The 144179-nt window shown below is 37.3% G+C and overlaps 5 protein-coding genes, 1 non-coding gene and 2 pseudogenes across 16 annotated transcripts; 4 read left to right on the top strand and 4 right to left on the bottom strand.

Annotated features, from left to right (window-relative positions):
* Positions 1–28661: 28661 nt before the first annotated feature.
* Morn2 (MORN repeat containing 2) lies at positions 28662–37171 on the bottom strand. Of its 3 annotated transcripts, XM_071601229.1 has the most exons (5): positions 37066–37171; positions 33181–33234; positions 32659–32783; positions 30564–30700; positions 28662–28884 (listed from the first exon to the last, which is right to left on the bottom strand). In XM_071601229.1, exons 4-5 carry the CDS (start codon positions 30698–30700, stop codon positions 28782–28784), a joined length of 240 nt encoding a protein of 79 aa, XP_071457330.1. In that variant the 5' UTR covers positions 32659–32783; positions 33181–33234; positions 37066–37171; the 3' UTR covers positions 28662–28781. The 3 variants fall into 3 exon arrangements, with proteins under 3 accessions (XP_071457330.1, XP_071457327.1, XP_071457329.1); XM_071601226.1 differs by lacking the exon at positions 33181–33234 and having other exon boundaries at positions 32659–32765; positions 37066–37150; XM_071601228.1 differs by lacking the exons at positions 32659–32783; positions 33181–33234 and having other exon boundaries at positions 37066–37124.
* A 72-nt stretch (positions 37172–37243) lies between these two features.
* Positions 37244–84762, top strand: Dhx57 (DExH-box helicase 57). 4 transcript variants are annotated; one of them, XM_071601512.1, is made up of 25 exons: positions 37244–37288; positions 40649–40761; positions 44406–44635; positions 45187–45345; positions 46843–47031; positions 47298–48133; positions 49583–49761; positions 51618–51739; positions 53254–53449; positions 53969–54093; positions 56756–56889; positions 57988–58042; positions 63306–63511; positions 65984–66100; positions 68854–68950; positions 69749–69922; positions 70340–70540; positions 71919–72195; positions 73513–73608; positions 73694–73777; positions 76230–76364; positions 77181–77255; positions 81402–81536; positions 82674–82874; positions 84080–84762. In XM_071601512.1, exons 3-25 carry the CDS (start codon positions 44412–44414, stop codon positions 84221–84223), a joined length of 4161 nt encoding a protein of 1386 aa, XP_071457613.1. In that variant the 5' UTR covers positions 37244–37288; positions 40649–40761; positions 44406–44411; the 3' UTR covers positions 84224–84762. The 4 variants fall into 4 exon arrangements, with proteins under 4 accessions (XP_071457613.1, XP_027790367.1, XP_071457612.1 ...); XM_071601511.1 differs by having other exon boundaries at positions 37250–37288; positions 40649–40717; XM_027934566.2 differs by lacking the exon at positions 40649–40761 and having other exon boundaries at positions 37247–37288.
* Positions 84763–92956: 8194 nt separating this feature from the next.
* On the bottom strand, positions 92957–98609 carry Gemin6 (gem nuclear organelle associated protein 6). Of its 3 annotated transcripts, XM_027934431.2 has the most exons (4): positions 98497–98609; positions 97976–98003; positions 97277–97422; positions 92957–96052 (listed from the first exon to the last, which is right to left on the bottom strand). In XM_027934431.2, the coding sequence occupies exons 3-4, from the start codon at positions 97402–97404 to the stop codon at positions 95677–95679; spliced, it is 504 nt and encodes a 167-aa protein (XP_027790232.1). In that variant the 5' UTR covers positions 97405–97422; positions 97976–98003; positions 98497–98609; the 3' UTR covers positions 92957–95676. The 3 variants fall into 3 exon arrangements, with proteins under 3 accessions (XP_027790232.1, XP_071457611.1, XP_027790233.1); XM_071601510.1 differs by having other exon boundaries at positions 97976–98609; XM_027934432.2 differs by lacking the exon at positions 97976–98003.
* Positions 98610–102185: 3576 nt separating this feature from the next.
* On the top strand, positions 102186–102707 carry LOC114091914 (lysozyme C-like; annotated as a pseudogene).
* A 7710-nt stretch (positions 102708–110417) lies between these two features.
* Positions 110418–128135, bottom strand: LOC114092013 (tetratricopeptide repeat protein 39B-like). The gene is made up of 3 exons (XM_027934560.2): positions 128025–128135; positions 126936–126999; positions 110418–112762 (listed from the first exon to the last, which is right to left on the bottom strand). Exon 3 carries the CDS (start codon positions 112584–112586, stop codon positions 110766–110768), a length of 1821 nt encoding a protein of 606 aa, XP_027790361.2. The 5' UTR covers positions 112587–112762; positions 126936–126999; positions 128025–128135; the 3' UTR covers positions 110418–110765.
* A 65-nt stretch (positions 128136–128200) lies between these two features.
* Srsf7 (serine and arginine rich splicing factor 7) lies at positions 128201–133815 on the top strand. 4 transcript variants are annotated; one of them, XM_027934339.2, is made up of 8 exons: positions 128203–128354; positions 129482–129662; positions 130248–130424; positions 131313–131387; positions 131474–131575; positions 132362–132415; positions 132877–132912; positions 133517–133815. In XM_027934339.2, exons 1-8 carry the CDS (start codon positions 128327–128329, stop codon positions 133569–133571), a joined length of 708 nt encoding a protein of 235 aa, XP_027790140.1. In that variant the 5' UTR covers positions 128203–128326; the 3' UTR covers positions 133572–133815. The 4 variants fall into 4 exon arrangements, with proteins under 4 accessions (XP_027790142.1, XP_027790141.1, XP_027790140.1 ...); XM_027934338.2 differs by having other exon boundaries at positions 128204–128354; positions 131474–131584; XM_027934341.2 differs by lacking the exon at positions 132877–132912 and having other exon boundaries at positions 128201–128354.
* A 6761-nt stretch (positions 133816–140576) lies between these two features.
* Positions 140577–140648, top strand: Trnai-aau (transfer RNA isoleucine (anticodon AAU)). Its single transcript has one exon. It is a non-coding gene; the product is annotated as a tRNA-Ile (tRNA).
* A 2390-nt stretch (positions 140649–143038) lies between these two features.
* LOC139701704 (small nuclear ribonucleoprotein G pseudogene) lies at positions 143039–143269 on the bottom strand (annotated as a pseudogene).
* Positions 143270–144179: the final 910 nt, after the last annotated feature.

Below are 144179 nucleotides of genomic sequence, written 5' to 3'. Positions count from 1 at the left end.
TTGTTTCTTTTTTCTTTTCTTCTCTGGATGTGTGTGCTGCTGGGAATTAAACCCACTCCCTTGTTCATGCTAGGCAGTAGGCAAGCACTCCACCACGGAGCTACATCCCCAGCCCTAATTTAGGTCTTTTAATCAGATTTTCAGGGGGTATGGAGATCCTGCACTTTTAAATGAAACATATTAAGTATTTTTTTTTTTTTTTAGCTTTTATTGCTATTGTGAATAGCACTTTTCCCATTTCCTTTTGTAGCTGTTTTTTGGATTCCCCATTTTGTATTCACCGCCATACTAAATTACTGTATTATGGAAATTTTAAAATGAATATTTTTGTATTTCCTAGGTGATTTTATCTTTATTTTATGTGTGTGTATGTGTGTCGCTGGGGATCAAACCCAGTGTCTCACACATGCTAGGCAAGTGCTCTACCACTGAGCCACACTCTTGCCCCATCCTTATTTTCACACCTTTATATGAGTTTCAGAGTAATTTTTACTTACAATGGCAACAATAGACAACATTATCCATTTTATTTCTTTTTTTTTTTTTTGTGGTTCTGGGGATTGAACCCAGGGCCTTGTGCATGCGAGACAAGCACTCTACCAACGGAGCTATTTCCCCAGCCCCATTTTCTGATTTTAATGTAAATGGCTTTAGTGTCATTTATACTATTTGCTATTCTTGATTAATAATCTATATCACACTTCAGTAGTTTCCTTCTAATTCTATTTTACTAAAACTTGTTAGAAATGGATATTGGATTTTATCAGAGCTTTCAGTAGCTATGGATAGAACTGTTTTTCTCTCACTGGGCACAGTGGTACACTCAGGAGGCTGAGGCAGGAGAATCACAAGTTGGAGGCCAGCCTGGACAACTTAGTGAGACCCTGACTCAAAATAAAATTTTTAAAAAGGCTGGGGTGTAGCTCAGTGGTAGAACACCTCGGGGTTCAATCCCCAATGCTGGGGAAAAAAAATGCTTTTCTGTCCTTTACTGTTGTAATGAGTTATGCTGATCCTGTGGTGCTGAATCACTCGTCCAGGCCTGGAATGGGCGCTTGTTCATGGATTATAGTTCATTTAATATACTACTGGATTCTATTTTTTAATATTTAGATATTTTTGCTTCTATATTCATAAGTGATTTTTGATCTGTAATTTTTGGGTTTTATTCTATTTTATTTTGTCATTAAAGGTATGCTAGCTTCAATAAATTAGAGTGTTCCATACTTTTCTATAATCTAGAAAAATTTCAATTACATGGGAATTATTTGTTATTTAAATGATAATATCACATAGCTTTGAAACCATTGGTCCAGATTCCTTTTTTAAAAAGAAGATAGATCTTTAAAGCCATTTCAATTTCTTCAAAAGCAATTGGTCTACTTGATTTTTTCAGTTAATTTTGTCATTTATATTTTCCTGGGAAACTATGTATTTCCTTAAGTTTGTCAAATCTGTTGACAAGGCATAAGCATTTTTCCATGTGCTATAAAACAAATGGTGGAGAGACAATTCAACACTCATTGAACTTCTGCTATGTGCCAAATGCTGTGCTTCATGTTTTATTTTATTGTCACATTTAACTGAATCACGTTGAGCCTATTTAGCATGTGTCGTTCCCATTTTATAGATTAGAATATCGAGACTTGGGAAAACCAAGTAATAATATGCCCAGGATCACGGACTAAGAAATGGCAGAGGGATCCAGAATTGTTAACTCAAGTCAGTGTAATTTCAGAACAGGTACTTTTATTACTCTTGGGTTTTTCCAGATAGTTTCACAATGATTATATTTAATTACTGAAAAATAGTTGCTTGAGGAAGTGTGTCATTGTTTTCTTTTCCTCCCCAGTTAGTCTTAGGATAGTTTCTGGTTTTCATTGTAACAAATGAATATTAAGAGAAATATAGCCCTCTTTTTTTCATATTTAGGACGTTTTTCCTTAGGCTTGGTTTCTAGAGGAAATTTCTAGGACTGAAGAGTATGACCATCTTAATGAGTGACATATATCTAAAAGTACATTTTTAAAGGGGAGAATAACAACAAGGTGATGTAGAAAGTAATATGACTTTTTCTAGAAAAGCCTTGCTACAATTGTGAAACTTCCTTCAACATCTTATTTATAGTCTGCTTTTCATTCTGGACTGGGAATCTCTCATTCTGAGCCCAGGAATTTTTTACTCTGCCCTTGATAGCCCTCAAATCACTGCCTACCTTTGAAACAATACCATTAAATGCTGCCAGATGCCTCTCCTCAAGTCAGTATGGCTCCAGCTCCTCCCTAAGCTTCCTGCTTTCTTTCCATCTCTGTAACTACAAGTGCTGGCCTCTAAGAACATCCACCTGGACCATGGCAGATGCTGGGGAAAATGGTTTTTAGAAAGAGCCAGTTGGTCTCTAAAATAAGCCTGATCATTATAGAGAGCAATGATTTTCAATTTGTACTCTTTGAAGCCTCCAGGCTTTCTTGAATCTGCCTTGGGGTTATTGGGCCCCCTACTCATCCTGTTCAATCAGAATCTCTCTGTGCTTATCTGATTCAGATACTGTAGTATTGGAGAAGAATTTTGCTTTGAAACCCATTTCTGCTGTTTAAAAACAATGGCTCTAAATATATATACATATAAACACATAGAGTTCACACACATATATACAATGGGGATTGAACTCAGAGGTGCTTTACCACCAAACTATAACCACAGCCCTTTAAAAAGTTATTGTTGTTGTTGTTATTATTTTAATTTTAAGACAGGGTGTCTAGCTAAGTTGTTGAATCTGGCCTCAAACTTGTGATCCTCCTGCCTCAGGCTCCCAAGTTTCTAAAAATAATAATATAGATAAATAGAAATATTGAGACACTTACCTAAAATGTTAGATTTTTATGAAACTACATTAAACACTTGAAATAATACAGTTAATAGAAACCTAAAAAACACTGAAAAAAATCTTCTGGCCTCCCCCAGAATGACCTAGAATGTGTACCCTCCTCCCCGCATACACACGTAAGATCACAAAACTTAGAGTTGTCTATTACTTTCCAATTACTGCTATGTTAAAAAAGGAAAGTTTGGCACTTCAGGGAATTGAAATTAATTGAAAGCAGACTTGAGTTAATTTCCATTCCAGTGGCCTTTATTGAATGGGTCTTTAGTGCCTATTTCTAATTTAACAGAATGAGAATTTTTTATGTTGGGGGAAGGTTGATGAGGAAATATTTTCCCCTGAAACTGAAGTAATTCAGCAAGACAAATTTTGCAAACATTTTCAGAGAGGAGAATATATAATATTTGTAGAAAAAAATGTTTTAAACAACCACAAAAGGAGCTATATGCTTGTTTTCTTTTTCCTATATAGTCTAAAAGGAACATTATTTTGTGACAGTAATACCTACTTTATACATTCTTCATAGTTTCTAAAGCACTCTTGTAGACATTCTCTTACTTAATAATTGCAGCCATGCTGGGCAGTGGGCAGATTATATGTTCCATTTATTTTACTCAGAAGGAAACCATAGCTCAGAACAATTAAGTATTTGCCTAAAGTTGCACAGGAAGTAGTTCCAAGCAAAACCATTGGTCTTTCTATTAGTCTGCATCTTTAAATAAACAGCCTCATGCCACAATATTTCAAAACAGTGTAATATAAACTGATATAGAAAAATACATCAGTTCCTGATAACTATCTGAATAAATACTGTATAAACCAATAAAATGTAAAAAGTTCTGGCAAGTGTGATGAGAGAGATTGAGAGAAAGAGAAAGAATGTAGAATACGATCAAAAAGAGAAACATAACCACCAATTCAGAAGGTATAAAATATTATTCGTAAAATTCTATGTGTAACTTAATGCAGTAATTTTAAAAGTTAGATGAGATGAGCAATTATATAGGAAAATAGATTGCTGAAATTTATTTTAAAAACTGTAGAAAAGTCAACTTGAACAGCTAACTATAGAAGATATTGAAAGGAAGCTTCAAATAGCTACCCTCCCCCAATAAGTTATGACTCAGGATAATATCCCAGGAAGGTTTTACAAATAACAATGACTCCTTTGTTGCAAGAAAATATGTTTCTATGCAAGAAAATAGGATATATGTAAATCACAAAGTTCATTTTATGAGGTTCTGATACAAAATCTACTTCAAGATGGATAAATAAATATACACAAATTCTAAAAAAAAAAAAAAAATCAGAAAGTAAATCTACAACACTATGTCCAGTAGAGTTTGTTCTAGAATATTAAAATGGTTTCATACCCGGGCATGCTGGTGTACGCCTGTAATCCAGCAGTTTGGGAGGCTGAGATAGGAGGATCACGAGTTCAAAGCCAGCCTCAGCAACAGCAAGGCACTAAGCAACTCAGAGACCCTGTCTCTAAATAAAATACAAAGAACAGGGCTGGGGATGTGGCTCAGTGGTTAAGTGCTCCTGAGTTCAATTCCTGGTACCAGAAAAACAATAAAAAGAATGGCTTCATGCTTATAAATCTATTAACATAACTCATTGATCAACAATGAGTACAAAAAGACAGAATATCATGTGACTCAGAGAAGCCAAATGATCCGGAGACGAGACAAATTTCACCATACATAGGTGCACAAGTGTTATCTTTAAAAAAAAAAAAAAGATGTAACTTTTTATGCCCATTTCCAAAAAATTATCCTTGAATACTTTGCAATTTAAAGTGGCAGACAAAAAATGGAAGAATTAAAATAGGACTCTGCCATCAGGCTATGATAAATAGCCTCATTTTTAAAATAGACTTTGGTCTCCAAGTCAGCTTCTTACTTGACCTTTTCTCAAATATGGGAGTTGCTAGAAACAGGGTGGCTCCTGCCACTGAGCCAGGTCATAAGTCCATCAGTACACTCTTAGTTAATTACCTGGTTGTTAGTTCCCTCACAGTCTGTAAGCAAACCAGGAACAGAGAGGATGTCATTCATCTATCCCAGATTCTGTTTTCAACAAATGCTCTCAACAAATGTTTGTAGAAGTGACCTGAATTCTCCTCCAATACACTACTATAGAAATATGCTACTTTGACTAGCTTTAAATTAACAACAAAGAATTAGTAGGTAAATATAGAAAAAGTTTGACCTTGAGATGATACTTTGTTAGAGGAAAAAAGAACCCTTACTTTATTCTATCAGGCAAAGTTCTTTTGGCAGAAATCTATCCGCTATGCCCACCACTGGACTTGAAGAATTTCTCAATAACTGCTCTCACTCCAAAACTAATCTAATGATGCTCCACACAGCCAGCAACCAATGGACTCATAGTCAGTGAGAACAGGGGCAAAACACATAGAACATGCAGTTCAGAAGAACACAGAAGGTTCTTTACAACAGCAGATGAAAAAACACTGAATCTCTTACCCTCACTCCACTGGCATGTTAATTTTTGTTGTTCCAGTTAATATCAGTCAAGATAATTTGGCTGAGTTAATATGTGACAACATCAATCAGAAAAAAAATGTCAGTATACTATCACACACAAGAGACAACTGGCTTGAAATAATTATTTTGAGTGTAAGAATGCCTTATTTTACATATCAAAACTTATCAAAAGCTGTATGCAATGTCCCACGCCACTAGTCATCCCAGCAAGTTCAAGGGCAGCCTCAGCAACTTAGTGTGACCTTCAAGAGCATTAGCAAGACCCTGTCTCAAAAAAATTTTAAAAATTAAAGAAATGACTTGGGATGTAGCTCAGTAAATGCCCCTGGGTTCAATCTCTTGTACCCTCCACAACAAAAACAGTGTATCATAAATTTCAGACTACATTTCTTCCAGGGGCTCCTCTGCCTCATTTTATTGGTTGGCAGGGATAAATGTATCAGAACCAGATTTTGTGAGCCTGAGTGTTTTATGGACTATGGGTCTGGACAGGAAAAAATGTGTTCATCTTTTTTCCTATCTTGGTTTGACTTTTCTCTAATCTTTATCTTTTAAGCATGTTATCTTCCTAAAGTCACCTGAGATGAGAGACATTCTGTAAGAGGCAGAGCACCCCAGTACAAGGTTAAGTACCCACTTACAAAGAAAATAAAGTAGTTTTCACTGTGCTATCACTAGGTTAGTCCCAATTAGAAAAGAGGGACAGTGAAGGACAAGACAGAACCTAGGAGATTTTGTTGGGGGAAGAGGCCTGGGCTCCACAGAAAGTACTCTGTAGCCTGAGGGATGGCCCTAACTTACAGAGGCGGGTTTCAGTGTGGAAACACCTAACCAGTCCTGGGGAAATATTCCTTCTCTAAAGCAGAGGCAGTTGCAAGACTCACACGATGAACCAGGCAGCTGAGTTAGTAGTACTTTGTGAAATAGCTCATCAGTTACTAAAGCCTATTTTAGGTGAGAGGGAAAATCAGGTTACTGATGTCTCTCCTGGGAGAATTTTTTTCACAGTTCAGATAAAATGACATCCAATTTGGATCTGCCTTTGGCACTTTTAGAACTGCTAGGAAGGAAAATAGAGTAAAATCCAATTTTCAGAATGTCTACAATTTTCCACTACTTCTCAGTGAACAAAGACTCCAGAAGTTAGAAATTACAAACTTTGAGAATCTATGATCTCAGTTGGAAAAGTAGCCCTCAGCCTGTGCACCCTTACAGTGGTCAGTGATTTCTCTTGACGCTAGCACTACAGCATTCTCCCTTTGAACCAATAGACCCATGAATCCTGGGCATCCCTACTGGAGGAGCTCAGTTCTTATAGGTCTCAGGCCTTCTGCTCTCTGGCAGGCCAAGTCCTGCTTAACCTTCAAAGTGCAGTTCATGCCTCCTATCCTTCAGGAAGCCCATCTTGCTGTTCTCTTCAACTGTCATCTATCCTCACTAGGGCAATCATCATGTTCCAACCCATTATTATTATTTTAAAATTTTTTAATATTTATTTTTTAGTTTTAGGTGGACACAATATCTTTAATTTTTATTTTATGTAGTGCTGAGAATCGAACCCAGTGCTTCACGTATACTAGGTGAGCACGCTACCACTTGAGCCACATCCCCAGCCGGGCAACCCACTATTACTATAGAGTCCAGCAGCATAAACCTAAATATAGGAGATACTCAATGTTTTTATTGATCAATTAAAAGTATAAATTCATCATTAGTTGGTGTCTTTTATAATTTCAGCTAATTTCACGCATGCCCTCCTTAGAGGTAAGGCATACTGAATTCAACCAATCAGTAAAATTTAACCACATCTGATGAATTTTAACAAGGAGAAAGGGAAGAGACACTCCATTAAGAATCTAGAACATACTGGGACTAGATTTTATTTTATGCAGACAGGAATAAGTTAATTTAAACATAGAATAGCTAGGCATGGTGCCATATATCTGTAGCCCCAGTTACTTGGGAGACTGAGGCAGGGGAATCACTTGGGCCCAGGAGTTTGAGGCCAGTCTGGGCAACACAGCAAGACACCCTTCTCAAAAACAACAACAAACAAAATAAAACATCAACAACAACAATAACAAAACCCTCCATCCTTCTATCTCCAAACTGAATTACACACTTCTCCCATCCCAGATAGTTGGATAAAAATTCTTTTCTTTAGAACTCTTAAAGGTACATATGGAAAGATACTCAACAACTTCACTTGAAATCTATTGTAGGGCTTTTAAAGCATGCTGTAAGAAAATTATTCCCTGTGTAGACTGTGCTCATTTTATCTTGTTCTGATGTCTTGGAAAATGGCTTCTCTATCTGAAGGCAAGTCAATCTAACAGGGCACACAAAGGCTACACTTTCCATTTTGCTTTTTTTTTTTTTTCCTGGTACTGGGGACTAAGCCCAGGAGCACTCTACCATTGTGCTATATATACTCAGCCCCTTTTATTTTATTTTTGATACAGGATTCCATCAAATTGCCAAGGTTGGCCTCTAACTTGGGATCCTCCTGCTTCAGCCTACGGAGTCACCGGGATTGCAGATATTCCAGTCCATTTTGCTTTTTGATAATGCGATCTATTCACATTTTCATGAGAATTCTAAAACTAAATAAAAATGTTCCCTAAAGAGTCAAGAAGGTAGCATACCTGCTGATCCTGGTGTTAAGGAAAGGGAAGTACACTAGACTGAGGTCTGACCTGTACTTTGCGTTCACTGTGGGGCCATGGCAAAGCCAAGCACTCTGTCTGGCCTTTTATTTCCTCATCTACAGTATGAGACTCTCAAAGTCCTTGCAGCTCTAAAAATTTGAGGCTAACATTTAACAAGTATCTTCAAATATTACTCAGCAACATGGTAACAGGTAACATAATAACTGCCTCCCTTCCCAGCCCTCCAGTCCCCAGAACCTTCATCAACTGTTCTTTTAATCTTATAAAAAACAATCCAACACTGTGCCCCAAACTGAAATTAGGCTAAATAGTTCACAATTTCCTTAGTACTTTCCCTATGCACTTTAGCTGTTTCTTAGTATATAAGGCTTTAAGAGTAAGAAACGGAACTGGTTTCTCTTATGACCCTTTTTTCCCCTGCTAACTGAACGTCCCTGGTTGCACTTATGTTTCTTTCCAATGAATATTTTCACTTGACTATCCCATGGTCACCTCAAACTCAACCTATTTAAATTACATTGATCATCTTTAGCCTATTTGGTCTTCCCTAGCTCTGTCACAAACGCCACCATTGACCAGGTTCAGAATGATCTTCCATTCACCCCACAATCCATCCGTCATGAAATATCTGTGAACCTTCCTTTATAAGGTTTCTGTAGTTTTTTTTCCTTCCCTTTTTATTGTTACCTCTTTGGTTCAACCCTGCTGCCCTGTGCCTAAGTGTAGGTTGGAGCATCCTAATTTGTTTATCAATACTCCTTGAAGCTACTAGATGAGTTTTATTTAAATATCACTTTGATAATCTCTTGTCCTGCTCAAAAACTTCAATAGGTCTTTTCTTCCTTAAAAACTAAGGTAAAACTTCAAGGTCCTCCACAATACCCCTGACCTTCCTTCCCCACCTTATTTCCAGCACGTACTAGATCTTCTGGCCTCCCCATTCACCATGTGCCCTCCTGCTTTGTCTTGCCATTTGCCTGCTGCGGGATCTGCCCGCCTCACTCTTCTTCAATTTTCAAATCCTTACTCATTCCCCAAAGTCTATTCCCTCTCTACAATTTTCTGCCTTCAATTCAATAGAAAATCTTTTCTTTCCTGGAATAGCTATAAAACTCAATTGTGGGCTAGGTTTGTGACTCAGTGGTAGAGCACTTGCCTAGCACATATGAGGCCCTGAGTTTGATCCTTAGCACCATAAATAAATAAATAATAAAAGTATTGTGTAAATAAATAAATAGGGCTGGGGATGTGGCTCAAGCGGTAGCGCGCTCGCCTGGCACGCGTGCAGCCCGGGTTCGATCCTCAGCACCACATACAAAGAAAGATGTTGTGTCCACTGAAAACTAAAAAATAAACATTAAAAAATTCTCTCTCTCAAAATAAATAAATAAATAAGAAAGATATTGTGTTAATCTACAACTAAAAATTTATTTTAAAAACTCAATTTCAACCAAAACTACAACTTTTCTACCATTACTTATCTGATGTGCATAATCTCATTTTTTAAATTGATCATGAATTTTTTGAGGGGAAAAAAAAGCAATTTTTCCCACCATCTAGTATCTCTGGTTCCCATTCTATGTTCTTACATAGAATAGAAGCTCCATGAAAGTTTATTGACAAAGACAATAAACCTGCCCAAACATATAATCCTTCCATTTTAATAAGTTATTAGTAATTAATTGATTAGGTATTCTCTCATCATGGACAAGAGACTAAGGGAGGAAGAACTGGCCAAAGGAAATCCAGACTGGGAAAGTAGAACAAAAGGGTTTAATATTCTATCAAAGTTTTTGAGGTCATTTTTAGTTACAAAATCATAAAATAGGATGATGTGCAATAGCTTAGCCCTTGCAAATACTAAAATTTTGTACTCAGAGGAAAAGTCAATGTTCTTCTTCCTTCACCCATGTGGAATGCACCCTAGAAACCTCACTACCTGACACTTGCTCATTTATTTCCTTTTAACACCTAGATGACTTGCCTTAGGACCCCCAGTTTTGGCCATTCATCTGTGTGGGGGTCCATGCTCCTGGCTTGCTCCTGGTCTTCAAAACAAATTATGTAACAAGCAGTGAAGAAGCCAGTAGATGCAGAATGGATCTAAGAAAATAAAAAATACAAAATTCCCATCCTTTTGAAAGCAGTATTTCCACCCTAGTCCTTGAATTTTTTTTAACTACTTTCTATACATGGTATAGATATGTCTTTCCTCTTGCCTGTGGTGTAGAGAGAGAATTACTATAAATGTGGATGTGATGTTCATATAAAAAAAACAGATACCTCTGTTTAGAGAATTTTAAAATCCTCTAAATTAAGTTATCATGGCTTTTGAATTTACTATTAATAGCCATAATTCCAACTAGTGAAAATTAAATAAATACATAGATGCAATACATTTGGAAAGTCACTAAAATGTTAAAATAGAATGTTTAGAATCATAGAAGAAAAGAGAATCTCATTTATGAGAATCCTGTGACATAAAGCATGTGGGGAGGAAGAGTCAGGTTGAAGTTCAAGCTGTTATTCATCTCCACCAGGGCCCATTTCTTTCCTGTCTCAGCAACTTCAGAATATTCTCAAATTTATGGTATCCTACTACCACACATTAAGGGTAAAAAAATTAAGGGCTCTGCTTAAATATCACTTCATTAGGAAAGTTTTCCCTGACCCCCACATATAAAATAGGGGTTCCAGCCTTTACTCCATGTCTCTCTTTCATTGTTTTGTTTTTCTCTATAGCATTTACAATCAAATGATAATGCTATCGTCAACAGCTTTGTAATATTTTGAACAACTAATAATAATAATAAAAAATGATAATGCTATCTATTTATTTGCTCATTGGCCATCTTTGCCCACCAGCTTTATCTCTTGATGCCTTGGACATTTTTGTTTATTATGCATCCTGCAAAGTCTAAACCAGAGTCTAGCACATATTCTGAATAATAGGTGTGGAACAAATGAAGGAACCAATCTCACAGTTTGGAAAGACCAAAGGAAACAAAACGGCACCTACTAGAACTATTTGAAATATAAACTAAGGACTCAGCATAGATGGTAAAGAATGTCAAACTGAAAGAGTACACAGAGATCAGGCAGCCAAACCCCGTCATTTTATAAATAAAGACAATGAGAGGTTAAGTGACTTGACTAAATCATAAGCTCTTGTTTTGACAGAAAAAAAAAACACAATGGTTACCAGAGTGCCAAATTCTCCTATAAAATATGGTCATTAGGGAACCTGCAAACCCAGTGAGGTGGGCCTCATAAATAAGCAAAATAAAAGGGCTGTGACGTCAGGCCACTTGCCCAGATACATCAACCTCACTGCTTGTCATTAACACTGAAACTTTATTCCTTTGGATCTTGAAGGTTTTGTTTGTTTTGTGGTGCTGAACCCAGGGCCTTGTATGGGCTAGGCAAGTGCTCTGCAAACTGAGCTACATCTCCAGCCCCTTGACTGTGTGTGTGTGTGTGTGTGTGTGTGTGTCTTACACATTACTCTGTTCTCAGCTAACACATAGCCAGTTATAAGGAACACAGAGGGTCACAGGAGGTGTTAATAGGGGATGCTGTTGGAGAGTCTGAGGGGTTTTGTTTTGTTTTGTTTTTCGTACTTGGAATTGAACCCAGGGGTGCTTTACAACCAAGCTACATCCTCAGTCCTTTTTATTTTTTTATTTTGAGACAGGGTCTCTCTAAGTTGCTGAAATTCCACTAAATTGCTGAGGCTGGCCTCAAACTTGTAATCCTCCTGTCTCAGCATCCCTAATTGTTGGGATTATAGATGTACACTATAATACCCAGTGAGAATCTAAGTTGTGAAGTATGGAGGATCTGTATTCAAATCCCAGGTCCATGATTTAAATAACTGTTTAAGGAATGGGAATGTAGCTCAATGGTAGAACGCTTGCCTGGTACATATGAGGCCCTGTGTTCCACCCCCAGCACCACAAAAATAAATAAACAAACAAATAAATAATTGGGAAAATTACTTAACCTAAAAATCTTATTAGCTAGGTTTTTACTATGATTATAAGATTCTAATAATGATTATCATTTCTGTTTGCAGTTTTTTCTAGAACAAAGCTGGAAATTCAACCCTAGCCTGAGATCAATAGTGATAAAAGAAAAAGCAAACATTGGATTCCCCTGAGGTTCTAGCAGTAAATATCTTCAAGGGTAGGAACTACATGGTGAACTTCTTCTGTTGTTCAAAGCATCTAGCTTAGAAGTGATCCCTGCTCAGGAGACAGCCACCATTGCAGGAGGAAGATTAGGGAGGCTTGGCCTCATCATCCCAGCTGAGATAGGAAAGGAATCTACCAGTAACTGGACACTTGGCAATGGTGGACCTAAACATGAGGTTAGAGCTAGATTAAAGAGCTGCCTGGCACCAATCTATCAGAGGTATTAAAACATCCCTGAAGATGGGATAAGGAAGAAACTGTATTATCAGGATTTCTCTCAAGGAACAATGTGGCATGAGATTAAAAAGGATGTTTCAATAAGCTTCTGAGGGTGTGTGTGTGTTTGGGGTAGGTTTGGGGTCTCCTAGATACAGGTTTGAGCAGCAACATATAGTCACTGAAAAATCTTCTAAGAGGACTGAGTCTGATTTTATTGTAGGATTCTTGTGTTGCTGAGTGATGGAGCCTGTACAAGGCCAGAACTGAACTGCTATTGATTCTGGACAGGAAACAGTACTGCCCTTGACAAGGTGGTTCTTTCCATCCTTCTTCCATGGAAGGATCAGTCCCTCTTCATTCAAATGTTGAATATTGAAAGAAATTCTGTTTGAATAGGTGTCAGGGGTTTAGCCTTTGTTGGTTATTTTGATCCCGTTCTGTCTGTGGGACTTTAATTTTAAATCTCAGGAGCTCCATTTCACTAACCCCAGCTCAACAGCTCTTCAAATTGCTCTCTCACCATGCCATCTGGGGCTGCTCTTCTAGTCAGAACCTTGGAGAGGCTACCTGGATGGGGCTCCCCAAGTGTCCCTGTAGCCAAGTAGACCTTAGTTGATTTGTGATTTGCTGCCTGTAACAGCTAGTAAAAGGACTACCTGAACTTAATTGATTTCATTGTTTTATAGCATTTCAAATAAAATTTTATAGTAGTTCACATGTGTGATGCTAACACTGTAGTTAGGCTGTGTGGATGATCACAGTGCCTTTCACCAAACATGTGCATGCCTATGTATCTTTGTTCCTCCATCCTCTATCCCTCAAACATTTTTCCTTACAGAATAAAATGTTTCTCATCCTTCAAGACTCAATTTGAACACCCCCTTGTTTATGAAAACTGCCCTGATCCTCCAAGTCAAAATTAATCAATCTCTCCTGCATTCTCAGACCATATTATTAGTATCTCTTCCTGCTGGGAATTATAGACAATGGTCTCTATGTCTGTTTCTCACACAACAGTATAAGGTCTACTGGTGGGGACCATTTCTTATTCATGTCTGTTGTAATTGGCAGGCAACTTGTTCCTTTTTTTAAAATCTTTTTTATTTTTGACAAATTATAATTCATTATGATGTATGTATAACAATTTGGAAAGGTTAAATCAAGTTAAATAATATATCCTTCATTCATATACTTGTCACTTTTGTGGTGAAAACATTTGAAGTATATTCACTTAACAATTAAGGAATATATAATAGATTATTAACTACAGTCATCTGCTATGCAACAGATCTCAAAAAACCTACTCCTTCTATTGGAAGCTTATACCTTCTAACCAAGACTCCACTCCACCCAACCTTGGGTAACCAGCACTCTACTCTCTATGTCTATGAGTCTGACTTTTTTAGATTCATACAAGAGAGAGATCTTACAGTATTGTCCTTCTTTCTGGCTTATTTCACTTAGCAGAATGTCTTGTTATTCCAGACTGCTAAGCTTGAAGCCACAGGACAAACATAGCACATCTCCTTATAGTAGCAATTTCATTCAATTTTTTAAAAGTCATTTATCTCAATTGCTCTGATACTTTTTAGAGATAAGTTCAGAATTAGCTTAAATTTTAAACATAATGACATATCATTTGTTCTCTCTGATGTGAATAGTTTAAGAGGTTTTTATATTGGCCCTCAACATATATTTTCATTTAGTTCTAGGGATTGTTTGTGGCTAATGATTTCTTTCCCTAAAGAAAACAACAAAGAACTTTATTTGTTCATATTGATAGCAAAGAAATCCATTCTACTATTTAATGAGTTAGAAAAGAGCAAACTGAAAAAATCAATGATATTTCACTTAAATTGTAAATTTTGCATTAACAAAAGTTTACTATCCAAACATGAAGATTGAAAAATCTTTTAGAGCATTACCTTTTGACAAAACAGCAAATGCTTCTTTGTATTAAAAAAAAAAAATGTGTGTGTGTGGAGAGTAGGGTGGGTATGTGTGTCTGGAGATTTAACTCAGGAGTGCTCTACCACTGAGCTACACTCCTAGCCATTTTTTATTTTTATTTTTTTGAGACAGGGTTTCACTAAGTTGCCCAGACTGACTTCAAACTTAGGCTCTTCCTGCCTCAGTCTCCCAAGTCGCTGGGATTATAGGCATGTACCACTATACCTAGCTCTTTAAAAAAAATGTTTATTAAGATGCCTCATAACATAATGCAACATAGGCAACATATGCATAATTTACTCTTTACAGCCTTTATAACATCTAAGTAAAAATATAAATGAGTAATGATTAATGAATACTTACCAAGTGAAATATCCCTGAGACTTCATGAAGCCTCTGTCAAGAACTAAGAAGTGAGACTAATATTGCAGTCTTGGCTAAGTATATGAGGCTAAGTAAAGCCGAACACATATGAAATAGTGAGGCTATTATTTGTAAGCCTTGCTTTAAATCCTTAATTACAAAAATAATTATAAAAATAGAACATGCTCAGTATAGAAATGTTGAGAACATGACCCATTGTACTCTTCCTTCTTGCTCATTATAGGTAGAAGTATCAATGAAAAACCAAATGACCCATTTGGAGCTGCTGAAAGAGGAGTGGGGCAGGGGACAGGATCAGGGGTGAGTGATTCACCCTGAGGCACTGACACTAACTGGAATTGGCACAGGTCTCACCACAGCAAAGGGGCTAATGTGCCACCTGAATTTTGAGTTTTACCTATAGCTCTTTTAACTTGTAAATACTTTCAGAAATTTATTATCCAAAAGACTATTATGGACACTCAGGGTATCCATAAATGCTTTGATTTATAGGTAAAAATTTATGTATGTTCATTGTTATCTGACAAAAGGGCTCAGAGATCACATCAGTCTCTCAAAAATAAAGACTCACTGCATTTCTTTGAGACTCTACAATAAGATGCCAATGTTCCCTGAGTGAGCATTTCAGTTATTGGGGAGTGTTTTTGTTTTTGTTTTGAGACAAAATCAAACCTTGTTGCCTAGGTCAGGAATTCCTGAGTTCACCCAATCCTCCTACCTCAGCCTCCAGAGTAACTGGAACTACAGATACATACCACCATGCCCAGCTTCAGTTGTTATTTAAAGGTAGATAATTATTCTAGTAAAGACATACAATAAATTCAACCTCCTCTATTTATTGGTTTTTTTTTTAAGTAGACAGGAAATGTTACAGTGACAAACACACTGGACAACAGAAAAGATATGGAAGGATTGATACCAAAATACTAATGGCAATTATTTAGAAAGAGAGATGGAATTAAGGGTAGGATGGGCTTTCAAACTTTACTACACTCTTCTACCTTAATCAAGTTTGTCTATTTTACAGTGAGCACTTTTTAGTTTTGAAATGTGAAAATGATGTTTCAAACTATGGGATGTTTTTTCTTAAGTATGTCAAACATCTAACTTCTAATCCCAACTCAGGAACCTGGTTAGTTGTGAGGTCCTGGGAAAGCGCAACTTTGTCATCTTTACAGTTTCCTCAACTGTAAAAATGGGCATGAGTTACCTACTCCATAAAGTTATGTGATAAAGCCTGTCTTAAAATAGGGCCTCAGGACCTGTTAATTCAATACAAAGTAAATGTCGTCTTTCCTAAGACTTTTTTGCCATCCCCAAAGACAGCCAAAATAGAAATCAACTAAAACATAGTTCATTCATGTCCAACGTTGTAAGCACTCATACATGCAGTAAAAGTCTGACGTAATATGGCTGGTTTGTAAGATGGCTATCAGCCCTTGCTGTTAACTAAGGAAATTCCTAATTAGTTTATTTGATGGTTTTTAAACAAAGAAGTTTGCAAAATTCTTCAAAGCAATTCAATAGTTCTGCTTCAAGAAAGATCACTGGTGGAAACTAAGATCTCAGTTCTTCTGCGTTCCTACTAGAAACAAGTTCTCTGAGATTTCCACTCACCTCATGCCCTGCCTCCAGCAGGACATATCACATCATGTTTTTTGACGTCTTCTTCCAGATTTCTCTAGAGGTTCTGTAAAAAACAAAATGTCATTGGCGTGACAACTACCTTACGTTTTATACCATGCTTTTGCCAAACAAATTTGTAATTAAAAGTTGTTACTACATATGCAATTCATTGTTGAAAATTTCTGATTGTTCAAAACTATATAAAGTAAAAAAGTAAAAGTCCTTGTTTCTCTTAGCCTTTTAATTTTTAAGTTATTCAATATTGAGTAGGCACAACTACCTCAATCTTTGGAGTGACTAGTGAAAATAAATTTATATGCATTTAAAATCAGAATTCATCAACGTGGCTTATGGTGCTTTGCTCAATCAGAAGAGTTCAAAGCAGTTGACCTGACCCTATGATGCTGAAAACCCCAAATCTAGAGGTTTTTTTTTTTTCTCTTAAGTAGCCCACACTAAATTCAACACCTACTTCAAGTATCAAGTGAAATATGTTTATAATAGGTTTTTCTGATGGGGCTAATTGAGGTGATCTACAATCAAAATTCCCTACAAATCTATTTGGAAAACATTCTGTAGTGTGTGTGTGTGTGTGTGTGTGTGTGTGTGTGTGTGAGCATTATAGCAGATCCCAAACCAGCTGTAATTTTATTTTTTTGCATTCTTGGAAGCATGTAGGGGCAGTCTTGCCAACTCCCTGAATCTTTCTGGACTTTGCTTTTATAGGCAGTCTGATTGGCATAGTAATAATATACTCACCTCAATGCAGATGTGAGGGTTAAGGGAGAAGAGGGTTGGGAGGATAGGGATAGGAAGAGTAAAGGCTGATTTAGTCACCTTTGTCATTTTGTCAAGGGCCCCGTTCTTGTCTAAGTGAATCTATGCTTATTTCCAGCTTGGCTTGTTCTTTTTTGTTTGTTTGTTTTGTTTTCTTTAACTACTGAAATTTTTTTCTTAAAAGATTGCTTTTGTACATAATGCTATGCTTTGTCCTAAAGGAATATAAGAAGCAACGGAAAGCATGATATTTGGGTCTGTCTGAACACTGCTAGCTGACACCCAGTATTGAGTCTCCTTTTTTCTTTAGAACCCCTATTAAAGAAGTATATTTCCTCTTTGTTCCTCATAGTTAGGTGTAACCACGAGACTAGATTTCTACCCATGTGATGTTAAGAAGAAATAGTGTGGGTGGCCTCTGAGAAATTTCCTTAAAAGTGAGAACACATCTTTACTTCCCATTCCATCTTCCTGATGGCTGAACACCAGGGAGGCAGGTGGAGCCCTAGAAATGCTCTTTGGCTAGAAGTGATGGCCGAAGAGCCAGACACAAGGAACCTGAGCCCCACACACCAAGGAACTGCAGACCTGGACTGCTTGCCTCTAAACTTTGATTTTTGTTTTGTTTTTCTTTTTAATGTAAGGGGGGGAAAAGTAAACTTCTAGCTTGTTTAATATTATTTTGTGGGTTTTTTCCCCACCATACAGATGAACTCAGTTCTTACTGATACACTGATCCTTTAAGAAGTGACCCAGAAACAAGAACCATTCTATATTCTGAAAAGTTTTCTTACATTTCCTTTCAGCCCACGTGTGCTCTCTACTTACTAACAAGTGCCCTACTCTTCAAAAGCCTACAATGAGTCACGTCAGCCCTTTTTTCCTCCCTTTCCTCCTTTCATTGCCCATATTTTATTATTCACTCATGTGAGTTCTTTATCTGGGAACTTGGAAAATGGGGCCACTTTACTGGGGGGGGGGAATAAAAGGAAAGTTTAGCTGAAATTAAGTTTTTAGTTTTTTTGTGGGTTATAGGAAAAATAGTTCACTTGAATTCAATGAGTATTCAACGAGTATTATGTGCTAGGTGCTAAGAGAAATATAAAGATGACATTGTTCCTGCTACAAGAAGCTTCCAGTCTAGCAGGAAAGAGGAGTCACCACAAATAATTATAATACACAATTGGTTGTGAGAAATGAAATAAGAAAAGTATAAAGTGCATAAAACTTTCAGAGGAGAAAGATGAGTTCCAGCTGTGGAGAGTCGAGAAAGGATTGAAGCTGGGCTTCACAGGAAATGGTAAAAACAGAATCAGCAACCGAACATAATACACCGCATAGTGGATTTAGGGACCCTAGGGAGCCTGGAGGGTGGGGGAGAAGGTAAGTAGAGACAAGCAGATTGGGGACAGATGGAGAGCCATAAATATCTTCTTTGGAACTTGCTCTGTAAGTGGAAAGAATAAAGAGTCACTGAAAGTTTCTAAGCAGTGGAGTAATAAGATAACTCTTGTGGCGCTGTGGAGAAAAGACAAGCAGCAGAGGCCAGCAAGTAGGCCCCATAATAAACCAAGTACAAGGTAATTATGGCCTGAATTAGAAAACTACTCATTAGAAAGGAAAGGAGGACACAAGCAAAAGCAGCATTTCAAAGGTTATTGCGTGAGCTAAACGGATGCTCTGCCTAAGAAAAAGATTTGGATTGTAATTCTCAGATTCAGAAGTGAAAAATATGTCCATAAAAGAATTTTCAGTTGGGTGCTGTAGTGCACACCTCTAATCCCAGAGATGTGAGAGGTTGAATCAGGGGGATTGTGAGTTTCAGGTCAGCTTTGGCAACTTAGTGAGACCCAGCCTCAATTTTTTAAAAATTTAAAAAGGGACTGGGGAGGTAATTTCATGGTAGAATGTCCTTGAGTTTAATCCACAGTACCACCAAAAAAAAAAAAAATCAAAATTCCTCTAAACTTAGGCTGAATATACCCTCGTAATAAACTTGTTGGTCTATAATAGTAACAGGATCTTAACTTTATTTCCCCCAGATGTCAACTGGAGATGCACTAAGCCCCCTAGGAGATAGGGAAAGAGTATTGAAATGAATTTCAGTAAAGCTGGGCCATGGTGGCACACACCTGTAATCCCAATGTCTTGGGAGGCTGAGACAGGAGGATCCTGTGTTCAAAGCCAGCCTCAGCAAATTAGTGAGGCTCTAAGCAACTCAGTGAGATGCCGTCTCTAAATAAAATACAAAAAAAAAGGGGGGGGGGCTGGGATGTAGCTCAGTGGTTGAGTACCCCAGGGTTTCATACTGGGTACCAAAAAAAGAATTTCAGTAAAGAAATATATCCAGGGTTGGAGATGTAGGTCGGTGGTAGAGCACTTGCCAGGAATGTTCAATTCTGGGTTATACAAAAAAGAAACATAAAAAGGGAATCCAAATAAATACAACCTTCCCTTCTTTCTCATCGTTCATCCTTTGCCCAGGTGTGGGCACCTCACATAGTAAGGTTCCTTACGCTTTTTACAAATCATTTCTTTAACCCATTTCTATATACTATCTCTAACCACCCCACCCACCCACATATTTTATAAGAAATCCAATGAAAATGTAAGAAGAAGAGACTTTTTAGAGAATGTAAGATTTTCTAATATTTGCCTCTTCGTTACTTACTAAACCCAGGCCAGCATAGCCTGAAGAAAATGGAAAGGTCTGGTGTAGACCCACATAAAGGCACTGTATCCTCAAATAGCTCTGAGATAAGTAGGTCCCAAAGATGGATCCCAGTCAGCTACTCCCTCGTAGCTGTCTGAGAATGAATTCTGGAGATTTCCTCAAATGGATAAATTTGACCATCTGACTAGCTGCTGCTTTCTTTATTTTTCTGATTATTTTAAAAATATATAAAGATATAAACAGGTGTTGATACCTATTAAGCTCTTTTTATCAATAAGGCAGGAACAAACAAAATCTAAATCATATACCTACTGATCAGAAGAGCATCCTGTGTAATATTTAGCAATTTATGATTTGTTTATTTCATCTTATCTGGGGCACTGAAAGTGCCTTACAAATAATTAGCAAGGAATTTTTTTTTTCCCTTTGGTGACATCCAAGGTGATTCCTGGCACTGTCTTCAGAGGCACAAGTGATTAATCAAGTCCTTGGAGACTAACAGCAGTAATGTGAAGAATGCTGGTTAAACTGTGTTTCTCTCTTATGCAGATTAAAGGGGATCAGCATTTCAACTCTGTTTCTGAGAGATTATTAACTTAAAGATTCTTTCATTTTATAAAAATTCAGAAACTAAGAAAAATTTTGAAGAACTCATACTGCAGTCCTAAAGTCAAAATCAAAATAAAATGTTCTTTACCTGGAGAGAAGGGGGGGTTTCATAAATTGAGTTTCAGGTCACCTGTAAATCTCCTGAAAATATATGGAAATCTTTGTAAGATTTTACTTTATTTTTTTTTTACCCGAAGGGTTGACTGATTTCTGAAGATTCTCAAAACAAACCTTGACACCCCCAAATGAACTACTGTCATTAAAAGGAAAGAAGTGAAGGAGAAGGAGGGAAGTCTCTAACTATGCTTAAAGTTTACTAGTGGCTTTCTTTGGTGAAGTACACTCTTATATATGGAGAGGAGGAAAGGACAGAGAGGAAACAAAGAGAATCCAGGAGTCTCATCAATTCTGGCCCAAATTGAATTGATCTATGCATGGCAGTTCACTTCTCCATTAACTTTAGCTTCAAAACATATCATTTATATTTGTATTAAAAGTTCACAATAGTGTGATCTTCCTTTCAAAAGCCTCTGTGTTTTCAAACAGGTTTAGATTATGTATTCAGAGTCCATAGTATTAATAAAAATGTAGATTTTGATTAAATTTGTGGAAACTGCATAGAATAAATAAACATGTGGCAGAACATTTTCTCTCTCGCATAAATTTCTGATCATTTATGTTGAATCCTTCAGAAATAGCATTTAACGAAATAGGTATAGTTTTATGACTATTTGATTTTGTATTGAAAAAAGCTAATAAAAAGATAAAAGGGTGGTACAAAGACATTTCTATTCATTCAGAACACTGCTATTTCAGCATCCAAAAACTCATATTAATTTTAACAGAACCCTCTTCTCACTTAAGAATAGAAAGCCCTTAAGTGAAACCCAATTCTTCTCATCATGTCCCCAAAACCCAATGAAGTGTTTCACAAATAAATGCCCCTGTGTAATTAATCTGCACACATTTTCAATCAGCATACTTTTTTTTTCTGAACATAGAGGAATGAATTCTAACAGAATCCAGTATCCTATTTCTTTGTTACAAAAGTATAAACCAATCTCCCACCATCCTTAATCTTTTTCACTCTTTAATTGTTTTTATTCCCAAAGAGGCATGCACATGTTGGAATTATGCTGCCTTGTAAGTCAAGAATCCTGTCATTCTTTCTTTAAGATTGCTCTGAAATTTTAACTCAACTTTTACTAAATTTGTAAATATGCAGAACAACTTCAATCCCCAAAATATATTATTAGTTGATAACATGCAAAGGTAGATTAAGACATAATATAAAAATTAGGCGAGGGAATGAATGAATGTTTTACAAATAATTATAACTGTTGAATAAAAAGTTATTTAGTTATTCATTTGCCAAAGTGCCTTAAATAAATGTTAGTCTATTTTGAAATTAAATTACAACACCATATGGTAGGAATGGATGGGTTTTCTTATAAAAAATATTTTCCCTTCCAATGCCTCTTAAAGTACCTAAAAGCATACACTTACCCCATGTTGCTTGCTGTGGTTATAGCATCCTCAGATCAAGGCTGATCTGAATTCTGAATTAACTTAAAGGTTATAAAAAGAAGCAGTAGAGATTTGACTTCCCCTGAAACGAGACTGTCATAAGCTAACAGGCTTTTAAATGAGGAAAACTAGTGTCTCTTCTAATTATATAAGCTCCAGGTCAAGTTCTAGCATCAACTAATCAAATAACTGAACTACCTTTAGTTTCAAGGAGTAAAAGGAAAAAAACCATTTAACAGGAATGACTTTGGTATCTTATAAAACAGAAAACTTGTACACTGAAAACTTGTACAATACAAATTAAAGATATTAACAGTAAAAATATATCTTGCTCCCTCAAATAATTTGAAGAAAAATATAAGGGAAAATTTAATTTGTATCAAACATCAGATGCTTTTCTGAAAAATATTTTCCAGAAGTTTTGAATTTGTATTATATGTCCTGGATCTGGAAAACATCTTCTCACGTTATTTTAACTTGTCTAGTATTTATCCTCTTATAAATTCTTGTACAATAATAATAATATTTCATCTAAAACCATATTGACTAATGATAAACAATACATCCAAAAATGTCCAATTTTTAAAAATGTATCTTCGAACACTTATAGTCTTTTGAAATTAAAAACAAAGCTTTTATGAGAAACCAATAAAATGTGATTTTTATTCTAACATTTTAAAAGACATTTAACCCAAATTTATACTAGTACAGTAAAAAATAAAAATATCATTTTTGTCAATGATATATTAAGAAATGTAAATATTTACAAGATTTTGAATTAAAAAAATATGACACAGAAGCTATCTATTGCATGCAAACACTATTTTTTTAAGTTTGGAATAAAGTTTAAATACAAACAGCTCTTCAGTATAATTTTTTAAATTATAATTTTTTCATTCAAAATTATTTTTAAAAATTGTACATATTTATGGAGCACAGTATAACTGTGATACTTTTAAAATTATTTTTAAGTGTTTATTCTTTAGTTGTAGGTGGACACAATACCTTTATTTTTATTATTATGTGGTGCTGAGGATCCAACCCAGTGCCTCACACATGCTTGGTGAGTGATCTATCTCTGAGCCACAACCCCAGGCCTAAAATTATTTTTATCTAAATAAAGAAGTTTTCTGGTCATAGAATATGTGATGACACACAGTCCTACTTTTTTAAGAAATATAGTTCACATACCACACATAAAATTCACCCCTTGAAGTAAACAATTCAGCAGTTTTTAGTATATTTACAAGATTTTCACCACTAATTCTAGAACATTTCCATCATCCCACAAAGGAACCCCATGACTCTCTATGCCTCCCTCCAGTTTTGAGCTATTATGAATGTCTTAGTTTGTTCAGCAGCTACAACAAAATGCCTTACAATAATTTATAAACAACAGAAATTTATTGCTCACAGTTCTGGAAGCTGAGAAGTCCCATATTACATGAGGGACTGCTCTCTTCTTCAAAGATGGCACCTTCTTGCTACATCTTCACACGGCAGAAGGAGCAAGCAAGTTCCCTTACACCTTGTATGTAAGGTCATTAGTCTGCCCTCATGACCTGATCACCACTTAAAGGCCTCAACTCTTAATACCCTGGGATTTAGGCTATTAGGTTTCAATGTGAATTTTGAAGGAACAAAAACATTCAGACCTCAGCAATGAGTAATGTCTATCAACATTCACATAAAAACCAATTCTCTTAGGTATATACCTAGGAATTGCTGAGTCATACAATAAATTTTTGAGGAAGTAAAAAAGACCTGTCCACAGGTAGCTACTCTATTTTACATTCCTGCAGATATACTTGAGGATTCCAATTGTTATTGTCAGTTTTGATTTGCTTTTTAAATGTAACCATCTGATTTGATTTGAATTTCTCTAAAGAGTAATGAGCATTGTTTTGTTTACTTATTGGTCATTTATATATCTTTGAAGAAATGTATATTCAAATCCTTTGCCCATTTTTTAACTGGGTTGACTTGTATATGTGTGTGTAGTGAAGGTGGGGATGATGATGGGTGTGAGGATGGCCTTAGGCCTGAGCCTAAGCAATTCCATTTTAAAAACTCCAGTTTGAAACCTGCAGTCTCACCAGGCACACCCACAGAGCCCTCCAGTATGGCCACAAACAAGTTACTGCCCTCACCCTGATAAACAGAGAGAAGCCCCTGGCAAGCTGTCCTCACCTGGTAAGAGGGAAAGACGAGAAGATCAGGGTGGAGACCACCAGACCAGCTGTTTCTGACCCTAGGGTAAATGATGTCACTGAGAAATTCAGTGGTAGCTGATAAGGATTGAAAGGGGGGTCAAAAAGCCCCCAAATTTAGTATAAATAATAGAGCAAATGAACAAGGATTCAGCCAGCCGAAACAAGGATGTACTCGAGCAGGAGAGCCTGATGAGGACCTGACATCCCATCACTTGTCTTTGTTTCCTGAGCCTCTGTGTGATCCTCACCACTCTCAAACTCTACTGCCTCATCTGGACCTTGGTGAGAGCCACAACTCCTCCCTACCACCCTCTCCTCAACCATTTATCCACTCCACGCCAGGAAAAGCCTGCCTTGGTTCCGGACCTGGTCACCACGGTCTGAATGAGTGTGCATCTGCTGGACATAAAGCCTAAGGCTTAAGACTTTTGAACTTAGCATACAGAGGGAAGGTCTGTCATTAGCCTGGCATGATTAAGTGTGTTTTGCAGTGCTTAGAATTAATTTGGAATTGTTTGCTATGAATTAATTAATCTAGAATTGTTTGCTGTGAATTGATTATGTCTATTGCAGTGCCTAGCATTAAGGATTGTCGTTTTCTTGATTAAGAACCTATAGAGTGAAATTGTATTGAGTAATTTGAGTGAATAAAGTATTGAAAGGGGCAGAGGCACGGGACATTCTTTATTTCTCCCCTTGACCGAATACGTTGCAATTTTGCCCCCTTGTGACAATGGGGAATCAAACTCAAGACTTTAAGCACTCTTCCACTGAGTGACATCCCCAACTCTGGGTTGTCTTTTTATTATGGAGTTTTAAGAGTTCTTATTATATTCTGGAGACTAGAATATTATCAGTGTTATGATTTTATTGTTATGATTTTTTTCTAATTTGGTTTTGACATCCATAAGCCAAAATGGACAATGTCAAGGAGAAAACTGAAAGGGTGAAATTCAGATTTATGTGTGTCAGTCAGGTGAAACACAATGAGGAGGCAAAATCAAAATAAGAAACTTATCTAACAGGTCCCAGAGAGTTTAGGGAAACCCAGGGGTTACAGGGAACCTGGCTAGCAGGTGGGGAGTGGGAGGAGAAAGGACCTGTGGGGCTATGCCTTTGTTAAGGTGCATGGGTATTACCACTTAGGCTTTACCTTGGTGATTGTTGACTGGCTCATTTAAAGAGAATGTGGGAAGTAGGAAAACTTAAGTGACTCTTGTTGATGATCAGATTTTATTGGGTTCACCAGCTATGGGATGTGTTGGGTTTTGGGTCAGTAGGATGAGGAGCAAGTATGCTACATCATAACAAATCACAAAGAGAGAGAAAAGGATGGGATATGGCTGTGTTTCAACCAACCCATGTCAGGACTAAAACTGGATGCTGAGGCAGAAACTTATTTTTTTTTTGTATCAGACATTGAACCCAGTGGTGTTTAGCCACTGAGCCACATCCTCAGCCTTTTTTATTTTTTATTTTGAGACAGGATCTTACTAGGTTGCTTAGTGTTTCATTAAATTACTGAGTCTGGCTTTGAAGTTGTGATCCTCCTGCCTCAGCCTCCTGAGCCACTGGGATTATGGGTATATGCCACAGCGCCTAGACTATGTCAAATTTATGACAATCATATATATGATTTACAAACATGTTCTACCATTCTGTGGTATTTTCACTTTATTGATAGTGTCCTTTAACAAATATATACATTTTTTAAAGATAGAAGTGGCAAGATCTTAGAGTAGATGTTTCCAGTTTTTAGTTGTTGAATATCATGTTAGCTGTGGGTTTTTTATATAAAACCTATATTATTTTGAAATAGCTTCCCAGTTTGTTGAGAATTTATATCATGAAAGGGTACAGAACTCCATAAAATGCTTTTTCTGCATTTATTGAGATAATCGTGATTTTTTTATCCAATGTACTATAATATGGTTTATCACATTGATTGATTTTCATATGTTGAACCATCCTTGGTTACCAGAGAATTGCATTAGCGTTCTTGTCTCTTGTGTTCTTGAAAGAGATGGTTTCAAGCAAGACACAAAACATAATGAAAGTATAGCAACGTTTATTAAGATAAAAGCCATCCCCAAGGAAGACAGTGGGTTGTCTCAAAGAGACCTATAATTCACTTCTTTGTGAACTTAGTTTTATTGGAGTAGAGGAGAAGTTGTTAGAAGATTCTGCTTAAGTATCACCTCTTTGCTCTGGATTGACAGATTATATTCCTAAACCTCTACTGCACATGTTTTTATCTGTAGGTATCTAAGTGAAACCCAGGGAAGAAAAATTACAGTTACAATGATATCATAAAGCTATGTTAACAATCTAAGGGCAACTCTCAGTCATCCTGGCCCTGCTGGCAAGTGCTAATTGGAACTTTTCTTTTACAGAATTTATGGTCCATTGGCTCCGGTCTTAATCATCCTGCTTTCCTAGATCTGGGTATCTCTGTGTTGTTTGTGCAGAGTCTTAAGATGATTTTAGCAGTTAGGCCCTTCTGAGAAAACATATCCTCGTTATCCTCTGGTTCTTAACCCCTGAGTCCATCTATCTTCCTCCTGTTGTAAAATGGGTAATTTACAGAGTGAGATCAGGCAAGGGTCCTGAAGTAGCTATCTTGTCAGAACTTGTGGTGCCACTCAGAGATATAGATTAACTGATTTACCCTGTACTAAGTATTTTCTTAAACCCCTGACCCACTGCTCATGTGTAACTGCTACTTAACATTTGCCTCCCAGTGATAAATCCCACTTGATCATGGTATATGACCCTTTTAATGTGATGCTCAAACACAATGGAAAATCTTCATGACATTGATCTTAGCAATGATTTCATGCATATAACACCAAAATCACAGGCAACAAAATCAAAAAATGAACAAGTGGTACTATATCAAACAAAAATCTTCTGTATAGCAAAGCAAACAATCAACAGATTGAAAAGGCAACCTATGGAATTAAGAAAATATTCACAAACCCAATATCTGATAAGGAGTTAATCTGCAAAATATATAAGGAACTCTGAACAACTCAAGTAAAAAAATTAACAACCCAATTTTTTTTTTTTAAAGAGAGAGTGAGAGACAGTGAGAGAGAGGGAGAGAGAGAGAGAGAATTTTTTTTTTTTTAAGAATTTTTTTTTAAATATTTATTTTTTAGTTTTCGGCGGACACAACATCTTTGTTTGTATGTGGTGCTGAGGATCGAACCTGGGCCGCACGCATGCCAGGCGAGCGCGCTACCGCTTGAGCCACATCCCCAGCCCCGAGAGAATTTTTAATATTTATTTTTTTTAGTATTTGGCGGACACAACATCTTTGTTTGTATGTGGTGCTGAGGATCGAACCCGGGCCGCACGCATGCCAGACGAGCGCGCTTCCGCTTGAGCCACATCCCCAGCCCTAACAACCCAATTTTAAAATGGTCTAAGAAATTTTTTTTGATACTAGTATTGAACCCAGGATGCTTAACAACTGAGCCACATCACCAGCTCTTTTTTATGTTTTATTTAGAGACAGGGTCTCACTAAGTTGCTGAGGCTGGTTTTGACTTGTGATCCTCCTGCCTCAGAGCCTGTCAGGATGGCTATTCTCAAAGACAAAAGACAACAAACCAGGAACAGTGAACTATGCCTGTAATCACAGTTACCTAGGAGACTGAGGCAGGAGAATTGCTTGTTCAAGGCCACTTTGGGCAACTTAGTGAGACCCTGCATCAAAATTTAGACTAGGGAAATAGCTCAGTGGTAGAGTGCCCCTGGGCTCAGTCCCAGTATGTTAAAAAAAAAAAAAACCAGACAACAAATGTCAGTGAGGATGTGGAAAAATTGGAAACTCTGCACATTGTGGGTAGGAATATAAAAAGTTGCAGCCACTATGGGAATTCTTCAAAATTAAAATTAGGGCTGGGGTTGTGGCTCAGCAGTAGAGCACTTGCCTAGCATGTGTGAGGCCCTGGGTTTGATTCTCAGCACCGTACATAAATAAATAAAGTCCGTTGACAACTAAAAAAATAGTTTAAAAAATTATTTCATGTGTATTTTTAAAAAGGTGAATAAGCTATAGAGATTTGTTCCACATTATACCTGTAGTCAGTAATAATGTATTGTACACAACATGTTTGTTAAGAGGGTAGACTTCATGTAAGCATTATCACAACAATAAAAAATTTCAGTAGGGACCAAATATCTGCATACTTACAAAGGATAATGCAGGGAAATTTTTTTTTCTCCAAAAATAAACATGAAAGCACAAACAAGGGGAAAAAAAAGATGACAAAAATCCAGGATTGGAAAATTAACTTTGCCAAGATCTGGATATTTCTGCTATATGTATTAAAATAAGCAAACTCTGAATTGAATCACATAATATATTCAAAACTATATGATAATGAAAATAAAATTCAAAAAGGCATAAGTGAGTGATAGTTTTATTGGAAATTTTGTGAAGGTTATGTATGAAGTCATTTCAGATAACAAATTTAGCTGCCCTGCTTACAACTAAAGGCTTCAATTGCCACATTTAAACTTCAGTGCAAAACATCTACATTTGGAACTTTAGTCTCAGGCCTGGAGCAGCTGTGAAATGGAAGTTACCACTCCATTCTAGTCCATAGATATCGGTATATTCCCCTTCACCTTCCACCCTGCAATAGTGAAAAAGAAGTTTGTGCGTTAATCAAGATGAAGAATCTACAGACTGTCTAGCACATTACCCCTATGTGTGAAGCATATTTTTCCATTTTCAAATTTGGATTTAAAATGCAGAATTCTCCTTTCATATTGTATTTTTTAAAAAAAAACACTGTCCCAAACAAACACAGTCATTATAAAAATTTTGATGTCCAAAATTTTAGGATCACATAAGCTCACTTCATATAAAACCAAAACAATCAAAACATGAAAAATTTATATTGGTTATCTGGCTTAATTAGTTCACTTATTTATTTAACAAATATTTCTTGATCATCAACTAGGTTTGAGGTGATATACTCTGTGCTGTTTTGTTTTGTTTGTTTGTTTTTGGAGTGGGGGGTACTGGAGATTGAATTTAGGGGAACTCAACCACTGAGCCACATCCTCAGCCCTATTTTGTATTTTATTTAGAGACAGGTCTTACTGCCTTGCTTTTGGTGAGGCTAGCTTTGAACCCCCATCCTCTTGCCTTAGCCTCCTGAGTTTCTGGGATTACAGATGTGTGCCATCACACCCTGCTGTACTGGTATTTTCTAGGGCACTTTGGAGTAGTAAAAATGCACTCACACAAACAAACAGGCTTTATCCTATAGGTTAGATATTTTGTCTCCTTTTATCAGTTAGAAAAGGTAATCTGTTATTGTCACAAAATTAGAGTCAAAATAGGTGAACACTTGCCAACCCACCTCAAAATGTATTCATATCAACCACCTCAATTCTAGAAATAAGATAGTAGTATTTATAAATGAACTTGAACTTGAACCTCCAGCTAGCATGGCATGGTATTCTGTGTGTGATCAAGCTTGCAAAGCTTCATTCATGTTTTATTTCACTTTTATGTTCCTATAAGCATATGCTCAGAAAGGGCAATAATGGGTATGCTTCTACAAATTGAAAATTAACTAATTTTGCTCAGATTTTTAAAATTAGCCTAATAAGATTAGGGATTTAGCACAGTGGTAGAACACTTGCCTAGCGTACACGAGGCCCTGGGTTCAATAACCAGGATTGCAGGGGAAAACAAAATTAGCCTACTGAAAAGGTATGCACATGTCAGGTCAAAATGAAATAAATAATTATGAAATTACTCCCAAGGCTACTTTAAAAATGCATCAAAATATTTCTTTTTTTTTTTTTTAAAGAGAGAGGGGGAGAGAGAGAGAGAGAGAGAGAATTTTAATATTTATTTTTTAGTTCTCGGCGAACACAACATCTTTGTTTGTATGTGGTGCTGAGGATTGAACCCGGGCCGCACGCATGCCAGGCGAGCGCGCTACTGCTTGAGCCACATCCCCAGCCCCGCATCAAAATATTTCAAGTGAAAATTATTATTGGCCTAAATTTTCTTAATAATTGCAATAAGTTTTCTATCTGCAAACTGACTACAAAAAATTCTATACTAATAGAGAAGTAAAGGGGATAAACAAATAGTCTAATGAATTATCATTAAAAATGATATTCTCTTTTTGAAGCTTATGATAGTCCTAGCCTCTCTTAAAATACTCCCAATCCCCTAAAATAACAATTCTTAAAACTGAATACATTATCAAAGAATATTTAGCATTAACTAAATATAATATTTAAGCAAAGACTATTTTTTAATTATAGTAATTTTTAAATTAAAGCTTACCTATTTTCATTGAAATTTCCAGTGTACTTTGCCCCAGTTGGGAATGTGTAAGTTCCTAATCCATGAAACATATTGTCCTTAAATTGTCCTTCATATACTGCTCCTGAAAAATGCTCAAGTTTTCCAAAACCATTCATCTGTTTGTAACAAAGAAAATTCCCTCAGAAACAAAAACTTCAGTTTCCCCCAGCCTTTAAAAAATATATTTATGTACATATAAATCTAACATTAAGTCATGATGTTTGTGTCACCCTTTATTTCCACAAAAAGAAACAAATTTGCTAGGTGTGATGGGGCATGCCTATACTCCCAGCAACTTGGGAGGCCAAGGCAGGAGGATCACAAGTTCAACACCAACCTAGGCAATCTAGTGAGACTCTGTCTTAAAATAAAAAATAAGAAGGACTGGTATGTAGCTCAGTGGTAGTGTGTCCTGGGTTCAATCCCTAGTCCTGGGAAAAAAAAAAAAAGGACAAATTTATTTGTCCTTCCTCTGTATCTGTCTGTGAAGCCTACTGAATCAAATGTTCTCATATTGAGTCATTTGAACACATGGGAGTCCATGATGATTTATTAGGATCCTCAAGATATATTAAATACATCAAAAATCTTCAAGTTTCGTTAGCTCAGGAATAGTATGGTATCACTAGTTCAGGCAATAGTAGAGAGCCATATAGAATGTGAATTTGGATTCAAGTAAACCTGAGTACACATTCTTGTTTTATCACTTACTAGCTGGGCAAGAAATCTGAGTCTGATTTCCCTACTCAAAATGAGAGTGTTAATGGCATCTATCTCAGGAGATTGTTATTAGGATTAAGTGAGAAAATTATTAATGGGTTTTACTTTACTTCATAAACAAGAGATGAGAAAGATACACGATTAGCTCTCTACATGAGTTTAATATTAGGCATATGTTAAATATAATTATTTATTATTTTTATTGTTTGGTCTACTCATTATATACATATATATATTTTATTAATGGTAAAATGTATGGAATCATCTAGCCTATAGGATTATTCATTTACAATCAGTATTAAAAACAATAATAGATCAACAAGTATATGAAAAAAATGTTCAACTTCTAGTAATTAGAGAAATGCAAATCTCACTCCAGTCAGAATGGCAATTATCAAGAATACAGTAATAATAAGTGTTGGCGAGGATGTGGGGGAAAACATACATTGTTGGTAGCACTGCAAATTGGTGCAACCACTCTAAAAAGCAGTATGGAGATTCCTTAGAAAACTTGGAAGGGAACCACCATTTGACCCAGCTATCCCACTCCTTGGTCTTTACCCAAAGGACTTAAAATCAGCATTCTATATTGAAAAGCCACAAAAATGTTCATAGCAGCTCAAATTACAATAGCTAAACTGTGGAACCAACCTAAATGTCCTTCAATAGATGAATGGATAAAGAAACTGTTGATGTATATTCACAATGGAATATTACTCAGCATTAAAAGAGAATAAAATTACGGCATTTGCAGGTAAATGGATGGAGTTGAAGAATATCATGTTAAGCAAAGTAAACTAATCCTAAAAAACCAAAGGCTGAATATTCTCTCTGATAAGTGGATGCTGATTCATAATGGGGACAGAGCATGGGAAGAATGGAGGAACTTTGGGCAAGGGGTGAGAGGGGAGGGGAGGGGGTATGAGGGGAGGGGGTATGAGGGCAGGAAAGATGGTGGAATGAGATGGACATCATTACCCTAGGTACATATATGACTGCATGTATGTGACTCTACATCGTGTACTACCAGAGAAATGAAAAGTTGTGCTCCATTTGTGTACAATGAATTGAAATGCATTCTGCTGTCATATATACCTAATTAGAATAAATAAATAACAAATAGAAAAAACAACAATAAACTGGGCACAGTGGCTAACACTTGTAATCCCAGATACTTGGGAGGCTGAAGCAGGAAGATCCTAAATTGGAGGCCAGCCTGAGCAATTTAGTGATGTCCTGTCTCAAAATAAAAAATAAAATGTCTTGGGAATGTAGCTCAGTGCTTTCCTGGCATGTGTGAGGGCCTGGGGTCAATGCCAACAAACAACAAAAAACCTCCAAACAACAATAATACCTTGTCATCTTTCCAGTTTCCTGTGTAGACAATCCCATTAGGAGTGGTATGAATACCTATTCCATTTCTCTCATAAATTCCAGAAGATGTTCGTATACATTCACCATCTAAACAAGGGAGAAATACTAAAGATTTTTAAATAGGACTTGTGTTTGACTAAAAATTATAGTATTAATGTCTGGGGAAAAGACATGTGGGTTTTGTTTTTTTTTTGTCTTGTTTGCTTTTTTTGGCTTCCCAGCATTAAAACCAATGACAGCAGAGATAAGACAATACATGAACTCAGAACATCTTGTAACCACTGAGACCCAGGACCAAAAAGACTAGCAGATTCTATAAATTTCCATACAATCTAGACATAATGATGGAGTTTTGATTTTAAATCTGTTCATCTATTAGGATTTCTGTTATTTTACTTGAAATAATATCCCAATAGCAGTTTCATAAAATGTGAGTCTCATTTATTTATTCTTAGGCTATTTAATATTCTGCAGAGGAAAAGTAATTGAAATGTATGCTTACCATACTTGTCTCCATTGGGAAATATAAAATTTATCTTGTACACTTCTGAAGTTGCTTTAAAAGATTTGAAAAGAGTCATATAAGTTTAAATATTTTGTGTCATAAGACCTATAAGTGAGGGTTAAGCACTACCTAAATAGACTCAATTCACAATAACACAACTATATTACTTGGTAGTTTCATGTCTAGTGTAGGGTTTTGGGGAAATAAATAATTTTGACTAAATGAGTGATCATTTAATATAACAACTTTATTAATGTGTAATTTACATATCACAAATTAATCCTTTAAAGTATATAATTCAATATTTTAGTATATTGAGTATATAGAGTTGTGCAACTATCACCACAATCTAATTTTAGAATATTTTAATTACCCCCCCAAAAAATCCTGTGCCCACCAGTACTCACTCACCATTCCCCTCAAAACTCCATTCCCCATTACCCACTAATCTACTTACTATCTCAATAGATTTGCCTATTTATTTCTTAGAAATGGATTCAATAAATGGTCCTTTGTGACTGGCTTCTTTCACTTAACACGTTTTCAAGTTTCATCAGTTTGTACCAAGTATCAAAACTTCGTTCTCTGTTCCTTCTTATTAACAAATATATTGTATAGAAATAGCATATTCATCACTTGATGTACATTTAAGTTGTTTCTAGTTTGAGGCTGTTAAGGATAATGCTGCTATAACATTGATGTACAAATTTATGTTCAACAGAGGTAAGGTGGTGAGGAATATTTGATTAGGTAATAGGAGGAAATATAAAATATAATAAGTGAGGAAGGAGGGAAGTCTAAGTAGAGTGAGTCTGGAATGGAGACCAGGTTTTAAAAAGGAAAAAAAGAAGACCACAAGACTGAGGGGAATCTCTGTCTCTGAACCCTGGAACACTTAGTAGACTAAATGCAAAATGTAAAACAATATATTTTTTTCCAAAACTGAAGAAAATATATAGAGAATAAGTGAACTCTAACTTCTTGGACAGTAGACTCTATTAAGATGTTAGTCAAAGTGTGGCCTATGCGTAAGAATCGGCTTGAATATCTCTAAGTTCCTAGGCCCTACCTCACATCTACTGAATCTCTGCATAGGGTAAGGGAACAGATAGTTTTAATTTAAAAGGTAACTTAAGTGCCAACTGAGAAAGGTTGGAGGCTCATCTCAAGAGTTAATAGCACAATAGGTTTAAGACTTTAAAATACTCTAACATCCTCAGAGAGAGAAGGAGGAACAGGCAGCTAAAAATCAATTAGCAAGGAACTTAATAATAAAACTGGTGAAATAAAACTTTCAGAAGGATTGGATAGTAGAATGGATTTAATTGAAAAGTAAATTAGTGAACTGGTAGATTAGGTCGAAATTTCTCACAGAAAGTAGCACAAAGAAAAATTCTAAGATAATGGAAAATAGATCCAAAATATTTAATGCCAGTTTAATAAAATTTCTAGAGGGAAAGAATAAGGGGAGGACACAATATTTGAATACTCAAAAACTTGTTAGACCTGAAGAAAATGAGTGCTTGGACTGTAAATGAATACTAAGTAAACTGCACAGGTAGACAATTTGAAGTAAAATTCAACAACACAGAGACAAATGCCAATTAGGCAAACAAAAACCAGATTACCTATAACAAAGTAAAAAAAATAAGAATCAGACTGACATAAGCAATAGTAGATATTAAAAACAAAAATGTGATGTATTTAAATCTTTGAGGGGGGAAATTATTTGAACCCAATGTTCTACCCTCAGCAAAAATATCAGTCCAAAGTGATGGAAACTAAACTATTTTTTGGACGTGGCAGAATTCAGAATTTAGTACTCACACTTTGTCCTTGAAAGAAATACAAGGAAATAAACTCTAATAGGGAGAAAAATGAATCCAGGAGAAAATAAGAAAACAAAAACAAAATGAGGAACAAAGCAATTAGTAAAAATGCATTTTTATTTTATTTTTGAGAAAAAAATACTTTCTGTTAAGTAATATTATTTTATGTCATTAGGAATTTTATTATTATTAACAACCAGGGATTGATTTAATCCCAGGGGGTGTTTAACCTCTGACCCACATTCCCAGTCCTTTTTAATTTTATGTATGTATTTGTTTGTTTATTTATTCTAATCAGTTATACATTACAGAATGCTTTTTGATTATTCAACACAATTGGAGCATAATTTTGGACTTCTCTGGTTGTACCCAAAGTAGGGTCACACCATCCCTGTGACCCTACTTTGGGTATTTATTTATTTATTTATTCTAATCAGTTATACATTACAGAATGCTCTTCAATTATTGAACACAACTGGAGCACAATTTTGGACTTCTCTGGTTGTACCCAAAGCAGGGTCACACCATTCCTGCAATCATACAATGTACCTAGGGTAATGATGTCTGTCACATTCCACCATATTTCTCACCCCCATCCTTTTTTGTATTTTATTTAGAGACACGGTCACAGTGAGTTACTTAGGGCCTTGCCAAGTTGATGAGGCTGGCTTTGAACTTGTAATCCTACCTCAGCCTCCAAAGCTGCTGTGATTACAGGCATTCTGCACCCAGTTTAGGAATTTATTATTAAGAAAAACTTTTAAGGGCTGGGGCTGTAGCTCAGTGGCAGAGCGCTTGCCTAGCATGTGTGAGGCACTGGGTTCCACCCTCAGCACAACATAAAAATAAAGAAATTCTGTCCATCTACAATTATAAAAAAATGTTTTTAAAGAATAACTTTTAAAATAGACTATAATTAGAATTCTGATAACAATATGGAAGTGCTGTGAGGAGTAGAGCGCAATCTTGCTGGAATTCTGACCTTGTTTGGGATTAAATATAGACATCAATTACACTAAATCTTAGAAGAATAAAAATTTAACTATATTTGTTCATTTTTTCCCAGTCATTCTGATTTGGCTGTAGAGGTAAACAGATATATGTCTTCAAAATTTCCAAGAGGACAGGGACACAGAATTGCTTTCTGTGTTTAATGATCTAGAGATGTCCTTGTAAAAGCTCCAGCAGCAATACTGTACTTTTTTCCCTGCAACACACATCTCTTCTTTGGCTGGTTAACTCATCCTGGAGGAGTTGGAAAGTATAGTACAGTATTTAGGGGTTCAGGCATGCCCTGGCATTAGTCCACGTAGGTGAATGGGACTCCCCCTTTATAGTTGGACAAATTAGTTATGTCTCAATTTCCTCATCCTTAGATTAAATGAGCTAATCCACGTAAAGCACTAGGCTAGTGTCTAACTCTGTAGGTATTAGCCATTGTTATCCTGTAGCACCAGCTCAAGAATTGTCAGTCTCAAAGTTTTCTCGTTTCTCTTTCCCCCCAGATTCTTTTAAGAAGCCCCCACAGTACTTAGGGCTCTATTAAAACAATGCTTTCGTGTCAGAATTCCCTATCACACCCATCTCCTCAGGACAGGACTCGCGAGTTAATCAAATCTTTTTTATCCCCCTCCTGAGTTCAGTGTTTAGTATTAATATGAACTGTCTATTTAGCGAATGAATGGCACTTAGGAAGGGTCATTAAATGTCTACTAAGCAGAACACTAAAAGTAATCGTAAAAGACACGGAACTATTTTCAATTGCCCTTAGAAAGTTCCACATTCGAAACTTTGGAATGTTGGAAGTGGACGGAACCTCAAAGATCGACACCATCCAGCACCATGAAGGAAACTGAAGCCCAGAGAGGCTGGCTCTTGCCTAAGGTGTCACAACAACGAATTCGGGCTGAATCAATGTCAGAATCCCCCCCACACCGCAGTGTACACAGATTTGTCACACCCGGTCGGGAGTTACCGGGCTGAGCTCTGGCTCCCAAAAATTCTATTTACAGGTGCCCTTCCCCGCCAGGGCCTTGGGAGGAAGGGCACTCACTTGCTGGAGAGAGGTCGGAGAAACTTTCTGGACTCTGCGATTCCCCTTGGGCTGCCAGCTCTGCGGTATGGAGGGAGCAAAGCGCTAGCCCACACAGCTCCCAGAGCGACTCGGTTGCTTGGGCAACCGGGCAACCTCTCACCCGGAAGCGAATATGCGATGAGCCAATCAGGAGGCGCCGAAGCTGTGCAGCCGCAGCTGGGCCGCCGCGGAGCCGCTCCAGGTGAGGTCCATGGGGGTGGCTGAGTCCAGCTGCGACCCCTTACCCCTGGGCGCCGCCTCCCGACAGCCGGGAAGCATAGCTAACCTCCCTTAAGGCGGATCAGTGGTGTGTGTTTGTGTGCGTGGTTTGTGCGTCGCCCCAGTTGTCAGTGTGCGGCCGCCTCCCTGCTCCGAGAGTGGTCAGCATCTGAGGAGCATCCTGTCCCGCTGTGCCCCAGCCTGGTTTGCCTGGCACCAGTGTATCAGGACCAGCAGGATCCCAGGCCCTGGGACCGGACCAGGTGGGCTGCAGCGAAGGTTCTCCACGCTCAGGCTTGAGGCGGGAGAGCGGATTCAGGCTTGGAGCGGGGTTGGATTGGAGGGGCTCAGACTCGGTTTCCTGTCTCTGTCTCCATTTCGAGTCGAGTTTAACTATTTGGGGAAAGGATTAGGAGCAAAGAACGGTACGTGTCTGGGTAGCTGAATGAAGCTGGATGATTCTTTCTGGTCCGAGATTTGCATGAGATAAAAACGGAGTGTCTTCAGTTTTCTGTGCCCAGTTTGGGGCGATGCTGTACGTGGGAGCCAAACTTGGGTGTGAAACAAAGGATATTCTTCGAGCCAAACTTAGGTGAAGAAAGATGGAATCTTCCAAGGCTAGATGGAATAGAATAGTGGAATCTAAGCCTGTGGATTGTACAACATATTTCTTATTCTCCCAAAATGTCTGGGAAGAGAGTGATATTGGATACAACGACAGCCAGAAAGTCTTTATTCAAAATTTTATGTGCAAAATTTCAGATCAAGTTGTAAAGGTAACATTTTCTGGATTGGTGTGAGACAAATTGTTTTAAATCAGTTTAGTATCTTGCTTTTTTCCTAATGTTTCTTAGTACATAAATTTACCTGGACTGGGTGATTTTTTAGATAAAGTTCTGATTTATCTGTTTGATTTGTATATCCTTTCCAATTTTTCTAAGTTTTATTAACAATAGATAATTATTATTGCATAACATTAATAAATTCAGTTTGTCCCATTGTTTTGATCACCTGTTAATCTTTTAATTTTTTGTGTTCTGTTTTTATAGAACTTATAATTTGGCTTCTTATACTATTCTTATCTACAAGGAATCTGGAGTCAGGGATTTGTAATGATTGAGTCTTCAAATTCAGATTGGAAGGATGTGTTAATCATGTTTTTATTCTCTATGATGTTTTGACATTTTGAGGTCCTACCTGGTGAGGAAAAAACTGCCCTTTCCAAGGTTAGCTAACAAAGGACCAGAGTCCATACTCCCCAACACTTCCTTTTCCAAGCTCACACATCAAGCCCATATTGTCCCTTCCGTAAATCAATCTAGGACCAGATGCTGGACAATTAGGGACAGCCCTCCCTGATGCCTCCCAGGGCCTACCTAGAATTATTCAAACTAGCTAGTCCTTAACTGTTTGTCCTGCCTGGCTTTTCCTGCAGAAGCCCCAAGAAAGGCTGTGGCCTGATGAAAGAAAAATTGGGGGTTGCCCTAATTTAATTATAAGGGCCAGAGGATTGGAGGGGGAAGGAAATAATGGAAAGTAATCAGTTATCAAAAGACTGTTTATTTTAAAACTTTGACTCAAATCCCATCATGGCCAGCCACTGTACCCTGTTTGTGTATGAACTTCCCAGATTGTTAACCCCACACAGTCCAGAAAAGTACTTTTCTTTGCCTTGATAAACTTTTTTTGTTTTTGTAATAGAGATCCCTTCGTCTTGAGAGTCTTGGCTTCACAGCCTAGGCCTTCCCTTTGTTCCTTTCCACCAAACTGCTGCCTGGCACAGCATGCTTTCTGGTTCTAGAGGATTTATGAGTCAGATTAAACTTTTGTTTCAGTGTCATTGACCTCTCCATGTGGCCAATTGGTCATCCTTATAAATTAACAACTGGGCACAAATCAGAGAGAAGCCAAACTACCTTTAAATTTTGGATTAAGATAAAAGGTGTGTGTGTGTGTGTGTGTGTGTGTGTGTATGTATGTATGTGCGTGTGAATGAGAAGTTATCATGGAAGAATCTCAGCTTCAGAGTCAAATGGATTTATTCAAACCGTGATTCCAGGCTTTGCTTATATAGTTGGTGCTATTAGGCAAATCACATATGTTCCTTGTTTTGGTTTCCTCCTCTGTAAAAAATAGAAAATTATATTTATCTGACAATCTTTTGGAGTATTAAGTACAATAACCCTACCTTTCCCTTCAATACAGACTCATATATCCAACTACCTTTTATACATTTCCATTAAAGTATCAAATCAACCTCTCAAATGTTAACAAAGCCAGTCTAATCTCATTATACTCGCCTCAAATTCATTCCTCCCCAATATTCCTCTTCTAAGTACATGAAACTACTATTTATCCATTTAGCTCATATCCAAAAGTCTTATCATAATCTTGATTCTTTTCTCTCATACCACTTATGTAATTTATCTACCTTTAAAATGCGTTCAGAACTTGGACCACTTAACTCCACTGCATCTATCCTAGTTCAAACCACTGTATTTTTTCTCTATCTTGAACAACTGTATCAGTTTCCTAACTGACCTCTTTGGTTTTTCTTCACCCACCCCAACTTTATTTGTCAAATAGCAGTTAGAATAATTGTTTTAAAACATAAGTCAAGCTTTTGTCCCAGCTCTTTAGTAGTGACTTCCTATCATATTTATAATAAAACCCAAAATCCTTCCCTGGACTTATGACCTTTTATACTCTCTGGCCTCATCTCCTTTCCTCATTTCATACTTCTTATTATTCATTCAGACCAGCACATACCCTTTTTTTTTAATTTTTTTTTTTTAGTCTTAGATGGACACAATATCTTTATTTTGTTTATTTATATGTGATGCTGAGGATGGAACCCAGTATCTCACACGTGCTAGGCAAGCACTGTACCACTAAGCTACAACCCCAGCCCTATCCTGAACTCTTAAATCTATCATTGCTTCTACTTAGAATGTTCCTTTCACGAGTATTTCATGGCTTATTCTCCAAATTTGTTCAGATATCCATTCAAACGTGATCTCAGAGAGTCCTTAAACAACTACTCTGTAACAAAAGCCTCAAGAGGTTGTTTTTGTTTTTGTTTTTCCTTGATAACACCTGCTCTGGTTTGAGTATGATTTGACCACTGGGAAACTCAGATTGAAATTTGGTTGCCATTTTGATGATATTGGGAGATGGGGCCTTTAAGAGGTGGTTAGGTCATTAAGAGAGATTATGGTTTTCTTGAGGGAATGGGATCATTCTCATGATAATAGGTTATTATAAAGCAAGGCAGCCCCTCCTGTTGTGTCTCTTCCTCACATACACACTTGCCCTTTTGTTTTTCCTCCATGTTATGATACAGCATGAGGCCCTCACCAGAATCAGAGCAGATGTCGGCATCATATTCTTCTACTTTCCAACCTCCAAAACTGTGAGCCAAAATAAACCTTTATTCTATAAATCCATCAGCCTCAGGTATTGTGCTATAGCAACAGGGAACAGACTAAGACACTACTTATTTGATACTATATATCTATTTATTGTCTGTTTTATCCTTTAAAGGATATTTCTTCATGAGGCAGGAATTTTGTCTTTACTGTTATATTCCCAGGATCTGATATACAAGAAATGGCTAGATGAATATTTCATTGTTCATTGTTTATATATGTTCATTCACATAACATTTCTGCCTGATATTAACCTAGCAACTCCACCTTTCTTGTGGTTTCTGTTTGTATAATTTGTCTTTTTCCATCCTTTTACTCCTGATTTATTTAAACCTTTAAATTTATAGTGTCTCTCCTATAGATAACATATAGTTAGTTGGGTTTTTCCTTCCAAGATGATAAACAAAAAAAAAAAAAAAAGAAGAAGAAGGAACAGTGGCCATGCCAAAAAGGAGCAAGGGCCATGACCACATGTAGCCTATTCACTGTATGAACTGTACCTGGTATGTTCCCAAGGGAAAGGCTATTAAGAAGTCCATCATTCAAAACATAGTTGAGACTACAGCTATCAGGGACATTTCCCAAGCAAGTGTCTTCGATATGCTTCTCAAGCTCTATGTGAAGTTGCCTTACTATGTGAGTTGTGCCAATCATAGCAAGGTGGTTTAGGAACTGATCTCGTGAACCCTGTAAAGACTGAACTCCCTCACCTCCACACATGTGTTTAGACCTGCTGGTGCTGCCCTATAATTTCCACCAAAACCCATGAAATGAACTGAAGAAAAACCATTTTCTGGGGGAAAAAATAATAAAATGGAAATCAGACTTTAAAAAATTAGATATAGTTAGAATTTTTTAAATCTAGCCCATCTTTTTATTGCATTATTTAATCCACTTATATTTATTATTAATAATATAGTGGGGGTTACAGCTATCATTCCATTCTGCTTTTTGTTGATATACATCTCATATCTATTTGTTCCTTTCTTCCTACTTTACTGCTTTCTTTTATTCATTAAGTGAACATTTTATAATATATTTTTAGTGATTGTTCTGGGGTCTAACATATACATCTTAATTTATTGGAATCAGCTTCAGATTTGTACAAGCTTGATTCCAGCAATATACATAAGGATTAATACTATATATATTCCTTTCCCTCCTCGTGGTATTGTTTATACATATTATACCTATTAATGTTATAAACCCAACAATACACTTTTATAATTATTCCTTTAACATTTGTAGTCATTTTCTTAGCCAATACAATATTGCTCCCACCTGTCTACTCTGTACAGATATATTACACATGTATTTTATTTTTTATTCCTATGGTTATAGTTCCAACATTATATCTTATACATATTATTTTATATATTTTCTTTTTAATTTTAGTACTCAGGATTGAACCCAGGGTTGCTTTACCAGTCTTTTTTTTTTTGCTACTTAAGGATAAATCTTTATTTTTTTAGATGACATTAGTGTTTAGTTCTTTGATGAAATAAATTACTTTCTTCTCCATATGAGCACCAGTTTCAGACATAAATAATATGATTTTTAATAAATGGAGAATGAAAACATAGTAACTTAAACTAGTTATTGTCATGTTTCATTTTTATTTCTTATTTGAGAAAGGGTTTTGCTAAGTTCAACCTTGTGAACCTTCTGCCTCAACCGCCTCAGTCCAGTTGCTGGCTTGTGCCACCCAGTTGGCTTAATTGCTTTTTAAATTGAGGAGAAAAGAGAAAAATATACATTTGTTTTGTTTATTTATAATTACATACTTAACCTTTACCAGTGCTCTTTGTTTTATCATGTGGATTTGAATGTACCATATGGGAACACTTGCTTAGCTTGAAGAATTTCCATTAGTGTTTGTTTTAAGGCAGGTCTACAGGCAACAAATCTGTCAGTTTTATTTTTCTGGGAAATATTTTCTTTCTCCTTTATTTTTGAAAGATAGCTTTTCTAAGGGTTTTTTTGTTGTTGTTGTTGTTGTTGTTGAGTACTTTAAATATATATGTCACTACCTTCTGCTCTCCATTGTTTATTCTGAGAAATCAGCTATTTATTTTACAGGAGTTTCTCTTATAAGTGATGAGTTGTTTTTCTCTTGTGTTTTCAAGATGTTTCTCCTTGTCCTTGACCTTCAGTAATGTGATCTTTACTACAATGTGTCTGTGGATTTCTTTGTTTATTCTTTTTGGAGTCTGTTGAGCTTCCGAATATATAGGCTATTGTTTTTCAATAAATTAGAGAAGTTTCCTGCATTGTTTCTTTGACCATTTGTCCTGTTCCTTCCTTTCTCTCTGTTTGTTCTGGTACTCCTGTTATGTGCATTTGGTACACTTGGTGGTATCCCACTTTTCTGTGAGGTTCTATTCATTTTTCTCCATTCTTTGTTTTTCAACTTGAAAAATCACTGTCAATCTTTTTTTCATATTCACCAGTTACTTGTTTTGCCAGTCTGTAGACACTGTAGCTCATCACCTCTAGTGACTTTTTGTATTTAAGTTGTACTTTCCAACTCCAGAATTTCCATTTGGTTCTTTTTTTTATCTCTTTATTGATAATCTCAATTTTTAAAAAATATTTATTTTGTAGTTGTAGTTGAACACAATGCCTTTATTTTATTTATGTATTTTTATGTGGTGCTGAGGATCGAACCCAGGGCCTCGCACATACTAGGCTAGTACTCTACCACTGAGCCACAACCCCAGCCCCTGATAATCTCAATTTTATATGACATGGTCATTTTACCTTCCTTTACTTCTTTAATCATGCTTTCCTTTATTTTTGTGAATATATTTTTAATGACTATTTTAAAGTCTTTTCTGTTAAATTTGACATTTGGTCTCACTCATAGGCAGTTTGTGCCCCATACTACTCCATGTATGAGTCATGCTCAAGTAACATAAGTCTGTACATGTTTTTAATGTGTCACATATCATTTTAATGTTCCTTTTTGAAACTAATAATTTTTTATAATATATTCTAGCAACTATGGGGTACTAGTTCTTCTCTGTCCAGAATTTAATGTCAGTTCTTTGTTTAACTTTTAGACTGGGAGGATTATTTTAGTGAAGTCTATTTCCTACCCACAGTATTAAGCTCTGATACTGTTCCTTGGGGAAATACAGCTTTGGGTATGCCCAGAGTTACACTGTTATGACAGTAGTTTTGATAGGGCTTTCTTTTTCTTCCTCTGACACATAGCTGTTAACTTCCACCAATTGCTGGTTGATTGCTCAGTTTTCAACAATGCCCAGTGGAGTAACTCCCTCTACTAATTAATCCCATCAAATTGTGGCTGAGTTTGAAGTGATATTTTCTGAGGTTCTTCTTTGTTATATGTTTTGACCCCAAGAGGGCTCCTCCCAGTGGTTTTTTTTATTCCTTGGTTTTCCCTTGCAAACTGGTTCACCCACATTCTGATAATCATTCCTGGTTAAGAAATCTGTATCAGAGAAACTCATTAAATATTAGATCTGAGAGATATGTACTTGGAAATTTTTTGTTAAGCAATTTAGCACACTGCTTCTAAACTAGTCTTTTTAAAAATCTGCATTTTTCTTTATTTCTTAAAGTAAGCTATACTCATAACTTTGACAAAGAATTATTATTACACTTGCCTAGTTTTATAATGCCTATATTTTTCTTTTTCTCCTTCAGGTGAAAATGAGTTCTTCAGTAAGAAGAAAAGGCAAGCCAGGCAAAGGAGGTGGAAAAGGATCTTCTAAAGGAGGAAGAGGAAGCAGGAGTCATACTAATAAACCTCATGGAAGTGGTGGCAGTGGTGGTGGCGGTGGCAGTGGTGTTGGTGGCAACAGAAAGGCCTCAAGTAGAATTTGGGATGATGGAGATGACTTTTGTATCTTCAGTGAATCAAAGCACTCATCCAGGTCATTATACTCTTGAATGTTTAAAAATGGAAACAGTATCAATTCCTAATGTAATTGACAACAGGTGTCTGATGGAGAGGAGGGGAAGGCCAAATAATTCTGGTCAAGTTAATTGTTCTTATTTTAAAACCTGGAAGTCTGCCTGTTTGTAATTTTTCTAAACCTTGTTGGGGGTTTTGTTGTTGATGTTGAGTATGTGTAGGTTGAACTCTAAAGTTAACATTATACCCGCATGACACTGTGAATTGAGTATAATACTATTGAACTCGATGTTACTAGGAAAGTAAATTTTGGAAAAGAAGTGGTCATCATTAACATTGCTTTCTCCAGGGGATTCTTGAGTTAGTGCAGCCAAATTTTTAATGATTAATGATCTGATCAATTTTTTTTTTTTCTGAGCAGTTCCAATATGATGAAGTCTGGTTATGATTTTTTTTTTTTTTTGTAAAATACTTAATCCAGTTTGTGTTGTGAATATTTGGAAACTCTGAGGAGAGTATAAAAGTTCTTACCACAAGAAAGTGTATAATTTTTATCTATGTTGTTTGCAGACCTAGCAACAGTAGCATAAGCAAGGGAGAGGCTCGCCCTAAATGGAAGCCCAAAGCCAAAGTACCCCTTCAGACTCTACATATGACCTCTGAGAATCAAGAGAAAGTAAAAGCTCTTCTGCGAGACCTGCAAGAACAAGATGCGGATGCTGGATCTGAGTAAATTATTTTATTTGAGTAAATATTATATTAAGGAAGACATATTGACATTGTGAACACCGTGTACTTCTTTGGAACATTGTATCAATACTGATCCTATTGTGGCCATATAACTAGTTGAAAGTAAGCCAAAAGAAATATAAAAATTATTACTCAGCCACAGTTTTGGAGTGAGTTTGTTTTACACCATCCATGAACAATAATACAGATCACCTTTTTATCTTTATTTTTCCATAGGACAGTGTTAATATGAGTTCAGTGATTGCTGTATCCATAACCTTTCAAATAAAACATTGTAACAAGCAAGTAGAAGTATTATTCTAGGAGCAAATATTGAGTTGATTATATGAGTCTTGAGGTTATGCTGCTCATGACCATTTTCTTAAGTGAAACAGCTTTTATTCTCAGTTATTTCCCCTCCAGATCTCCATTGCAGTTTGATTCTTTTTTGTCTTATGATTTCAGCTGGAGAATTCTTTCTTTTCACTTACTAAAATTAATGAGTGGTCAGTCATGAACAGATTGATTTCTATCTATCTACAAATGTTTTGTCTGTTTCAGATTTAGGAAAGGGGATTATGCAGTAAAGCAAAAAATGGGGACAGTATGAATGAGAAGAGAGGATGGCTATGGTTTCTGGTTTCTGTGGTTAAGAACACAGGCTTTGGGGCTGGGGATGTGGCTCAAGCGATAGCGCGCTGCGGCTGGGGTTCGATCCTCAGCACCACATACAAATAAAGATGTTGTGTCCGCTGAAAACTAAAAAAAAAATAAATATTAAAAAAAAAAAAAAAAAAGAACACAGGCTTTGGGCTGGGCTCTGTGGCTTATGCAGCTTTGAAGGCCTAGACAGCCTCAGCAAAAGCCAGGCACTAAGCAACTCAGTAGGACCCTGTCTCTAAATAAAATACAAAATAGGGCTGGGGATGTGGCTCAGAGGTCAAGTGCCCTTGAGTTCAATCTTGGTGGTAATGGTACCCTCCCACGGGGAGGGGGCAGGTGTGCCAAAACATAGGAGCTGGGGACATAGCTCAGTTAGTAGAGTGCTTGCCTCACATGCACAAGGCCCTGGGTTCAATCCACAGCATCATAAAAAAATAAAAATAAAAAGAATACAGGCTTTGGGGTCAAACTGTTATTAGTAAAATCTCTAGTTTTTCCTTACCATAAATAACATTAGGTAATTACTAATCCTCTCTTAAGTTTTAGTTGATCATCTGAAAAGCAGGGATCAGTATCTTGCAGGGCTATTAGAAAAAGTAAAAGAATGTTTACATATAAAGCACTTAATATAATATCTGGCATTTAATGAATGCCTGCTAAATGTTAACTGCCAAGATATAAATGAACAGTTCAATAAAAGATTAAATCAGTAACTGAAGAGTAGTCAAGATTCTATGTCCTTGGCTCCTTGAATTAAATTCTTAAACCCTTGCTAAATTTCTCTTGAAGTAAGTAGAATTAATATCTAATACATGAAAATGTTACCTTTGCCAGAAGAGGAATTTCTGGGGAGGAGGAAGATGATGAGCCTGATTGTCTTGATGATGAGCAGTACTGGTCAGCTGGACAAGAACCTTCCCTTGCTCCGGACTCTGATCCTTGGGAATATGCAGGCTCAGGCCCAGTTGAGCCTCATATTCCAGAATTTACAGTCTCACCATTTGCAGTGCAAAAACTTTCCAGGTGATTGCTTTTTGTTATTTATGGGATTAGGGAGATAATTCAAGGCCAACTGAAATCATTATAAACCCAACTACCTTTCCTTGTGTCCTTTCCGGCAGTGCATGATATGCCTAATATTCTATCTTTTAGGATAGAGGATTAGTATCATCAGGGACACTCTTTCAAAACATGGAATACGTGTAGTCATGAGTATATTTAAATGAATTTCTCTTTAGTGATGTGATACTACTTTTCATATGTCACTTTTGTTGTTTTGCCCTCGGCAGGTATGGCTTCAACATTGAACACTGTCAAGCAGCTCTGAGGATTTGTGATGGAGATTTGGGGGCATCACTAGAGCATCTACTCATCCAGTGTTTTTCAGAGACATTTGGAGAAAGGATGAAAATCTCTGAGGCAGCTGGCCACGCAAGCTTGGATGAATGTGTGGAGCAGCGACAGGAAGAGGCACTTGCTCTCAGGTCAATTTGTGGAGAAAAATTTATAGAAAGAATTCAGAACAGGGTCTGGACCATTGGATTGGAACTGGAATATTTGACAAGTAAATTCTGCAAATCCAAGCAAAAGGAAAGCAAAAATGTGCGAGAGGCATCACCTGAAACCTGTAAATTTTACCTAAAAGGAAATTGTAAATTTGGATCAAAATGCAAATTCAAACATGAAGTGCCCCCAAATCAAATTGTTGGACGAGTAGAAAGAATTGTAGATGATTCTCATCTTAATGCTAATGAAGATGCATCTTTTTTATACGAGCTTGAAATCCGATTTTCTAAAGACCACAAGTACCCCTACCAAGCTCCCCTTGTGGCATTTTATTCCACCAATGAGAATCTACCTCTGGCTTGTCGTTTACATATTTCTGAATTCCTTTATGGCAAAGCCTTGACACTTTCAGAAACTTCAGAACCTGTTGTATATTCTTTGATAACCCTGTTAGAGGAAGAATCAGAAATTGTCAAGTTACTGACAAATACCCATCACAAGTATAGTGTCCCTCCTGTGAATTTTCTGCCAGTATCCTCTGGGACCAGAATAAATAATCCAGCCTGTCGTAAACCAGTGATTCCAAATCATTATTTTGTTTCAAGTCAAATATCAGAAGGTATGTAAGGTGTTGTTCTTGGTGGAGGGGGGACATTCAAAATGATGGATTAGGAATCAAAACTTTTGAGAATGGTATAGGATCTTTCCCAGTGATCATGGGCAAGTTATTTAATCCCATGGCCAAAAAGCATGAGAATCCTCTGAAGTATAATTGTGCCTGACTTTTATTATAAGGCCCAGTTGTGTCACTGTGGTTGGGCTCCCTGTACTGAAAGTTGGAAGCGATAGCTAAGTTTAATGTAATGACATAGAATCTGAGGGTTGGAAGGATTTTAAGACACTAAGGACACTAACTGAAATCAGAAAATCTGTTTCATTTAATTTATTTGATTTCATATATTTGTTTCTTATACTATATACACTATCCTTTCCCTCTGTTTATAATATAGTAGGCTGCCAAATTTACTAGAATAGAGCTATCTTTAATAATCCCTAAATCCTTAAATAAAGAAATATTTATGCAGGCTCTGGCTTTGTCCAGATCAGGTTTGCCATGCATGTTCTTATACCACAGATAAATCCCCTTTTCAGCTTTCATCAAAGAATTCAATATTAGTTCATCTTTCTTGAGGAAAAAAAAAGTTTTCATTATTTCATGAGTTTCCTGGGTAAACATCAATACATAGAGAACAAGGATGCTGAGGTATGGATGCTGGATGTTTATGTGGGCTTGCTTTCTGGCCATCTGACTCACTGCTCACTAATATCAGCTTCTAGTACATAGGGTTCAAATGTGTTCCTGAAAAATGACAAATTATGTGTCATGGATTTCTTCTTAATTTCAGCTTTATTGAGGTATCATTTATATACCATAAAAATTCACCCTTTTAAAGTCTATAATTTCTCAATTGTTAATTCTTTGTTTTTAATTTGGTTTAACAATACCACTTAAACTTGAGTAAAGTTTATTTGAAGATGCATTTTACTTATTTATTATTTTTTTGATACCAGGGATTGAACCGGGAGCTCTTTACCACTGAGCCACATCCCCAGGCCCTTTTTTATGTTTTATTTAGAGACAGGGTTTCGCTCAGTTGCTTAGGGCCTCAATAAGTTGCTGAGGCTGTCTTTTTTTTTTTTTTTAAAGAATTTTAATATTTATTTTTTAGTTTTCATTGGACACAACATCTTTGTTTGTATGTGGTGCTGAGGATCGAACCCGGGCCCCGCTTGAGCCACATCCCAGCCCCTGAGGCTGTCTTTGAATTCACAATCCGCCTGCCTCAGCCTCCTGAGCCACTGGGATTATAGGCATGCACCACTGTGCCTAGCTAAAGATGTGTTTTAATTCTTTAGCAGTGGAAGTAGTTTTGAAGTAAATAAGCCTGCTTTATTCAAGTTTCAACTTTTTCTCCATTTGATGATTTTATTGTTACTTCATTAGACAGTGACTTCCCCCTTTACTAAAGAAAGGGAAAATTGAAAATGTTTACTTCTTTCCTTCAAGTTGGAAAAGAATCAGAACCTGAGGAGGAGGCAGAAGAGGATGAAGGTCCAGCACCAGTTATAGTGGAGAATGAAAGCTATGTGAATCTTAAGAAAAAGATTTCCAAAAGATATGACTGGCAGGCAAAATCAGTACATGCTGAAAATAGTAAAATCTGCAAGCAGTTCCGGATGAAACAGGTACTGTGTGCTGAGAGATGGGCTAGCATTGCCCCCTTGATGTCTGGATGAAGGGATTCGGAGTTAGGAGGCTTTGGTTACCCTCCGTAGTATCTCTATTGGTTCTTTCTTTAATCCTTAGTGGTTAAAGTTTCAAAATGCTACCACATGTAGAAACTTGGGTGCATATGCTGGAAATATGTTTTGGAAAACCTCACAACTGATAAATAGCAAACACACCTGTATACCAAATTCTTAGAATCATGTGCCTTTGGTACTATGATAGATAGTCTGATATATAAAAGAAATATTAATAAATGTCATTTACATTAGAAAATCAGTGTATAAAAGAAGATGGGTAAGACCCCATTTCAAAGGTTCATAGGATGAGTGCCAAAGGTCATGTAGATGTTAAGTAGCTACACAGGGTTCAACCCTGTTCTCTGTTTTCCAAAGTCCATGTTATTTTTACCCATTTACATGAAAATTATCAATTTGATTAGTGTGATAAATTTATATGATAAAATTATATTCAGGAAATGATATGTTGGTATAAATTTTTTTTTTTTTTTTTAAATGGTGCTTACTGTGTTGCCCAGGCTGGTTTTGAATTCCTGGACTCAAGTGGTCCTCCTGCCTCAGCCTCCCAAGTAGCTGGGACTACAGGAGTGTGCCACTGCCCCCTGCTTAGTATAAATTCTTGTTGTTAAAAAGTACAGCCACAGTTTTTCTTTTTTTTAAATTTTGTTCTTTTTCTTTTCCTTTGTTTTTTTGGGGGGCAGTAGAACCAGGGCACTCTACCATTGAGCTATATCACCAGCCCTGTTTTTTTATTTTGAGACAGTGTCTTGCTAAGTTGCCCAGGCTGGCCTCAAACTTGTGATCTTGTGATCTTCCTGCCCCATCTTCCCAAGTTGTTGGAATTACAGGCTTGTGTCACTGTACCCAGCTAATTTTTAAACTTTTAATTGACACATAATTGTTCATGTTTATGTTCCATGTGACATTTAAATACATGTATATAATATATGTAATGATAAGCATAGGGTAATATATCTTTATGTTGGGAACATTCCAAATCCTCTCCATTTTGAAATATATGATTAATTGTTGTCAGTTACTCTACTATGCTATAGAGCATTAGGAATTATTCCTCCTATGCAGCTGAACCTTTGTACCCATTAACCATTCTTTCTCCACTCCTCTTCTCCCATAATTTAAAAATACAATAAAGTGTTTATACTGCTGGCCACTAGATATGAAACTGATTAACATAATTGTGGAGAAGGGACAAAAAGAATCCTTTGGCAAGTGCTCTTACTGATTTTTTTTTTTTTTTTTTGAAAAAAATCTGATTTGTGTAGAGCTATGCTTTCCACTATGGTAATTCTTAATCACCTTTGGCTATTTAAATTTAAATTATTTCATTAGAGTAATTTAGTTCCTCAGGAGTATTATCCACATTTCAAGGACTCTTTATGCACATGTGGCCAGAAATTGCTTATATTGGACAGTGAAGGTATGGAACATTTCCATGAACACATATGGTCCTATGAGACAGTGCTGGTATATAGACGCTTGTCAGGAAGAGCTGTATAGATGCTAAGCGAGAGGGGTTTATTATAAGATATTTCAGTTTATTCAAATGTAGGAAAACTATGTATATTCTGTAGATTATTCTGGTTGATTTTTTGAGTAGCCAATCTTCTGACTAAAGTCATCTGCATCCAATCCCTACAAATCTCTGTAATGCTGTCTCAGAAGAAATTATTTAGAAAGAACAGAAAGGGTGAGTCCTACTGGAATTCTGAATTCAGAACCTTGTGAAAGAGGATTCAAAGGAACATAACTAATGCCTTATCCTTGATTTTTATTAGGCTTCCAGACAGTTCCAGTCAGTTCTACAAGAAAGGCAGTCACTCCCTGCATGGGAAGAAAGAGAAACCATTCTTAAATTGTTGAGCAAGCACCAAGTGGTTGTCATAAGTGGTATGACTGGGTAAGAAAATAATGTGTTTGTGATACAGCTTTCACTGATAAATATGATATGTACAGTGGTTACTATATCTAGTTGTACTTTTAAAAAACCTCTATTGGTATAATTGGCACTTTTTCCTGTTGGATATTAAATAATATTTTACAGGGGTTGGTATTGCAGCTTCTGAAGACTATAGAGCCAAATTACAAAAAAAAAAAAAAAAAAAAACCTCAGAAATTTATCTAGGAGTTTATAGATGTTGTATACTTCTACCTCAAAACAATTTTAAGGCAAAGGGTTCAGCGGAAAACTTTTAACAAGCCCTATTTTTAAATTTAAAAAAATAGTTCTAGACATTTAACTTGAAAGCTCATCATCTTCTGAATTAATTCTGGTTTCTCTTTTTTTTGCGGGGGGGGGGGGGGGGGTACCAGGGATTGAACTGAGGGGTACTTGACCACTGAGCCACATTCCCAGCCCTATTTTGTATTTTATTTAGAGACAGGGTCTCACTGAGTTGCTTAGTACCCTGCAGTTGCTGAGGCTGGCTTTGAACTCGTGATTCTCCTTTTTCAGCCTCCCAAGCCACTGGGATTATAGGTGTGCGCCACTGAGCCCGGCAATTTTGATTTCTTTAAAACTTTAATTTTTTTTCTTATAAGAATAACTTAAGGGGCCTGGAGTTGTGGCTTAGTGGTAGAGTGCTTGCCTAGCATTTGTGAGGTATTAGGTTCTATCCTCAGCACCACATAAAAACAAATAAACAAAGGTATTGTGTTTATCTACAATTAAAAATATTTAAAAAGAAAAAAAAGGGACAACTTAAGGCACATTATCTTTCCTGTTTACACTCTCCATGTGTTATATGAACCTATTTATCAGGGTTAAGCTGCAGCCTTAATTTAATTCTTTTTTTTTTTTTTTAAAGAGAGAGAGAGAATTTTTTAATATTTATTTTTTAGTTTTCGGCGGACATAACATCTTTGTTTGTATGTCGTGCTGAGGATCGAACCCGGGCCACACGCATGCCAGGCGAGCGCGCTACCGCTTGAGCCACATCCCCAGCCTTTAATTTAATTCTTTATTCAAAAGTACCCAGTTTGATAATTATGTTTGTGCCCAAATCACAGGTATAGTAGTAATCTTGCATCTTATAGTTTCTTATCTTTTTAGCCTTAGTCTTTTAGCCAAATCAATATACATCAGAGGTGGAATTTTAATAATCATAACCTAATATTTCTTATTAGAATTCATATGTAGAGTTCACATCTTTAGAGAAATTTATAGGCTGAAATATGATGTTATGTTCAGTAGCCCCAATTTTATAAATGATATTAAACTATTATGTGATTGCCTTTTTAATCTCAGGTGCAATTTCCTGGAATTTATTAGCTCTAGGTAATAAATCAGTGGGTGCTCTTTGAAGACAGATGAAGCTGATTAATTAGTTTTATCACTTTCCTCATTACCTGTGATTGCTTTGTTAACTAGCCCTTGAAAACTTCATTTTAGGACTCATTTGTTTTGACATACAGATGTGGGAAAACCACACAGATTCCACAGTTTATTCTGGATGATTCTCTGAATGGGCCACCTGAGAAAGTGGCTAACATCATCTGTACCCAACCCCGACGAATCTCTGCAATCTCTGTTGCTGAACGAGTTGCTAAAGAAAGAGCAGAAAGGGTGGGTCTGACCGTGGGATATCAGATTCGGTTAGAAAGTGTCAAGGTTTGTATGCTTTGCCTGTTTCCCACTAACAGAAACGTAGTTTACCTTTGAAAAGTCTTTGGGGTTTAGATTTATGGGCAATTTGGGATCTATGCTTTCAAGTTATTTTAAATTAATGTCAATCTTCAGTAGGGCAAAAATCCCTTTAGTAATATTTTGATACAAGAGCTCTTATATAATTGTACCAAATTTCCTTTATTAAAGTTTCTTATTTTTTAGTAGCAGAGTGATCTAGTATATTCTCTGGAAGCTTAGACCAATTTAGAATTGATTTCATCACTCACTTTTTAATGATAATTTTGAATGCTTTTCAAGAGAATCTTAAATTTAAAAGTTTGATGCAAAGCAAAAAAAAAATTATTGTTTTGCCTGCAAGAAATTGTACATTTTTTATTGTTTCATATTAAATGGAACCACTGTTGTAGTTAATATTCTTTGTCCTTATCTATTCAAAATGTCTTGCCAGTAAATATTTTTTCAGTAGTTTTATTCATGCTTGGTATTGCCTTTTTGTGTAAGTCTTCAGCCACCAGACTGTTATACTGCACCACAGGAGTGCTGCTGAGAAGGCTAGAAGGAGATACGGCTCTCCAGGGAGTTACCCATATCATTGTTGATGAAGTTCATGAGAGGACAGAAGAAAGGTAAAATGATTTTTTCTATCAAACATACACATACATAAAATGAAGACATAGTAGAAAAAAATTTGTTCTCTCTCCAGTTGAGTTTAATAGATTTCGTAATGGTAATTTGCCACAGGGAAGGCTATATTAGAGAAAAGGAACTGTTTTTTCTTTCTTTCTTTCTTTTATTTAATATTTTTTTAGTTGTAGTTGAACACAATACCTTTATTTATTTTTTTATGTGGTGCTGAGGATTGAGCCCAGCACCTCACACAAGCGCTCTACCACTGAGCCACAACCTCAGACCCAAAGAACTTCTTTCTTGAGCTGCAGGGTCTATAGCACTAACAATGCTAGCTAGAAAAGCACATATTCATCACTAGGAGAGTCTTCCAATTAGATGGACTCAACATTGTTGAGTTAGAAGATACACCTCTCACCCTCTTGGGCATCATACTAAGCTGGACGTTCTACTCAGGAGGAATATAAGAGATGTGATGCATACTGTAGTTGATAGATTGGTCAATCTGTGCTTCCTTGTCTTTTTGGTTATTCAGTCAGCAATTCATATATATATATATGAACCTGTCTTCATTATCAAGTGATACATTAGTTGCTGGGAACACTGAGGTAAAAAGTATATTTGGTTACCTCTGACTTTTTATAGTTTGATGGAATGAACAAGTAAACAGTTACAAATTGGAGCATACTGTGAAGGAATAAACAGGAGCTGTGTTTGGAGGGGAAAACTCATGGTCAGAGACCATATTGCCAAAAAAATATTTAAGTTGAAAACTGAACTGTGAAAGGGAGTCAAGTGACAGGTGGGGCAAGAATAGCATAAGGGAGGATTCTGCAGTGGGAAAGGGCTTGGTGTGTCCAGAAACTAAAGGAAGAATGTGCCTGGTATGTAGTGAATGAGAGGCAAAGAAGCAGGGGCAAAAGGAAACAAGAGCCAAAATCTTCCAGGGTCTTATAAACCACAGATATTAAGGCATTTAGGCTTTATTTTAGTGAATTAGAAGTCATTAAAGAATTGAGGCCTAAAATTAAAATTCTTGGTATTTTAAATACTGAGGAAGGGCTGCATTGATGGACGGCATTGATCATAGTTTGTCACATAGATCATGCCCTAAGATGTGAAAAACACAGTGGGAAAAATAAAGACATTTCCTTAAAAATTACGAAGTTTTCTCATAAAGTATTAAGTTATTATATGTAGCTTGAGAAGAAGAAAGAATCTAAGTAAACTTGGTGGACTAATAGAAAAAGAGAAAATAGCTAATTACAAAACTTCAAAAAACAAGAAACTTGGAGGACCCAACTGATAAAATGTCTGTAACTGAATAGGGAAGATGTTTAACCAGAAGATTATTAGAAGAAATAAAGTGCACTGATAAACTAGTAAATAAGAAATACAAAGTAATTAGAAAGAAAAGCAGATTTCTAGATAAAAAAGAGTAGATCAAAATAGAAGGAAATAATTCTAAGACAGTAAAAAATCTTAAATGATTATATCTGTATGCGTCAACATATGTGTTTACTTTGTTAGAGATAATTTTATTTTTAGACCTTTTTTTACACAAGTAATAAATACAGTTTGTAAGTTAATGAATGTTCATTGAACACTCAGTTTGTCCCAGGCATTGTTCTAGACATTGGAGGAGTGAACAAATAAACCAAAATCCTTGTCCTTGAAGAGCTTATTACATCCTGATAGTTAAGGGAGCAAGGTAAATAAGTAAAATATAAAGTATATTAAGTGTTGAGAAGAAAAGTTAAAGCAGGGAAGGCATTTGAATTTTAAAGAGAGTAGCCAAGGAAGGCCTTGCTGAAAAGATATCTTTTGAGTAAAGACTTGAAGGAAGTGAGGGAGTTACCTACGTGGAAGACTGGAAGAAGCCCATCCAGGCAGATTAATGCCAGGAACAAAGGCCCTGAGGTGCATGCCTCAGTCAGTTCTGGAGCTAGTGAGTTAAGGGTGAAAGTAGTAGAAATGAGTGGTGGGAGTGCAGACCTTGTCATGTAGGGCCTTGATATTAAGGACTCTAATGAGAAATCACTGAAGGATTTTGAGCAGAACAATAGCATAGTCAGATTGACATTTGAATGGAATTATTGGATGACCACATTGAAAAGAGATTGTAGGGAGTCAAGGGCTGAAGCAGGAAGGCTCCTTAAGGTATTGCTATTCTTCAGTAAATATCATTGCACAATTTTTTTCCACTAGCAGTATGGTTTAGTGGTGTTTTCATGTCATTATCCAGACTCTTATTCTTTTTATCTGCCTCATGTTATTTCATAGATTAGATGGTATAGTTAACTATTTCCTGGTTGATGGACATTTAGATAGTGTTTGTTGTTTTACTGTTACAAAAAATACTATGATGAAAATCTTTGTATATGCTTTTTGTATACTCATAAATATCAAGAAGTAGAATTATCAATTTTGATGATAAATTCTATTGCTATTTTGATTGTCACTATACTGAATTTATTTGGGAAAGAATTGATATCTTTATAATAGTAAGTCTTCACATCCAGGAACATCATCTTTCTATGAGTGTTACAGTATTTTTTTTCACACAGTCTTACATATTCCTTGCCCCAAGTATATCACAGTTATTAATTTTCATATATTGAATATGTTTGATCCTCAGGTGTTTCTTTTATTTTTCTCTAGTGACTTCTTACTGCTAGTTTTGAAGGACATTGTGTTGCAGAGGCCAACTCTTCAAGTTATTCTAATGAGTGCAACTTTAAATGCTGAACTCTTTTCAGAATATTTCAATTCCTGCCCAGTTATTACTATACCAGGTGATTAAAATGCATCTTGCATGTGTATCATTCTAATAAGCAAATATATTTTAAAACTCATTTGAGATATATATTGATTAGTATTTATACCTCTGTCTAGAGGATAAGTGATTAATTTATAACAAAATCATAACTATATAATGTGATTGACAGGTAATAATTCCATTTGCCTGAAGATTTTAATTTTGTATATGACTTTTTAAAAAGACTTTATTATTTAGAATTTCTAGCATTCTATTTTGATTTTTTTGTTTTATTTTTATGTTTGTGATGCTGAGGATTGAACCCAGGGCCTTCCACATGCTAGGCAAGCACTCTATCACCCAGCTACATCCCAGCCCCTGATTGTGTTTAAAATGAAAATGTATGTTTCTAGTGGTAATCAGTCAAAGGGAAGATATGTCTATGTATAGTATACTTGTTCATTTCTGGATTGTACTATCTTTCTGGATATTGTTCACTCAGGAGGGAAATGAAGTTGGATAGCCTGTTTTCTGTGGGTGCTTTCACAGTCTCATTGTGCAGTTGACTTATCACTTTGGGCTTTAGTTTATATCCTTCTACAATTGATTACCAAAGGGACAATTTGGAAACACTGACTGATAAGTTATAGTACTGTTTGTTCTGGTTGTCAGAATGTTGACAATAGATTTTTAAAAGAAACTATATGCTTGATCTAAAATACAAATGTTGAATGTTTAAAGGTCACACATTAGGGAAGAAGGGAGAGGTTGGGGAAGGTGTAACAGGTTAAAAAGTGCAAATTATCATTTCTTTACCTATCCACTTCTCTTTTCTTTACTAACTGGAATCTACCTTCTCCACTTTGTCATCAAAAACTTTTTAATATACACTTTTAAGACCACAGAACAAATAGGACTTAAATGTGCCAAACTTTGTTTTAAGAGAATTTGTGTGTGTGTGTGTGTGTGTGTGTGTAAGTATACATATTTCAGTCTCTTTGTGCAGTTGACTTATCATTCCAGGCTTTGGTTTATTCTACAATTGATTACATATAAATATCATTCAATTAACATATATAACAAACATTTAATGGGCATTCTGAGACTTTTCTATTTTGTTTTCTTGTTTTTCTAGGTCGTACATTTCCTGTTGATCAGTTTTTTCTGGAAGATGCAGTTGCTGTGACAAGGTAAGGAAGATGTTAATTAAGTTACAACAAACATCTTTGAAAACAGAATTATTATTTAATTTCAGAATGCCAGGATACTAATATGCGTGTTAGTCTTTCTTCCAACTTTTTATTTGAACATTCTATTTTCTCCTTTGTTTCAGCAAATTGCCAATACTTAAATCCCTTTACTTACTAACTGTAACTCTGGCAAGTAGTCTAATCTTTTAGTATTATTAGTTATTGATGGACCTTTATTTATTTATTTTTATATGTGGTGCTGAGAATCAAACCCAGTGCCTCACTCATGCTAGGGAAGCGCTCTACCACTGAGTCACAACCCCAGCCCTAAAATGGGTATATTAATATTAGCTTATTTGCTGGGTTGTTATAAGTATTAACTGATAAATTAATAATTGCAAAATGCTTAGAACTGAGGGCTGTGGTTGTGGCTCAGCAGTAGAGTGCTCATCTAGCCACGTGCAAGGCGCTGGGTTCGATCCTCAGCACTACATAAAAATAAATAAATAAAATAAAGGTTAAAAAAAATGCAGACATTGCCTTAAAAAAAAAATGCTTAGAACTGTGCCTGAGGCATACATGCTTAGTACATGCATTATAAATGTTAGCTATTATTATCATCATCATTCTACTCTCAAGGAGTTTGCAGTGTAGTCTGAGTGTTAAGCCGTCTATATGAGTAATCACAGTACTAGGTCAAAAATGACACTGTCCATTGTACACAAACAGATTTCTCTCTTGCTCTTTGGGAATTCCCCAAGATTTTATCCTTGCCCTATTTCTTCTCAATATTAAGCTCCCTAATGGCTATCTTAGACTCATGGGATTATAGCGGTCACATCTGTGACAAGAACGTCCAGGTCACCATCTTCATTTCTAAACTGTACGAGTAAGGATGAAAACACCCAAGATATGGCACCTTAAACACAACTCAAAAGTTTTTTTCTTCCTATCACTAAGAAGTCCTATTACCTATGTTTTAAATAGTACAGACTTCTCAAGCAAAAAACCCAAAATGTGTGGCTCTCAAATTTTAGAGTACAATGAGAATACTTAGGGAACTTATTAAAACTGTTATTTTCTAGGCCCCATGCTACTTCTGTTGAGTTTGAGTTTGCCTGTCTTTATTTTCCTTTTGTGTGTGTGTGTGTGTGTGTGTGTGTGTGTGTGTTGCTGGGGATTGAACCCAGGGCCTTGTGCATTTGAGGCAAGCACGCTACCAACTGAGGTGTATCCCCAGCCCTTGTCTTTATTTTCTTACTTCCTAAACTCACTAAATCAAATTCTTATAAGTGTAGAATTGGTCATGTTCCTGCGCTTCTAGAAACTTGCATTGGCTCTCTATTACCCAGACTCTGGACATTCAAGACCCACATCAGCTGACTTCAACTATATTTAACCTCCCTTCCTACTGTACTCTCCTATCACACACCATCAGACTACTCACTGTTTCTCAAATATGTTATGCTGCTACTATCTTTGCATCTTTATTTCTATCTTCCTCTTCCTTATCCAGTTATTAACACTCAACTCCAATGCTGCCTCCATGAAATTTCCTTCTACTATAAATTCTTTTTTTTAGTCACCTCTATTTTGTATTTGTTCTAGTTAGTTATATATGACAGTAGAATGCATTTTGACACATTATACAAAAATGGAGCACAACTTCTCATTCCTCTGGCTGTACATGGTGCAGAGTCACACCAGTAGTGCAATTATACATGTATATAGAGTAATAATGTCTGTCTCATTCTACTGTCCTTCCCATCCCCTCAGCCCCACCTCTCTCCTCATTCCCCTCTGCACAATCCAAAGTTCCTTCATTCCCCACACTCTCCCACTATGGATCAACTTCCACTTATCAGATAAAACATTCTGCCTTTGAATTTTTTTGATTGGCTTATTTCACTTAGCATGATATTCTCCACTTTCATCCATTTACTGGCAAATGTCATAATTTTGTTCTTTAAAGCTGAGTAATATTCCATTTGTATATGTACCACATTTTCTTTATCCATTCATCTGTTAAAGGGCATCTGGGTTGGTTCCGTAGTTTAGCTATTGTGAATTGAGCCGCTCTAAACATCTATGTGGCTGTGTCACTGTAGTATGCTGATTTTAAATCCTTTGGGTATGAACTGAGGAGTGGATGGCTGGGTCAAATAGTGGTTCCATTCCAAGTTTTCTGAGGAATCTCCATACTGCTTTTCATAGTGTTTGCACCAATTTGCAGTCCCACCAGCAATGTATGAGTGTACCCACATCCTCACCAACACTATTGTTTGTATTCTTGATAATTGTCATTCTGACTGGAATGAGATGAAATCTTAGAGTGGTTTTGATTTGCATTTCTCTAATTGCTAGAGATGATTAACATTTTTTTCATATGTTTGTTGATCGATTATATTTCTTCTTCTGTAAAGTGTCTGTTCAGTTCCTTAGCCCATTTATCGATTGAGTTATTTATTTATTTGTTTTTGGTGTTAAGTTTTTTGAGTTCTTTATATATCCTAGAGATTAGTGCTCTATCTGAGGTATGTGTGGTAAAGATTTTCTCCCATTCTCTACACCTTTCTTTACCTTATGATTGTTTCCTTTCCTGGGAAGAAGCTTTTTAGTTTGAATCCATCCCATTTATTGATTCTTAATTTTACTTCTTGCACTTTAGGAGTCTTGTTAAGGAAGTCAGGTCCTAAGCCGACATGATTAAGTCTGGGCCTACTTTTTCTTCTGTTAGGTGTGGGGTCTCTGTTCTGGTGCCTAAGTCTTTGATCTACTTTGAGTTGATTTTTGTGCAAGGTAAAAGGTAGAGGTTTAATTTCATTTCGCTACATAATGGATTTCCAGTTTTCCCAGTACCATTTGTTGAATAAGCCATCTTTTTTCCAATATATGTTTTTGGTGCCTTTGTCTAGTATGAGATAACCGTATTTATGTGGGTGTCTCTGTGTCTTCTATTTTATACCATTCATCTACATGTCTATTTTGGTGCCAATACCATGCCGTTTTTATTACTGTTGCTCTGTAGTATAGTTTAAAGTCTGGTATTATGATGCCTCCTGCTTCATTCTTCTTGCTAAGAATTGCTTTGGCTATTCTGGGTCTCATTTTTTAAATGGAATTTCATGATTGCTTTTTCTAGTTCAATGAATAATATCATCGGGATTTTAATAGGAATTGCATTAAATCTATATAACAATTTTGGCAATATGGCCATTTTGACAATATTAATTCTGCCTATCCAAGAGCATGGGAGAGCCAGGCACAGTGGCACATGCCTGTAATTCCAGCGGCTCGGGAGGCTGAGACAGGAGGATCACTAGTTCAAAGCTAGCCTCAGCAAAAAGTGAGGTGTTAAACAACTCAGGGTAGACCTTGTCTCTAAATAAAATACAAAAAATAGGGCTGGGGATGTGGCTTAGTATTCGAGTGTCCCTGAGTTCAATCCATGGTACCACCCTCCCTCCACCCCCTCCCCACCAAAAAAACAAGAGCATGGGAGACCTTTCTATCTTCTAAGGTCTTCTTCAGTTTCTTTCTCTAGTGTTCTGTGGTTTTCATTGTAGAGGTCTTTCACCTCTTTTGTTACATTGATTCCCAACATTTTTTTTTTTTACTTTATTGTGGATGGGACAGTTTTCCTAATTTCTCTTGCAATGGATTCATCACTTACATATAGAAATGCATTTGATTTATGGGTATTGATTTCATATCCTGCTACTTTGCTGAATTCATTTATCAGTTCTAGAAATTTTTTGGATCTTCTAGATACAGAATCATGTCATCTGTTAATAGTGATAGTTTGAGTTCTTCTTTTTCTTTTGGATCTCTTTATTTTGTTTGTCCTACTATACATTCTTTATTAGAAATCCTGGGTAGAGGCTGAAGTTGTAGCTCAGTGGTGGAGCACTTACCTAGTACATGTGAGGCACCACAAAAAAGTGGATGAATAAAGTGGAGGTATTGTGTCCATCTACAACTAAAATAACTTATTTGTCATGGGTACTTTTCTTATATACCTAGCAATATTTTTTTCACCTGTTTTGTGGTATAGTGAGTTGCTTTGATCTATTCTCACAAGTTTGTAAGTTTCTTGAAGAGTATTCATTTTTACATTCCATACAATCACTGTTACCACAGTTCCCTGCACAAAGTTGGTATTTGATATGTAAAGGAACAAATGAATATTGAATGTAAAAAGAGGATATGACATTTGATGAAGGGAAGGGGTTGGAGAAAATCAAAATTTGTATCATCATAGGTTTTTAAACCTTTTTTTTTAAAGTTCAAGTACAATGTCTGCAAATGAAATTTTGTAGGAAATCATGAAGAAATGAGAGCTAAAATAGGAATGATCTGGCTGAAAGAAGGCAAAAGGAAGGACAGAGTCCCTATTGTTTTTTTAAATACCAGAGATTGAACTCAGGGGTACTTAATCACAGAGCCATATCCCCTGCCCTTTTTTTGTATTTTAGTTAGAGACAGGATCTCCCTGAGTTGCTTAGAACCTCACCAAGTTACTGAGGCTGGCTTTGAATTCATGATCCTCCTGCTTTAGCCTCCTCCTACAGGAGTGCAACATTTCACTTGGCCGCCTATTTGTTTTCTATCCTCCCATTCCTTAATTTTCCCAGGGGCTCTGAGAAACCTCTGGGGCTCTAGGAAAAATAGTTTCAAACCAGTTATCTAACTCCCTCAAATGATGAGAAAATAAAGCCCTTTGAAATTACTTTACTAAAAAGTTTCCTAGCAAATTGGTTTAATTGTAAACCTTGGATTTAAATCCAAAGCTTTTGGTTGCAAATCTAGTCATTTTCCACTTTGCCATGAAGTCTAATAGTATTATAATGGACAAATACTAACTAATGAGAAAATTTTGATATATTTTGAAGATGGTTTTGTAGAGATGTTCAGCCAAAAACTAGTGTTTTGGGTTCAAATTTTGTTGTAACAGTGGGGAGTTAGCTGCCTGGGAATTATAGTTGAAACTACTGGGAATAGATAAGATCACCAAAGAAAAAAATAAAATAAACAACATTTCTGAATGTCCTTGATATTTTTCTTGGATAGGACTTTTATCCAAATTTTTATCTATTCTAGACAGAACCAAAGGCAGAATTCTAGATTGATTGGAAGGATAGCATGAGTTAGGCAGAAATAGGGCAACATTCTGCTGAATGAGCACATGAAATAAGTGAATACTTTTGTTCTTTACCAGCAAATCCACATACATAGACAAGTTCTTTTTGTCTTTTTTCTTCAGATATGTGTTACAGGATGGGAGCCCATATATGCGCTCCATGAAACAGATTGCAAAGGAAAAACTTAAAGCAAGACGCAACAGAACTGCATTTGAAGAAGTAGAGGAAGACCTGAGGCTGTCTCTTCACCTCCAGGATCAGGATTCTGTCAGAGATGCAGTGCCAGATCAACAGTTAGATTTTAAGCAGCTCCTGGCCCGCTATAAAGGTAACATACTTCCTAGTGAATATTATAATCATGCCAGAAATTTATAGTGTTTTTCCCACCATGATGTAAAAGAAGAAAAATGTGGCTTTTTTATGTCAATTGCCTTTAATTTATCAAAACAACCTTAAACTTAGGAAAAAAAGCAGTTCCAGCCAACTGTGATGGTGCACACCTGTAATCCCAGCAGCTCTGGAGGCTGAGGCAGGAGGATCTCAGATTCAAAGCCAGCCTCAGCAACTTAGTGAGGCTGTAAGCAACCTAGGGAGAAAAGGTTATTCACATGTCTCAACATGAAAAGTAAAAAGGGCTGGGAATGTGGCTCAGTGGGTAATTTCCTTTGGGTTTAGTCCCTGTTACCAAAAGGAAAAAATAGCTGTTCCAACGTGTATGTAGATTATGTTACTATATTTGCCAAAATAGACAATTCAGAAAAGCTCTGAGACTATGCAGTAAACTCTTACACCTTTTACCCTCACTCACCAATTAATGTTTTGCTTTGTTTGCTTTGTCATTGGTTCTGTGTACCTGTGTTTTTTTTTTTTCTTCTGAATCTCTTGAGTTTCAGATGTGATGTCCCTTTATCCTAAGACTTTAATATGTACCTCCTAAGAACAAGAACATTCTCTTACATTACTACAATATAGTGATCAAAATGAAGACATTTAACACAAATACTTTTATTTAATCCACAGTCTATTATTCAGATTTTGAGAGTTCTCTCAAAAGTCTCCGTTATTGCCAATTTTTTGCTGAGTTGCTAAGACTGGCTGGGACTTGTGATCCTCCTGCCTCAGTCTCCAGAGTTGCTGGAACCACAGGCATGCTGGGATAACAGGTGTGCACTACCACACTTGGCTTAAACATTTTGATTTATTTTGTTAGATGCGCCTTCCTCTCAAGTAAGACTCCACCTAGCTATTCTTTGTTCCTATGTGGTTTTCTGTACATATAAGCTGGGCTGAACACACAGAGGCCTGAAGGTTACTACCTTTGTTTTTTTGTTTTTGAGATTGGATCCTGCTATGTGGCCTAGGCTGACCTCACACACCTGGGTTTTAGCTATCCTACCTTAGCCTCCCAAGCATCTGGGACTACAAGAGCCTGCCACTGTGCCTGCCTTGCTTAGTTTTTCTGAGAAAATTTTTGTTTCCCTATTTAAAAAATAAAACAAAAACCTTGACCTAACTGATCTCATTGCTCTTTCATTTTTTAGAAGATTAAATAATGTTTTCTAGCTCAATTTCTGGAACTTTTTATAGTTTTATAAAAAAAATGACAGTCTTTTTCAGGACATTTGATTAGTTAAAACTACCAAACAGTATATATATTTTTTAATTAACTATTTTCACTTCACTGCCTTTTTTCAGTTCAGTGATACTTTCTCCTTTTTGAAAAATCTGACTATTTGGAATCCTGGCAAAGAAAAGTGATTTCCTGCTCTGCCCTCTGTATCCAAACACACCCTTGTTTGTGTAGTCTGTTTAATCCTTTCTCTCATTTTGCCCAACATGGGGTTCACTCTGCTAAAACATTGTTTAGAAACTGTGTTTTTGCCCCTCTTCAAACTTACCATCATCATAATAGGAAATTTCCCTTTCTTGATACTTACTATAGTTATTTTGTTTCAGTTAAACTGTAGTTAGGGTGATGGACCATCAGGAGTACCCAGGAATAAAGGGCCATAGTGTTTGGAGAATTAATCACCCCAATAATATGTTACTTGTTTTTAAAAGAGTTTAGGCTCACAGTACAATCCAAAGAACAGTCTTCTACCAAATGGTGTAGAAGGAGATTGTAGACCTAAGGGTCTGTGGATAGGCTTCAAGAATTTTGGGGAAGCCCTTAAAATCACATGTATGTTTTCAGGAAAGATCTATAAGTTTTGTCATTTACTTAAGGGAACCCAAAGATTAACAGCCACTGTTATAAAGATGCTAATAAAAGCTATGGCCTCTACGTGTTGCTTTCCATGGATTGCTGTTACCCTGACTATGAGCTAATCAGATCAGAATTTGATTGAATCATGAGTTTATATATTGTGTAGTGGTAAAAGGAAGGAAAGAGGAGTATAAAGTAGTCCCTCTAGGTCTTTGTAACAGAGGCAACAGCCTGCTCCTTGAGTTATTGTTCAAGATTGACTCTAGAAAGTACTCTAGAGGGGGCTGGGGTTGTAGCTCAGTGGTAGAGTGCTCACCTAGCATATGTAAGGCCCTGGGTTCAATCCTCAGTACCACATAAAAATAAATCAATGAAATCAAGATATTGTGTCCAACTACAACTAAAAAATAAATATTAAAAAAAAAAGAAAGTACTCTGGAAATTTATATTTTCCAAGAAACTAAAAGATAAATGTTCACTTCAGTACATTAAATTAGAACATCTGTGTTAAATCAACTGAACATTTACCTAGTTCACAGGCATATTGTCTTCAATAAGGTATAATTATTCTTCTACTTTTTCCCTTTCTTTCAGGGGTCAGCAAATCAGTCATCAAAACAATGTCCATTATGGATTTTGAAAAGGTTAATCTTGAATTAATAGAGGCCTTGTTAGAGTGGATTGTGGATGGAAAGCACTCCTATCCTCCAGGTAACTGCGTCTTCATCCAGGCCGAATGATGCACAAATTAAACACTGTTTGAATCACATTGCAGACCACACAGGGAGGCCACAGAGCAGTGGGGTTAAGAGCTCAGCCTTTGGAGTCTAGTAAATTTTCCAGTTCTGCTCTTTAGGAATCCTGTAATCTTGTAGCCTTTATCATTTCTACTGAACATTTACCTAGTTCACAGTTTCCTATTTGTGCAGTAAAAGTAGTAATAAATCCTCTTACATAAAGCTATTTCAAGAATTAAAATAAACCAGCCACATGGGGGCTGAGGATATAGATCAGGGTAGAATACCTATTTAGCATACAAAGGCCCTTGTTTCAAACCCCTGCACCACATACATGCGTGTGCGAGTTTACACACATAGTTAGAAAAATAAATAAAAGAAATCATAGATAAAGCACTTAACATTGGGCCTGGCATAGAGTTTATGCCCAGTAGATACTATCTCTAGTAATGGTTTATGAAACACTTATTATTCATATCAACACTGATAACAGTGCTGTTGCTGTAGCACAGAGCAATCACTACTTTTCTCCTCCTCAATGTATTCCTATCCAAGTGATCTTCTTCACCTCACTTGCAATCCCTTTCCCCAGAGCAGACACCCCAGATCTTCTTATAACTCAATCCTTTGCATGATTCAGGTTTCTGCTTACATGTCTTCTCTGCAGAAGATGTCTTGTCTTCCCCTATCCTATTATAATATCCAAAAATGATTTTCATTTCATTATAGCACTTAACACGGTCTATAATTAGACTTTTGCTTACTGACCATCTTCTTCAGTAGAATGTAGAGTCCTTCAGAACAGGAATTTCTTGTTCACTATTATATTTCTTAGACCCTGAACATTTAGGCATAGAGGAAATATTTGTTGCATGAATAAAGAAAGGGCAGTCATTATTGGGTGATCATTGAATAAAGTGATTTATGTGCTTGTTAGTACTTCAGAGAAGTGAGAATGACTGCCCTCTTCTGCTTAAACTTAATCATTATGTAGTATTTTCTAAAAAAACTAAGGCATATAAAATTATTAAAGTGCATTGTTTTTCTTCTTTTGGCAAATAATCAGTTGTGGCTAATATATTATCAGTAGATTGAATATCTTGTTTCATGCTAAAAGAAAAGACTTACTGAAAAAGAAAAAGCATAGAAAGTCAAAAAGAAATATTAGAAAATTACCTAATATCAAAGCGAAGTAGATATAGTGATTAGAGTATATTTGTGAATATTAAACATATTCCTGATATAGATGGCAAAGCCATGAGGGCAGAGCAGATCATAAGGTGCATAAGAAAGCCAGGCACAGTGGTGCATGCCTGTAATCCCAGCACCTCGGGAGGCTGAGACAGGAGGATTGTGAGTTCAAAGCCAACCTCAGCAAAAAAAAAAAAAGTGAGGCACTAAGCAATTCAGTGAGACCCTTTCTCTAAATAAAATACAAAACAGGGCTGGGGATATGGCTCAGTGGTTGAGTGCTCCTGAGTTCAATCCCATCCCACCCATCCCACCGCACCCCACCCCCTGCACCAAAATAAATATAAATAAAATAAGGTGCACAAGAATATAGTCATACTTCCCCCCCATCTACATAGATTATTTTATTACTCTTTAAATTTTGTGGCATTTTAGCATGATGAACATGGGGCATACAATGGAAAGAGCATGGATCTGGGACCAGAAACCTTAGGATTGTGTCCAGGCTTCATGCTTACTAGCCAGTGATGTGGCCAAGTTACTGAATCACAGGGTGACTAATGAGGATCAAATGAGAAAATGTATGTCGACATTCTTTGTATACTATGAAGTATTTCAAAACAACCGTACAAGATCTCTTTTGACCATTTTATTTTTTTAGTCATTTAGATTCCTTCTTTATTTAGTGGGAAGAATAATTGACTAAATAATAGGTCATGAGTTATTTGTGGGATTAAGGGAGGGGCTAGTGAAGAGGTTATCAACCTCTTCTCTGAATAAAGCAAAAAAGAAAATAAGTGGGCTGGGGTTGTATCTCAGTAGTAGAGCGCTTGCCTAGCACATTCGAGGCACTGGGTTCGATCCTCAGCACCATATTTTAAAAAATAAATAAATAATAAAGGTATTATGTCCATCTATAACTAAAAAAAATTTTTAAAAAGAAGATAAATATTGCTGAGTGACTTCTTGGCACAGAATTATGCTATGATCCATTATAGGTGTTTTTTTAATGTAAAAATTTAAAGCCCATGAACTATTAATATGATATGGCTAGTTAATGTGCTGCCTCTTTCAAATGTATCCAAATTTATATTACCAGATTAGCCAGCCAAATGTAGTTTCTTTTTCTCATTCCCAGTAAAATGTTTATGGGATTTTATTCATAATAGAAGAAGCTTCCAGTCTTATGGGTTAGAAGGCTAACTTTTCCTATAGAAACAGAATGTCAGTAGCCAGAGCACTGAAGAAGTATGTCTGAAGAACTTCACTAGTGATTCTTGTGTAATGTGAGGCATTATGCTTTTCACACCTCACTTCTTGTTATAGAAGGATAATCATACTCAGTTTTGTCTTTATTAAGTTGGAGAATGTACAAAAACCATAATTTATTATTTATTTAAATTGTTGGGGACTTTACAAAGAAAATTGTGAAAAATTCTCAGATTATTGCATTTTTGTTTTGTTTAAAACAGATTTATAATTTATACTAGTTTTTTTCTTTTTCAGCTATCTTATTGATTCTTTTTCTACACCCAGGTGCTATACTTGTATTTCTACCAGGACTAGCAGAAATCAAAATGCTTTATGAACAGCTACAGTCTAATTCTCTTTTCAACAATCGACGTAGTAATCGGTAAGCTAATAGTTTTCTAGATCCTTAATCATCCATTGCAGTTATCTGCAAATGTGAACAACCAGAAGGGTCATGTTAGAATTCTCGCCCTCTTTAGACTCTGGTGTCACTCTTCAAGTTTATATTTGTTTATGCCAGCTGGAAATGGACAAACCTGTTTGCTCCAGGAAATCAGTTATTCCATCCATCAAAGAAAGATATTTCTCTTCACTTAGCATTATGACTCAGCAAACTTGCATGTAATTCAGTTGCCAAATTCCCCGGAGGAGGAGCAGATGGGGGGACCAGCATTAGTAACAACAAAGAATGCTACCATTTTGAAAGAAAATAATTTTCAACGGGTCCTGTTCTAGCAGCAAGGCACACCAGGCATGCCTCCACATCTAAGGGAAAGCTAGCAAATGAACATACTCCCTAGAAATGTAAGAATGAAATTTTTTAACTTCCATCACAGTTTTTCCCTCTCTCTGATTTAAAAAGTAGGGGTAAGATTTTTCTCTGCTAGTCAGTTTGCTCTAGGTTTGTTATGTGTAGAATATCAATTATTTCTTCTTCTTGACTATTGACTACTGAATTACACTCTAGTACTTTCCTCAAGTTGGTACAAGGTTTTTAGTTCCTAGAACTGAGTATTTTGTAAGGGTCAGAAAGCACTTTCCCATTAGAAGAGCTGGGGACATGTGCAGAAAAGTTGCTCATATGTGAAGTCATATTGTTGGTTTTAATGGAAATTCACCCACGTAACTTAATTTCAGTACTTTGTGCCAGATTATTTAATGTGCTTTTATTTCTTTTCAGATGTGTTATTCACCCTCTTCACTCTTCTTTATCCAGTGAAGAGCAACAGGCTGTATTTGTAAAACCCCCAGTGGGTGTAACCAAGATTATAATTTCTACCAACATTGCTGAGACTTCCATAACCATTGATGATGTTGTCTATGTCATTGATTCTGGGAAAATGAAAGAAAAGAGGTGATGTTACAAAGACTAAAGATTTAGGGTGACAGCTGTTAATAGCTAATGCTAAGATACATAGATTACTATTTTTAAAATACCTTATGAAAACTTTATGTGGATGTGTGAATGATTCTATAGCCAGGATCTTGAATCTTAAAAGTCAAGCATAAAATTCCAAGATTTTTACCTTGGAGACAATCAGTTTTCCTCTCATAGTCTTCATAAGATTTTACTGTATTTAGATGAAAAAGAGTTGAATAAAGAAAATGTATTGGTACTTGATACCATTTAAATCAGCACTAGCTGTGCCCACCAGGGACTCAACTATTCTAGAACACACAGGGCACTGTGTCCTTCTACAGAGGTAAAGTGTAATTCATCTTTTCTGTCCATGTAAAATAATTCAAATTTTTATTTCCCTTTTCTTTATAGATATGATGCCAGCAAAGGGATGGAAAGTCTAGAGGATACTTTTGTATCTCAAGCAAATGCCCTGCAAAGAAAGGGTCGAGCTGGCCGTGTTGCATCTGGGGTCTGCTTCCATTTATTTACTAGCCATCACTACAACCACCAGCTTTTAAAGCAGCAGCTACCAGAAATACAAAGAGTGCCATTGGAACAGCTGTGTCTAAGGTTACATGTTGATTTTTTGTTTTCTGCTTCTAAAAGGTTTCCCACCCTATTTAAGTTCCATGGTTTTCTTTTCCTAATAGAAGATATTTTGCTAAGAATGTACATGGGTGAACTCATTCATTTGCAAAGAAAGAGTTCTTCAGTGTGTCCTTTGACGTTTCTTTCAACTTTCTGCATATAGAGATCTCTTATATTGCAGAGCATGGCCCTAAATAGAGCCCAAGAATACATTTGTAAGTTAGGAAAATTACATCAAGGAATTTCTTCTGGGGTAACAACAATATCAAATTATCCCAGGGAAAAATCTATAGCCTCATTATCAGAGAAAAGTTAATGAAACTTGAAAACACCATTATTTACTTAATGAACAAATATCATAAAACAGGATTTAATGAATGAATGATCAAATTTAATGTTATTGAGACTGGGAAGCCTTTGATTCAACTTTTCTGAAAACTTGCTTGATAATATATGAGAACTGTAAAACTATCCATGCTCTTTGAGCCAGTCATTCCCTTGAGGAAGTATACCCATAAAAAATTACTGAAAGGGGGGAAAAAACTATTCATACAAAACTGTTATAGTTCTTCTTTTCTGTAGCACGTGCATTTTTTTAAAAAGAGAGAGAGAGAGAATTTTTTAATATTTATTTTTTAGTTTTCGGTGGACACAACATCTTTGTTTGTATGTGGTGCTGAGGATCGAACCCAGGCCACACGCATGCCAGGAGAGCACGCTATGGCTTGAGCCACATCCCCAGCCCATAGCACGTGCATTTTGAGAGCCTACTGTTTGCCCAGCACAGGGCTCAGCACTAGGGATACTATAAGATTAAAAAACATTGTGTCAGGGCTGGGGTTGTAGCTCAGTAGTGGTGGAGCACCTGCCTTGCACGGGTAGGCACTGGGTTCAATCCTCAGCACCACTTACAAATAAATAAAAAAAGGTATTGTATCCATCTGCAACTAAAAAAAAAAATATATATATTAAAAGATAAACAAACATTGTGTCCATAGTTAGGCCTTAAGAAATTAGGGGAGTAAGGGGCTGGGAGTATAGTTCGTGGTAGAACACTTGCCAAGTATGCATGAGGCCCTGGGTTCAGTCCCCAGTACTGCAAGAAGAAAATGTTAAGGAAATTGGGGAAGAACTGATGCCATAAACTAAGGTAGTGGCAGTGCAAATGGAGAGGAATGAAGAGATTCAAGAGAACTTTGAAAGTTGATTAACCCATGAGGGAGGGTGAGATAAGGGGCAAATGTAAGTGTATTTCTGTCAATGCATGTCTTAAAATGAAATACCTCATTTGGGAAAAAACTGAGTACCAAGTACATACACACTAATAATTATCTAAGTGTATTTTGTTTTCTTTTTTCAGAATTAAAATTTTAGAGATGTTTAGCACTCATAATCTGCAATCTGTGTTCTCTCGGCTCATTGAACCTCCACATGCTGATTCTCTCCGTGCCTCAAAAATACGATTACGAGACTTGGGAGCATTAACTCTAGATGAAAAATTGACCCCTCTAGGATATCATTTGGCCTCTCTGCCTGTGGATGTGAGAATCGGCAAACTGATGCTATTTGGGTCTATCTTCCGCTGTTTGGATCCTGCTCTCACCATTGCTGCCAGCTTGGCCTTTAAATCACCTTTTGTAAGTAAACAACATTCTTGTACAGTTTATGCCATGGGTCTCTAAGCGGATCCTGAGAGCATCAGGGGTGTGAACCCCCTAAAATCTTACATATTGGATATGAATTTTTTAGGGACACACAGTCAGTATGAACTTTGTAAATAGGACTTCCCATTGCCTATTTCTCAAATCATCTCAATACAGTCACTGTTTTCTTTCATTGGGAATTTAGAAAGACTCATTAGAAATGCTAATGTCATTCTTAGCCAAAACTGAGTACCCATCCTTTGTTGGACTCTCTAAATATGATATTAATGTAATCATTTACCCACTGAATTACCTAAGAAAGAAGGAATTTTACTTTCAAATAGAAAATAAAATTTTAGCCAGTCACGGTGGCACATACCTGCAATCCCAGACACTTGGGAGGCCAAGGCAGGAAGATCCCAAGTTCAAAGGGCTGGGGATATAACTCTTTGGTAAAGCACCCCTTGGTTCAGTACCCAGTACCAAAAAATAGAGAGAGAAAGAAAAAATTTTATTGTTGCTGTTATGTTACCTGTAAAGTTATTCAGATGTACGAAAATTTGAGAGAAGTACTAGAGATGGTTTCTAATGATTTTCAATGGTGTCACAGCTACAGCCTTGGTTTAGCTTGTCATGAGGAACTACTGCAGCTTACGCTGGTGTCTTCAGAGCCTGATAAAGAAAGAATTCATAGGAGAGTGGAAAGCAGTGAAAATTTACTTCTCTGCTTATTTTACAAATTTGTAGAAAAAAAGGAAGTTCTGTGAACATTATTGAAAATATTACTTATGGGTAGAGAAGCAGGAGAGACTCACAATATAAAAGATGAAAAAAAAATATAAAAAAAGAGCTTTCTCAGCATGTACAAGGCCCTGGGTTCAATCTCCTGTACCCAAAAAGAAAAGGAACAACAACAACAAAAAGATTGAATTGCTCTTTGATGACTCTTGCTACTTGGAACTAAAAGACCCAGAAGAGCTTATTTTGGGTGGGTGGACAGACTCACAGGAAAGAAAAGACCATTAGCTTGCCAGTTACTGCCATACTTGCTTTTAACCAGCTGACCCACAGAGTATGCTTTGTTCCACACAAAATGCTAGCCCCAGGCAGCTGACTTCAGCTATAGGAAAGTGCCATTTGAAACCTCAGATGAGGACTGGGGTTGTAGCTCTGTGGTAGAGTGCTCACCTCGCATGGGCAAGGTCCTGGGTTCCATCCTCAGCACCACATAAAAACAAATAAATAATTAAAGATACCAAAAAAAAAAACCCTCAGATGAAACATGTCCTTCAAATCGTTTTCCTCACTTAGGTGTCTCCCTGGGATAAAAAAGAAGAAGCCAACCAGAAAAAACTGGAATTTGCATTTGCAAACAGTGACTATCTGGCCCTTCTGCAAGCATACAAGGTAAGTACTTAACCAAATAGCTTTGGTTACCAGAGTTGGCACTAAAAACAAAGTGAGTTCAGTTTGATTTTTCTCCACAATTTAGGGGTGGCAACTGAGTACAAAAGAAGGTGGGCGTGCAAGTTATAATTACTGCAGACAAAACTTCTTGTCAGGAAGAGTTCTGCAGGTGAGTTGTTTCTGTGACAGTTTGTTTTCATTCATCTTCCAAACACTATAGTTGCTCGCCAGAGGGCATTGCAACTTTATCTCCCTTGTCCTGTCTTGACATCAAAAATGTTATTTCTGGAATATGCTTAGCTTTCCCAGCTACATAAAATGGACTCCTAAACTATGACATCAGTCTTCTGTGCTTAAACTTTCAACTGACCTGTTTCTCCCTGGAGGTCACCTCTTCTGAATATAGAAGATAGAATAGAATATTGGCACAGTGGAAGTAACTGCTTAGTAGGAGTCAGTTTTCTTATAATTATACCAGGCACTCTTTACCCGGATCTGTAAATCCCAGAAACTGCATGTGAAATTGTGTGCTTGTACTTATGTGCATTATTCTGGGGGAGAGATCATAGTTTGCATCAGATGCTGAAAGGGGTGTGTGACCATCTCCAACCCCGTACTCTCTCCCCCAAATTGAAGAACTAATACTGATAGATTTTCTTTATTAGTTTTTCTTATGTCTATCAGAACCTACTGTGTCAATAATGAGTATTCAAGAGAGAGGTTTATTGTATTCTGTGTAATAACAGACAGGACTTCTGCCCACTGTTGTGACACTGTGTAGGCATCCTCCCAAAGTGGTACGAGAAGCCAAAATAATGATGGTGCATGTCTCTTTAAAGCATTTGTTTTACTGAAAATATTTGGGGGCTAGAGAAGGGGAAAGACTTTTATAGTAAATACTGATGTATCGTGGAATAGAACCAGTGTTCCTAGTACTTGCCACTACCTGACATCTGTTTATGTATTTCTGTCAGGTAAGTTCCATCAGACCATAGATCTTATCTTTTGTTCAGATTGTATCCCCAGTACCTAAAACAATGCTTAGCACATAGTTGGTATTTACTAAAGATAGATTGGAGGGCTGGGGATGTGGCTCAGTGGTAAAGTGCTTGCCTGGCATGCATGAGGCCCTGGGTTCAAATCCCCCAGCACCCAAAAAAAAAAAAAAAAAAGATTCGTTGGATAAATGCATAAATGAGTGAATTTGGTTATTAAAGATGAAGTAAGAGTCAAGGCTATCCCAGTATTTGCCTTCATTCCCTTCTGCCTTTAAGTGTACTATGAAGAGAGATTTTTGAGACGACAAGGGCTTTATCTTTATTTTGAGTACTTCAAAACCAATGGTTTTCAATCCTGAATGCATATTAGATTCACCTGAGGAGACTGATTAAATGTTCAGTTTCTACGTAGGCCCATGAAATCTGGACATCTAGGGCAATTAAACTTGGTCTCCTATTGTCATTATTGTTGTTCAGTTCACTGTGTAACTCAACATGCACCAGGGTTGAGAACCACTGATCTAAAAGGGTATGTGTAGTGTGTATGCATATGTGTGATAAAAATTATGGTATTTCTTTTAAATTACATTTCTTAACTAAATTATTCTTTTTCTTCAGGCTATATGTATATTTTGCTGTAATCTGTAAGGTCAGTTTTTCCCTCTTCAGCTTAGATTAAAAACTTTTTTTAGAACTCAGGGCATGCTACCACTGAGCTACATTCCCAACACTTTTTATTTTTTATTTTGAGATGAGGTTTCACTAAGTTGCTCAGGCTGGTCTCAAACCTGTGATGCTCCTGCCTTCAGCCTCCTGAGTAGCTGGGAGAAGAAGGATTTGGAAATGGCCACGGCACATGACTGATTGTAGAATTTTTATAAGATCTCAATGAAAACATGGTGGTAAAATGGAGACTAGTATATTTAATTCCTAGTCATATTTTGCCATGTTATCCATGTGTACTTGAGACACTACAAGAAAATGCTTAAATTGTCATCAAGAGACAGGGTTGGATTGCCTAGTTTTCACTTTTTTGGATTATCTCCTTCTCTAGTGTCAGATATGTAACTTATAAAAAAAATTTTTTTTCGGCACTGGGGATTGAACCCAGGGTTCATACATGCTAAGTAAGTTATAAAAAGGAGTGTTCAAATCTAAAACATTTAATAATGTCCCATTCCTAAGAACTAATGTGAGCCAGCAAGATCACAGGTAGGAGAAAGAGAAAGTTCTGAAGAATTTCCTTAAGAGAATCATTAGCCACTCTAGGCACAGTTAAGGAACTGACATGAAGACATGAACAGAAATGCAAGCAGAAGAAAACTAGATAGTAGACAGTGCCCCAAGCAAAATAAACTACATTTTTTAATTGTCCTAAGAATTTTCAGAAAAAATAAGACCACCTCCACCTCCAGTGAACATGTTTAAAAATATAGTTAAATAAATGATCCATGGGTTTTCTGATATTTTTGAATGTCCATGTAGCTCTCAGCTCTGTCTGCTAGTTTGTATAAGTTTGCTACCCACCAAAGTTATACATTTGTGTGGTCTCATTGTTGTAAGTCTGGACACCCCCTTTGCTATGCTGATGCCCTTTCTTAAAGGTGTTTCCACTTCTTTCAGGAAATGGCCAGCCTCAAACGACAATTCACTGAACTATTATCGGATATAGGGTTTGTAAAGGAGGGACTCAGAGCAAGGGAAATTGAGAAAAGGGCCCAAGGAGGAGATGGTGTCCTAGATGCCACAGGAGAAGAGGTAAAGAATGTGTAGTTACTTCATATTTCTAATTAATTAGCTCATGAGTAAAATATGAACTCCAGAATACTTGGTGAACATTCTTCTTCACTTAAGTCCTATAAACAGGAGGTTAGTGGCATTCTTGATTTTCTTCTTTCCCGAAGTGTGGCAGCTAACACTGGTTAGAACAGGATGCTTTTTCTGTTCATTGTTGCTTTTTGGGGGTGGGGATCGGGGGGCTGGGTATTGAACCTTGTACATGAAAGGCAAGCATTCTACCAACTGAGCTATATCCCCAGCCGATACAGTAGTTCTTAATTCATGAAAGTACAGTAGACTTCCAGTAATATTTCTCAAATCAGGGCAGACTTTTTCCAACCAAGGATGGTCCTATAATTATAGGAAGAGTACTTCTTCAAGATGAACTTGATGTTCTTCTATGCTAGAGATTCTAAACATCTCATGAACCAGATGGAATCTCTCCATCTGAAACAGTGGAATCTCTCCACTGATACTTAACACTGGCCTTTTTAAAATAATAACAACAACAACAATAACCTCACATCACAATCAGGAACACTGGTTTTATAACTGCTTTGCAGTGATCTAGAGAGTCATTATGGGCTCCTTGAAGTGGCTGCTGTGTGACTATGAGTCAGAAGGTTTACTTTTTTCTTAGACAAATTTTTTTAGCAAAGAAATAGAAATTAGATGTTTTTTTGTTTGTTTGCTTAAGATAGAGATCACATGAAATATAATCATAAATTCCAGGTAGAAGTAGCCATATTACTTGGTAAAATTTCTTGTATGATTAATATTGTATTTTTCTTCTAGGCAAACTCAAATGCTGAGAACCCCAAGCTGATATCAGCAATGCTATGTGCTGCTCTTTATCCAAATGTAGTGCAGGTAAAACATTTTTCCTGGATCCTTCCATTTCTTATTTGATTTGTAACCAGGGGATAAACTTAAAATATGCTCATCAATCATCTTAAAGAGATACACACACACAGCTCATATATATTTGATATACATTTCCAATTCTTTAATTCTCCCCGACTGTATAGATATATCATTCAGGGATACATTTATTATGTAAAATGAGGAGCCTTTTTTGTGTGGTGCTTGGAATAGAACCTAGGGTCTCCTGCATGCTAGGCAGACACTTTACCACTGAACTATATCCCCAGTGAGTCAGTCCTTTTTTTTTTTTTTTTTTCTGAATCATGATCTCCCTAAGTTTTTCAGGCTGGCCTCAAACTTGGAATCCTCTTGTCTTGCTTCCCAAGTAGCTGAGATTACAGGGTATACCACTGTGCCCAGATAATAAAGTACCTTTTTAATTCTTCTGACATATTATTACATTCCAGAAATTAGAGTGAACATAAATAACATAAACGTCACTTCTCTAGCCAACCTATATGTAATTAACCTTCTCTGTTAGGTAGAAACTTGATTCTACTGTAGTTTTCTTTATGCTTTCTACTCTGGACTAAAATTAGAGAACAAATCACACAAATCTGTGCTTTGCCAGAGACCACTCATGGTCAGCCTTCTGGAAACCCTCCCTGGGTGTGCTTTTGGACTTTTACCTGAGTTTTGATTTTCTAGCTCTAACAAGGGACAATTTTAAAGTTAGAAAGAATGAAGTGAATGTGGCAGGGTACTGAATTAAGACCCTAGCTTTTTGTTAATGTTCAATTGAAATCTGCTGATTGATTTATGGCTTATTTTCTGCTTAGCATTTGCATGCTTTTTGAACTGTTGAAATGTGCTGTAAAAAATCATTTGGGGGCTGGGATTGTAGTTCAGTGGTAGAATACTTGCCTAGCATGTGTGAGGCACTGGGTTTGATTCTTAGCACCGCATATAAATAATAAACAAATAAAATAAAGATCCATCAACAACCAATAAAAAATTTTTCTTAAAAATCATTTGGAGGGCTGGGGATGTGGCTCAAGTGGTAGCGCGCTCGCCTGGCATGCGTGCGGCCCGGGTTCGATCCTCAGCACCACATACAAACAATGGTGTTGTGTCCGCCGATAACTAAAAAATAAATATTAAAAAAAATTCTAAAAAAAAAAAAAAATCATTTGGATATGCACAAGGTCCTAGCTTAGGTCCCAGCACTGCCCCCCACTCCTCTCAGCCCGCCCCCAGCCAAAAAAAGAAAATCATTTGGATATATGTCTGCTGCTTTTGATATTATACTATGGCTATGTAAGGTGCTACCCTTGGAGTAAACTGGGTGAGCACAAAGAATACTCTGCACTTTTATTTATTTATTTGTTTGTTTGTTTGTTTGTTTGTTTATATATATGTGGTGCTGAAGATCAAACCAGGGCCTCGCACATGCTAGGTGAGCGCTCTATTACTAAGCCACAACCCCAGCCAAATACTCTGTACTTAGGCAACTTTCGATGAATCTAAAGTTATTTCAAAATGTAAATAGTTTTTTAAAAGAAAGTGAGAAAAACTCATATGGAGACTTAAAAGTATAGAAGCAAAATCCCTGGCCAGGCATGGTAGCGCACACCTATAATCCCAGCAGCTAAGGAGGTTGAGGCAGGAAGATCACAAGTTCAAAGCCAGCCTCAGCAACTTAGCAAGACCCTGTCTCAAAATAAAAAATAAAAAGGGCTGGGGAATGTAGCTCTGTGGTTAAGTGCCCCTGGATTCAATCCCTGGTGCCAAGAAAAAAGAAAAAAAACCTGAATATGCTATAAGAAATTTTAGGTGATGATCATCAATAAGACTGGAAAAAAGACCTAATACAATCTAATAGGAAAGTAGGCAAAGGACAGGAAAGAACATACAATGCATACACAAAAATAATATTCAGCCTATCGCTGTGGCGCATGCCTGTAATCCTGGTGATTTGAGAGGCTGAGACAAGAGGATCATGAGTTCAGAACCAGCCTCAGCAACGTCAAGGCACTAAGCAACTCAGTGTCTCTAAATAAAATACAAAATAGGGCTGGGGATATGGCTTAGTGGTCAAGTGCCCCTGAGTTCAATCTCTGGTACCCCTCCCCCCCAATAAAAACAACATTTAACGTTAGCATGGAGAAATCCAAGTTAAAAGTGGCACATGGTGGTACACATCTGTAATCCCAGTTACTCAGGAAGCTGAAACAGGAGGATCACAAATTCGTGGCTAGCCTGGGCACATGGGGATGTAACTCATGCATAAGGTCCTGGGTTCTAGCCCCAGTACTGCAAAAAAATAAAAATGCAGATTAAAACAACAAAGAAGCCAGGTGTGATTGTGTCTACCTATAACTCCACCTACTTGAGAGTGAGACAGGAGAATGGCAAGTTCAAGGCCAGCCCGGGCAACTTATTGAGACCCTATCTCAAAATAAAAATTAAAAAGGACTGGGGATATATATAGTTCAATGGTCAAGATCCCAGATTCAATCCTTGTACCACAAAAATAAATAAGTTAAAAAAAAAAAAAACAGAGATACCTTTTTTGCACTTTTCAAATTGGCAAAATTTATAAAAAAAAAAAAAACAAACTTAAACACTGTGCTGTCATAAGTCCCTCAACAACCTCTTTCTCTCTGAGTGGGAATAAAATTTTATATACCCTTCTTAGATAGAAGTTTCATTTCTGGAGCTTACTATTAGAAAATAGTTGCAGATATGCACAAAAATAAAACTAAAGAATGTTCATTCAGCATACAATCTAAATTTCCAATTAAAGGAAATGTATTAGTGATACTATAATTTCTTTTTTTTAAATATTTTATTTTTTAGGTGTAGATAGACACAACACAATGCCTTTATTTTTATGTGGTATAATCCTTGAGGATTACATCTTAGGAAAATATTTAACAACGTGGAAAAATGGTTTCCATCTATTAAGTAGGAAAAGATCCTATTTTAGTTTCAATACATGTGTATCTTTTTATTGATATTATTTTGTGCCTATGGTTTTCTATATATAAACATAAATCTAGCAGAGAAAAATAAAATATTTATCAGTAATGCTAGTTATTTCTTAATCATGTAGTTAGATATTTTTCTTATGTATTTTTACAGTAAACATTATTTTGTAAAAAAATTAATTTTATGTGTGTATATAAAATCAGATTTTCAATATTTTATTTTATGTATTTTTTAATATTTTTATTTTATTTTTATGTGGTGCTGAAGACCAAACCCAGGGCCTTGCACATGCTAGGCAAGTGCTCTACCGCTGAGTCACAACCCCAGCCCCCAGATTTTCAATATTTATTATTATTTTTTTTTTTTAAGAGAGAGAGAATTTTAATATTTATTTATTTTTTTTTTAGTTTTTCAGTGGACACAACATCTTTGTTTGTATGTGGTGCTGAGGATCGAACCCGGGCCGCACGCATGCCAGGCGAGCATGCTACCGCTTGAGCCATATCCCCAGCCCTTTCAATATTTTAAATGAAATAATCTATAGAATTTTTTTGTTCTGAAAGAAATTTATTTAGAAATGTTATATTGGGATTGAGATAATACTCCGTTTTCTGCTCCAGTGTCACCAGCTGGATCTCTGTGCCTGGTAGCCAATACAGACCCAAGGTGCCAGGCACAGTGTCATGGTCCTAAGCTACTAAGGAGGCTGGGGCAGGAATATATCATGAGCCCATGAGTTCAAGGCCAGCCTGGGCAACACAATGACACTGCCTCAAAGAAACGAAAAAGAATCTTCTTTTGGGACTGAAGATGTAGCTTGGTGGTAAAACACTTATCTAGCATTGAGGCCCTGGGTCCCATCCCCAGCACCTAAAATAAAAAGCTGCAGACCCTAAAATATCAACATAGTTTATCCCCATGTGGCTGTTCTGTGATAGAAATCCTCAAAGCTACTGTACATACCACGAAGTGGTAGCTATCAATCAATCAATAAATAAATAAGCAAACAAACAAACAAGCAAGCTAAACTGTTTTCAAAAGGAAACAAAGAAATGAAAGAATGGCAAAGCTATTCAAACAAGACTGGTTTATATGGAGGGACATGCCCTACAATAAAAGTATGTATATTACAATCTCTTTTGACAAATATTTGTTGTTCAGGTGAAGACCCCGGAAGGAAAATTTCAGAAGACCAGTAGTGGTGCTGTCAGAATGCAACCAAAATCAGCTGAGTTGAAGTTTGTGACAAAGAATGATGGATATGTACACATTCACCCTTCCTCTGTGAACTATCAGGTCAGAATGGTGGTGCATACTTATATTTATTTATGGCAGGTCCTAAGTGAGAAACAGTCCCTTAAATCAGGCATACCTTGTTTAATCACTGATAGTGTCCCCAGCCATACCACTGACTTAAAGAAGGTTGAATAATTATAAACAGACTAGCAATGGGACTATTTCTGGAAAACCTTTTTCTGTTTCAAGAAAATTTTACTGGCTACAAACGAAACAAAACAAAACCCCTCAAGTCTGCTTTCAAATATAAAATTGTTTCTCTGAATTGGTGATTTAAGAAGTCATGAGTGGGCTGGGGTTGTGGCTCAGTGGTGGAGCGCTTGCCTAGCATGCATGAGGCACTGGGTTTGATCCTCAATACCACATAAAAATAAATAAATAAAAATAAAAAAGGTATTGTATCCCTCTACAACAAAAAATAATAATAAAAAAAAGTTATGAGCACCAGACAAGATGATATACCCCTGTAATCCTAGCTACTTTGGATGCTGAATGAGGAAGATTGCATGTCTGAGGCCAGCCTCAGCAATTTAGCAAGACCCTGTCTCAAAAAGTATAAAGGTGGCTGTGGATGTAGCTCAGTGTAGAGCACCCCTGGGTTCAATCCCCAATACCCTAAAAAAATTAATTTAAAAAAATCACCTTTGAATTCTGGCACGGGGCTTCACGCCTATAATCCCAGTGGCTCAGGAGACTGAGGCAGGAGGATTGTGAGTTCAGAGCACTAAGCAACTCAGTGAGACCCTGTCTCTAAATAAAATACAAAATAGGGCTGAGGATATGGCTCAGTGGTCAGGTGCCCCTGAGTTCAATCCCCAGTACCACCACAAAAAAAAAAAAAAAATTCCTTTTGAACACAGAAAGTTTGGGTTTCAGTTTTCTGGTTTTGTTTCTTGTGCTGGGCAAGGTTCTACTAGTGAGTTCCCCGCAACCCTGAACACAAAAAGTTTGAGGTCCAAATGAAGTTGGCAAGTAGGTAATTGCACATATAATCCTGGAGCTCAGAGAAAAGGTGCAGGCTAGATATAAATTGGGGTATAATTAATGAACAAGCAGTATTTAAATCCATGGGACTGGAGGGATGCTCCTTACATTGCCAGTGACATCACTGTTGTCATTTGAGATTTTATGTTATAGGTCAGACACTTTGACAGCCCCTATCTGTTGTACCATGAGAAAATCAAAACAAGTCGGATATTCATCCGTGACTGCAGCATGGTATCTGTGTACCCACTGGTCTTGTTTGGAGGAGGCCAAGTGAATGTGCAGCTTCAAAGAGGAGAGTTCGTGGTCTCCTTGGATGATGGCTGGATCCGTTTTGTAGCTGCTTCTCATCAGGTAAAGAGATAATTGGTCTGTTGTTCTTGAGGCTCAGGCTATAAGGGTTTTTGATATTTGGAGTACAGAAGTTCATTTAGGAACCAAGAACAGCAAAGCTAATTAAAAGTAAACGATGAGTCTGCCATGGGACATGAGGCAGGCAGGAGTGAAGCAGGGTTGCAGAAGACTGTGGGTTCAATACCCAACTACACACACACACACACACAAAAGGAAGGAAATGGGTGAAATGAAAACATTTTACATTAATATATTTTATTTAACCTAATACATCCAAAATGTTTTCATTTCAACATGTAATTAATTTAAAGATCTATTGAAATATTGTACATCTTCTTTCCATACAATGTCTTTGAAATCTGGTTTGTATTTTATACTCTCAGTGTATCTCAATTTGGACCAGCCACATTTCATGTGACCACATTTCATGTAGTCATCTATTCATGTAGGTGAAGGGGGCCAAGGGGGCCAAGCAAGGTTGGTTTGATTCAGCAGTTCAATCATGACAAAAACCTAGCTATCCTTGTAGTACAGGCCTTATTATAACATCCTGGCTGCAATAGCTTCTTGCTTCACTCTGTACAGCATACCATCTAGAAAAGGAAACAGAATCTTCTTGTTTCCATCATAGCTTCCTTCCTAAACCAATTGCTGTAACCAAAGGGATGTACTAGCTTTGAAGGCCTGAAGTACCTGAGCTACTCACTCTGGCAAGTTTCACAGCATGAACCCCAGGGTCCAAATGGCAGAGTTGATGCAGTGGGAAGGGGCAAAACAGATGTTGAGAAGACATCTAAGTGCCCCTACAACATCAGCATGAGTACAATGTCATAAAAGCATAATGTATCCCAAAACTTGCTTAATATCTGCTATTTTTAATTTTTCATTTTAATTCTCCATTTTTCTGCTTCTCATGAGACAAAGGGTAAAAGTCAACCATGCTTTAACAGTGGAGAATACTTTATAAGCACCATATTTCCAGAATTAACCTTTCCTTAAAATGAGACATGATATTTTTTATAATGGACCCCATTTTGTACATTACAAAATGAAAATGTGTTTAGATTGTTTTCATCCTCATGGAGTTAAAAATTAATATCAGAAGCCTAAGTAATGGTGACCATAATTGAACTATTTCCTTCTGATAGCCTGTCCTCTCCTATTGCTCCAAGCACTGCTTATATTGCGGCTTTCATTGTATATAGGTGGCTGAATTAGTAAAGGAACTTCGTTGTGAACTTGACCAGCTCCTCCAGGATAAAATTAAAAACCCAAGCATAGATTTGTGTACCTGTCCTAGAGGCTCCCGGATCATCAGCACAATTGTGAAACTTGTCACCACACAATAAAGACTAGTCTAAGAGTGCTTGCTCCTCACCTGCCTCTTGCTTACCTGGAAAGTCACAGCAGCACTTCTACCTCGGACTGAAGACCTGAGCTGGGGCTGGCCCTGCGCAGGGGCAAGGGCCTGCAGTGCCAAGCCAGCCATGGTCACTTGCCGAAGGGACATTTCCACACTTTGTACTTCCAACAAAGTGGGGACACTCCCAGCACAATTTGGAGTGTCAATGGTGAGAGAGTCTAAACCCAGCTTGCCAGTGTTTTTCTCTGTGACTATTTGGGAGTGAGTGAAATTCACCTGATAACACAAAAGTGAATGTTTAATACAATTCTCTTTTAATCTGTGTATTATTTTTCTTCTGCTTTTTAATCATGTATGTCTTATATTCTTTTCTCCTATTTTTTATTGGGCATGAGGAGAAATAGTCGGTTTTTTTGTTTTTCCTTGTCATAATAAAGGCTCAATTGAGGAAGTTAGAACAAAGAAGGAAAAACAAACAAATAAAAATCATGTGAGCAAGAAAAATAAAAACTTCATTTTACGCTGTTGGCTACTGATTTACTCACTTACTTGATTTGCAAGAGGGTTTTATTTTTAATCATTAAAGGTCACCTTAAAAAAACAAATTTAACTCAGGAGGCTTAAGGCAACCTAGTTAGACCTTGTCTCAAAAAATAAAAATTGTTTTAAAAGGTGTGGGTGATGGTGGTTGGGGGTGTAGCTGAGTGGTATAGCACTTGCCTACCAGTACCTCAAAAAGGAAAAAGAAAAAAGAATTTAATGAGTTTTGTGTGGGGACTAAAATGCAAGCTGATGTTATCTATGATGCTCCTATTTAAAACAGGACAGTCCCTAGTGTCTTCACTCTTAACTTCTCCATTTAGGAATTTCTGCTGTCTTGTAAACTCACTCAGACCCAATGGCTATATTTCACATTCCCCAAATGAGAATTTTTAAAGTTTTTCAAAGCAGAGTTGACAAGTAGCTCATGGAAAGGTTGCCACGCTAGTGTCACATTTATAGCTGTAAAATTGCCTTCTGTGAGATTACTTATTTTCAACCACCAGTTAGGTTAATGGGGCACTGGCATTTTGAAAAACGTAAATACATTTACATTTTCCCTGGACATTTATCCATGTGGCCAGGAAAGATCCCAAAGAGCTGAGTGGAAAAATATTGTTTAGACCTCAGGACAGAGTCACTGCAGATTTCCTGCTACAGAGAGAATTCAAACTAATGAACAAAATCACCTCAATAGAAGGTATTTACTTTTCAAGGTATTACTTAAGTTTTCAGGAAATTTCCTAGGCTTCTCAAAATGATCATTATCAAGTATGTTTAAACTTAAGTGCATTTGAAAACCTTAGACTAAGCAATACTTTTTAAAGGCATCAATTCATGTCATCCTTTGCATAAAAAGCATACATGTGCACAGCACCCACAGTGTCCAAGTTCTGACTTGCTATTGAAACAAGGTTCATATTACAGAAAGCATTAAGCTGGGACCTTTAGAAGTCATGAAGAAGCAGCATGCATTAACTCTCCAAAGAAATTTGGTTGTTTTTCTCTTTCCACATTTTTTATTGTTACATTATAAGTGTGGATAACTATGGGATTTGTTCTTACATCTGTACATACACACAATATAAAAATGTAATTTAGCCAGTATCACTTCCTAGCACTTCCAACCTCCTACTCCCTGATCCCTTTCCTCTACTGATCTCCCTTTGATTTTCATGAGATCCCCACCCTCCCACCTTTCTTTTCCTTTTTATTCTCTAGCTTCCACATGAGAAAAAACATACAACCTTTAACTTTCTGAGTTTGACTTATTTTGCTAAACAATCTCAAGTTCCATCCATTTTACTACAAATGACATCATTTCATTTTCTTCATTACTCCATTGTGGTGCTGGGGATATAGCTCAGTTGCTTGCCTCGAAAGCACAAGGCACCACCAAAAAAAAAAAAAAGACTCCATTGTGTATTTATAACACATTTTCTTTATCTATTCATCCACTGATGAACACCTAGACTGCTTCTGTAGTTTGGCTATTATGAATTGTACTGCTATAATTATAATTATGCGCTTTGTATAATCACTATAATATGCTAACTTTAATTCTTTAGGATAAATACCAAGTTGTGTTATAGATGGGTCATATGGCGATTCTATACCTAGTCTTTTGAGGAACCAAAAAAAAAACCATAACTGATTTCCATAGTGGTTGTACTAATTTACAATCCTATCTACAATGTAAAAGTGTTCCTTTTTCTCCACATCCTCTTCAGCATTTATTATTATATTCTTGATGACTACCATTCTAAGTGGTATGAGATAAAACCTCAGTGTAGTTTTGATTTGAATTTCCCTATTTGCTAATGAATTTAAACATTTTTCATATGTTTGTCGGCCATTTGTATTCCTTCTTTTGAGAAGTGTCTGTTTAACTCATTTGCCCATTTATTAATTGGGTTATTTGGCAGTCTTGGTATTTTTTGAGTTCTTTATAAATTCTAGATATTGATCCTCTTTTAGAAGAGTAGCTAGTAAAGATACTCTCCAATTTTGTAGGTTCTCTCTTCACATTCCTAATTGTTGCCTTTGTTGTGCCAAAGCTTTTAAATTTGATGTCATCCCATTTATTAACTGCTGGCAGCAAAGTGTGGTGCATATCTGTAATCCCAGCAACTTGGGAGGCTGAGGCGGAAGGATTGCAGGTTCGAGGACAGCCTCAGCAACTTAGCAAGACCTTATCTCAATGCAGCTTTTTTTTTTTTTTTTTTTTTTAAAGAGAGTGTGAGAGACAGAGAGAGAGAGAGAGAGAATTTTTTGATATTTATTTTTTTAGTTTTCGGCGGGTACAACATCTTTGTTTGTATGTGGTGCTGAGGATCGAACCCGGGCCGCACGCATGCCAGGCGGGCACGCTACCGCTTGAGCCACATCCCCAGCCCCAAGCCACATCCCCAGCCCCTCAATGCAGCTTTTATCACAAGTTTGCAGCAGAGTATACAGCTGGAAGGTAGTTAAAATAAAACTTTCTATCCAAAGTACTAGGAATTGCTGCCCTCAGGGAATCCAGTTACTGGACTGGTCACTTCCAGCCATATAAATGCATATACACTATCATTTTATAGATGTGCCAGAATGTGAAAAGGGTTGGGAGGCCTGGACTTAGGCACTAAATAAGAAAACTCCACCTCAAAAATTCAACTTCTAAGCTCCTCAATAAAATTATGAAATAAAAAAAATTTAAATAAATAAAATTATAGCTGGGTGCAGTGATATACACCTATCATCCCAGCAACTCAAGAGGCTGAGGTGGGAGGATCAAAATTCAAGGCCAGCCTTAGCACCTGGGCAAGAATTGTCTCATAAACAAACTAAAGGGCTAGGACTATAGCTCAGTGGTAAAGCACTTGCCTAGCACATGTGAGGCACTGGGTTTGATCCTCAGCACCACATAAAAATAAATAAAATAAAGGCACTGAGTCTGTCTACAACTAAAAATGTTTAAAAAAAAAAAAAATGCAAAAAAGGGGTAAAAAAAAAAAAGCCAGGTGCTGTGATCCCAGCGGCTCAGGAGGCTGAGGCAGGAGGATCATGAGTTCAAAGTCAGCCTCAGCAATTTAGCAAGGCTCTAAGCAACTCAATGAGACCCTGTCTTTAAATAAAATACGAAAAATGGCTGGATATGTGGCTCAGTGGTTAAATGCCCCTGAGTTCAATCCCTAGTACCAAAAATAAAAAACTAATTTTTTTTTTTTTGAAGGGTTGGAGCCAGCCTGTAGCCCCAGCAACTAGGCAGGCTGAGGCAGGAGGATAACAAGTTCAAAACCAGCCTCAGCAACTTAGTGAGGCTCTCAGTAATTTAGCAAGACTCTGTCTCAAAACAGGGGATGTATGTAGCTCAGTGGTCAAGCACTCCTGGGTTCAATGCCCAGTACCAAAAAATAAAATAAAATAAAAATAAAAGCCTGCAGAGGTGTAGCTCAGTGGCTAATTATAACTTTGGATTCAATCCCCAGTACCTCAAAATTAATTAATTAAATTACAAAAATAAGATTCTTTGCAATTAAAGGTTAGAATGTATTCATTGTATTTCAAGGAGAAACTGAATTTCTAAGCCACAAGATGGTTAGCATTTAATATAATTCTATGGAGGGCTTAGTAAATAGTTTCTTTAAATATTTTTTACTGGAATCTAGCAGAACAATATTAATAAAAATACTTGCTATGAAATTAGTTTGCTCCGCTGTTCGGTACTATCTAACTGGGAAATTCTTGGGAAATGACACAGTTGATCATCCTGAGAAGTGTCATAGACTGACAAAATTTCTTTCTCCTTGAGTATCTTATCTGTTTATTATAATTTAGATTCCCTGGAAAGTAATGAACTTTGATCTTTACCCTCTCCTATATCTGAGCAGTCTAATTTAAAGAATAAATCTAAGCACAGCATATGGATCTGTAGACATATGGTAAATGTCAGCTCCTTTCTAGACAATGGTTTGAATGTGTTCCTTACAGATTATCATAAAACAAGATCTTTTTTTCCTCCTAGTACTGGGGATTCAACCTAGGGGTGCCCTACCACTGAGCTACATCCCCAGCCCTTTTTATTTTTTATTTTGAGAACAAGGTTTGCCAAATTGCCCAAGCTGGCCTCAAACTTGCCATCCTCCTGCCTCTGTCTCTGGGTCTCTGGGATTACAGGTACCTACTTTGGCACCCAGCTAAAATAAGATCTTGTGAAAGTACTTTGTAAAATTAAAACAAAGCAATTGTAAGGAATTAGAACCAAGGGTGTGATTTTCAAATGCAACCCAGGCTGGCTCTGTGGGGACCAATCCTGTATTGTATTATGAATTGCTAGGCCTGAGCTTGATTCACACTCTGAGCGTGTCTTGCGGGTGTTACCCAGCAACATAAATAACTGATTGTCACATGATTCTTGGAAGCAGCAAATATGCTCAAATTGCCATTATGCTTGAACACTGCACGCAGAGGCCGGCTGTTTCCTCCTAAATCATATGGGAATTAAGCTTAATTCCCTGGGCTTATTATCCCCACACTCAGAAGGAAACTGCTTAAATACTTAGCCAATGAATAAATACAAGGTTAGCTGTTTTTTTTTCAGAAGTTTGTTTTTGTTTTGTTTTCAATGCTGGGCATGAAACCCAGGGCCTTGCATACTAGCAGACATTCTGCCACTGAGCTACATTCCTAGCCCCAGAAGTTAGATCTTGATCATAAATCTGTGTCAGTCAATATTTGAGTGCTCAAGTACAGAGTGTCCCAGATGGAAATAGTGTAGGAACAACTAATACAATCTGTTATCCCAACAATGTTCTGACTCTTGCAGGGTGAGCAGCATAGGCTTCTTCCATGTCTTTTGGTCTCTTAAATGTAAAACTATGCAGTGGTTGGATAAACAATTAACCATGATGAGTCAGTAGCATGGAGAAACCTGCTTTTTCTAAATTATCGCCCCTACTATGTCAATGAGATTGATTCTAGATAGGATTTACTGCTAATCACTATTTAAAAAAAAAAAACAGGGACTGAACCCAAGGGTGCTGAACCACTAAGCCACATCCCCAGTCCCCCCAATCACTAATTTTTTTTTTTTTTTTTTTTGGTGGTGCTGGGGATTGAACCCAGGGCCTTATGCATGCAAGGTAAGCACTTTACCACCTGAGCTATATCCCCAGCCCCCCAATCACTAATCTTTAAAGTACCTTAAAAGATTAATAACTTGTTTTATCAAAGAACAGAAAAAGTTCTTGGGACCATCATGCATATTCTACACATGAACCATCAGGAATGACAGGACCCATGTGAGTCAGCCTAGATCCATCGAGTACGTTCTAATCCAGCTAATTAAGCAGCCAGGGCACAGTACCCCATAACACATTTATGAAAAGGGGACAGCTCTGAATCAATCAACTGGTTTTTTTGTTTGTTTGTTTTGGGTACTAGGGACTGAACTCAGGGGCACTCAACCACTGAGCCACATCCCCCCCAGTTTTGTATTTCATTTAGAGACAGGGTCTCACTGAGTTTCAAAGTGCCTTGCTATGTTGCTGAGGCTGGCTTTGAACTCTCGATCCTCCTGCCTCAGTCTCCAGAGCCACTGAGATTATAGGCATGTGCCACCACGCCCAGCAGTCAATTCGTTTTCATCTCAACACTGCAAGGAAAAAAAATGGTAACAATAATGATTGTGAAGTTTCTAAGTGAAAAGTAACTTCCAAGGAGTGGTGACCTTAGAAATTGAGCCTAGACCTCTATATACCAACAATGAGGATCCATGTTTAAAGTGAAGACCCTGACAGACTACAATACATACTGATAAATATGGTATCATAGTATATAACAATAAATGTTTCCAACAATAGCACTTCGAACATGAGGTTTATTATTTCCTAGGTAGAAAATGCTATTACTAACTCCATCCTAGGTTTTACTGAAAGTGACCTGAAGTTCATTTTTCTTATATGTTGAATGCATTTATACTATAGAGATTAAAAATGCTGGTTTTCAGGGCTGGGGTTGTGGCTCAGTGGTAGAGCACTTGCCTAGCATGTGTGAGGCACTGGCTTCAATTCTCAGCACCTTGTATAAATAAGTAAATAAAATAAAGGTCCATCAACAACTAATAAAAATATATTTTTAATGCTGGTTTTCTTCTACATTAAAGACAGGATAGCAGTCCAAGACTCATTTGCATCCTGAAATTCCACTTGGAATGTTTTTCCTCCTTTCCATCCTTAGGTTTCAAATGTATAACAATGTCATTTAATCTTTCAAAAATACTTGATTTGCCCATAGAGATCAACTCTTAACAAATATAGAAAGACTACAAAGAAGTTCCCTTACTGGAGAAAATGAAGTTGATAGGCCTTTTGTTGTTTTGTTTTTATGGTACTGGGAACTAAAACCAAGACCTTCTGCAGTGCTAAGCATGCACTCCACTAATGAGCTATGCCCCAGCCAAATGTAGTTTTTTTATGTTTTAAACTAGTGGTTCTTAATTAGAAGTAATTGTGCCCCCTCAGAGAATACCTGGCAATGTCCAAAACATAAGTGAAAGGGGAGGGTCTGGGGTTGTGGGTCAGTGGTAGAGTGCTTGCCTAGCATGTGTGAGGCACTAGGTTCGATTCTCAGCACCACAATAAATAAATAAAGGTCCATCAACAACTAATAAAATATTTTAAAAAATAAATAAGTAAAAGGGGATGCCACTAGCATCCAGAAGAGGCCAGGGATGCTGCACAATATCCTACAAGGCACAGGACACCACCAATAAAAAATGATCCAGTTCAAAATATCAATAGTCCTAGGCAAAGAAAACTCTTAAAATAAGCAGCCATTTAGAAAGTCTAACTAATAGCTATTAGATATAAATTACGCCCATAGAACATGTCTGAAGATGGAAATATGTTTTGGACTAATGAGAGTAAAAACTAGCCAAATAACTCTAATAAGCATATACAGTGTGCTACAGAGCTTATGAGTATATTATATTATTATCAAGAATAAAGAATACAGAATACTTAAGACTTTGAGGAAATTATATGTAAAATGGGAAGTCATGCCAGATAGACAGAAATAGATATACTTCAAAAACATATTCTGCTGTTAAATGTTTTTATCATTTATATTAAAAATACAAAGATAGGATTTGTATGTGATTGCTAATACTGCTAATACTTGACCCCGCAAAACTTCTCACAAAAGTTCTCAAGTTCTCACACTTAGGTCCATTTTGTTTAAAACACACACACACACACCCCCTCTTATCTTTGTGCTAAATGAACAAAGCCCGGGCTAGTAACTCTGGGCAATCTGCTAAAATAGTTTTTAGAAAAATCCAAAAAGGACATAAATAACATGTTACATTTAGGGGTATGATTGTACAGTATTTAAATCTAATGTAAAGCCTAATTGAGAATCTTAATTTCTAGGCTCAGTTCTCACTTCTCCTATAGTTTGACCTAGAAAACTCAGTTTGTTTTAGGACTTGTCTATTTGTAAAATAGAATGGCAAAGATGTGAAGTCAGGTGCAGGGATGCAAGCCCATAGTCCCAGCAGCTCAGGAGGCTGAGGCAGGAGGATCGCCAAGTTCAAAGCCAGACGTGGCAAAAGCAAAGCACTAAGCAACTCAGACCCTGTCTCTAAATAAACTACAAGATAGGGCTGAGGATGTGGTTCAGTGGTCAAGTGCCCCTGAGTTCAATTCCCTGTACCAAAAAAAAAAAGAATAGCAAAGAAGTGTTATGCTCTCTATAAGACAGATATCTTCACAAATCAGGGGCCAAGCTAAGTGATAGGCACCAAGGATCTATCACACATGATAAAGAACTGATTATAGACCTATAGACCCTTTATAAAACAATTAGAAATGTCTCCTTTCATGTTGCCCTTCTGCTCTGAAATTCACCCGTGCAACTTTCCCAAATGCTAGCTGTCCCCACTACTTCTGTCTCATAAATCTCTACATAATTTAGCATGGCCAAGACTGGATTAATTGAAGCGTGCAACCTGATTAGCTAAGAAAAAGGCCAACTATCCAGTTTACAACTGATGTGTGCTACATGGCTAATTTGAAATACATAGTGGATTACAGAAATGCCTCCACATTTATGCTTATAATTTCAATTAAACTAACATTCTTTAAGCAGGTACGATATGCCTGCCAGTCACCACACTAGGAATTCAGGAATACAAAGATAAAAAAGAACATAAAAGAAATAAAGTTTATTTGAATAAACTTTAGCCTCTGGAAGGGCCTCTGAAGGATCTGAATGTCTGTTTATTGAAATTACAAAAAGCTAAGGGCTTCAACTAAGTCTCTTAATTCTGCTTTGTAAGACTCTTAGGATTGGGATACAACACAGTAGGAGACAACTTGCATAGCATGCACAAGGCCCTGAGTTCAATCCCTTGTACTGTGGAGCGGTGGCAATACAGGAAGAATCTACACTATTTTCATTTCTATGGACTTATGTTAAATCATCTTTGTGTTTAACAGAGAAATATTTTAATAAGTTATGATTCATCGACACAATAGAATACTACCTTAAACATTAAAATTATGAAGACTTTAGAAACAAAGAAGAAAACTATACATTGATTATAATTATGTAAACTTTTAAAAATATTAAGTAATATAGAAAAGTGAAAAACATGGGTACTCAAGTAAATTTTGTTGTGCTACTGGGAACTGGATCCAGAGCACTCTACTACTACATCTTTTTTTCTTTTGAGATAGGGTATCACTAAGTTGCTGAGGCTGGCAATCCTCCTCCTCAGCCTCCCGAGTAATTTGAAGTACAAGTGTGCACCACCACACCTGGCTGGAATAATATTTTTAATGAAAGAAAAACACGTTATAATATTATACAAAAAAACTGTTGTAGCCAGGCATAATGACATACGACTATAATCCCAGCTATTCAGGAGACTGAGGCAGAAGAATTGGAAACAGGAAGCCAGCCTAGGCAATTTGGTGAGACTGTCTCAAATTAAAAAGGTCTGGTGTGGTGGTGCATTACCTGTAATTCCAGTGGCTCAGGAGGCTGAGGCTGGAGGATACCAAGTTTGAGACCAGCTTCAGCAATTTAGCAAGGCCCTAAGCAACTTAGGGAGGCCCTGTCTCAAAATAAAAAATAAAGGGCTGGTGAAGTGGCCCAGTGGTTAAGTACTCCTCAGAGCTGACAGCCCCTAAGAGGGATCAAAAACAGGGGACTAGGGCAAATATTTTCTGTAAAGAAACATTTTTCTGTAAATATAAGGCAGTTTCTGCACAACTATTCAACTCTACCATTATGGCATAAAAGTAGGCATAGATTGTACACACATAAACCATTAAGTACTGCTGTGTTCCAATAAAATTCTATTTAACAAGTGGAGGCAGCAGGCTAATTTGGCTAGGGCCCAATTTGCCAAAAAGTCAGAGGCTTGCAGTTCTAATCTGATGTGGGAAACTTAGGGCCACTCTGAACTTGCCCCTTTCTAGTCTACCACCTTCATATGGAGTCATGGTCCCTGACTGGCTTCCAAGAAATAGGTAGGGTCAAATGTATGTAAAGGAATCTCCTGCATTCCCTTCCCTTAGCAAAGCCTGACCGAGAGAATAGGGACTGCAGACAGAAAGCATCATAAGTCTGAAGACCGAACTGAATTCATAGTAAAGGAACTGGACTGAATTCAGCAGCAGACTACTTTATCAGTCAACTTTCTCCTCAGAGATATCAGCCAATACTTTCTTTAAAGGCTTTGAAAGTGTTAAACTTTCATGTTAAGATTTTACTAAATAGCCAAAACTAGTTTCAGCAAAAAAAAGATGTCCTCTGTATTAGTCAGCTTTTTACCATTATAATGAGATATCTATAACAAGCTACTTATGAAGAAAAGTAAAGTTTAGCTCCATTTTGGAGGTTCAAGGGCATGACACTAGCTCAGTTTTGGTGGTGTACTCTCTCTTGCCTACTCTTTCCTTTTCTCAGCTGCATCATGGCAGTGGAAGAGCTTACATCACCAAACAGGAGTTAGACACAAGAGTTCCACAATCTCTTCCGAGGGCATGACCGGAATGATCTAAGGACCTTCCATAAGGCCTATCTCGTAAGGCTCCATCACCTCCCAATACCACCACCCTGACAAGTTCCCAACACATGAACCTTTAAGGAGAAACAAACCAGATTAAAAAAACTAATTCAAAAAACTATCATTACACCACAATAAGAGACAAACACTTTAAAAACACACTGATTTAGTTGGACGTGGTTGAGCACACCAGTAATACCAGCCACTTAAGAGGCTGAGGCAAGAGAATGGCAAGTTCAAGGTCAACCTTGGCAACTCAGGGAGACCCTAACCCAAACCCCAAAACAAAAAGGGCTAGAGTTGTAGCTGAGTGATAGAGTGTCCCTGGGTTCAATTCCCAGTACAAAAACAAACAAAACATTGATTTAGTTAGTAAAAAGGACTTGCAATTGTGAGTTCACCTTTTATACTGAATCTGCCATATTATATTTTTCCAAATACATATTTTGCCTTAAAAAGGTGGGGTGGGGGCTGCAATACACTGAGCTGGGGGTATATAGCCCAGTTTGATCACCAGTTCTGGAAAAAATGGAGGGGGGAGTATATCCCCATCCAAAAAAAAAATTAAAAATTGCCCTTACAATTCTGACTTCTTTCTACTAATTTCATTGCATGTAATGCTATCCTTATACCAATTAGTTCATTTATTTCCCAACAAAATTAGCATTCACAATTCACTCTTTTGATTTTGCCAAAATAACAAAAAATTATACACATAAATGAACACAACACTCATATACTTTTGAAGTCCCACAATATGATGGACTTAAATTCAAAACATACCATGACAGAACAAAAAAATGAAGTCGGTTTCAATTAGTGTATCCACAGTTCTTGACCTCTCACTGGGAAGCTACAAGATGTCCTTGAATAAGATCCTGAACCCGGGACAGAATAATCTCATTAGAGCTGCTACAATTTTCTGGACCATATGGTGGATCTATAGTCAAGACCCCAGCCACACAGAGAGTCCTTCGTGAATCTCCCTGTTCAGTGATGGGGATGTGATTCTTCTCAAGCCACTTCTTTAGGCTATTCTTTCTCTCTTCCAGATCTTCAGGGCTGTAAGCTTTACAGTCTCCAGACATGAACAAATGCATCAGTTTCTCTCTTACTCCATGGTCCCCTTCATTCACAATTTCAACAGTTTGCACAGAATGTCCCATAATTCCAGTCACAGACAAGCTGCCATCTTCAAGGAAGTTCACAAGGACAATACTTTGAAAGAAAAATCAGTTCAGAGCAGATTTGCAAAAGAAAAATCTAAAGAAAGAAACTATAAAAGAAGCAATGCAATGAGAGGCATCCTCAGCCCAAATAGGTCACTAGAATGGAGGAAACAACCTTCCCTATTTAATATTAATCTTCTCATCACCAAATGCTTTCATTGACTGACAAGCATTCACTGAGGATCCTAAACATTTTCCCTGACATATGGTTAATCATTGTGGGATACAATTAATGTATTTCCTAAGAGTTCATTGGCTTGGGGGGTATAGCTCAGTGGCAAAGTGCACGTTCAGCATGCATGAGGCCCTGGATTTGATCCCCAATACCAATTTCTTTTAAAAAGTTATGCCAAGCACAGTGGTGCACACCTGTAATCCCAGTGAATTGGAAGCCTGAGGCAGGAGGATCACAAGTTTAAGGTCAGTCTTGGCAACTTACTGAGACTGTCTTCAAAAAAGGGCGGGGGCAGAGGGCTGGGGATGTAACTCAGTGGTAAGATGCCCTAGGATGGAAGAAAGGAAGGGAAAAAGGAAGAAAGAGAAAATAAATAAAATAAAAATGATATGTGATGAGAATTTCACTTCTGTGGTGCTCCCCAAAATGTCTATATCCTCAGTCTATGAAGAAAACATCACAAAAACCAAAGTTGAGAGAATTCTATCTCACCAGTACTTTTCAAAATTGTCAAGGTCATGATATACAAGACTGAAAAACTCATAGATCAGAGGAAACTAAGGGAACATCCTTATCTTCTAAGATGTATGCCTCTTACATGATGAGGCATTATAAGATGTCTGGAATTGGTTTTAAAAACTTGGAAGAGATGAAAAGTTAGTGTTCATTATATCACCCTTTTTACCATTGTGTATGTTTGAAACTCTACATTAGAAAGATAACCAAAAAAGAAATTTCTATGTTCCATTCCTATGAACGTGGGCTGCTTTGATAGAGCTATCCATAGTTAGAATAGCACTTGGATTCAAAGACAGTTCAGTTCTTAAATGAAAAGAATTAGCCTTTGGGCTGGGGGTATAGCTTAGGGGTAGGTAGAGTGCTTGACTGACACGTACAAGACCTTGGGTTCAATTCCCAGCACAGCAAAAAAAAAAAAAAAAAAAAAAAAGGACCAAACTTTCACTGATCTGCTTTTAGTAATTTGGATATACCATACAGGGTGTGTCATGATTTCAGGCAAGCAGGATGCATACTCACTTGGCAGAGACTGGATCTGTAGTTAAAAGCCATCCTTTATACTCCTTCTTCTCACTGGCTATCACTCTGACTTCTTTGTAAACGTAGTCTTGCCATTCTAAGGGGCTTTTCTTCATCCATTCACTCATAGTTCCAGGTGGCTAAATCTAAAATCACCACCGGTTTAGGTTAATATATATTTCCAACACAGGCCAATGTCTTAATTCTATTCTTTATTCTAAAAGCAGAGAATATCTGTGATTTGCCTCAAATTCTTAACAAGTTACTTAATACAATTAAGAGTTAACTATTGACTGGTTGTAGTGGCCCGTGCCTGTACCCCACCGGCTAAGGAGGCTGAGACAGGAGGACTGCGAGTTCAAAGCCAGCTTCAGCAAAAGCGAGATGCTAAGAAACTCAGTGAGACCCTGTCTCTAAATAAAATACAGAATAGGGCTGGGGATGTGGCTCAGTGATCCAGTGTCCCTGAGTTCAATCCCTGGTACTGCCCCCCCACCCCAAAATTAACATATTGACCCAGGCCTGGTAGCGCATGCCTGCCTGTCGTTCCTGCTACTAGAGGCTGAGGCGAGATGACTTGGGCCCCAAGACCACCTCCCCATCTCAAAAACAAACAAAAAAAGGCCAAAGGCAAAACAAAAATAAGCATTAATAATAGGCTCTGTGGGGCTGGGGCTATGTCAGTGGTGGAGTGCTTACCTAGCACGGATGAGGCACTGGGTTCGATCTTCAGCACCACATAAAAAGTAAATAAATAGGTATACAAAATTTTAAAAATAATAATACGGACGGTGGTTGTGAAGACTGCTTGAGTTTTTTTTCTTTTACTGAACATGAATGTAAAATAGCTTGTGTTTATGACTCTGTCTGAAGGCCATGGGGACACCGGGGGCATCTGGCACACTCCATCCCACCCTCCAATCCCATTCCGGATCGCTTCACACTCGGCCGAAAAGATGGTGAAACCCTTCAACTCAGCCCTCCTTCCAGCAAAGGAGTTCGCTCCACGGCCCTTTCCGCACAAACTGACGTCCTCCCATTCTCTCCTAGCTGTGTCTCCGCGGGACCTCGGCACCGGGACCTCGGCACCGGGACTCCGACTTGTGCCAATTTCCTCCTAAAATCTGGAGGATCCGCAAACACGGGGGAGGCAGCTGACCCTCTGGGGCTGGGGCCCGAGTCCGGTCCCGAAGCCGCGGGACGCTCGGAGCTCTACTCACACCACGTGGTACTTAACGCTTAATTCTCGAAAGCCAGGCAAAGAGCAGCAGGAACGCCGGGCGCCGCGAGGACTGTGAGCTGAGCCGAGCCGGCGGGAGCGGGCGGGAGCCGGGCGGCCCCGCGCCTGCGTCACTTCCTTACCCCGCGCCTGCGCTTGGTAGTCCTTGGTTGTGGCTCGGGTCGCTGTGCACTGGTGTGAGGCCGTGCTCGCTAGCGCCGCCCTCTCCAGTGCCACGATGAACATTTCCAATAATTTTTTTTAAACCATGCTTTTTTACTCAAACATATAATTTAATAAAACGTCTATCAAATGAAGAACATAAATCAGGTTAGAAAAAAATGGCAGGTGTGGTGGTGCCCGCCCTCTGATCCCAGGGAGGCTGAGGCAAGAGGTTCACAGGTTGGAGGCCAGCCTGGGCAATTTAGCCAGGCCCTAAGCAATTTAGTGAGACCCTGTCTCAAAATAAAAAAAATAAAAATAAAAAGGGCTGGCTAAGTGGTTAAGTACCCCTGGGTTCAATCCCTGGTACCCCTCCACCTCCCCCCACCACTGCCTCTCCCCCCCAAAAAGTAGTTTGGAGCTGGGGCTGGGGCTCAGCAGTAGCGCGCTTGCCTGGCATGTGTGAGGCACTGGGTTCGATTCTCAGCACTGCATATAAATAAAATAAAAGTCTATCAACAATTAAACATTTAAAAAAGAAAAAGAAAAAGTAGTCTGATACACTCACTCATCTAAACCTGACAGTAAGCCTCTAAAATGGGTAGGGAGACTGTGGAAGTTGGGAAAACTGCGGTTCCGAGCAGCTATGGCTTAATACTGATACAGGTCTAGGAGGACTTCTCTAGTTGACCTTATTAGAGGAGGCTTTGTGCAGCAACTGACGGCAGTGGAGATCACCTGGGCCAAGTGAAGGGGGCTGAGATCAACCCGAGATACAGAAGAGGCATCACCCTGCCCTCTTTTTTGAGAGGAAAGAGTTAGTTCCAGGTCCTCAGTAATAGTAGGCATAGAAATGTGCTGTTGTGCTATGGAATCAAACACAGAAATCCTCTGAGTAAATCCTAAAGGTCTAGAACTGTGAGTTGAATGTGCAGTGGAGAAGAGCAATGGGATCATGTTTTGCTTTTGTAGTAGTGGGAATGGAGCCCCGGGGTGCTCTAACACTAAGTCAACATCCCCAGGCCTTCTTATTTTGAGAGAAGGCCTTGCTAAATTGCTCTAGGTTGCCTTTGAATCTGCAGTCCTCCTGCCTCAGGCTTCCAAATTGCTGGAATTACAAGTGCAAAGTTGCACTTGAGTAGGTATTTCTTTTTTGGCTTTTATAAGACAATTAAAATTCCTGCTGCTTGGAGATAAAGCTCAATGGGAGAGTACTTGCCTAGCATGTAGGAGGCCCTGGTTTCAATCCCCAGCACAGGGGGAAAATAAATCCTACTTCTTAAGATATAGCCTTGGTACATCTTACTGAATGTGCAGAATCTGGAAAGAAACACACTGGATTGGGTTGAATTACACCTAGCAGATCACTCACTGTAAACCTCTGTAGTGTAAAAACTGTAAACTCTTGCATCAGCTACAGATTTCTGGTCACATAATTGGCTGCTAGCTTACACCCTTTCTAGACTATGATGCTAAAAAATGTTACCTGGTATTAAAGGTTGAGTTCTTAGAAATGTTGAAACATTCATAAGAATATTTACAATAATTGAATTAGAATATCTAACGAAGGTATAGAAAACATAAAAAATTAAGGTGCTCTTCTGTTGCTACTTAGAATCATTCAATCCTTGAAGTACATTGTCTCCTATTTCATCAAATAATCCATCCCAAAACCTTAATTCATTGAATGATTGATTGATTATATTAATTTTTTATAGATTGCTAGATTTTGCCAATTAAAGACCATTTAAATCTACAAAGAGTTAATATAAATTTGTGTAGTTATTATATTGTAAAGGAAAACATTTGATCTCATAAAAGTTCAGTCCAAAAGAGCTACAACTAATTTTTAACAATTTTTAATTTGCAGTTTTATGTTTCATTCTATACTGCAAAATAAAAACCTTTGGCCTTGTTTTCTAAACATATAATTTTCAAACAGAAGATAGTCTCAATGTAAACTTTAAGGTGACAAGATTGGGCAATTTCCCTCGCTTCCCTTTAGCCTCTTTGTGTGCTATGTTTTACTGGAGGTTAAACCCAGGAGTTCTCTACTACTGAACTAAACACCCAGTCTTGGGCTCAAATTTGTAATCCTCCTGCCTCAGCCTCCTGAGTTGCTGGAATTACATGCTGCGCCACCAAGCCCAGCACCTTTTGCCTCTTAATGAAAGTAAAAATTCATTCCCTGGAACTGCTGATATAAATCACTGACTTCAAACTGGTGACCTGCCCATTTAGGACCTCTCCTGTAGCCAGTCCTCATTAAGTTTAAATGATGCTACCTCTTTTTCCTCTGAAGGAGCTCACTCCAGCAGGTGTGCCATTTTCATGTTCTCTGTTTCTCTCCCTTTCCATTCCACTCTCCGTCCATCTTTCCAAAGGTCTACACCTTCTCAAACCTGCCGCAGTCTGGCTGGGCACAAATAACCGAGCCGCCACAAAGCCTTGTAGGTTCAAACAGCAATTTTTTATTCCCCAACTCTCACCAGCACTGCCCACACCACACGGGAACACACTCCCTCCACCGGGCTCCGTCCAATCTCTCCAACCACCCCCCCCCCCAGAACTCTTGGGGCAAGAGCCGCCCTATTGCCCGACAGTAAAGGTCAAATATACAATACAATCAATCCAGCATCACAGCAATTATATATAGCTTAACTCAAATCATCATCTCAATGGTTCGCTGGCGACACCTTACAACCATTCCCTCTGGCAAATGCCAGGCATCATTCTGACTGGGCTGTGGCTCTCAACACAAACCTATACACACTTTATTTATGTGCTTATTTGTTTGTTTGTTTGTTTTTTAGGGTGCTGGGGATTGGACTCAGAGCTGCTCTACATCCCCAGCTCTTTTTATTTTATATTATATTTTGAAACAGGGTCTTGCTAAATTGCTGAGGTTGGCCTTGAGAACCTCCAGCTGAGTTCAAAATTGCTTATTTTAGATTCTCCAGTACATTGTTTCATTTTAGCAAGAAATACCTTTGGCGGGGGGTACCAGGGATTAAAATACTAACCACTGAGCCACATCCCCAGTCCTCCTTCCCTTTTTTTCTGTATTTTTATTTAGAGGCAGGGTCTCCCTGAATTCTTTTTTTTAATATCTTCATTTTATTTATTTATTTTTATGTGGTGCTGGGGATTGAACCCAGGGCCCCACATTCACCAGGTGAGCGCTCTACCGCTAAGCCACAACCCCAGCCCCTCACTGAATTCTTTATGGTGTCACTAAGTTGCTGAGGCTGGCTTGAACTTCTAATTCTCCTGTCTCAGCCTCCTGGGCCACTGGCATTACAGGTATGCACCACTGCTCCTGGTGAAATACTTATTTTCAAAGAAACTTTTCTTCTTAAATGCCCTGAAGAAAATAAGAAATTAAAAAGACTGTCAATTCAATTGTCTTGAACTATTCACTGGTCTTTATCATGGTGCCAAGATAAGGCTATCCTACTCTAGTCAAACCATCACAAATTTCAGTTCACGATGTTGAGTGTTAAAAGTAGGTAGAAAATGGAGTGGTCTGACTTCCCCATCAACATGAAGGCTTTTCTGATTCTGGGGCTTCTTCTCCTTTCTGTCATAGTCCAGGGCAAAGTCTAGAAAGGTGTGAGTTGGCCAGAACTCTAAAAAGACTTGGAATGGATGGCTACCGAGGAATCAGCCTGGCAAACTGGGTGTGTCTGGCCAAATGGGAGAGTAGTTACAACACCAGAGCTACAAACTACAACCCTGGAGGCAGAAGTACTGACTATGGGATATTCCAGATCAATAGCCACTACTAGAGTAATGATGGCAAAACCCCAAGAGCAGTTAATGCCTGTGGTATATCCTGCAATGCTCTGTTGCAAGATGACATCTCTCAAGCCGTGACTCGTGCAAAGAGGGTTGTCCGTTACCCACAAGGCATTAGAGCATGGGTGGCATGGAGAAACCATTGTCAAAACCGCGACCTCACTCAGTACATTCAGGGGTGTGGAGTGTAACTGCAAAATTTTCCTTCCTTCTTCAGTTCATTTTGTCACTTTGCCACATTAAGGGACACACTGCCACTAGTATAGTGTGTCATACTACCATTGTTTCCCCTTCAAACAAATAGCATTTTTACAGAAGCAGGAACAAAATATAGCCTTTCTCCTAAGAGCCATACTGTTCACTAATGTGTGTTTTATTTAATAGTTACCCCCTCCCCATTTTCAGCTTACTAATAAAGCTAATGCTGGTGAAAACTTACCTACAACCTTGATTATCAAATAATCTACAGTACATTCAGTTTTTTATTATAGATATAATCAAGACTTAATCTTAAATGATACAAATATTTCCCAATATCAGACAATAATACAACAAAAGGTTATCTAAAAACCCATAGAATTTAGGCATAATCCGGGCTGGGGATGTGGCTCAAGCGGTAGCACGCTTGCCTGGCATGCGTGCAACCCCGGGTTCAATCCTCAGCACCACATACAAACAAAGATGTTGTGTCCGCCGAAAACTAAGAAATAAATATTAAAAAAAAAAAAAAAAGAATTTAGGCATAATCCAAGCTGTGTAGCATCTATATAGTCATCTCCAAAAATAGGAAAAATAACCACTCTCTTGGGCAGTATAAAATTCTTAAAGGAGTGGAAAGCCAACCCTTAAAAGTGAAGACTGACCGAAGGAAAAATGTGTTTGCACAAAGTGTGTGACCTTCGGTTTAAGAATTTTCATAAAAAATATTCCATTTATGCAGCTTTACAAACACACTCACAATTTACATATCAATCTGTTTTAAGCTTTGAAAGAATACTTACCTGCATCTGATTGATCATGAAGCCATTAAGGAGGGATTAAATGGGCTGTTGCTATTCCCCAATTTTACTTAGATTCATGCATTTCATCTAAATCTGAGACAGATAAGCTTGCATTACTAATTAACCACAGGAGTGAAATTATGCATACTGTAAAAATATAAATATTATCATTAAATGGTTGTATTGCAAAAAAAAAAAAAAAAGTAGGTAGAAAATGGTGTAGGAAGAGACCATAATTTACTAAGTATATTTCATGCAAGGTATGGTTAGATTAAAACAAAACCAAACTAAACCAAATCAAACAAACAAAAAACCCTGTTTTTTTAAGTATTCTAGTTTTTTCATTCATTCAACAATAGCCATCAGAAATGTCAATTCCTTGTTTATGTTTATTCATCAAGCAAATATTTATATAGCTTTATGTGCTATGCTTTCTGTTAAGAACTAGGACTTAAAAATTAATAAGACTGTTTAGGAGTATAGCTCATGGTAGAACACTTGCCGGGCATGAAAAAGGCTTGGGTTTGATTTTAAAAAAATTTAAAAAAAAAGAAAAGGAATAATAATAATAATAATAATAATAATAATAATAGAGAGTTTAGCAATCTTGGTTTCAGTTTGGTTAAGTTTGTAATATTCTAAAGAAAAGAAAAAAGCAGGGCATGAGGTCCGTGTGAATAATCCCAGTGACTTGGAAGGTTGAGACAGGAAGATCACAAGTTCAAGGACAGCTGTAGCCATTTAGCAAGGCTCTCAGCAATTTAGCAAGACCCTGCCTCAAAATAAACATAAAATGGGCTGGGGATGGAGCTCAGTTGGTTAAGTGCACCTGGGTTCAATCCCCAGTACTGAGAAAACCTTGTTATGGTTTAGATATGGTGTCTCCCAAAGGCACGCACGTAAGACAATGCAAGAAAGTTCAGAGAAGTAACGATTGTGATTGAGTTTTAAGCGTCTTAACCCAATCAGTGATTTAATCCCCTGATAAGGATTAACTGAGTGGTAACTGAAGTGGTAGAGTGTGGCTTTGAAATATACATTTGTATCTGACAAATGGAGTCTCTCTCTAGTTTCTGATCATGATGTGAACTGCTTCCCTCTGCCACACTCTTCCACCATGATGTTCTGCCTCATCTTGAGCCCCAGGAATGGAGTCGGCCTCCTATGGACTAAGACCTCTGAAACCGTGAGCCGCAAATGAACTTTTCCTCCTCTACAATTGTGCTTTCTGGTCGGGTCCTTTCAGTCACAGCAGCGAGAAAAGCTGACTAAAACAAGTCTTGATTTGTACTGTTTGCTATTTCCATGGTGTAAATACTTCCACTGTATCTAATTTCAACCTTCTAATGATTAAACAACTGGATAACAATATCCTAGCCAGGAGCAGTGGCACATGCCTGTAATCCCAGTGACTCAGGAGGCTGAGGCAGGAAGATCATAGGCGGAGATTCAACCAAGAGATTTTACTGGGGGGGCTGCCTGAAGGGGAAAAAAAGGAGAGGCAGAGAACAGAGAGGGGAGAGGAGGAGGGCAGAGAGAGCATGAGAGAGAGAGAGAGAGCAGAGAGAGGAGAGAAAGAAGAGGAAGAGGGCAGAGAACGTGAGCTTGCAAGCTTGGGCTTAAGAAGGATTGCGGAGGCGATGTGGTGGGTGCTGATTGGCAGGGTGACTAAGGGATGGCGAGCAGACATCCAATGTCCCACGGAGATTGGTTGAGAAAACTTTTGAATTTGGCACTCTTAGGCTTGGCGCTCTTTGGAGAGGAAGAGGAGGGGTAAAGGATTATGGGATGTTCTCATAAGAGGGAAACTTAACATTAGCGAGGAGTCTCCCACACACCCAAACACTTAGTAAGGCACTCAGCAACACAGTAAGACCCTGTCTCTAAATAAAATTTAAAAAAAATTTTTTTTAAAGGGTTGGGGATGTGTTTCAGTGATCAAGCACCTGTACCAAAAACTAAATAAATATAAATATCTCCTAAATATTTAACAATGGGCTTTTGGGATCAGTTTAGGCTGACACCTGCACATCATGCAGAGCCCATGCTTGTTTTGTTCACTACCATATATTTAACCTCTAGCACATGGCCTGGCATTTAATAGTTGCTCAATTTGAATTGAATTTGTATTTCTTTAAAAAACTTCTCAGCTTGTTAGAGCTTGTTGTAAGGTCCTTGCTAAGCATCTGGATGGCCATCTTAAGTGACAACAGACATTTTAAGAAAAATTTCGCTTTCCTGCTAAACGGCACTTCTGAGAAAGGCTTACCCCTCCCTCATACCAACCCAACCCTTCACCGTCTGCATTAGGACCCATCTGGCTCTAATCCCTGAGCCTGCCCCATAAAAGTCCTGAACCCCAAAGCTGTTTTGCCTCTTTCCGTCTATGGAGAGATGTGCCTCTATTTGTCAACTCTGACAAATAAACTCTTGTGTGTATCTCTGCCTGGTCTGTGTCTTTCATTTATGGCTCACCCATTTCCCGGTTCCTCGGTTTCCTTTCATTTGTGACAGGTACTATTCTAAGAACTTTCCAATACTAATTTTCTTGTTGGAGGTCCTGGGGATGGAATCGTGCATTCTAGGCAAATACTCTACTACTGAGCTACACTCACAACCCTAAAGATTAATAAGATTAACACTAAGTGGATGTTTTTTTCTTTTTCCGAGACCAGGTCTTGCTATGTTTCCAAGGCTGGTCATGAACTCCTGAGCCTTAGTGATTCTCTAGCCTCAGGGCCACACACACACACACACACACACACACACACACACACACACTTTACCACTAAGCCACATCCCCAGCCTTTTTTTTTTTGAGATGGCCTCACTAAATTGTTGAGGTTGGCCTCAAATTTGTGTTCCTTCTGCCTCATTTTTGGCCTCCCAAATCGCAGGTCATCTCCATGGAAACCTTCAGGAGATATGATTTTTGAAGAGGGGTGTCTCCAAATTGATCACTTTCATCCGGCCTGCCAGAGGGAGGATTTTACCTTCTCAGAGAAGGAATGGTTCCCTTAACATAAAGATAGGCTTGTTTTCTTAGGTGAACAGACTTTATGAACTTTGAAGAACTAAGCAAAAGTTTGAAAGCCTACAAAACTATTTTTATCTTGCTTCTCAAATATTCTCACACAAATATGCCAAGACAATAACATCTTTATAGCTGGGGATGTCACTCAATGGTAGCATGCTTGCCTAGCATGTCTAAAGACAAAAAAAAATTAAAATAAATCTTTATGGCTAAAATTCTGTGGCTATCTATCTAATGAAGTGAGAAATTGAAGTAGCAAAAATATACATGCTTTATATAGATTTCATTTTTATTTGAAAAAAAAAATGTGGGGTTGGCAATTTTTATTTTGCCTTGGAATTGCCTTGGAACAAAACAGGATGTTCACCACTGAATTACTGTTCCTAAAGACAACTGCAATAGTCCAGACAAAAAGTGAAGTCCTAGTCTAGGCTGAAAAAAGTGAAAATGAAAAAAAAAATTCAAAAGATATTTCAAAGAAGTAATCAACATAATTTACTCATTGATTGGATTGGGGCAAGGACATGCTGAAAGCTTTGAGGACTCAGGTCTGTAACAAAAATTCTCTTTGTTCTTTATGCATAAGCCCTTCCCTTCCCATTCATTTTTTTTTTCCAGGCTCTTGGGCCTCTTCCAGCAGTAATTATTTTCATTAAATTGGATAGGAAAATTTCTTCATTGCATAAAAAGTGCTTCAATAGCGTCTTATTTGTGTTTACGGTACAAAAGGCAACCATGAGATAACTCCTCTAATCTCTTATAAACTGACCCAAAAAGTTAAATTAAACGGATGTGATTAGATCTGTGATTCATTTGCACAAAGAGACCATCTGTAATCTGAATGACCAAAGCATGTGGGAACAACTGAAATTTTAAGCCAGGAAGCAGGGTTGAAATGGCTTGTATGTTAGTAAATGGAAACAGTGTATTGTACCTTTCCTGAATATTCAGTAACCCATGGTTAACAGCAGAAGGCAGAGAAGAAAAATCTGAAAGCTGGGGTTTGAGAAGTATGTCTTAGAGTCCTGAGAATTTGGGAGACATTTTCCCAGGATGGATGCATAGTGTGAGAATGGATGATTCATCAGGTGTTACACTGACATGGCGTAGATATTCCTAAAACTATCTGCCTTACTCTGTCTTAACTCCATCCTCAGCATGCTGCTTTGTGACTGTTGATTTTCCATGTACACTGTTTTATCAGGACAGATCGTGTTCAAGATGAAACACGAGAACTTTCTAGTCAATAGAAAGGGATAGATGAGAAGTCACTAATTACCAATAAGTCATAGCAAAACATGCAGCTAGGTCTAATATGACCTACACTGTGTCATCTCTTCACTGAAGCTAGTTTCTACCACTATTATTTTATGCTTGGATGCTTCATATATTTACATTACCTTCCTGATCCCTATAGAAATTTAAGTTTGCAACTCTGGGAAAGCCTCTACAAGAAACAAAGAAATTAGTAAATTCTACTTCAATCTCTTGTGAATTTGGATAGAATTAGTCTCTGTATCTCAGTAAGTCTTGGACTGGTAAGGGCTAGAATCTGGGCTCAGTGGGTAGCAACTTCACAAAGGTAATGCCATTCCAAGATTTCTTGTCAGGTCCTTATAGGGTCTTCTCCAGTGATTCCTTGATCTCATTGTTGCAGTGTTCTCCCTCTCCCCGTTTTGTGTTTTGTGCTTTTTTTGGTTTGTATTGTTTTGCTTTGCTTTGCTTTGCTTTGCAGAACTGGGATTGGATTTAGGATCTCACATCTGCTAGGCAAGTGCTCTGTCACTGAATGACACCCCCATTCCTTTTCATGTTTTATTTTGAGACAGGATCTCACTAAGTTACCCATGCTGGCCTCATGATCCTCCTGCCTCAGCCCCCAAATAGGTGGGATTATAGGTGTGAGTCACCACACTCAAACCATTTGGTAGTCTGTTATTTACATATTTGTTGTGGCAGCTACTGTATGTTGGTCCACTTAACAACTCTCCCAAAAACCTCCTAATGAGGTTTGAAAGCTAAAATTCAATCTTCATTTTCCCTTGCAACTAACAGGGGCTATACAAATATTTCTAGCAATTGAGATGTACATCAAGTCCCTAGGAAGGCAGTTCTTCCTCCCCCGACCCCATCCCCTAATCCAGCGATTTAAACCAGGGGCCCTGAGCCACATCCCTAGTCCTTTTTATTTTTTATTTTGAGATGAAGTTGTGTAGGGCCTCACTAAATTGTTGAGGCTGGTTTTGAATTTGCAATCCTCCTGTCTAAGCCTCACAAATGTCGTGGTTACAGGTGCCACCATGTCCAGCAAGGCAGTCCTTTCTGAAATAAGAAGGCAAAGCCTCCTAGCAGAGAGAAAGCTCCTTTGTCCCTTATCTTTTCAGCCTATTGGGCTTGGACACAAAGCTTAGAGGTAAGGCAGCCTCTTCCCACTATGAGGAGACAAGCATGAGAAGGGCTACATGCTAAACAGAAAGACAAAAGGGTCATAGCAGACCTGAACTATCTATCTTCAGATTGTTTTTATATGGGGCAAATAAACTGTTCAAATGAGTATTTTAAGTGCTTCTACCTCCAGTGAAACCCTTTTCTAATTTACCTCCCTAATAAGGCCTTCAGGAAAGAGATCATGCTTTATAGTATGTCTTCAGTACTGTGTTTCAGTGTCTGCATACAGTAGGCATTCAATACATATTTGTTTAATCAATCAACTAATTTGCTATTTATAGGAAGAAGCTGGGATATTTTACAAAACATTAAACTGCAATTTAGACAGAGTTACTTGTTAGTGACCAGGCTAAATGGAGAACAGAGAAAGCAAACTAACAGGTCAAATTTTACACTGGCAAGGCAGGAAGAAAAGGGACCTTTTTCCAAGAAAGTTCTCTGCCCTGAAGAATAATGTGGTATTATTGTTAGTAGTACCAGTAATAATAATAAAAGAGGCTTATTGGCTCTATCTTTACATAGTAAAACCATGAGATAGGTACTATTGTTATCCCTATTTTACAGCTAAGGAAATGAAAGCAGACACACCCAGGATCATACAGTTATTTAGTAACAGAGCTAGAATACAAATCTAGGTAGTTGGGCAAGCAACTACCTCTTAACCTCTTAACCACTAAACCATACTAATTAAATAATGGGGAATAACTAAGCACTATTGTTCATTTAAACGTTTATGGGGAAAATATTTTTAAAAGCAATTAATGCTAAATATGAACTATTGGCTCCTCATTGTGCTCCAATTGGCTGTTTGGACACCCAAGGTATTAAGATAATGTGCTATACTACCGAGTTTTACCAAGCGACACTTTCCCCAGCAACCTGTTTCAAAGGGTGACTACAAGGGGGACAGTTATATTTATCCTGACTTCCTGGTCTGGACTTTAGGAACTGATTTTTATCTCTAAGGCAGGTAAAACAATGTTGCCTCATCCCTTATAGTTGCCATTTACTCTCAGATCAGCCTAGAAACAATGGATAGATACAGGTGGTTTAATTATGTTGAAGAGCTGATCTTAATAAGAATTAACATTTTAGGGAGCACAATGAAAGGGAGGGTTACTCTTCCTCCAAGAGCCTGGTCTTTTCTTTCTACCCAGTGACATAACCTTTTGGCCCCAATTATCTCCCAAGGGTTTATGTGTGTAGCAGGAGAGGTGTGCTTTTTTCTTTGCTATCCTGTGGGAAATTACAAACCTTTATTTGAATTTCCTAATGAAAAAAGTTAAAAAATACTCCCCTTCACCTAATGGAAAAATTATTCTCTGATACAAAAAGCCAATAAAAGTGACTGTATGTGAGGGAAAAACATTCAGAATTTATGCTATTCTGTGTATCACTGAAATATCAGTAAGACCTTCGAGATCATTTTCTTTAACAATTAAATAAAAAAACATTTACAGGCCTCTGGTATCCTGAGTGTGGCCACTTTTCCTATTTTATTTGCAAGTTGTATACATTATCTAAGTTGGTGTTAAAAACTGCCTTGGAAGTTTTAAGACAATATTTTTATAATGTAAAGCATTTGCCTTTTCTTTTTCAAGAATGTTCGGTCACTCCATTTGCAAGTCTAATCATCACATTTATACATAAGGAGAAAAAAAGAGCAGAAAGAAATGGCCAATTCCTTTCTTATTTGTTACTGATCAGATTTTAGCAGCTGCCTCTTGAATTCCTTTTCCACAAAGAAATGATTTTTCTACCTGCTAATTATTTTGCTGGTTGTAGATATTCCACTCGTGCTAAACAAAAGCACACTTTGTGTTTAAATCACTTTTCTTTAGCTATTTGTTCAAGGGCTATATGAGCCCTAAACTGTAACCGGGCTTCCATGGAATAGTCTTTATAGTTCTTTATGTTGTCTAGATATTTTGTTGCACTGGCAAAATCTCCTTTCAGATAGTGTAGAATTCCTAGTTCATAGTAAGTATATGGCACCAAATAGTGGTCATATTTTAAAAACTTCTCCTTTTGAATAACACGATTAAAGTAATGCTCAGCCTTCAAATATTTGCCTAGGTGTTTCAGGCATAGCCCTTTCAGCAAATTTAAGAAACTTATGTCATCTGTGCCATATTCCTCATTTGGATTTTCCTGCAAAAGGTCTTTTCCTTTGTTAATTATTGATAGCCAGCTTGAAATAAGCTCTACTTTTTTGCTCATGACTCGGAAACCACTCCAGGCATAAATGAATTCCAGAAGGGGCTGTGCTGTAAACCAGCCTGTAGTAGTACCATAGCGCTGACCTTTCTCAGCAACAAACTTTTCTATTGGCACAGGGGTGCCTAAAATTTTGATTCTCAGGTTTTCCACATTTAAGAAGAGAGAGGTCATGTTATCATTCAGTGATTTCACAAAATCAGGAGGAAGTAAGGCCAATATGATAGCTTTACTGTACACATATATTGCCTTGGACCATCTGCTATGTACATACAGTAGATGGGCATAGTTATAAGCCTGCTTCCAATCCTGCAGAAAAATATGGCACCACATGAGTTCCCAGTAACAGAGGTGGTGAACCTGTTTCCATTCGTTTTGAGTAAAAATGCACTCATGTAATTTCAATTGTGCTTTTTCAAAATTTCCTCTCAACATACTAAAACGTGCATGAAAAAATTTAAGTACAACACAGTTTGGAAATTTCTGGAGGTATATGAGGAAGAGATTCTCTGTAGCCAAACTGGAAACTTTTTCAACACCAAAAGCTACATGGATGTAACTGTAATAAAAGAGTAGAGTGAAAACACTTAAAATATTATTTATATGAGTTTCAGATGCACTCTCATGAAGCAAAGCCAAGCCTACCTCTCTCTCCCCAGAAAGTCCAACAACATTGAGAAGTCTAAGTGTCTTTGGTGGCACAAGTGATAACATCAAATTAAATGATCCAAGTCCAAATTTTATCCCTCCAACCAAGTGTCTGTGGGCTTTGCTGTGGCTGTGAGGCATAAGAGTTAATACCTGTTGACAATCTTTGTATATTTGATAACTTGACCCAATGCTGAGCCCACTTTTAAGAAAACTAATCATACTGTCATCCTGTATAAATGCTATGGAAGATTTCAAGATCAAACACTCAGCATAACAGACTTCTGCATGTAATTCTTCTTCTTTGACAGCTCTTATTCCCTGTCTACTCACTATACGAGATAAAGTCATTATCCTAGTTCTTCTTCGGAAATTGTTACAGGTTTTCAAAGCTTCCTTTGCAGCGTTCATCCCAATCTGTATGTCCTGTGGATCAAAAGTCAGGATGGCTTTGACAACCATAAGCATACTGTATAATAGGGCATGGTATGTGCTGTTTTTAGACCACGGGTAAATGAGATTTATTGCATCTGTGAATCTGTTATTTAGAAATAAGTATAGTCCAGTTGTGCATTCTTCCAAAGAAGACAGGAGATTCATTGTTGTTGCCACAGGGATAATTTCATAGGCATCTTCAAACTTTTCCTCCTGAACATTTTCTCTTTTACTTAGAGGAAGTGATCTACTAATGACATCCTGATCTTTTTCTCCTTCACTTAAAGTATGTGTACTGTTTAACTTGTCCTCCTGATCATTTTCTCTTTTTCTTAGAATAAGAGGCATATTTGCTTCTCCGCTTAGAGATGGGAAATATTCAAAGTGGAGTGACGTGGTTGAAACGAGGGTAGCTGCTGCTGTCTTAACCAGGGTCTCTTAGTCCACCCAAAGCTCCGTGTTGGGTATTGCTGTTAAAATGGAGGTAAACACACGACTAGCCGTGAGGTGCAGCACAAGGATATCTATGTCAGACAAGGGGGGAGAAAGATAATTTTATTTACCCATAAGAAGCCTTTCTGAAAGGTTTAAATCATTTGAAAGTACTAAAGAAAACATGCACTTTAAAAACATTCCAACATAAATCCTTTGTAAACAGAGAGTTATTTTGTAACCATTCCTTCAATATATCAATTTCGCAAGATCATGCTGTTGTGTATTTTACTGCAGAACTGTACCGTGAGAGCTGTAAAACCCCTGAAGAGGAAAGGCCTTGAGGGACAAGAATCTGGCTGGAAAGAGAATGCATCCACTCAGTTCTCCAGTTCAGACTAAGGAAGGGGTGAATTGTACAGACCAGAGAATAAAGATTATGGAAATGAAAAATCCCTCCCACGCTGTTAGCACCATCACAGCACTTGCACATAGTATGAACGCTAACTAGGTCTTAGCAAAACTAATATGGTCAGTTGTACAAGACTTTGGGTATGGAGAGAGCCATACAAACTAGAAAGACTTCCCAGCATTGTTGCCTTTAGAAAAAAGAAATTCAAATAAAACAATGTTATCACAGCATTACTATAGTATCTTGGTAGGAAATCATTTCTTCTACCAGGAGTCATTTAACAACTGCAAGGTCAGGTGGGAGTGGGCATATTCAAGACCAATTATGAATAGCAAACTAATTTATTCATAATAACACGAGTGGTTCAATTAATCTATTTTAAAAAGTAAAAACCACAAACATGACACTTAACAATAATTATTAAAATACTTTAGAAATGGGCACAGTGGTACCACCATCCCAGCAGCTAGGAAGGCTGAGGCAGGAGGATTGCAAGTTCAAAGCCAGTATCAACAACTTAGTGAGGTCCTAAGCAACTTAGTGAGACTCTGTCTCAAAATAAAAAATAAAAAGGACTTGGTTCAATCTTTAGTATGAAATATTTTTTTAATTTTTAAAAAATTAAGTAAAATAATTACAAGTACATATGAATAATTAAGTATATACTTCAGAGAATATACCTAAATTTTGTTTGTTTTGTGGTACTAGAGATTGAACTCAGGGGCACTCTACCACTGAGCTACAACCCCAGGCTTCCTCAGCCCTTTTTATTTTTTATTTTGAGACAGGGTCTCACTAAGTTGTTGAGGCTGGCCTTGAGCTAACAATCTTCCTGTTTTATTAGCCTCCTGAGTAACTAGGATTAGTGGTGTGCACTTTCATGCTCAGCACCTGGCTAAATTCTTTATTTCAATAAATGAAAAGACAAGAGAGAGAGGTAAAGCAAGAAGGATAATCAAAGGAAAGAAGAGAAATACAGAAGAAAGAGATGCAGATTTTTATGAAGGAAAAAAAAAAAACAAAGAAGGAAAATATGTTACATCCAAGGAAAAAATAATGGAGAAGACAGCCTCAGATGTATTATTTTAGGTAAATATTTGTTTTTATACCTTAGGGTTCGATAATGTTTCAGGGTACTAGCAACTGTAAAAACTATCCTTTGGAAAGCAGAGTTAATCACACAATTAGCTGAAACTTGGTTCTGAGTGGGAGAGCCACACCATCCATTAGGAGGGAAATTAATCTTTGGGTGGCAACAAAAGTGGCTAGGGCTAGGGGTGCAGCTCAGTGGTAGAGCACTTGCCTATCATGTGAGGGCCTGGGTTTGATCCCCAGTACTGGGGTCAGGGAGTAGTGGCTAGATCAAGGTTATCCAGATCCACCTGGGCAACAGCCAAGTTCAATCCAAGGACAGTTTCCTTTCTTCTGGCCTAAATCAAGATGTTTTCAAATTATATTCCATAGACTATTCTCCATTCAAGATAACCCAAAATTTTACTTTGTCTGAAACTTTATCTAAATCTGTTAGCATAATCACCCCCAACACTGTTAACAGACAGATAGATAGATAGATAGATAGATAGATAGATAGATAGATAAATAGTGACTAAAGGGGATATACAAAGCACAGGTAAAGAGGATTTTTCTTTTCTTTTTTTGGTGATACCAGGGATCAAACAAAGGGCCCCACAAATGGTAGGCAAGTGTTCTAACACTGAGCTATAGCCCCCTGAATATATATATATATATTTTTAAGTGTCAGCCTTCTGATCATGTCTTTTGTATGTCTTGACCAACAATAATGACTGGCACTTAGCTAAATTAGCATTTATCAAATGGTTATGATAGTTTTCAATTTGTATATACTAAAATTCAAGATGAAATAGTCACGTAAGCATTTAAGCTAGGTGTGGTGGCACACCTGTAATCCTAGTGACTTAGGAAGCTGAGGCAGGAGGATCCCAAGTTAAAGACCAGCCTTAGCAATTTAGTGAGGCCCTAAGCAACTTAGCAAGACCTTGTCTCAAAATAAAAATAAAAAGAGCTGGGGCTCAGTTGGTAGAGTACTTGCCTTTCATGCATGAGGCCATGGGTTCAATCCCTAGTGCACACACACACACACACACACACAAGCCACATCCATGGGGATGTGGCTCAGTGGTAAAAGTACCTCTGGGCTCCATCCTCAGTACCAAAGAGAGAGAGAGAGAGAGAGAGAGAGAGAAGAGAAGAGAAGAAATAGTCATTTAATTGTTAATACTATCAATCAGTTAATACTTTTAAAAAAATATTTATTTTTTAGTTGTAGGTGGACACAATATCTTTATTTTATTGATTTATTTTTATGTGGTACTGAGGATCAAATCCAGTGACTCACACATGCTAGGCAAGTGCTCTACCACTGAGCCACAACCCAAGCTGAGGCCTATGTTCTTAACATAGAGTTCCTATTTATCAGTAAGACAGATAAAACATTCCAACAGAAAAATCAGCAAAGAACATGAATAGTTAACAAGCTTAATGTTTGGCCTGTGAATCAAAATCAAATTGAAAAATAAGATATCTTAAAAAATCAAATTTGGCAGATTAAAAAATCATTAACACTTGGTATTAATGAAGCTGCAGTGACCAAATGCCCTTTTAGACTTGTTGCCAGATGTATAAATGGGTGTAACCACTTTGGAGAGCTAATTGATAACATTCATTTTTTTTCTTTGCAGTACTGGAGATCAAATCTTGTACATGTTGGACATATGCTGTTCCACTGAGTTACATCTCTAGCTCCTAACAATATGCTTTAAAAGCTTATACATTTTTCATACTCTTTTACTCAGCAATTTCATTTATGGAATTATAATAATAATGATTATTATTAGTTGTACCTGGGATTGAACCCAGGGCTTTGCAAATGCTAGGCAAGCACTCAACCACTGAGCTACATGCCCAGATCTTTTTTTTTTGTCTCAACTAAGTTGCTTAGGCAACTTGTTCTTGAATTTGTAATTCTACTGCCTGCCTCAGCCTCCTGAGTAACTGAGATTATAGGTATGCATCACAGTACCCAGCTACTTATATAATTGTTCTAAAGAAATAATCGGGAATATGCATGGATATTTATACAAGTTATATTCACTTCAGCATTTATTTATAACATATAAAATGAAAGCAATCTAAATTTTTTATAACAAAGGAACCCTACAATAGTATACTCTACAAACATTATATTCTTGAAAAAGAAAATTTAATGACTTAGATAATTGTTGATAGTGCAGTGTACTGTATTAGGGTTATCCAGAGAAACAAACCAGTAAAAAAAAATCCATATCTATATCTATACATCTGTATCATCTACCTACCTATCGATGCATCTATCTATGGAGATTTGTTGTAAAGAATTGGCTCAAGGGCTGGGGTTGTGGCTCAGTGGTAGAGTGCTTGACTGGCACTCGAGGTATTGGGCTTGATCCTTAGCACCACATAAAAATAAATAAAGTAAATGTACTGTTGGCCATCTACAACTAAAGAGAAAAATATTAAAAAAAAAAAAAAAAAAGAATTGGCTCAAGCAATTAAGGAGGCTGAGAAGTCCCAAGATCTTCAATCTTCAAGCTGGAAACTCGGGAAAGCCAATGGCATAGTAGTTCCAGAGAGTCTGAAGGCCCCAGAATGAGGTGTTCCAATAGTGTGCATTTTAATCTCCAAACTGACAGAATGGAAACCCAAGAAGAGCTAATTCTTCAGTTCTGTTTAGAAGGCAGGAAAAGATGGCTATCTCATTCAGTCAGTCAGGTAGGAGTTCTTACCCAAAGTTGTTTTTTTTTTTCCCCCTATGGAGGCCCAAATACTTGGATGAAGCCTGCCCACATAAAGCAGGCAATCTGCTTAACTCAAAGGTTAATCTCACTCAGAAACAACTTCATAGACCTACCCAGAATAATGTTTGACCAAAAGCCCCTAATGTTTGACCAAAAGCCCGGCAGCTGGTGACCCAGTCAAGTTGAAACATAAAGTCAAACATCACATGCACTAAGCAAATACAGCAGGGCTTTACAAAATGATACATTTTTTTCCCTAAAGAAACAACATATACATGGATAAAAAATTGGAATTATATATCCCAGATGATTAAAGATGGTTATCCCTGGGTGTGGGACTGTGGATAACATTTATAGAGCTCTTTGATTTATGATGAGGTTGTCATGGAGTTATATCCCCATAAACCCATCATAAGTCAAAAATATTAAGTTCAAAATACATTTATTATCTGGCTAAACTCCTTGTAAAGTAAAAATATAAGTTGAATCATAGTAAGTCAAGGATTATCTGTATATCCGTTTTATCTAATAACATTCAGCAAATATTAAGCATCTAAGATGCAAAAACTGTGCTAAGAATTAGGCATACAATAGTTAGATTTGGTCCATCCTGCACAATATTCATAGTCTAGTATTTGTGTTTATTCTATTTTACCCAAAGTCAAAGTTTGCCCAAGTCACTGTATGCACAGCCAGGGTTTAAGCCCAGGTTAGAGGTCATAGTCATAGTCACCACCCTGTACATTACAGTATTATTTCAACTTCTATTTTAAAAGTCATTTGACAAGGGGTTGGAGTTGTGCCTCAGTGGTAGAGTGCTTGCCTGGCATGTGTGAGGCCCTGGGTTTTATCCTCAGCATTGCATATAAATAAATAAAAGATCCACTGACAACTAAAAATTATTTTTTAAAAAAGTAATTTGACAAAAATTTATTGACCACCTACTTCGTGCATGGCAGTTCTATATGCTTGCGCAAACATGAAATATGCCTCGTTTTCAAAATGTCTAAAGATTTACAATAGCAGGGAAGAAGGCTCTCATTGAAAAAAAATATTTTGAAAGACTGTAGGGGACATCTGAGTTTGGGATAAGATCAGGAGCCATAAAAATCCTAGGAAACCTAGGGGCTGGGGTTGTGGCTCAGTGGTAGAGCACTCACCTAGCACATGTGAGGCACTGGATTCGATCCTCAGCACCATATTAAAACAAAGGTATTGGGGCTGGGATTGTGGCTTAAACAAAGGTATTGTTGGGCTGGGGTTGTGGCTCAGTGGTAGAGCACTTGCCTAGCATGCAGGAGGCACTGGGTTAGATTTCCCCAGCAGCACATAAAAAACTAAATAAACAAAATAAAGAAATTTTGTCCATCTACAACTAAAAATATTTTTTAAAAATCCTAGGAAACCTTTCTACATGATTTAGCCATTGGGAGACAATAATGGTAGAAGGGGTAAAACTCTACTAGCAAAAATATAGGCAAATGCTAGGTAAATGCACTTTAAGGTAATTTAAGAGATAACAGATTGGCTGGGTATGGTGGCACATGCCTGTAATCCCAGTGGCTTGGGAGGCTGGGGCAGGAGGATTACAAATTCAATTGCCTCAGCAATTTGGCAAGGCCCTAAGCAACTCTGTGAGACCCTGTCTCTAAATAAAATACAAAATAGGGGGCTGGGGCTGTAGCTCATTGGTAGAGCACCTGCCTCACACTGGGAAAACAAAAAAGCAAGAATAATTGTTATTAAATCTGAAATAAGGAAGCCAAATCAATTTGGTGTAAATATGCATATATTTTTATGAGTTTAGATCCTATTAAGATTCTTTGAGGGCAAGGTCCACACGTTTATTATCTTTATGATAAGCTTGCACTTATTAGGGGCATAGTACAAGCTTTTGAAGAAGAAAAAATGAAAGGGAGTATACATATCTTTTTAAAATTATTTTTTATTTTATTTTTTGTTATGATTTGTTAAATATGAGTATAGTATACATATCTTTACTGTGGTTGTAAATTGTGTAAAGAAAGTGTAAAGTGATTTACACTATTCCCCAGAATTCCAAGAAAAGATACATTAATATTCCACATTTTCCTTTTATGGAAGGTTTTCATGGAAAACAAAACCAGGACCTCCTTAGCACCTCATTTAAGACATTTAACTGAAGAGAAACTGTCTCCCTGGAATCTGAGGGGATGGAAAATTGTGCCAAAATAAGTGGAACTAGCAAAATTCAGGAAAGTTTGGTTCTTTACACTTGAGAAGACCAACTGAGAATTTTAACCTCATAATTAAAATTATCTGTATGAGAAACACTATATGAGTAACCTTGAGAGCTAATCTGTAAGAGAAATTCAGCTGCATGTAGACAGGAGGAGAGTCAATAGGGATACTTGTTCATAAAAATGCAATAAACAACTTCCCTTGGTGTGTAACCAGACAGAATAATTCTAGGATAAAGGGGAATGTTGAGTTTTTGTTGTTGTTGTTGCTTTTTAATATCAATGAAAAATGGTAGTATACTGGCAGGTTTGTAGATAGATTTTTATAACATAAAACAAATGTGTCCCTATGATCTTCAAATAATTGATAAAAATCCAAAACAAATCACTTCTAGGGAGGTAATGCGAGGCAAAAGGAACCTCTCTGATGGTCTGGGAGTATGGCTCAGTGTTAAGACACTTTCCTTGCATGCTCACGGTCCTGTGTTTGATTCCCCAGCACCATAAAAACAAACACCTCCCTGGAATAGGCTCAGAATCAGTCCAGAAAGTAGCTATACTACCTTTGGGAAATCATCCATTTGCAAATGTTAATTGAGCAATAACCATGTAAAGACAGAGAAATAGGTGTTTTTTTGTTTTGTTTTGGTTTGGTTTTTTGAGACAGGGTCTTTCTGAGTTGCTTAGAGCCTGGCTAAATTGCTGAAGCTGCCTTCCAATTTGGGATCCTCCTCCCTCAGCCTCCTGGGTCGCTGGGATTACAGGCATGTGCTACTTGTGCCTGGCTGAAATAAGTTTTTAGTAAAATTCATTAATTTAACAACTCCTATCGTGCAATAAATGGCTAAGTCAGAAGAAGGTAAGAAGGGCTACGAAAAAAAATAAAGTTGTGTAAAAGGTATCCAGGGTGTGGGGAAGGGTATACTGCCATGTTTAAAAATTATTACAGAAGTATTATATTTGTTTATAAAAACACAAACCCTTCAAATAATAGGGAAGACTAAACAGTTAAAAACCGAAAGCTCTTCCCTATCTTCCACCCAATCCCACTTCCCAGGGCAACCACAATTAATAGTTTGGGAGCATATTAATGTTAGATTATACCTCTATAACTATCCCCCACTTAGTTCCTCCATTACTATTTTCCACTTAAAATATTTGTAATTATTTTTAAAAATAAGATGACATTTAATTTTTTCATTTAATAAGAGTGCATGTGGATCATAAGAAATCAAAAAATGATCAAAGTGCACTTAAACTTCATTCCTAATATTCCTCAACAACAGACAGCCCTTTATTATCTCCATTTTCTCTTGAGAAATCTAAAGCCTAAAATGACAAGTACAGTACTATGTTTCAGTTTACACAGCTACTAGCCAGTGATTTCTTAGTTCAAATTGGAATTTTTCTACTTTCAGGCACCCCCATCACTTAAAAAAATTATAGAAAACTGTGAAATACAGGAAAGTGAGAAAATTACTTTTATTAATACAATTTATTTTTATAAAGCCAACAAGTACACATATATTTGATTTTGGAGTCTGCTTTTGTTACTTAACTGTGTATCATGAATATATTTCTGATGTTAAAAATTTTTCTACTTAGTGAGGTGCAGTGGCGCCTGCTTATAATCCTAGCAGCTTGGAAGGCTAAGGCAGGAGGATCACAAGTTCAAAGCCAGCCTCTGTACCTTAGCAAGGCCCTAAGCAACTCAGTGAGACCCTGTCTCTAAATAAAATTAAAAAAAAAAAAAAAGGGGCTGGGGATGTGGCTCAGTGATTAAGCGTCTCTAGGTTCAATCCCTGGTACCAAAATAAAAATTCTTGTGATTTTTATTTTATTTTTAAATTTTATTTTCATTTGTTCTAATTAGAATCATTTTGACAACACATCATATATATACGGACTATAATTTCTCTTTTGTCTGGTTGTACAGATATATTCTACATGATTTTTAATTGACCATATTTCAATCCCTATTTGTTTGATTTTCAGGCTATATCCAATTTTTGACATTATAAATAAGATTGTAAAACATTTTTGCATATAAATCTTTATGCTTAACTTTGATTATTTCCTACAATACATTCCAGGAAATGGAAATGCTGAGCTAAAGTACATTTAAAAAACATATTGCCATGTTAACCTACAAATACATGGTATCATTTCTCTGCACTTGTGAGAAAAATAGTGTGTTGTTTTTAAATTTGCATTTATTAGTGAGGATAAATATATATTTTTTTCAGTACTGGGGACTGAACTCAGGGGTGCTCTACCAATGAGCTACATCCCCAGCATTTTTTATTTTACTTTGAAACTCAGGCTTCCTAAGTTGCTGAAGCTGGCCTGGAACTTGCAACCCTCTTGCCTCAGCCTCCTGAATCTAGGATTACAGTTGTGCACCACTATACCTGCATGAATTAAAAAAAAAATTTTTGTAGTTGTAGATGGACAGAGTGCCTTTGTTTTATTTATTTTTTCCTATATGGTGCTAAGGATTGAACCCAGTGCTTCACACAAGCTAGGCAAGCACTCTGCCACTGAGCTATATAGCCCCAGCCCGGCATGATTTTTTTTTCATGAGGATAAATCCTGCTTGTTAGTTACTATCGACTCTAGATACTTGGATTTGGAGAACTAAATAGATTGGAAATAAAAGGATTGGTGGGATGGGATCAAACATTTTATCTATCAAAAAAGCATATAAGATTTAAAAAATTACTGTTAGCATCCTCTTACTTAAAAAAGGTAGAGGAGAACTGGGGATGCAGCTTAGTGGTAGAGTACTTGCCTAGCCTTCACAAGGCTCTGACATTCCTAAGGCCCTGGGTTTAAACACCGGAACTATAAAACTAAAAACAAAATAGTTGGGGAACTACTACTACTACATTTTAAAACACACAAACACACACACCATATATATATATATATATATATATATATATATATATATATATATATATATATATACATATACACACACACATACACATACATAAACATATATGTATATATACATATTTGTATATATAGAGCCACATCCCCAGACCTTTTTATTATTATTATTATTATATATAATAAAATCTAGGATATATATATTTATTTTGCAAATATATATATATATATATATATATATATATATATCTCCATCCTAGGTTTATATATATATATAATATTTGCAAAATAAAGGATAGTTCATCCCAAAAGAAGAGAGGTTGGCAATAATTCTGAGATTGGAGAAACTTTGTCAAAGTCCAAACTGATGGTCCTTGTAGCAGGATTTGGAAACCATTGCACTCATCAATCATATTGCTGTTCTTAATCTTAATTCCATAGAAACAAGATGATTAGACTAGTGAGCTCATAAAATTTCTCTTGCCTCTGAATTTCAAGCCATTTTTTTCAAAAGTAGTTTAATTATCTATATAGGAATTGTAATATATTGTCAATAGCTTTGGAATATATTTTGTTTTGTTTTTATGAGACAGGGCCTCACTATGCTCCCAGACTGGCTTGGAACCCATGATTCTCCTGCCACAGCTTTTCAAGTAGCTTGGGCTACAAGTACATACTATGACACCTGGCTGGAATAGATATTTTATTTGCCTTTTTTTTTTCCCTCTCTAAGGTATGCCTAATTTTTATACATTAGCTTAAAATACCAAATAATAATTGTTATAATAAAAAAGTAACAATTTTCGTGTCTTATCTCTTTTTTCTCTGTGTTCTGCTGGGATCAAACTAGGGAAGTACTCTGCCACTGAGCTATATCCCTGGCCCTTCCTATCCTGTCTCCATTGCTCATGAACACATCTTCTCATTAAACAGGCAATTGTCTTTGGATAGAACCCTTAAGAAGTTTTCAGAATTTGAATTTGGGATTCTTAGGAATCTAATTTACTTGAAGATTTCTTAACTGAAATGTTGCTTTTTAAATGTGTCAATATTTTTCTCTCTGTGGATTGGGTCACATAAGAAAAGTGCCAATTCAATTGTTATTGAAGTCAATGAATAAAGGCAAAGATGTCTCATAGAAAGTTAGCTGGCCATGAGGATGGTCACCATGTTCTAGTGTCTTGTCCTCAGGTTTGCAGAAATAAAATTTCCATTTTGTCAATAAACTCACACCATATCAAATTTTTAGCAACTGACACAAGCTAGTCAAACTATTACTTCTAACAGAAAACATTTATTAAATATTCAGGATCTGCTAGATACTGTGCAATGTTATTTACCTCATCTGATCCTAACAACATTCTGAGATAGGTACTCCTACTGAACACCATTTTGTAGGCGAAAAAGCTAAAGAGATGTTACATAATTTGGTTAAAGGTCAAGAGTAGGCTGCTATTAACCTGAGGGACTAAACTTCAAACCCAACTCTGTCATATTCCAGAGCTTTTATGCTGTTTTCTTTTATGTACGAGGGATTGAACCCTGGGGTGCTTAACCATAGAGCCACATCCCCAGATCTTTTTATTATTTTTATTTTGAGGTAGGGTCTTGCTAAATTGCTAAAACTGGCTTTGAACTTGTAATTCTCCTGCCTCTACATTCCAAGTTGCTGGGATTATAGGCGTGTACTGCCTCACCCAGGTGAGTTTATGCTCTTAATCATTACATTGTACTCTCTCACCTTAGAAAAGGATTTATTAACTAAAATGTTTTTTAGAGTATGGTTTCTTTCCTTTTAATATTTTTTGGTTGTAGATGAATATAATACCTTTATTTTATTTATTTATTTTTATATGGTGCTGAGGATCAAACCTAGTGCCTCACACATGCTAGGCAAGCACTCTACCACTGAGCCACAACCCCAGCCCCTACTAAAATGTTCTTATTAATTTATAGAAGACAATCATTTCCACAGACTAGAAATTAAATAAGCTGGGCACATGGTGACATAGTCACTGTAAACATAGTGACTTGGGAAGCTGAGGCAGGAGGATTCCAAATTCGTGGCCAGCCTCAGCAATTTTAGTGAGGCCCTAAGCAATTTAGTGGGACCTTGTCTCAAAATAAAAAATAAAATGATCTGAGGATGTGACTCATGGGTAAAATGTCCCTGGGTTAAATCCCTAGTACCAAAAAAAAAAAAAAATTACAGAACAGGCTGGGGATGTAGTTCATTCCTGGGTCCAACACCCTTCTACCCACCCAAATAAAATCAAAGGAAAGACAATGGTCTTAAATAGTGTCACTCTAAGTACAGCCCAGTGCTGGTTAATAAGGTAGGTTCCTTAAGTGAATCCCATATTTAAGGAAATAAATTTATTTCTGCAAAATTTGGCCCCTCAGGTTAATAGCAGCCTACTCTTGGAGTAGACTTTGAAATCTGCATGGTTAATAACACCCCAAGCAATTCTATGCCTGAATTAGGACCCACGCGGCTCTAATCCCTGAGCCTGCCCCATAAAAGTCTTGAGCCTGTCCCATAAAAGACCCCCAAGCCTGTTTTGCCTCTCTCCATTTATGGAGAGATGTGCCTCTATTTGTCAGCTCTGACAAATAAACTCTTGTGTGTATCTTTGCCTGGTTACCAACTTTTATTTTCTTGTTTTCCCGTCTCCTGATTCCTCACTTTGCTTTCAACTTGAAGAGACCCTCAGCAATACAGTGAGATTCTGTCTCAAAATAAAAAATAAAAGTACTGGGATGTAGCTCAGTGGTAAAGTGTCCCTGGGTTCAATCCTCAGTACCAAAAATAATAAATAAATAAATAAATAAAATACATTATTTTAGTGATTGGATTCCCTCCTACAAGATTCCCTCCTTCCAAGATAGTGCTGAATAAATCAAGCTAGCTCTCTAGTGAAGATACCAAGTTCCTTTCATTAATTTTCTTTTGTTTACAGAGGGAACAATACCATTGATTAACTTAAGCCTTTAAAGATTTCATACTTTTTAATACAATCAGGCATTTCTCAGAAAGTCACAATTCCTTAGATTGTTTTAAACCCATAAACCATTTATTTAAGTCTTTTTTTTTTTTTTACAGTGGGGCACTCCTACATCACATTTCTCCTCTCTCAGTTTCAATCTTCCAAGTTAGTCAAAGGATTTTATTGCTCTCCCCACCTTTCATATGGTAGTACTGATTATAAGTTAGTACTTGACTAATGAGAAGTTAATTTTTTATGTAGTATGAAAGAATTATGAACAAGCTTCTATGAATGTTTTCTTCCCAGAATTTCCTAATAGCATTCTGGAGGGATTAGTAGATCATAAAATTTTGAAAGAAAAGAAAGCTGCAGTTGAATATGGTTGTTTGGATTGACCTACAGTGCATACAAAAATATAGCACATACATAAATACATATTAAAAGACTGTTCTTACAATAGATACTTGTGTAAAAGATTTAAATTTTCTTTCCTCTTGTTTTAAGGTTTTCATATCCAAGCCAAAATGGTGACAATAGCTTAAAAGTGAAACTAAAATGGTGAAGGAAGTAAGATTAAAAAGTGAACTTTTCTTTAATGCTAGACTAGAAATACTGAGGGTAGGAACAGCAGACTTTAAAAAATTGATGTAAAAAGATTATAAATTACTCTCCCTTCCTAAACTGATCATATGCTAAGATTTAACAACTGGAACATGTTAAGAATTGCTCAATATTTCATATCAGAAAATATTAAGTTATTTGTTGAAGTGAATTAAGTAATTCTGACATTTAAAATGAATCTGGAAACATGATCTTGACATGGAATTCTAGAGGTAGAAAATGACATGGTAAAAATAATTTCAAAGAGAATCATCAGTAATAAAGGTACTCTGCACAATAAAATCTCCCTGATTTGCACCTACATTTAGTGAAAAGAACTGGTTGTGTGTTCTTACAGAAATAATATTTAGTACAGTAGTGTATGGAAACAGTATACAATATGATTATTTTGTCTTGACTTAGCAAAGCCTGATCAAGAATTGGTTCTGCTGTAACAGGGATAAATCATAGGTAATAAGCCTATCAAATACCTGTCTGAAGAGAGGCATATCAGAAGAGTCAGGAGTTTATCTCTTTTCTTTTCTTTTTGGTGGTGCTGAAGATCCAACCCAGGGCAGGCTAGGCAAGGCTCTATCACTAAGCTATATCCTCAGGTTCCCCCTTTTCCTTTAACATATTTGAAAGCAGTTTTTTATAAGTTGGAAAACTGCTTCTGTTTGCACTATTATTATTTGTTTATAAATTTTCTTTGGTATAATAGACTTTGTGTTTAGAACAAAAAAATATTCATTGAGGCATATTAGGAGCTATGTGGTATATAACAGGTACTATCTTTCAGTAAATTATCTATGCTAGTCCAATGGTAGTTTTCACAAATTCATTAAATTCTTTTTTTTTTTTTTTTTTTTTTACTGGGGATTAAACTACTCAACAACTAAGCAACATCCCCAGCCCTATTTTGTATTTTATTTAGAGACAAGGTCTCACTCAGTTGCTTAGGGCCTTGCTAAATTGCTGAGGCTGGCTTTGAACTTGAGATCCTTCTGACTCAGCCTCCCAGCCACTAGAATTACAGGTGTGCGCCATGTGCCAGGCTATAAATCATTAAATTTTTAATAGAAGAAAGTGAAATTAGTGAAGCATTACAGAATTGATATTGTCTTTCATAAAGTATATAAAAATCTTGATAAGAATTATTTAATGCTTTTCAGAACCCTATTAAGAAGATAAAAACAAAAATCAATAAGATTTGGGGAGAACAAACATTACACCTTCTATGGAGCTTTCATTTTCTTGCCACATATGTTCTTGAGACTAATTATTTTCATAATTTGATAAATTTGAGGAACTATATACATATAAATTTATAGCATTACCTGGAGAGAATCCATACTTTATTCACCAAGTAGGCCTCCTTTCCTTGTACTCTGCATCACACACCTATACACACCAAGTGAAGTTACAACAGATGAAAAAGATAAAACTACAAATACCTAAATATTTCCTCTTTTATGTGTAACATTTCCAACTCTCATGTATTCCAGATTTAACATCTATGGTTGGGGGCAGGGGTGACAAAAGTAACTTAATTCTGTATTTTTGGAGTTGGTGTCTGGCAAATTCATTGCATAAAATCAAAACTGGATTTTAAGCAATTTCTAATGTAATGAAAAGGTATTCATTTATTTGATGGATGTTGAGTGGTAGTGTATCAAGCAAAGTTGCTATCCCTGCTGAGGTGAGATACTCACTGATGACCTAAACTAAACGTCCCAAGCCCCAGGATCTGAGTATTAGTGGATGAGATGTGTTACTACAATACAAAGCAGAAAGCACTAGAAAGAAAGAACAAATAAATTTGTACTTCAGATGCAAATAATTTCCTAATGGCCACTAGCCAAAATGCTTTAAGGATTTAGGATTTTATCACAATTTCAACATAACTAGGAAGAACTCCCACAATTCTATTCTTTGTCCCCCAGAATCCAAAAACTCCGACCAACCACGTGGGAGATTAAATTGGTGACTTGTTCTAAAGGGGGTGGAGGGTCGGTGTAGAGCAGGGGAATTATCACCCAAAGTCTCGGGGGGCATCACCCCTTTTGAGGCCTATGGTGCAAAGACCATTACGAAGAATGGCGGGGTTCGTGGAGTTCTCACCCTGGGCACACTCTCGATTACCTCTGATGAGCCCCAAAGATCTCTGAGTAGCAGACTAGGTCAGGCCCCCCAAAAGAAAAGGCGGCGATAACTGCAACCTCAGCGGTTAAAGTGTACAGCCTATAGGCGGGTCTAAAGCACCTGTGCTAAAGATTACTATCGCTGAGGATTCCTAGACTGGAAAATGAAAAGGGGTAGGGGGTAAAGGGTAGGGGGACGGGAAGGAAGAGCCCGGGGGTTCAGAGAAAGGGGGAGGGGAAGGGAGGGGATGGAGCGGCAAGCCGCAGGGAAGACCACAGGTTTACAGGCGGAAATCGTGATGTTCCCAGGGAAACGTATCCCTCCGCCCGTGACCAGCGCCTTGGCCTCTTCAGTTCCCTCCGCGCCGCTTCTCTCCGCGCTGTTTCCGCCCAGCTCCTTTGTGCCGCGCAGAACGTTGAGATGACGCATGCGCAAAACTCCCAGCCGCCGCATATATAAGCGCGAAGCCGGGCTCTTCTTCGTAGTGCCGCCGGGACCGTTGGCGAGTGAGTGTGTGTGGCAGCTTCCGTACTACTCGAGCCCCGGGCGCTGCGAGCTAAAGAGCAGAGCACGCGGGCCGGTCAACATGTCGCGCTACGGGCGGTATGGAGGAGGTAAGCGCTTAGGGCCTCGTAAAGAAGAGTGCTGTGCATATAGTGAATGTTCTGAGGCCGTGGGGTTGGCGCGGCGGTTGGGAGACGGTTATTCCGCGTGCGTAATGGCGGCTTCGGCGCACGCCAAACGAAGCCGGAGGCAGCGGGGGCGGGGTGTTGAATGGAAATGGGAAATAAGAGGGTGGGTGTCTGAGCCCGGTCCCCAGTTCTTGGGCATTTTTGTCGCCCACGCGGGCCTGAAGTCGGGTCCGAGGTCACGATTTTCCCTTTGCCCTTCTTGGAGCTGCCCGTCCGCCCCCTCCCCCCCTCGGCGGCGGCTGCCATTTTGCGCACATTGACGACCGTGGTGGCGCATTTCCTTAGCGCTTTCCCGCCACTCGAGCGGACAGATCTGGTTGCTGTGGTAAAGTGAGGGTTGGATTTGGGACTGAATGGAACTGGCAGCTACAAGCTGCGCATTCTTGTCAAACAATTGTTGAGTTGAGGGATGGTAATTACGACCAACGGTTGGCTTTTTTTGTGGTGGGGGGCGGCTTTTTGGAGAGCTGTTTATGACACTGGGGCAGGGAGTTGGAGACTTTGGCAAGCCAGCGCCTAGGCCGGTTGTTGTGAGGACTAGAGCGGGCGCAGCCCTACTCTCGCGGTCCGGCCGAGGCCCGCCCGACGCCGCTGCCTCGGGCCCGCGCGCTCCTAACGCGCCCGCGGCTGCCGGGACTCGGGGGCGGGGCCGGGCCGGGCCCGCCCCAGTCGGGATATCTTGCTTGGCGTCTTTGCTGTTTTGGAGATTTTTCTCCTTATTATAATACTGAAAACTTTGTTATAAGTCTAGCTTCTTGGGTGTTTATGGACTTCATTGATTTTAAGACTAAATTCGACCCTAGAGAAAGCATTAGATATGTTTTGTACAAGCCGGGTGCAGTGGTGTCTAGTCTTGGCTACCTGGGAAGGCTGAGGCGGGAAGATTGCTTGAGCCCGGGAGTTGGAGACCTGACTAGGCAAGGTAGCCAGAGTCTGTCTCAAAACAGTGTCTTAAGGATGTCCTGTTTAGGCAAAGAATTCAGTCACATTGAGCCAAACTTTGGTAATGTACGTTGTTATGTTGCATTTTTTTTTTTTTTTTTAAACAGAAACCAAGGTATATGTTGGTAACCTGGGAACTGGTGCTGGCAAAGGAGAGTTAGAAAGGGCTTTCAGTTATTATGGTCCCTTAAGAACAGTATGGATTGCAAGAAATCCCCCAGGATTTGCCTTTGTGGAATTTGAAGATCCTAGAGATGCAGAAGATGCTGTGCGAGGACTGGATGGGAAGTAAGTGAGATGTTCATTATGAAACACTTATTAAAATGTTTTGTGGGTTAGAGATCTGGTGTGCTAAGCTTTGTGTTCTACAGTCTGGAGACCTAACCTTAAATACCTGATCTTGATAAGACAATGAGGATTAAATCTGTTTTGCCCCATCATCCCAAATGTGGAACACCTATTATAAAAACAAGCAAAAAATACACCATTTATGGTAATTTTGAAATAATATTTGAATAGTGTTTGTAGAATTGAGAACTTCAGACTTAATGGGGGTAAAGAGGGTAGCAAGGGTGGAGTTGAAGAACTTAGTAAAGAGCCAAAGCTTGTGAGGGGAAGGAGTGGTTAAAGAGAGTTATAAATTGAGGGTTAATTTGTAATCCCATCTACTTGGAAGGCTGAAACAGGAAGATCCCCAGTTCCAAATTGGCCTTGGCAATTTTAATGAGACCTGATTATTCAAAAAATTAAAAGGTTTGGGATGTAACTGGGTGGTAGAGTGCTTGCCTAGGTTATGTGGGCTCCTGGGTTAAATCCCTAGTATTGGGGGGGTGTCACTTTTTTTTAACTTTAGAATTTTGTTACTTTTAACAGGGTGATTTGTGGTTCCCGAGTGAGGGTTGAACTATCAACAGGCATGCCCCGGAGATCTCGTTTTGATAGACCACCTGCCCGACGTCCCTTTGATCCCAATGATAGATGCTATGAGTGTGGCGAAAAGGGACATTATGCTTATGATTGTCATCGCTATAGCCGTCGAAGAAGAAGCAGGTATTTAGTTAATAAAGGAATGGTTGGTATTCTAGTTAATTAATCAAAGTAATTCTTTTATTAGCAAGGCAGAAACTAGTGTTTTTCTATAAACTTGAATGTTAATTGTACAGGTGTATTTTACAATTTTTGTTTAATTAAAAATGTTAATATATTAATAATCAACCTGGTCAAAACCTTTCAGGTTTCTTCGTTTGAGTCAGTCGCCTTGATTCAGAATGTCACGAGCCTTATGATATCATGCTGAGGCGCCTTGCAAATCCGACAATTAAGATCCTCCTAGACCTTGAGGTGATCAGCATAAGAGGCCAGATCCCCTCGAGTCATCTACACCTAGCTTCACCTTATTCTTTAAAGGGCAGAAAATTTGAGACGGTGATCGCCGTAACAGTAAATTTGGCTTACAATTGGGGCCCCCCCCTCCGCTTTAGAAAGAGGAACACCAGATTGACCACATTCCCAACTAGAAAAATCTTCTTGCGTCAATCAAGCCTCACCTGGCTCTTTTGGCTGTCAGTTTGATCGTCGTTAGATTGAAGAAAACATCTAGATGCAGCGATCGGCTATAGATACTTCTAGATCGTCTAGATCTACTAGACCTACTAGACCATGGGCCAAAGAGGGTCGACCTGCAAACTTGCAAGGTTTATTTTAAATACACATTACAGTGTTTTATATTATGTAATTCTAAGTTGTAATTCAGCTTTTAACAATCTTTTTTTAGGTAGTAAAAAAAAAAAAAAAAAAAACCAACAACTAGGCCCAGAGTTTATTTCCAAATGAGACACTAAATTTAAATAGTTTTGAGATTTGATTTCAGCAGAGGCACAAAAACGCTAAAAACGAGTTATCGTCTAATATTTTGTATTTTTCTAACTTGAAAAATAGGTCACGATCTAGATCACATTCTCGATCCAGAGGAAGGCGGTACTCTCGCTCGCGTAGCAGGAGCAGGGGACGGAGGTGAGAAATCTTCAGTAATTCATCTTCACAAGGGGTGGGGGCGGGAGGCTTTTTTGAGATGGACTTTAGTTTCTTTTAATTTTTAGGTCAAGATCAGCATCTCCTCGACGATCAAGATCTGTATCTCTTCGTAGATCAAGATCAGCTTCACTCAGAAGATCTAGGTCTGGTTCTATAAAAGGATCGAGGTATTTCCAGTATGTAACACTTTTTTCCTCCTTATTTGTAGTTGGATTGTCACATCTTGACCACAACAGCACAGTGGTGGAGTGTCTTAAGGACAAAATTCAAATGAATTGCTTCAGAATGTTTGAGATTTAAAAGTTTAATTTTTATGATTTCTAACACGGACATTAGTTTTACAAGTAAAGATAAACATAAGTAAAGATTTTAAAGCTTGTTAAGAGGCCATAGTGGACTAGGCATAGTGATTCATTCCTGTAATTCCAGTGACTTATGAATCTGAGGCTGGAGGATGACAAGTCTGAAGCTGACAGTTTTAACACATTTAAGAGAAGTGAAAAATCAAGTTGGGAACCATATATTTCCTTAGTAAGCATGCCTTAAAAGATGGAACTTGTACAACTCGAGAAAATGTTAACACTATAGATGATGAAGCAGTTGTTCAGAATGCCACCCAGTTACTTGCTGTTGAATAGAACAAACCCTTTAAAAGTAGAAATTACAAATCCTGTGGTCTATTTGAGAAAACTGGACTAATCTCTAGATAGTTTATCTAATTTATTGCAGGATCTCAAGATATTTGAGATGCATATATCAGCCCAGTGTAGTTGGGTGTAACTTGCTTATGATTTAAGAAAAAAGCCTTACTCATTTGTCCAACTTTAGATTGACACAAGGCAAGATTTTGCATTTTGATCAGTTTTAGGTCCTTTGTTCCTAACCTATCTAATTCAGTGCTCAAAAAAGGAATGCCTATGGACTAATGTATTTTCATTTTTCTTTTATTAAAGATCCCGGTCAAGATCAAGATCTAGATCTAGATCTCTTTCACGACCAAGAAGCAGGTAAGGTACAAATGTGATCAAATGCTCTTCCAGTTATATGGCACCAATATCCAAAGAGTTCAAAGTGTTTTTCATTGTTGAAAATTTTAAATGTCAACTCCTAAGTGGAAATACAAAACCTTTTTAAGCCAAATGAGAACTTCATTAAAACATGGCCTATTGCAGGCTTCTTAGAGGAGGGAATGTGAAGTGTGCTAGAAATTTGTGATTTGTTGGGGTTGAGAGGCCTTTGCTAGAACTGTTAGGGACATTGGAGAAGCATCCTGAAATAAGTGTTTTTTTAAGATAGTATGTGGAAAAGATGAATTGTGACAATACAGCAGTTCACTTTAATTAAAAAAAAATTATAGTCTGACATTTTTTAAGCTCAGGACAGTGTCGGGTTTGTTTTGTGGTATTGTGGTTAAAAGGAAGGGATTGGTTAGTACTTTTTCTTAATAGAGTTTCTCGTGTTTTGACAGCCGATCAAAGTCCAGATCTCCATCTCCAAAAAGAAGGTAAGCTAAATAATCTTTTGTTGCAAAGTCTTAACCAATCAAGTGTGGCCTCTGCAGAATTTGTCTGCTTTGCCTAATTAGCAATCTTTGAGCTCTTTGGAGAATTGGTGCTATATAGATTAGGTATTATGTTTCTGAGATGATTGCTTTTCCTTTAACAGTTTTTTACTTTTGTATAGTCCTATGAACCCTTAGTTGTAGAAACTTCATGCTAAGCAGCTTGATTTTTTTTTTTTTTTCCCTACATTCTACCTGTGGACAATAGGTAGAAATGAAGTCCATGTGAGGAAAACCATAAATCTTGCAAATGGTTGAAATCTAGCAACTAAATTTTTTGTCTCTTGGTCCTTAAGGAGCCAGAGAACTACAAATGGTTGTTCTATTTAATGTAACCTTGGAATTTGGCAAGGTTATTAAAAAAGCCAATACTAATGGGTGGGGGGGATAAGTATATAAATTTAATGTAAGTTTAGATCTTTGCCTTAGTAGGAATACATTGTACATTAGGATTTATTGAAGTATTATTTTCCCTTGACTGTACATTGGAAAGAGTATATTTCAGTAGACACTAATTGGTTCCCAAACCTAATGTTTTTCTTTTTAGTCGTTCCCCATCAGGAAGTCCACGCAGAAGTGCAAGTCCTGAAAGAATGGACTGAAGTTCCTCAAGTTCACCCTTTAGGGAAAAGTTATTTTGTTTACATTATTATAAGGGATTTGTGATGTCTGTAAAATGTTACCTAGGAAGGATATTTCAACCATCTAATCAAAATGGATCTGGATTAATACTCTGTAAATTCACAGCAGTAAGATAATATAAGTTTTTTGTTGAATGTATTAACATCTTATGGTCTGAACATGGGTTTTTATTTGGCACATTTAAATAAAATGTTTCTAACTAGATTTTTGATTCGTGTTCAATATTAACACTTCTCAATTTGGTAACCATCAGGAGTCAAACTTGATAACTATTAAATATTCATACAGAGTTACATTCAAAGTTTAATGGTGTTAAAAGTCTTGAACATCATTAACTGTTATATACATAACACTTTGTCAACATCTTAAGGGACTTTGAAAAATTCTATTTTACCCTTGTATCTGGGTAAGATGATCTTGAGTCCCCTGTAATAGTATGAGTTTATCATGACAGATCCCTCAATTTAACTTATTGAAGTTGGTGTTAAGAGACATCAAACTAATGATCTCAATCTGTCAATCTAGAGGGACCACTGATTGACCTATAAATGAGCATGACGGGAACTAAGCAAAGCTTTTTGAGTAAATGTGATATAAGATGTAAGGAGAAACTGATTTCTGGAGGCTGTTTTAGCTTATTGATGTTTCCAGGCAATTAGGTGGGATGGTTTCTATTCAGTGTTCTTTGTTTTCAAACATTAGTTAACTGATTTTATACCAAAAAAAAATGCATGTATGAGAAATTGTCTGGATTTGGAATAAAATGTAAACCAGCTTTGCAAAATTTTCCAGCCTAGATACTCTTCTGTATTCCTTCAAATGGATCACCTTATTTTGTTCAAAGACCTATTATGTCTAAGCTAGGTTTCACAATTCCCAACAACCAACATTATTTTGCCAAGCTGGTGCAAAGTAATTAATGATGTCAATCAGCAATGTTAATGAGACTTAAGCAGTTTTGTAAATCCCACTTATTTAGTAGCAACATTTCATGTAGCTTAAGTTTTTTTGGTAGTATATGGTAGACCTTAGAATGTTACAGCCAGTAGGTTCTTATTCAGACTTAACTATATTAAGTATAATGGGACAATGGTTAAAACTTTTACCAGGTATTTTCTACCTTGGTGTAAAAGGAAAAAGTGCTGGTGGCACAGGAATCTGTCCTTGTCTGTTAAGGCTTTTCTACAAAGTCATTGGACGATAATGCAATTTGGGAATACTGATCTGCCTCAAATTTATTTGGTGGTCTGAGTGATCACTAGTATATTAGAAGTTATTTGGGTTCTTTGTTTTGGAATTTTGACAACTGAGCATTATATGGTTGGCATAAAGCTGTGTAATTGGCAGGCTTATTTGTTGCACTGGTTAGCTTTAATTGTTCTGTATTATATAAAGATAAGTTTACTCAACAATAAATCTGCAGAGATTGAACAAATAATCCTGATACTCAGTTTTTGGAAGTGTGAGCCCTGAGCTAAAAGTAGGAATCATTAATCCTATAGCTTTTTTTGGATGGAAAAGTAGTGGCATCCCAGAAGTTAGTGTTGAAAGGATATGGGTATGAAGGAAGGATAGAAATCCTGCTACCCTCAGAGAAAGTGAATACTGACCCTAGTCCAACAGCTTTACTCGTTGACAACTTTGTACCTACTGTTGAGTAGTGTATTATGTAATAATGATAAAGTTTCATGGAGTTAATGTCCTGAATATTTCATATGTAGGAAAAAAGCTCCAGTAGACAGTTTGAAAGCCTACTATTGTGATGTCTAGAACAAATATTCATTAAAATATTTTCATTTCTAATTAAAAAGTTAAAGCTGATCAAAATTGTCATTTAATCCCAGCAACAAAACTATGCTATTACTCCATCTCATTAAAGAAAAAGTGGGCTCAGATTGGTAATTTAGTCAGGTTTTTTTTTTTTCCTATCTAGGTAGGAAGTAGGAAAAGATTGAATCTTTACCTGTGAATTGAAAGTTTTTTTCTTCAATATGTGAAACACTAAAGACAATCACATGGAAAAATCAGAAAAAATACAAGTAACCCTATAGTCCTACCCATTTTGGTACCATTGTTAATGGCCATATCATGAAAAGATGTGGCCTTTTTTTGTGTGTGCGCTGGGGATTGAACCCAGGACTTCGCGTGCATGCAAAGCAAGCACTCTACCTACTGAGCTATATTCCCAGCCCCTCAACCTCTTGTTTCATGTCTGATTTTTGATTTTCCAATTGCCAAGCCTTTTTCATTTCCTGTCATTTTTGACTTACGGGGTACAAGGTTTTATACTCCTGACTTAGCTACCTTAACCAGTTTCAGATACATAGCCCGCTCAACAGTTGTATTCCTATGTAACAAGTAGACATTTTCATGACAGCAGCATAGTGTACATTGACTTTTTTCTCATTTAATATTTTGGCGATCTTGTAAAAATCTCTTGGTCAATTTTTTTTAATGTTGCATTTACTTGTTTAGTTGATGGTATTGTGTAGTAAACTTTTTAAATACCTCTTCAATGTGTCCTTGGGATGCAGAAGTGAACAAGTATATTAAAATGGAGCTTAAGTTCTGGAGAGTTATTTAATAAAAGAGGACTTTGTTGCTATTTTGTGAAGGACGGTCTAAGTGACATTTGAGCAAGTGAAGCGGGGGCGTATAACAACTTTGACTTCTGGAGGAACTGTTCTCTAGTCAGGGGAACATAGTAGGTGCAGAGGCCCTAAAGTAGTTTGAATTGTTAGAGAGCAAAGGTTCCAGAAGGAAAGGGGTAGGTGTTGCAGGATATGGATCATGTGGAACCTTTTAGACCTCGGAGAAGATCTAGTTCTTTTCCCCGGAGGTTTTTTAAAGATGCTTTTCCTGTTCATTTTTTAAGACTGGTAGCAATTTTAGGTTCATTAACAAAATTTAGAAAGGCATATAGATATTTCCCATATCTATCTACAATCCATATCACCTCACACCTGTAAATTTCCCCCAGTATCAACTTTTGGATTGGTACAATTGTTAGAACCTAAATTGATTTGACATTGTCACCTAAAGTCCATAGTTTTACCTTAGGGTTCTTGAGGGTTGAACTTTCCATGGGTTCAGACAAATATATAATAACTTGTCTACCATGTGGCATCACACACGTTTCATTGCTGGAGTACTCTAGTTTTTTGTTTGATTTTGTTTGTTTTTTCCCCTCCCACACTGCTGATTAGACTCGGGCACTCCACCACTGAACTATGTCCCCATCCCTCCATCCCTTTATATTTTTTGAGACAGGTCTCATGAAGTTGCCCTGACTGGCCTTGAACTTGCCATCCTGCCTGAGCTTCCCAAGTTACTGGGATTACAGGTGTCTGCTACTGTACCTGGCTAGTTTTGACTTTATTCTTCCCTCCCCCATCAATTCCTGGCAACCACTTTTTTGACCATCTATTTTGCTTTTTCCAGATTGTCGTAATAGTTGGAATCATAGTATGTTGCCTTTTCAGATTGACTGATTTAACCTTCTAATAGGCATGTTTCCTCCTTTTAGGGGTTGAATTACACTCTGGTAGTTCCGCAGTTCCACTTAAACTAATAAAAGAAAGTCTTGGTTGCTTCCAAGTTTGGATAATTACGAATAAAGCTGTTGTGTGAGGTTTTTATGTGGCCATAAGTTTAACTCCTTCCTTTGTGTAAATGCCAAGGAGCAAAATTATGTGAAATACATTTAGTTGTCTTTCAGGTAGGCTGCATGAATGAGTTTGGGTTGCTCCACATCCTTATGAGCATTATTAAGCATTTGTCAGTGTTAGGGAGTTTGGCCATTCTAATATATGTATGGTGGTTTGGGTTTTATCTTGCATTTTTCTGGTCAGCAGCATGTGATGGTGGAGCATCTTTTTAAAAATTATTTATTAGTTGTAGTTGGACACAATACCTTTATTTACTTATGTGGGGCTGAGGATCAAACCCAGGGCCTCGCATGTGCTAGGTGAGTGCTCTAATGCTGAGCCACAACCCCAGCCCTAGAGCATCTTTTCATGTACTTAGCTACCATCATCCTTGGTGAAGGATCTGTTAAGGGTCTTTAGCCCTAATTTTAATAGGGTTGTCTTTTTTCCCATGGAGGGTATCTGAGAAAAGGATTAACAGGAACTTAACTGTTGGTGAATATGAGGGTTGTTTCTAATTACTGTTACCACAGTGAACTGAATACCTTGCATAGTATACCATTGCACAGGTGAACATGTCTAGGATAATTACTAGAAATGGCATTGCTGGGTCAAATTATGTTTTGGATGGGTATTGTTAGTTTGCCCTGGTGGCAGGGTATGCCCGTTTTCCTGTAGTATTTTTGCCGATATGGTGGGCTATCAAGCCTGTTGGTTTTGGTTTGGAATGTGGTGTACACCTGTAATCCTAGTGATTTAGGAGCTGAGGCAGGGGAATTGCAGTTTTTAAGACCAGCCTTAGCAATTTTGCAAGACCTTGTCACAAAAAGTAAATAAAGTGCTGAGGATATAGCTCAGTTGGTAGAGTGCTTGCCTTGCATGTGCAAAGTCATGGGTTAATCCCCAGCACCACTAAATGAATGAATGAACGAATGAATGAATGAACAAATAAACATTAAAAAGAAGTGGGGATGTAGCTCAGTGATAAGAGTACAATCTTTTTTTTTTTTTTTTTGGTGCTGGGAGTTGAACCCAGAGCCTTGTGCATGTGATGCAAGCCCTCAACCAACTGAGCTATATTCCCAGCCCCAACCATCTTGATTTTTTAAAAAAATCCTGTGTTAAAAAAATGGTATCTTGGGCCTGGTGTTGTGGCTCAGTGGTAGAGTGCTCACCTAGCTCATGTGAGGCACTGGGTTCGATCCTTAGCACCACATAAAATTAAGGTATTTTGTCCAACTACAACTAAAAAAAAAAAAAAAAAAAAAAAAAATATATATATATATATATATATATATATATATATATATATATATATATATATATCTGATAGTTTTTTTTAAATTTTGTTTTGTTTGGTAAAATACGTGTTTTCCCCCTTCTGGAAAATTTCCATGTGTTTGCAAGTCTGATTTAGTTTCCTTGCTCTCAATATACTGGAACTTTACCTACAGTGGGACTCCTTTATTTGTAATTTGTGTGTTCACTTCTGTATTTATACCATCACAAAACATTGTGACAGGAGGAACCAAAATGCTAAGAACTTGGAACCTTAAGTATTTGATGAATGAAAATGTTAATGGATGAATTAATTCTAACTTTATTAAGCCAAGTATATAAAACTGGAACCTCTTCTGTGAGACTGAGCCACATTTTCCTTTTTGGTGCCTGTGTGACTCCTGTTTAAAGTGTCCAACTCTGCTACTTTATCACAGTTTTTCTCTCATTTGGATTAACTTGAGTTCTGCCACTCAGAGTTCTGCTCAGAATGAGTGTGGAAAATTCCTCTGAAGAAAGTTCTTTCTAGAAAGGGTACAGCCTCAGTTGGCACCAAGAGTTGGTGAACTGCCAAGTGTGGTGGCATATGCCTGTAATCCCAGCAGCTCAGGAGGCTGAGGCAGGAGGATCGAGTTCAAAGCCAGCCTCAGCAAAAGTGAGCACTAAGGAACTCAGACCCTGTCTCTAAATAATACAAAATAGGGCTGGGGATGTGGCTCAGTGGTCGAGTGCCCCTGAGTTCAATCCCTGGTACAAAAAAAAAAAAAAAAAAGTTGGTGAACTCAGGTGAGCTAGCTTGGTGGTGAAGTCAGATTGTTGGACCAGCAGCTTCTATTTATTCATGACTACCAGTTACCTAAGACTATATCCTTTGTGCCTGTGTTTTTCTTTATCAACTAAGGTTTGAGGGTGTCTGGATTTTTATTTTTGGTTGTAAAATTGCTTTAAGGAATCTAGATTTACCAGGTGCAGTGGCCCATGACTTAAATCCTAGTGGTTTGGGAGGTTGAAGCAGGAGGATTGCAAATTTAAGGCCAGCCTCAGCCACATAGTGCAACCTTGTCTCAAAAAATAAAAAAGACTGGGAATATATAGCTCAGTGGTACTGAAAGAAAGAAAAAAAAAATCAGATTCTAGAAAAAATGATAAGGTTTCAGGATAATTTTTTTTAAAGAGAATTTTTAAATATTTTTTAGTTTTCGGCAGACACAACATCTTTATTTGTATGTGGTGCTGAGGATCGAACCCAGGTGCGCATGCCATGCGAGCGTGATACCGCTTGAGCCACATCCCCAGCCCTCAGAATATTTTTTAAAAAAAATCTATAAAGAAAATATATACAGCAGAAGTAAAGGTAGATGGTCAGTTTATCTCAGCCTGTCAGGGGCACCATCACCAGAGTTCTTGGGAACCTATTTATAGAATGCACTGCTTCCTTTATAATATGGGTGTGTTGGGCTTTAATGTTTATAATGTTTTTTTAGACCAGTGTGATTTTCATGAGATTGACATTTAGTCTTCCATTTCCTGCTGAAGTCTCCTAATACCCTTCTGAAACCTTTGGAATCTGAGTGATGAGAATGTTTTTGGTTTTTTTTGGAACCATGGATTAAACCCAGGGTTGCTTAACCACTGAGCCACATCCCCAATACTTTTTATATTTTATTTTGAGACAGTTTCTGATTTGTTTAGGACCTTGCTGAGTTGCTAAGGCTGGCTTTGAACTTGCGATCCTCTTGCCTCAGCCTCCCAAGCTGCTGGGATTACAGTTGTGCACAGCTACACCTAGCTATAAGGGTGCTTTTTGTATGCCAGTGAGATGACAGATGGCTGGTGACCTCTAGAAAGCTTTAGGATGGGTCTGGTCACTGGAAAGACCAACACTTGGAGTGGTGGAACTTTCAGCTCCACTTTCCAACCTCCAGGGAGGGGAGAAAGGGCAAAGGTTACATTGATCATCAGTAACCATTGGTTTTAATCAATCATTCCTATGTAATGAAGCCTCCATTAAAAAAAAAAAAAAAAAACCAAAAGGGGACTGGAGGTGTAGCTCAGTGGTAGAGTGCTTGCCTAATATGTGCAAGGTCCTGGGTTCAATTCCCAGCATTGCCAAAAAAAAAAAAAAAGTGTCCAACAGGATCAAAGCTTGTGGTTAGCTGAATGCATGGTGGTGCCTTAAGTGGTGAGCCTAGAAAGGGCCCCTTCCCACATGCCTTGCCTTATGCATCTCTTGCATCTAACTGTTCATTTGTGTTCTTTGTGATATCTTTTGTAATAAATGGTGTTTTCCTGTTTCCTCTGTTTTTCCAGAGTCATTCTAGCAATTTAATGGAACTAAGGAAGGGAGTTCTGCAAACCCAAACTAGCAGACCCCAGTAGCCAGTCTGCTAGTTTCAGTGGATGTCTGAAGTAGAGGGAGCATTTATGTGGGACTGAGCCCTCAATTTCTGGGATTTGACACTATCTCTAGGCAGATACTGTCAGAATTGAATTGAGTAAAGGGATACTGGGTGCATGCTGCAGGATTACTTTGTTGATGGTGCAAAACACATTTAGCATTAGAAGTGTTAAGTGATTTTTTAAAAAATTTATTCTGATTTGTTATACATGACAGCAGAATGCATTTCACTTCAAAGTACATATAGAGCACAATTTTTCATGTCTCTGGTTGTATACAAGGTAGAGTCACACCATTCGTGTCTTCTGTTAAGTGGTGTTTTGAGTTGAGAGAAAAAATTTTTCCCCATATTATAATCAGGGATAAGCAAATTATGGCCTGTAGGCCAGATTTGGCCTGCTACTGTTTACATATAGCTAAGGAGAGATGGGTTTTACATTTTTCAGTAGCCAATCAGAAATATATTTCATGACATGAAGATTATGTGAAATTCATATCGTAGAATCATTAAAATTTTATTGGAACATAGATGTGTTTACCTATGTCCAAGACTTTGTGCTTCAGTGGGCAGAGTTGAGTAATTATGACAGACAAGCAAGTCCAAATAGCCTAAAGAATTTACTCTCATTTTTATTTTACAGAAAATATTTGTCAATTCTTGGTTTCGATGTTAGGCTTCAGCCTTACAGTATTGAAAATTATTATCACTGAAGATCTTGGGCGCCAAGATTATTGGTAGGCTTTCCTAGGGCCTTACCAAGACATACTAATGGTCTAGGAAGACTTGTTTTCTCCATAACTCATTCCTTGAGGGAGTGATTTGTAACAATTCTGTCTTAACACATTTTTGCACTTAACATAATATTGACAAAAGAGGGAAAGTTTTCACTCTAGGGATTCTCATTCCTAGTGACTTTTTTGGTTGATTTTTTTTTTTTTTTTTTGTGGTGCTGGGGATCAAACCCAGGACTTTGTGCATGTGAGGCAAGCACCCTATCAACTGAGCTATCTGCAGCCCCCCTAGTGACATTCTGATGAAATAAAAATCATGGTGAAGCCTGGTATTAATCTTAAAAACTCCTCACGATTCTAATGTGCAACCAGGATTGAAAACCACTGCTGTACGATGCTAGTTCACTGTTGTGAACTGTCTGTTATTGGGCAGATTAGCCTAGTTTATCACTACTTATAAAAAGGAAGTTAGAACATGTGATTCAAGGGAGAGTGTGTCCTTCTCTTAAGTTTCCCTGGTCTTTATGCTGGGTGAAAGGGGCATAAACTGCATTTTTATTAGTACCAGTAGAGGTCACTGTGCTCAAAGAAATACTAATCTAAAAAATAAATTCTATTCAAGAAATGTGAAGCAATATTTAACAGAACTATTAAGTTAATTCCAGGCATAGCCTGTGTGTACAATTGTTGCTTCAGAAGATCTGAAGGTTCTATTATTAGGTACATACATACATAAGGTTATAACAGTCTTATCTTGCTAATATGTTGATCCTTTGATCATTATGAAGCATAATTTTAAAGCTACCTAATGCTATCAATACAAGAATGGATAAATGATAATCCATACAATGGAAAAAAAGGATGAGGTCAAATAATACATACAATATCCTGCTTTTGTAAAACCAAAACTATATATATATATATATAAATAAATAAACAACAGTGAGCTCTGGGAAATAAAATATGTGTGGGAATGGAGAATATTTAACTTTTTAATGATTGGTACAGTTTGAATTGCCAAAGACAAAACTTTTCCTTTTGCAATTGAAAAAATTTAAGGCACTAAAATGAGAATGGCTGGAAGTCACTATCTTCTTGAAAAAAAAAGAATCAAATTTACAGAAAAGTTGCATGAATAGCTCCAAAATAGCACCAAACACTCCCATACACCGTTCAAAGGTCCCATTCAAATTTTGCCACTTGTCTCAGTAATGCACTTCCTAGCAAAAGGATCCAACCTGGGCTGGGAATGTAGGTCAGTGATAGAGCACTTGCTTAACATGTACAAGGCCTTGGGTTTCATCCCCAGTGACCTGATTTTTACATCCTATAAACAGGCCCTTTGAGAGAGGAGATGCATTTCTGAAAGTCATTATACTTGTTCCAAGGCTTCTAACATGCTGATAATGTTTATTTCCTCAAATTAGACTATTTAGGTATTATTCGGTTGCCCACTAGTTGCCATTTCCACACATTCATCTGTCATAAGATTCATAAAGGGATCAAAGCCCTGCAAAATTCCTTAGACATGTCTGCCACTGTTTAATTTCCATAACCTCTTGTCCACAAATGTTTTCAGCTCAGGAAGGAGACCTTTGCTCATGGCGTCTTCATGGTAGGCTCAGCTGCTTTGAAATGGAATTGTCCTGTAGTTTTTTATGTCGTTCTTTTTGTAAACTACCAGTATTTATTTTATTTGGCATATGCTACTGAGTTATTCTGCCAGCTACCATTATTTTTTTTAAATACTGATTTTTTTAGTTGTAGTTGGACACAATACCTTCATTTTTATGTGGTGATGAGGATCTAACCCAGGGCCTCCCATGTGCTAGGTATGCACTCTACCACTGAGCCACAACCTCAGCCCATTATCCAGTATTTATTGACACTAAACTTCATCTTTCAAGGTTGGATTGTCATTGGTCACTGAATGGTCACAGTAGCTCAACCTATATGGTATGCCATTTTAGTCTTTATAGTAATGTTTGTGGAATTATTTAAACATTCTTTTTCTTTTTTTCCCCTAATTGCCAATTAGGTTTCAATGAACAACCTTGTCTGAATTTCTTTACATATTTATGCTAGTATTTTTATAAAACATTTCTAATGTGGAATTGTTAGATCATGAATTTTAAAGTTTGTCAATACTGATGGATTCTGCTAAATTTCCTTCTAAAAAAGTTGTATTTATGTTTCTACCAATTGTGATGGAGAGGAAATTCTCCATTTATCAACACTGTATATTATGAATCTTAGATTTTTTTTTCCTGTGTGATAGGAAAAATTGGGGAGTTTCTTTCTTTTTAAAATATTGTGCCAGTAGAACATGCACTGAGTTTCTTATTTATGTTTGGTGCTGGGGATTAAATTCAGGGCCTTGCACATGCTAGGTAAGCACTTTGCCACCAAGCCACATCCCCAGTCCTTGCACTGGGTTTCTTATCAAAGGATTGATTTGGAGATGTGTTTTAGATCTGCTACTTTCTAGCAGTATGCCTTTCTCCAGCTAATAG

This window comes from Marmota flaviventris, chromosome 14, assembly GCF_047511675.1.
Source record: "Marmota flaviventris isolate mMarFla1 chromosome 14, mMarFla1.hap1, whole genome shotgun sequence".
NCBI classification, from domain to species: domain Eukaryota; kingdom Metazoa; phylum Chordata; class Mammalia; order Rodentia; family Sciuridae; genus Marmota; species Marmota flaviventris.
The sequence above is the reverse complement of the archived record's forward strand: the minus strand, read 5'-3'. Positions and strand labels throughout refer to the sequence as shown.

Bases quoted from the DNA above. Each gene is read 5' to 3' on its own strand.
- Morn2 (XM_071601229.1), bottom strand. From the start codon at position 30,700: ATGAATGGTTTTGGAAAACTTGAGCATTTTTCAGGAGCAGTATATGAA. The intron at 28,885-30,563 runs GTAAGCTTTAAT...TCACTATTGCAG, and splicing joins GGAAATTTCAATGAAAATAG to GGTGGAAGGTGAAGGGGAAT.
- Gemin6 (XM_071601510.1), bottom strand. From the start codon at position 97,404: ATGAGTGAATGGATGAAGAAAAGCCCCTTAGAATGGCAAGACTACGTT. The intron at 96,053-97,276 runs GTGAGTATGCAT...TTTCTTTCAAAG, and splicing joins ACAGATCCAGTCTCTGCCAA to TATTGTCCTTGTGAACTTCC.
- Srsf7 (XM_027934338.2), top strand. From the start codon at position 128,327: ATGTCGCGCTACGGGCGGTATGGAGGAG. The intron at 131,585-132,361 runs GTATGTAACACT...CTTTTATTAAAG, and splicing joins AAAGGATCGAGGTATTTCCA to ATCCCGGTCAAGATCAAGAT. The intron at 132,913-133,516 runs GTAAGCTAAATA...TTTTCTTTTTAG, and splicing joins TCTCCATCTCCAAAAAGAAG to TCGTTCCCCATCAGGAAGTC.
- Dhx57 (XM_071601512.1), top strand. From the start codon at position 44,412: ATGAGTTCTTCAGTAAGAAGAAAAGGCAAGCCAGGCAAAGGAGGTGGA. The intron at 44,636-45,186 runs GTCATTATACTC...TGTTGTTTGCAG, and splicing joins GAATCAAAGCACTCATCCAG to ACCTAGCAACAGTAGCATAA. The intron at 48,134-49,582 runs GTATGTAAGGTG...CTTTCCTTCAAG, and splicing joins TTCAAGTCAAATATCAGAAG to TTGGAAAAGAATCAGAACCT.
- LOC114092013 (XM_027934560.2), bottom strand. From the start codon at position 112,586: ATGCCTCTTATTCTAAGAAAAAGAGAAAATGATCAGGAGGACAAGTTA.